Consider the following 144179-nt stretch of genomic DNA (forward strand, 5'->3'; position numbering starts at 1 on the left):
GGAAAATATTGTTTTTGTTACCCTTTGAACTCAGTGCTTCTTTTTAACCTATTCTCAATTAATACATTTTCTCTCTCGTTGCATTCCATAGCACACACTGAATTCAATCTCCACACTACCACACACCTGTCTGTTACGCATCTCTCTGCTCCCTATTTGTTTTGCTCCCTCAGATTATAGACTGCTTTTCTGTTTTAATTATGGCACACTCTAAAACAGTTTGTACTGGATTGGAGCTAAAATTTCTCAGAAGACATTACTCTAAGAAATGTCCATAGGAAAAGAAAGGTTATGTTGCAGAATTTTCTCTTAATAGTCTCCCCCCCGCCCCCAGTTATGGCTGCAATTCCCGCCCCCTGAAATGATGCTGAGTTGAGGGCATTGTGAAGGCTGTAAATTGGCAGCCAGTTGCTGTTCTTGCCATTTCCGGATACAGCAGCTAAGAGGGAATAAGAAAGATGCTTCGCTCCTGCAAATGGTGGTGGTTACTCCCCTCCCCTCTTGAGAAACTGGAGAAATTCTCCTCCCCAGGCTAGGAAAATTAGGTGAAATTCTCTCTTCCCTTCCACTATCCCCAATATCTCTTCCCACAAATAAGGTATAGGATTTTGAGCAGCCATTTGTGCACAGCTCCAGCATGTGTTCCAGGTGGTGTTAAGAACCAATCAGGAGCAATATAAAACAAATAACTTTATTCAACTCCAAACTTGCTCTGTCTCTCATGCTCTCTCTCTGTACTCTCACTTCCTGGTAGATGTATGTTTAATCTGTGCCTTTCCCCCCTTTGGGTCACTAGCTTTCTCTCCTAGGAGGAGGAGGAACCAGCAACTGGGGCTGCACCGGCCCCAACCATGAGGATGTCTCGTTTGTAGGTAGGTCTCAGGGTGCCCCCTCAGCTCAGCACCCTGTGCGGGGAAACCACCTGTACTGCCCTAAATCTGCTGCTGAATTAGTTCCACATACATTGGTGCAAGATATTCAGGAATGGTTCCATATCAATAAATAATGATGATAACTTACTGCACTTTGTGTTATCTTTGACATATAATGTAAGACCTCTCAGAATATAACTTATTCAATCCTTTCTATATATTTTATAGACAACAACAGTATTCCATTCATCATTTTGTCACTAACTTTCAGATATGCGTGTTGTCCATATTTTACAATTGGGTGTTTGAACCCCTGTAGATATAAAAAGAGGAGGGCCGGGGATGTCACATTCTGCCATCCTCTTTCTGCATACGCTTATTATTATTACAGCAGATAGTACAGAGCAGGCACCCCCAAATTCGACCCTCCAGATGTTTTGGGACTACAACTCCCATCATCCTTAGCTAACAGGACTAGTGGTCAGGGATGATGGGCGTTCTAGTCCCAAAACATCTGGAGTTTGGGGATGCCTGGTATAGAGCTATTTAAAAGCTATTTTGGATTGAACCAACCATAGAACCCTGATAATTCCCCTCCTTTTCAGAATCTGAAACCATTTTAAGGGTTGTAGTCATAAAACTTCCTGGCGTACAGATCCTGCTGCTCATGAATGTATGGAAAAGATACTGAAAAAACAAGACATCTCTATTCTCTAGTGTTGTGAAGACTTACATGAATACGCGAAGACTTACATGAATACCAGAACAGGTTCAACTGCCAGGATAAAAGTTCATTATTAAAAGACCCTGCATCCTTTTCACTAGGAACGCGGGTGGCACTGTGGTCTAAACCACAGAGCCTAGGGCTTGCCGATCAGAAGGTCGGTGGTTCGAATCCCTGTGATGGGGTGAGCTCCTGTTGCTCAGTCCCTGCTCCTGCCAACCTAGCAGTTCAAAAGCACGTCAAAGTGCAAGTAGATAAATAGGTACCACTCTGGCGGGAAGGTAAACGGCGTTTCCGTGCGCTGCTCTGATTCACCAGAAGCTGCATAGTCATGCTGGCCACATGACCCGGAAGCTGTACACTGGCTCCCCCGGCCAGTAAAGCGAGATGAGCGCCGCAACCCCAGAGTCGTTCGCGAATGGTCCTAATGGTCAGGGGTCCCTTTACCTTTTTATCCTTTTCACTATAACAGAATCATTTCGTGGAACTATTTGTGATCGACCTGTAAGACTCATTGCAGAATTACTGCCTTGCCTTTTGAAGTCAAATTGCTGTTCGTAGTTAAGGGCAGCTCTACTTGTAAAAATCCATGCTTCCTGGTCTAGGCCCAGTAAGTTACTTAGTGCTATCAATTATTATCACATCCTATATGTATAATTTCTGTGTCTTATCAGAATTAATCTCACTTTTCCTCTTAATAGGGAGAGATTTTTTTTCTTTTCCAAATCTCTCTGCATGTTTTGAATTGTAGGATAAGCGAAGCACTGTGATATATAAAATAAGTCACCTAACTTGAGACAGCATAGGTTAAAAATTAATACAGCAAACACTCAGCATTACAAGCACCAGATTGCCATGACATATCTCATTTGTGTAGTTCTGGTCTTGGTTCCAGTTATTTTTCAGAATTTTGCAAAATTAATATATAATTCACACCACCATTGATTCCGCAGTCCTAGGCGCATTAAACATAGGGGTAAGTTACCTCAAAATCGGAGGGATTTACTCTTGAGTAAACATGCACAGGGCTCAGCTATGTTTGACTGTCTTTTGGTTTCAAGCAGTTAAAGAGAAAGAAAAAAGAAACTTACTGCTTCAGGTAAAATATTACTTCCTAAATCAAGCCATAGCCAAGTGCACTGTTAAGACATTTAGAAAGTTCCTAAACGATTTCCATGTTCAGAAATATTTTATGTAGTCTATTCAGTTACATTCTTGGAATAGTACATAATTGCTTTCCTGGGCTGATGTTGATGCAAATACTCCACCCCACACAACCCGCTTTTCTACCGGCGAGGTAATTCTGATATTAAGAACAGATACTGCTTTTGAATAGGACATTGTTTTGTGGCCAGATCAGTAGCAGCTACCTCCTGTTTCCTCCTTGCAGTTTCCATTCAAGATTTGAACAACATAACAGGACAAAAGGGAGACAGAATTTTGAGTGCTAGCAGACCTGTGTGGATTGTGTTTTGCTTTACTCTCAGCAATGTTCATTAATTCTTCTACTACCATCAGATGTGTGTGTGTATTTCACAGTAACTAGCAAAGAATTACCATTTGTTGATGTCAGCCTCTGTCCTTTATTTTAATGAGAATGCCAGCTCTAAATCCCCTCTGATCACTTTTATTTCTTACTGGGACTAAATAAGGATATTCCCAGTGGTGTATTAATCTCGGTTGGCACGGTTTTAATCAACTGATCTCAAAGAGGCTATGGACTCACAAGCAGCTTGCCACCCACTTGGGCTCTTTCTACACTAATAGGGTTGACTATGTTACATAGAATGTCTGCTGCTCACACTGTAATTTAAGCCAAGCTGTGTTTTAAAAAAACAAAAATCACGCTCTCTCTGCAGGCACAGAGAAAGTTGTCTTTTTGTTTTGTTTCATAGCATCGAGGCTGAAGAAGAGAACCAGCAGTAGCACACCAAGGGCTTTAAAAACACATTTCGTACCAGTTGAAAAATTGCATAGCAATTAAGTCTATCCCCCTACCCCACTTCAATCCTTTCGGAGAAAAAGTCTTTATGTTTTGCCATAGGTTTTCAAATCTTCGTTGAAATTGCCAGGGTGAAGGAGGAAACAATTACAGGATGCTGGCTTTCAAAGTGTCTGGGATTGCCAAATAAGTTTATCTTTTTTTTCTCATCGTGGATAAAAACATGCTAAACCTTAAACCAAATTGTTAAACTGAAACGCATGGGAGTTGCCAACCTCTCCCTCTGCTTTTTTGTTTTACGCTGGGTTTGTTTGGATGGGTTTTCCATAGCCCTCTTTTTGCCAGTGACGACTTTTGAAGATGGTATGTTTTGAATTTGCTGAGAGATCTACTGCTCTGTGCTCAGTTTTCAGGGCTTTTAGAAAGCATTCAGTAATGCCCATTTGGTTATAAGAAAAAATTATGAGCTGACAGGTTAAATATAATTATAGTGGGTATTCTGTACAAGAAGAAAGAGGTGCCTTTTAAAGCCATCTTGGCAATCTGTTTGCACTCGTTTCATTCATAGAAATAGGTTTTCTGAGGGGGGTGGGTAGTGGTAGCAAGGGGGCATGTGTTCTAAAAAAAAAAGTTTCTTAAGGCTTAATGCAAATTTGAAAAAGTTGCAGAGATTTTATATGATGAAGGCAATGGCATTTGCATTAGTATTTGGTTGTTACAACTTTCACGGTGTATGTGTAACAGCCTGAAATCCAGAAAAGCTGGAAATCCGGAAAAGCTGGATTTTGAGAAGGGATCAAAGGAAGTCACACGTAGCCATAGTGGCCTCTGTTCAAACTATTCCAAGCCCAGGTCTGGTTAAATTTACTTGTGGCTAGAGCCCAGTGAAAGGAATGGGGCATGTTAGCCATGACTGCTTAGGTGACATTGCTTTCAATGGGACTCACTGCACTATCTTATAATGTGTTTACTTAGGGCTTCCTTACAGGTAATGTACAGACAAATTTCTCATGTTGCAATGATATTGAGTAAAATGCAGTCCAATTCTATGAATGTTTACTCAGAAGTATGACCCACGTTACTCAATGGGATAAATGTGCATATAATTTCCACCAAGAGTCATAGGCTTGTAACAAGTGATGGGTTTTGCACAATTTGTGGAAGGCGTTTGGGATTTTTGAGGTGGCAGTTTAGAACTTTGTTTTAGATGCATATGAAGTGGTATACGGGAGGAAATATGAATCTCTTCTGATTATTTTTAACTGTTCATAGTAATAAGTACAGTGGTACCTCGGGTTAAGAACTTAATTCATTCTGGAGGTCTGTTCTTAACCTGAAATTGTTCTTAACCTGAGATACCACTTTAGTTAATGGGGCCTCCCGCTGCCACCGCGCAATTTCTGTTCTCATCCTGAAGCAAAGTTTTTAACCCAAGGTATATTTCTGGGTTAGCAGAGTCTGTAACTTGAAGCGTCTGTAACCCGAGGTACCACTGTACACACAAAACATATGGAATAGCCAGTATTTGTTTCTTGGGGGGCGGGATCCAGTACTTCTGGCATTCCAGTAATGCAATTGAGGGGTTCCACGGGGTTGAACTAGTTGACCCTTAGGAATCCCTTCCAGTTTTTCGATTTCTCAAAGCCAGGTGGCCTCCCTCTCCCTGTCCTTGTATTACCTGGGGCACTTGCCGCACTGGCTCCAGGGACTTCAGTGCTTCCTGCACCTGCCCTGCCACAACCTTCGTGAATGCCACAAGTGAGGTGACCAGGGCGCACATAGCCAGCTGCAGAGCGCAGCGCGTGGCAGGGAAAGCATGTCACATGCTGTGGCAGCCAGGCTCTGGTGGGGCTTTACTCACGTCATGGCTTCCCATGAGGTTGAATGTCTTGGGGGGGGGAGGTGCTGGTACTGCGTATTGTTGAATAACACCAGAAAAAAAGCACTGGGGATAACCATTGTTGCACACATCAAGGGAATTCCCCTTTTCTTTTAAAATGCTACTTCACGCTTCTTGCAATTGATGAAAATAACTACTACACACAGTCCATTTGTAGGGAACAGACTAATGACCTTATTAATTCCTGGGAGGTAGATAATTTATATATTATGTGTGAAATATATTTTTCATTAAATCGGGCCTAAAGATGCTTATATGGATTTGACTAGAGATTAGTAAGCAGCACATGTTTGGAATGATATAAATGTTTTAACTATTGCTTTAAAAAAACCAACAAAAAACCAATGAAGCAATGTGGAAGACTCTGAAAGTTATACCAGACATCTGATTTTGTGTTTAATTTTCTTTTAAAAACAGCTGAAAAAAATCAAAATGTCTCCTGACTTGTACCCCAGGCATATGTCATAATCAAGACTGATATCAGTTCTGCATATGAAAGCTATATGTTAGAGACTACGTGAGAACTTTCAAATATCTCTTTTGCTATATGTTAAAGTGGTGCATACAAGCTTGGAGCTTAACCAGTCATTACTCATGAGTATACCTATGTGATCTGCAAGTGGAATATCTGCACGTTGTGTCTTTTAAAAAAATGACTTCCTAGTCAATGAGTCTCGTGAATGGATACTGTTGACAAAGAGTTGCTATTTTAATGAAGTCATTAGTCTCTTAAGTAATAGAATTGCATGGAACAGTTCTGGTCTGTTTGCCAAGGTGACAGCTTTCAACCATATACTCAAAAAGATGGGAGTCCAAGAAGGATGGGAGTTTCTAAAAGGAGAAATATTGAAGGCCCAAATGGAGGCAATTGCAACAAGAAAGAAAAGTGGGAGGCATCTAAGGAAACCAGTATGGCTGCATAAGGAGCTTACAGATGAGCTGAGAGTTAAGAAGGGCGTGTATAAGAAATGGAAGAAAGGAGAAGTCACAAAGGAGTAGTATACACGAGTACCCAACAGTTGCAGGGGGAAAGTCAGGCTGGCTAAAGCTCAGAATGAGGTCGGGCTTGCAAGAGAGGTGAGAAATAATAAAAAAGGCTTCTTTGGCTATGTCCGAAGTAAGAGGAAGAACAAGGAAGTGGTGGGGTCCTCTGTGTGGAGAAGGCAGGGAAATACTATTGGGTGACAGAGAGAAGGTGGAACTACTCAACGCCTACTTTGCCTTTGTCTTCACTCAAAAGGAAAGTGATGCTCAACCTGGTGATAACAGAATAATGGATGTAAGGAGGGAGCTGCAGCCCAAGATAGGAAAAGAGGTGGTAAGGGAACACCTAGCTACTTTAAATGAATTCAGATCTCCAGGACCTGATGAGCTGCATCCAAAGGTACTAAAGGATCTTGCGGATGTAATTTGAGAAATCTTGGAGAACAGATGAGGTCTCTACAGACTGGAGGCAGGCAAATGTTGTCCCCAACTTCAAAAAGGGGACAAAGGAAGACCCAAGTTATTATTGACTGGTGAGCTTGACATTGATACTAGGGAAGGTCCTAGAATAGATAATTCAACAGGCGGTCTGTGAGCATTTAGAAAAGGATGCTGTGATTGCCTAAGACCCAGCATGGGTCTCAAAAAGAAGTCATGTCATACTAATCTGATTTTTTTTTTTAATGGATTTACAAACTTGGTGGATCAGGGAAATTCTGTGTCCTGGGCCTGTTGTTTGTTCAACATCTTTATAAATGACTTGGATGAAGGAATTTGCAGATGACACACCAAACTGGGAGGGGTAGCTGAGGCTGCAGAAGACAGAATCAGAATTCAAAATGGCCTTAACTGTTTGGAGAAAGGGGCACAAGCTAACAAAATGAATTTCAATACGGGCAGATGTAAGGTTCTAAACTTAGGTAGGAAGAACCAGATCCACAAATGTAGCATGGAGGATACCTGACTTACTAGTAGTACATGTGAAAAGGATCTAGGGGTCTTGGTGGACCGCAAGCTTAACATGAGTCAACAGTGTGATGCAGCAGCAAAAAAGGTGAATGCCATTCTAGGCTGCATCAGGAGAAGTATAGTGTTCAGGTCAAGGGGAGTAATAGTTCCACTCTATTCTGCCTTGGTCAGACCACACCTGGAATACTGTGTCCAGTTTTGGGTGCCACAATTTAAGAAGGAGGTTGACAAGCTGGAACGTGTGCAGAGGAGGGCAACCAAGATGATCAAGGCTCTTGAAACCAATCCTTATGAGGAACAGTTGAAGGAGCTGGGTATGTTTAGGCTGAAAAAGAGGAGACTGAGAGGAGATATGATACCCATCTTCAAATATCAAAAGGGCTGTCACATGGAAGATAGAAGAAGCTTGTTTTCTCTTGCTCTGGAGGGTAGGACTTGAACCAATGGCTTCAAATTACAAGAAAACAGATTCTGACTGAATATACAGAAAAACTCTGACAGTAAGTGCTGTTCTACAGTGGAACAGATTCCCCCGAGAGGTGGTGGACTCTCTTTCCTTGGAGGTTTTTAAGCAGAGGTTGGATGGTCATCTGTCGTGCATGATGAGATTCCTGCATTGCAGGGGGTTGGACTAGATGGCCTTTGAGTACCGTCCAATTCTATTATTCTAAGTAAAGTGCAATTTTAGATACAGGATGTATGGCAGCACAAATGCAACCCACCAGAATCCAGGAGGGGTTTAACCTGGAAATTAACAGTCTGACACAATGCTAAGTTGATTATATAGCTGCAAACCTCTTTAGGGTTTTGCACCCCTTAAAATGCTATGCAACAAGGTTGTTGTTTACAGAGATCCAGTTTTGGCTATTCAGACCACTGAAATCAATGGGTCATTAGTTAATAATGATGACTAATTTCCATTGATTTACGTATATACAGTGATGTGTTCATTCTTGTTTCAAGACCCATATTTGTAGCCCTTTTAAGAAAAATAAATAATAATAGCTTCATTAGAAATACTGGCATGCAAAATTCTTTCAAAGAGAGAGAGAGAGAGAGAGATTCTCACTGTGTGTGTCTGTCAGTTACACCCACCCACCCCTTCCCATGTTTTCTGTGGTCCTGAAGTGTGTTCTGGGACTACATTAAAACATACCTCTTTCCTTAGGTACTGCTTGCCTACATGAATGCTTAACTATGACTCCCCCACCCCCACCCCACAACTTTAAACAATTTCTGAATAATGTTTCTATGCTAACCCTAATGATAAGACAAAGAAGCATACATTGAATTTAAATGAAAACTGAAAACAGATGTCAGGAAGTATTTTTTCATCTTGAATGTGCAGAATGATCGGCCAGGTACGGCAAGTGCTTTTTCTCATTTAGGAAATAATTAGATGGCCCATCATAGACAAAATGACTTTCCCAATTTCCCTTTTCTCTAATTTTGGTACATTTTTCTTACATCTCAGTAGCAACTCACTTTTTTTCCCAACTGGAAGGTTCATCATCTGCACGTGGACTTAAAAGAACAAATGAACTACTAACTGCTAAGTGAATTTCTAGCTTTAGCATGTATTATGTGTCACATCAGCAGCCATTATTTTTAAAGGAGAGAATAAGGTTCCCATTGTTACCTTGATATCCTAGGCTGTGTAACCAAAATCAGAGTAAGAAAATGTACACTGGGTAATTTTACTTTGCATTTTGAAAAAGAGACATAACCACTTTTTACTTTCTAAATATATATTTAAAATCCAGATATGGTTACGTCAAGAAATGAATTGACAACTGAAAAGTTATTAGAACTTACTCGTGCAGTCTAATCTACAAGTTTGGTAAACAGGATATTCAGAATTAAGTGGAATAGTGCCCCATTTCTGAACATCACCCTATTGAGATGCCAATTTATGTCAGCATAAGGCTCATAAGCAGTTGTGCAAGGAAAAGAGTTAATAATATACTCACATTGAAATGTGGATCTAGCCTCCACCTAATGACTGGATGTAATTTCTGTACTAGTACCTGTCTCTCTCCCCCCCCCCCCTCTAGTTTCAGAGTCATGGAAGAAGTCCATATTCAGAGGCAATACTGTATGGTATTGCCCTGAATACTGGGTAATGAGGGGCAAAGTCAGAATTCCATGGGCGGTCAGTTGTGGAGGCTGCTGAATAACTACAGGGGCGGGGAGGGTTTTCTGTTCTGACAGTTTGCTTGAAACTACCCCTCAGGTGTTTGTTGTCTCACCCCCGCTGGGCAAAACTGAATGTGACTTTGTATTGCATGTCACTTGGCCCCTTCACCCAGAGAAGCTGATAACCATCAATTAGGCAGGAATTCTGATTTGGCCTATATGACCAATTTCCCCAAACCATGCCCACCTGCCCCTTTTCTGATACATATGGCAGCTGATCCCTGCTTAAAGCGACATTTGCCGTCACCACTTATCAGCAGTGACTTCAAACCTCCAAGTACCTTTGCAGATGCAGTTTAAATTTGGCCCATGCTTGAAAGGAACAATTTTCTTTTTCAGTGCAGCTTGGGTTCAAGCTGGACTGGAAATGAAAATTAGGTCACTTAATGTTGAAATGGCTTGCGGAGGATGGGGAAGCTCAGGATTTGACTTGCTGTCTGGATCCTGTTCCCTACATGTGCATTTTTTGTTTTTTGCTTTAAAAACAAAACAAAAACAGTTTCCTGGAGTTATTATTCCCTTCTAAGCATATTGTTATCAACAGACAGTAATGCAACTAAATGCAGCTGGTGAAAAAAGACAGCATAGTGATTATTGTTTTCTCCCACTATGTAAAGGAAAATTTCAGGTTCACTTATGGAGGTGAAGGAGAAACACAGCCCAGCACTACAAAACTTAGGTAGCCATAAGCATATTCTGTTATATGTATATAGTGAAACCTGAAATATTTTGATTTTAAGGTTTGGGCTTTTTATTTACTCATTCTTAATTGCAAGGAGCCCTAATTAAGTAGTGACCTTGGCATGCATGTTTCTCAAATCCCTAGGCTGCTAGAGGCTGCAAGTGTAATGGAATAATAACTATACAATTAAGCCCTATTAGTACTGTAATTAATGCAATATCCTACATTAGGAGCACTACCAAAATCAAGAGCCTGTGAAATCAAGCACCATCAAACCCAAAGATGCCAAATGCATTGCCTTTATTTATTTTTGATGAATCCAGTAAAATCTGTAAAGTGCTTGGTACTATCAATATGCAGGCTAGTATGGCTAATATTTATCGTGTAAAGGGACATACTGAATTTGGGGTGGGATGGGGTGGATTGACAGTCCCTGGTAACTGCCTGCAACCCTATGCACACTTATCTGGGAGTAAGTTATTGAATTTGCTTCTCTCTCCCCCCCTCCCCATATAAGACAACTTACCAATGCCCCCCCCTTGTCCTTACCCCAAGCATGAGGATGATTTGCATGCTGATCACTAAGTGGTTGGCTAAATTGATATTTGGTGTAGACTGCAGTTACCTTTCGGCATGCTGGATATGTGGGTGCTTTGCTGTAGGTCTCCATGCACAATTCACATTTGGTTGGGGTGGTAAACTCAGCTGTGACTAGCACCTAAAATGGAGCTTTATTCCATCCTGCTTATCAGTAGTAAACTGCAAAAAGAGGGAAAGTTAAGGGGAAAGATACCAACTGAGATGAACAAGACCTCCCACTTTCCCAGTCACCACCTACTTTAAAGCAGCCTTTGCCAACCTGGTGCTCTCCAGATGTTTTGGACTCCCACCAGCCCTGGTCATTATTACTCATCACATAAATGAATAATTTCCATCTGTTTATTTTTGCAACAATAACCCTGTGGATTCCAGTATCTGATGTTCAGAAGCATTGCTGCTTCCAACTGTGGAGGGAGAGGACTCTTTCTGTGGAGGGAGAGGACTCTGTCTAACTCTCTTTCACAGGCATCTAGTGATGTTGGCCATCACTGCTTCCCGTACGAGCAAGTTCCATAGTTTAACTATGCACTGTGTGCAGAAGTAATTTCTTTTATCTGTCCTGAATCTTCCAACATTCAGCTTCATTCAAGGTCTACAAATTCTAGCATTATGAGAGAGGAGAAATAGCTTTTTTCTAACCACTTTTTCCATGCCATGCATAATTTTACACACTTCTCTCATGTCACTCCTTATTTGCCTTTTCTCTAAACTAAGATGTCCCAAGCGCTGCAACCTTCTTCGTAGGAGAGTTGCTCATTTTGTTTGCCCTTTTCTGAACCTCTTCCAACTCAACAATACTCTTTTTGAGGTGAGGTTTAGTGAGCAGTTCAGAATATTCCAAATGTGGTCGCACTGCATTACAAGGGCATTAAGCTATTGCCAGTCTTATTTTCAATTCCTTTCCTAATTATCCTCCGCAATGAATTTGCTTTTTTCCACAACCACTGCACACTGGATTGACATCTTCATTGAGCTATCCATAGGACCCCAAGATACCGTTCCTGGCCTGTCACCACCAGTTCAGACCCCATGAGAGTATATGTGAATTAAGATTTTTAATCTCTAGGGTTTCTTTGAAGTTAGCTTTGTGATGAAGGGATAGCTAGGAAATCAGGAAGAGAAATTGGATTAGAATACTCATGTCCCTTCAGCAAATGTTTGCATAGCAGTTGGACAGGAATTTACAAATGTGATCAAAATAGAAGCTTTCACAAAGGGGTCCAAATATACATCTGGGATTAATCCAGGTGAGGTTTGAAATACCTGGTGATTAATTCTAATTCAAAGGTGGGTCAGATTTGGAGATGTAGCCTGTTAATGTGGCCATACTACTGCTATCGCCTGAAGCAGGTTCTCTCTATAAATTTCAGGTTCTCTCTATAAACAAACAGCACAATGTGCTGTTCTTACATATTGTATTTGCCTGTGATCAACATGTCTGGGAGCACTGCTTAGAGAGAGCTGGTAAATATGATAAACTGCTTAGCACGTGCTAGCATTTTCTATCACGTGGTTACATGAGCACTGGTATCACTACGCATGAGGTGTTTTGTTTCCTTTCTGCCATAAGAGTCCAAGCATAATGGCTCATTGCCATGTGAAGGATTTCCCCATTTATTTCCATTTGATTGGATGGCTGTATTAGCAATCCAGAGCTGGGGACACTGAGAGAATATCTTCCCAAACATCAGAGTAGCCTTTTCAGAAATGGCTGCGTTTATGGCATGGCAACAACAGCAATAATAGTGGGATTTGTGTGACTAAGGGGACTTATCAATATATTTGTCCTCCCATGAAAGTAATCCTCAAAGTATATTCACTACTTGACCTTTCCCAAGACAAAATGTTCAAGTACGTTATTGCAGATGGATTTCTCATTAGCACATTTTCTCCTTATCCACACACCAGAATGTTCAGTGGAAATGGCTGACCCACTTGAATCATAAAACATGATCTCTACTTCTGTTTTATGATATTTCCAGCAAATACATATTCACTGGATGCAGGTCCATGGTGGTGAAAAATTATTCTATGTGGACCAGTCTTGCTTTCATTTTTGCAGCTTATGTGTATAGCAATAAAGGCTTTCGGAAACATTCTCCGATGTTGTGAAGTGGGGTAGAGAAAGTGGTGAGGAAAAGCTTCATTCAGTTTGAGATGGCTGAAGAATAACAGACTGAAAATGCTCCTGTTTAATCAATGGCCATATAAAGATTTTAAACATTCTGGCTAAATATGTCTGCGTGAAATGGACTTAAATGGTTAATTGTTACAAGAGAGCCTTTTGCATTAATGCAAACAGGTCAACTTTTAAAAATGACACTGTCATTTAAATGCAGTGTGAAGGTTTCTGCGCAAATCACTTGAAGGTACATTTCTCTTTCTTTTTTTCTTTTTTTAAGAGCAGGCTAATGCAGTATTATGTTTTATGGTGCAATAAAATTATGTGCTAAAATTATGCTCATAAATGTAGGCAAATGTAAACCAAGCTATTAGTTATGTTTTCTCAGATAAAAGTGATTAGCATAGCTATCAAACTCTTCTCCCATTTGAATAACAGAATTATGTCTGAAATCTAACGCTTGTTTGCCAAGGCTGATTCTTTAAAAGAACAAATGTAAATCGGGCCATCAATTCTGAATTTGAAAAAATAAATGCAATGGCCTATCCCCCTTTCTGATAGTATTCCAGTTATTGCTGCTGAAGGAGAAGGGGGATGTGACCAAAATAGTGTCAATAAGAAACATAGTTTGAACAATATTTCAGGCATTATTCCTTACACAGTTCATTGCATAAAATCCTTCCTTATCAGACACTTTCTAAAGCGCCTGGAGATGAAAGGTGTGATATGGCACCTTTTGCGAGGAAGAGCTTTTCATGTAACTCCCATTCATTTGGGTGGGGCCTAGGGCGGGAGGCTGCCCTGGTGGATTGGGCCCATACTGGCTTATTGTGGCATGAGCTTCCATGGGCAGCAGGCTGTCTTGTCAGATCCCTCAATGCTTTTTTTTTAAAATATAGGGATCGTTGAGCTGCGGTCACATGCAAGGACACCCTATGAATAATTTATGAAGGAGACGGTCATCCTGCTGGCAAATTAATTTGCATTTGACAGCAATTGCTATGGCGGTGTCCTGTCAGGAAGGCCCAAGGTATATAATTTAAACCTGAACAGAACAAATTAATGCTGATTACTTTATAAACAATTCCAAAGCTGGACTCGTGTTGCCTGTCTTAGAAGATCAAAACAGATATTTCTGGGATATATATATCTCTTTTCCCCATCCAGTCTAATAGCTATCATAATAAGCAGAGTTCATAGTTACAGCTTCTTCTTTACTGACGTGATACGGTGAAGCACAATAACATCTGTAGGTAGCGAAAGCCCCACTCTTCCTGTTTACGTGTGGTTTTCTTAATTTAATAAGTTTTGCTCAAGAAATTTGCCAGACAGGACATAATTACAATCAGAGAGACAAACCACACCTGAACATGAACCCAGCAACTTGTTCAGAGGGTGGTAAATTCACACACACCCCAACACACAACTGAACTGGAACAGAACCTGAAGCTAAAATCTCTCAGGTACATTTAATCCAAACCAGAATTGGACAAGTAAATTGGTAACTAGTAATGTACAGGATTTTTCTCTTAAAAACAAACAAACACTGCAAACAAATTCTCCAAATTCCCTCTGTTTTTGTGAGTGCTCCTGTCCTGGCCCCCAAGCCCCGTGTAATGCTTTCTTCCTTCCTATTTCTTGTGTGAACTGCAGAAATTCTTGGAGGAAAATGATGTAAAGACAGAAGAGAGCATGCCCTTCCTTTCCCTCACATTACCTATCACACTTCCTGGAAATTGAAGGAGAAGGAAGGTTGACTTCCTTCACTTCCTGTTGTGCTTTTGCAAAAGCTGGTGGCAGCAGTGAGATGCTGAGGGTATTTTCTGCAAAAAGCCTAGGGTACATAGTTAAGAAAACACACTTCATGTGGAGAACTTTGGGGAGAAAGGAAGGGCAGTCTATCTCACGCTGCAGGACTTCTCCAGGAACAGCAACAATGAAGTCCAGCTTGTCCCTTCTGCATAAACCCTGCAGAAGGGCAGTACAGTGGTACCTCGGGTTAAGTACTTAATTCATTCCGGAGGTCCGTACTTAATCTGAAACTGTTCTTAACCTGAAGCACCACTTTAGCTAATGGGGCCTCCTGCTGCTGCCACGCCGGAGCACGATTTCTGTTCCCATCCTGAAGCAAAGTTCTTAACCTAAAGCACTATTTCTGGGTTAGCGGATTCTGTAACCTGAAGTGTATGTAACCTGAGGTACCACTGTAGAAACAGTGGAGGCTGGTCCATTAGGGTGAAAGAGTTCTGCTCCATCAACCTCAGTCTGCCTGCCCTTCTTACCAGATTTCTCCTCATTCTTGGTCCTCTTTTTGTACAGCTCCTCAGGATGGAAGGTGGAGATAATACTAGAATCAGTTGGCTTTGCATGTTATTTGCTCTGGCTCCACCTACAGTTGGTCTTCCTGTCTTCTGTCCTACCACCAATCACTACTAGGAAACATCACACTTTCCCGTTAAGTTCTCCCTATTATCTAAGTCAATATAAAGTCTGTAGATTCCCAGAGAGTCCAGCACAGTCACCTCTGACTTTTTAAAAATGCAATTTTAAAAAATGAATGAGGTAAGTTTTTTTAAAAAAGAATTTTAAAGAGACAGAGCATTGCCACCATAAATGCACTAGGGCCCCCTGACAGAAGACAGCACCCCCCAGATGATACTTTGCTCAGGACTCAGGCCAATGGACAGCATCCTGTTCTCACAGTGGCCAACTGGGCGCCTGTGGGAAACCTGTAAACAGGATCTGACCACCAGAACGCTTTCCCATCTTGAGGTCTCCAATCACTGGTATTCAGAAGCATACTTCCTCGACCATCAAGGCAGATGGTCAAGAGCATGGTAGCCATGGCTAGTAGCCATTGATAGACTTTTCCGCCATGAATTTTTCTAATCTTCTTTTAAGGCCATTCAGGTTGGTGGGAGTGAGCTCTGTGTGAGAAGCTAAAAAATGTTGCAAATAACAAATGTATTATTGAGTTTTCATACGACAGACCTCCGTCATGATTAACCTTCTAGCTCAAGCTGTACCACTTTCTCCCTCTGCTGCTGGCCCACACCCCTTGTTCCTTCCAGCTCAGCTCTTAAAGGAGCTTGGCTGTCACAGTTGGCTTTGCCAACCAGAACACAAGCAAAGTCAGGAGATGAGATTACAGTGTGTGAGGGATGTTGGGCACCTTCCATTTAATTGATGGAGATTCGGAAGACCCAATTAGTATACAATTGCAAATAATGGCATAGTGGGATGAACTTTTCCCAGTTCTCTGGCAATAATGTTGGTGGAAGTTCTTTCGTTTTTTCCTTTTTTCCCCACCAATGACCCTAAGGTCTAATCCAGGGTGCTTGTCTTTTTGTATGCACAAGACCCTGGCATTTGTGTTTTCGATAGCAAGCTAATGAATGGCATGAGTAATGGTGTTTGCTTTTCCAAGTATATATAGTACTTAGATGTGAAATGTCTCTTCTAAACTGCACTCTGCTGTCAGAGACATCTGAAAAACTTCTGAAGCCCTGAATTCCTCTGATGATTAACAATCATACAACAGTCTAAATGTCTGGAAAGAGAACCGACTTGTTCTCCCCACACTTTTCTCTCTAATAAAATGGCAGCTAATAGATGGAAAGTCTGAGAACATGCGACTCTTGCCAATATGAGGTTGGGCTCCTGCTGATGGTTAACTTGCTAAACACCATCACAGCAAGTGCCAGGACTATTTCCTCCCTTTTACTGCATAATAAAACAGCATCAATTTTTTCTTCCATGAAACACCTTTAAAATACTTAGAATGTTTGTGATCAGTAGATTGCCTTAGAAGCACATGAGGGCTTTTCAAGCTTGGAGACCATACTGCCAAAACCTGGTTAAAAATAGATCTCTATGGTAATACTACCCTCCATATATGATTTTTAAGTACTTTGGAGAACACTATACTAAGTGTAGGGTCAATACTTTTGGCACTTGCTAAACTAGACTGGTAATTGATTGACTCAACTTCAGCATGTTACCGTACTTTTGAGTAACCTCACTTGCAGTTCAAAGTGGATTCCACACGATGCCCTCCCTTGCAAAAGGCAGGCTGCTGTCCTAACATCTCTCTTTTTCTAAAAAAGTAAAAATCAGTTGGATTCCCAGTTAAAGGATTCTGAGCAATGAAGCCCCACAATAAACACTTGCATATATGGGAGTTACTTAATGGACTTGCCAGTTAAGGAGCCAGCTCAGTAATGGATTGTTGTAAAGATAACTGTTCCCTTGCCCAGTCCCAAATGAAGCCCTTGAGTTCTAAAATTGCTGCAGAAGAAACGCAGTTGCCTACTGGCACAGGTTTGTCAGACTAATGCTACAGTTAGATCCTTAGCAAATTGAAATCATCTGGATGCATTGGCAGAAGTCAAAAAGCTGACTTTATAACTTTCTTTCAACAGAGCAACCAGGCCACAACAGTGGGCTATGTGGGTGGCCTCGCCCAGCACCACATATGACACTGCTGGAAATGGAGGGCTCATGAAATCACCTCATGATGATCTTGACTGTGCTCATTCCAACTATGGCTTCATTGTGAAACAAGACAGGCAGTGGCCTGTAAGAGATGTGGGTGGAGAGACGACTGACAGACTGGTTTCTTCTTCTTCTTCTTCAACCGTCTTTGCAAGCAGAGTTGACAATCCAGTGAGATCATTTTTATTTTTAAATGGGATGGCCTTCAAGCAACCATATCAATAACTTAAGAAGGAAGGCTGCACCCCAAATATCTGGGAGTAAGCCCCAGTGAATTCAGTAGGTCTTCATTCTGAGTAAGCATGGTTGTGCTGCAAATGTTTAACCTATATTTAGAAATAGATATACAATGAGTAAAAGCCTATCTCGACCAGGCACACCATCTTTTTACATTTTGTAAAAAAGCCTTTCACCTGAGATAAGCAACTGGAAAGAAGAAGATGCCAAGCTATGACCTTCTGAAATACTTAACCTAATAAATCCACTGCTGCCGTTCAGTTCTAGCCACAGCACCATGTGCCAAGGATACTACACAAAAAAGGCAATTTGCTCCTTTGCATGTTAGAACACAAGTCCCCCCCCCCCCGCTAAAGAGCACTTGTATCTCTGAAGGTTATAAGAAAAGAGTTTTTAAAAAACCAATAAACAAAAACCACAGCCATTGCTTTTTAAAAATACAGAGATTTTAATTTAATTTAATTTAATTTTAAATTGATCCAAGAGCAAGCTTTTGAACAATGCTGTGAATTTTGCTACTACTCACGATCTGAAATGATGCCATCAACAGAAATATTTTGTGGGGAGCCATTGCACACAATTATGTGCTTCAGCTACATGGCAAACTTGCGTTGCAATGTAGTATATGCCATTTATTAGACATTATAGCAAAGTCATGAGATGAGAGGTACTAGCTGGGCAAAGTCTTGATGACTCATCATGCATTCAGTGCCACAGATTGCTGTGCATGGGTGTTACACCGCATAAAACATGAGGGCTGTACTGTGAAGTTCTGTACCCAGTTTCATAACCCCGATAGACATAAAAATCATGGAGGGATTAGAAAAGAAAAGGAAAGAAATTGCACTTCTCTTTAAATTTTGTGCACCTCCACAGGGAGGCCACATTGAGACTTCTGGATATAAGTGAAAAATATGTGTTGCATTTACACTGTATTGTCTGCTGTATTAAGAACAGCGGAAAAAAGGAAATCAATCCTAAATCAGTCATAATGGCTTCTTATAGCTATTAGCATTCATGCAGTTTGGAGCCAGCTTTTTCAATCAGCTGCATTGTTTTACCTTGGCTAACCGCAATCTTGCCATTTGCCTGCCCTGTATCTCATGGCAATATAGCGACACTCATCTCACACATTTTTTTTATTTGTACTGCCGCTAGCAACATGAAATCATGAAAAAAGAAAAAGAAAAGAACTCTGAGTGCCAGCAAAAAACACAGCAGTTTACACATGGCCCCAAGTGTACATTGGCTGAGAGGGAAAGCTGGCTAAAAATGAAGTTGTCAGCCCTAGTAGGAGAACAAAATCTAATTTGCCTCGGGAGAGGAATGATTCCTCCTTCTTCAGTAGCAGCCTAAATTCCTGATCAGAGTGCAGCCAAGACATACCCCCAGAAATCTAAAGCGTTTGAGCCTTCCTAATTTTATTTGGATGTTTCAACGGGACTTCATTTCTTTTCTCTGAAAAAAGCTTGCACAAACAAGAAGTGCATATGTTCAGCTGAACAATGTTCTTTGGCTCCCTTGCCATATTTGTTTACCCTTTTTAGGCCTTTCTGTGATGCTTTAACTCTCACAAGCCCCACAAAAATGAAACTTCCCTCAAGGTTTCCTGCCATATTTTAGCGTGTTTTTAGTTTTAGGTACTGTCCTCCTTCCAGTGTTTTTACAGAGCCATTATTTCTAGCAAGTCAGCTGCAACACACAGTGGGGTCTACAACATCTTCCCTTGTAGGACATAACCTATAATACCTTCCATCAGCTGGGAATTTAGCAATAATTCCATACAGTCTGTCTACAAATTGCTCTTGTGGCTGTAGCAGGGAACCTGGCTACCTATGGCTGATCTGAGCACAAGCACACATGGGTAGACCCGAATTAATACAACCTGGCCTTTCTGAAGGCCCCTTAAGCAAGGAAATCTGTATTTCTCAGTTCCCCATATATCAAAGAATGCAAACATGCCCAGGAAGCTGATGACTCCCGTGGACTCTTTGAGGAAGGTGAAATCCCCCCATCCCCCCGCTTGACCCACACCTTGAATTCTTTAATCAGCAATAGCAAGTGCTTAATTTCTCAAATGAAAGGTGACAGGGCTCAGATTTGCCTGGCAGCCATGGATTTTGACCCGGAAGGCATTTTGCCTCATACCAGATGTGGGGCGACTAAGTGGTTATCCAGTGAGGGAAAGCTCTATGCCATTTTGCGTCTACAAATAAGTTCCAAGGCTTTACTTTTTTGATCCCTGGCCAAAGCACTTCAGAGTCTGCCCATTTTGGCTGAATCTAGAGCTAAGTCCCTTCAAAATGATAGCACACAACAGGCCAAGGAGACCTTGAGAGAAATACCTCTATACAGTGAATGATCAACACCTGGGCAAAGCTTCCAGAGACAGCAAAGGAGGCATAACCATTGGCACTTTAACAAACATTACGTAAGTTTGTGAAGGAAAAGGCTTTAGGCAATGCAACTGCAACTGCAAGAAGTATTCATGCCTAGAACACAATATACATTTGAATGTGACTACGGCTGTGTTACTATATTAAGGAACATTATATGTTCTCTCTCTCTCTCTCTCTCTCTCTCTCTGTGTGTGTGTGTGTGTGTGTGTGTGAGAGAGAGAGAGAGAGAGAGAGAGAGAGAGAGAGAATGTATGCAATTTGTTGATGGCAGACTGAGATATACATTTATTTGTAGGTAGTTTTTTTTAAAAAAAACAAAACCCCACATATTCTTAAAGACCAGAGTAGTTATTTTTGTCCTCTTTGTAAATGCATATTTTGGCACCTATACTATACGCTTTATAAAACGAAATACTTGACAATATGTACATTAATATATTCCTTGCTGGATGTTTTCCCCACTAAAGGCATTGCTGAATTTAAAGGAGGTTTTGCGTAATTCAGCACAATTTTCTCTTCTGAGTATGTGTGCATTCAGCATCCTGACCACAATAATTTCTTCATGTCCACATTTCTTTGCACTGATTGTTTCACTTTGTAAAAATATATTGTGTCCATTTTTTCAGCATATACATATTTGTGATGGTGCCCAAACTCTTCTGGTGTTGTATCCTTATGTGGGCAAGTAGGGCACTTGTTTAGTAATGGCATTCAGAACTTGCTTCAGGCAGCATGTAGATGTTGGAAGTCTCTATTGCAATCAAAATACCTATAGAAAAACATGCACAAAACCAAATACATTTTCCTCTGTCCTACTTGGAGTGGGAAAAGGCTTACCTTGGAGAATAGGAGAACCAAAACCAAGGATATCTGGATTTTGCTGATTCTAGTTAATTCCATCAGCTACACAAATGTGCCAGTAAGGAGGACATTTAGGCTATTCATATACTGTAAAACTAATTAGCAGAATGATGATCATTCAGAAACCTCACTATTCAGCCTATGAAACTCTTAGTATTATTTGGGACCACTGTACATCTTTATCCATATATATTCAATAATCCAAAAGCTTTATTCCCCTTCCTCCTACCTCACATTTAGGAAAACATAGATTGTATTAAAGTAGTTGTCTTTTCATTATCCTCTTATGATAAAATCAATAGCACCCCTCATTCAACATGCGAAGGCACTGATCCCACAAAGTTGGGCCTGCCAGTCTCCTCAGTGCAATGCCACTTTCTGGCTCAGTTCTCCAGAAGCATCAATATGGTGGAAGGAGTAGTGGACCACAAACATATTGACACAATCACCTACTTTGGACTTGAGTTTTGGCACAGGGGAGTGCCTTGCTGGTTCAACTGTATTAGCTGGTTTCTGCTGCACTGGGGTTTATGTCGTTTGCTCCCCTGCAATAGCAGGGTACAGCACCAACATACACTGATTTCTATCTGTAACTGCAGTGGCCCAGTAGCTCATAGTACCTGCTTAAGGATTTAGATGAAAATATAATAGAAGGCACACTCCTGCTGTTTTCACGTGTTGCTTTAAGCTTCAGTGTGGAATAAAAACCCGTCTGCTGAATTGCATGACCTCATGGGCTATATTTCATGGTTCTAATTGAAATGTGGTTAAAATAATTTTGTATTTAAGCAATCCCAAACCTTCAAAAAAAGGGGCAACAATTAACATCGGCTTGAAATAGGGCTTATGTGTGTGTGTGTGTATATATATATATATATATGTTTTTCTTTGGCTGTTTTCCTCAAATACATACACAAAACATTCATCATTAATTAATACTAACACCGTAACTTATATAAAACAATTAGAGCATTTAGAATTCTTAAAGGAGCTATTATTGCTGCCTTGGCCCTTTTAAAAAATATACTCCCCAAAGGACAAAAAGTGATCCATTAATATGTATGTATTATTTCTTTTCTCTTTTTTTGTAAGTGTAAGAGTGCTGATGCCTGTGAATATGGAAGCATTTATGGGTTATAGACGATCTGTTAGTTGACTTGCAGTTCTAAGTGCAGTATTTTCTAAAGCCTAAGAAGCAATATTAATTGCCTCTCTGCATACAGTATGGCGAGTGCAATATATATATGTATGTACATTTTCCTTGTCTGGAGATTTCGCATTTCTTGCAATCCTTCACCGGTAACATTTTCAGTTGTTAGGGAATTTAATATAATTGGCAAACTTGGGGCGGGGGAGGGACACCCTGCTTGGCTGTTTATTGCACAAATTAATAAAACAAGTTGCTTCCCATCCATTGAGCCTTTAAGGAGATTTCCCAACCCCCTACCCTTGCTTAAACAACAACACAGCAATTCTGGCTGGGGTGATAAATTCCACGCAAAGCAGTAGAGCTCTTGGTTGCATTAAGTAAATGGAACAAAGGGTATAAACTACCCAGCGCTGCTGTTTCCATACTGTCTATTCATTGCAATGGATCTTGTGAAGGTCTAAATCATACTCAGAGTAGACTCCCTGAAACCATTGGACACTATTAATTGGAAGTCCGTCCGTTTTAATAAGTCTACTCCCTGAGTATGACGGAATCAGATACAATCCGTCGCTTATGGAACATGGCTCGTAGGAACAACTGAGCTCACTCCACAATGCGACTAAAGGAAATGTCTTGCTTTTTGTGTGTGTTTCAGCTTATACTGCTTATTCCGAAAGATCTTCCATCCATCCTTCTGATTTAATGAGGCTGATATAAAAAGACTTGGTGCGCAGGTCTGGAACCACAAGGAAATGACTGGCTCCTTTAGAAATGTATTAAGTGTAGTCAGTTTGCTTTCTATAAATGAAATAAAAGAAGTACTTAAAAAATTTCCATTCTTCTCCATGATCAGTCTATTGTCACATGCATTTGGCATTCATTATATGTTAGCCCCAGGCGCCTCGAGTCTTGTACTCAGGCCAGCAGTAATTTGGTTTATAGAGATCATATGGCAAGGAAACAGACCTTGAAAGACAGAACTCTAAGAAGCATATTTGATGAATTTCCTATGATTTGAGCCTGAGTTTATTCTTTCCTGTTGTGGAGCAGACACTCCGCAGCACACGCGCTGAGGCCCGATGCGCCTGAGTGAGGGCCAATTAAATGACAATGTGTGCACTGTTTTTTCGCACATCTCGGGTTGCATATCCTATCAGGGAAAAGCAGGACGGTGGGGTTGGGGAGAAAAGAAGCCTTGTAAAGGATCCAAATACAGGCAGGAAACCACACAGAGTGAAGGTTGCCTTTGTCATTAACAATTAATGTAACCACGAAAGCTGGAAAAATACACTGCTTGTATGAATGGCAAGCAGTACAGCTGCAGCAGTTTGTCTCCTCTCTTCCTTTGCACTACAGCTCTGGCAGAGGTGGTTCTCTGGCCCCTGCTAATAAGTATTCCAGAAGCCCCTGATCATTTTAACACAGATTTAAGAGTGATGAGTCAAAGCCCAGTCCCGTTATAAACTTTCTTTCTAGTTTTCGGAAAACATAAAGCCTTTTATTACACGTGGCGTTTTGTGAGTCACTTGTAAGTTTCTAGCTCTCATGAGCCACAATCCAAAGAATTGTAGAAGTAATAATACTGCATGCCCAGTGAGGCTTTTGACTTCTGAAAATGCTAGTTTTCCTCCCACACTTCCTGGCGAATCCTTTCTGAAACATGCGGCATTTGAATCTAGCTAAGTTCTCCTCAGAGAAACCTGCTTAAATCAGTAAGCTCAAGTTGTTGCTGCTGTTATTATTCAAGTATGACTAAACTGCACTTTCATAATGAATATAACAAGGCAACGTACAACATAAAAGTTAATAATGTTCATTAATTTCCGCGTGCCTACTCAGAGTATGACTCAACACCCAATATGGCCTGTTGGTGTTTTGTAAGCATTTTGAGTCAGATACAGAATATGGAAGACTGGCAGCGGGAGGCTGCTATTCAAAGGAAAATGTGGATGTTCTCCTAGGTATGGACAATCCCTTAAGGACTTTTATTTGTTTCAGTTTATGTCATCTAATGTGAAATAATCTCTACGCCAAAGACATAGTAAAGCAGACAAAATCAAACCCTGCAACTCAGCTAACCCATATATTTATAAAAACAATCACGCAATAGATAATTCTAGCCCTAAAATCCAACATAGACAGACACAACTGAAAACCTCAGCAAACAATTCAGCCAAAATCAGTCTGGCCACAGAAGCTAAAACCTGGCCAAATTGCCGGCGTTCAGCATAGATTAGAATTAAGTAATATCAATAATATTAAAGGATATTTAAAAATGCTAAATGACCTGGAAGAACAAAAAATATTTGTTGCAGCTGAGAATACATTAAAGGAGGTGCTAGGCAAGCCTGTCTAGGGAGAGCATTTTACAGACAAGAGGGCACATGTTTCAAATAACTACCTGGACAATAAATCCCTCTATAAAAAGCGGGATGCCAACACTCAGATCTGTCTGTAAAACACCCTCATTACCAGGTGTGTGGCAGCAGGTTGTGTCTACTCAGAGGTGAAGAGAGCACTCTGTGCATGATCAGAAGCACTCACCATTATTCTTTCTTCAAATATTTCAATGTCCTGGCATAAAAAAGTTCCATAATTAAACCTTGGCTCAAATCCAACCTTAATGATAATGACATCCTTTGAAAATGTTTTCAAAACAATGTTTACAAGGTATATGTCCATCTACAGTGGTACCTCGGGTTATATACGCTTCAGGTTATAGACACTTCAGTGGTGCTTCAGGTTAAGAACAGTTTCAGGTTAAGAACGGACCTCCAGAAAGAATTAAGTACTTAACCCGAGGTACCACTGTATATGCTCATTGTGCTGTCCCACTCTTGCCTTATTCATTCTTAAAACAAGCTGGTGATGGCTGAGAGATGGTGACTTGCCAAAAGCCCTCCAATGAGTCTTTTAGCTTAGCTGCATTTGAGGTTAGTTTCCCCTATCCGAGTCCAATTTTCTATTTGCTGGACCACAGTGGATCTCTTAAACCAACTGAAGAATCAAAGGCATTGTGTGAAATTCTGTATGCTTGGACATCTGAGGGTCGGTTGTATTTATACTGGGCTGGCTCCAGAGTTGCCATTCTGCACACCGCAGGTCTTATTCTATTCATAAATGGGACTTAGAGCCAGCAGTGGCAGGCTGTTTTTGCCAGTTCCACCTTCAGCTGCTAGTATCACCTCCCATGGTATTCTGGACAGACCCCCAACCTTCTGCAGTAGCTTTTTATGGGATACATTGAGAAGGAAGAATCTGTTAAAATCACCCTCCATTGGCATAGCATGTGGACAGAACTCTGCCGTGTGCAAATTGGGCCAAGTAGTCATTACCTACTGATAATGCCGAGACCATATAACACCAGTCCGTTTCCAAGCACAATCAAAGTGTTGGTGCTGACCTTTAAAGCCATAAATAGCCTCGGTCTAGTATACCTGAAGAAACATCTCCATACCCATCAGTCAGCCCGGACACTGAGGTCCAGCGCCAAGGGCCTTCTGGCAGTTCCCTCCCTGCAAGAAGTGAGGTTACAGGGAACGAGGCAGAGGGCCTTCTTGGCAATGGCGCCCGCCCTGTGGAACACCCTCCCATCAGATGTCAAGGAAATAAACAACAATATGACTTTTAGAAGATATCTGAAGGCAGCCCTGTTTAGGGAAGTTTTTAATGTTTGATGTTTTATCACGTTTTTAATATTCTGTTGGGAGCTGCCCAGAGTGGCTGAGGAAACCCAGCCAGATGGGTGGGGTATAAATATATTATTATTATTATTATTATTATTATTATTATTATTATTATTTCCAAGACTGCTTACATTTTCTCGAACCAGACAGTCATTCTAAATAAACAACATCTTGAAATAGAGATCTGTCCTTTGTAATGTATGGTTACCCAACAGCTTTTTAAAGTGCTGGACCTAATAGGGGAGGGGGCACCATTTGGGCTCCACTTTCAGCAGCACAATAAGTAGTAGGCGACTAAGTTTACTCAGAGTAGACCCATTGAAATTAATGAACCTGCATTAAAGGACCTTATTTAATGTGTCAGTTCTGCTTAGGGCTTACACTGAATGCCAGCAGCCATCAGGGTCAGCACTGATTTAACTTTGACAAGACTGTGGCATCCCACCCACTTCTGCGTACATCCCAACCACCCAGGGGGAAAAACACACAATTGTAACATTGTTCTCCGTTGTCTGTGTGGGAGAACCAATGACCCCTGGCACCTCTATTTCGGAAACAGAACTCCCGGGCCAGTAATGACTCAGTAAATGCAATCTGATTAATCAGTGTACATTTTACAAGACATCAAAAATGTTGCACGTTATTAAAATGTAAGAAAATGGAGCAAAACTACAGTTTAACTATGTTGACAAAATATAATGCATAATTAAATAGTGATTGACAGTTATCACAGATGGAAGATACTATTATTTACAGACTTTCGATAAATTTGTTAGTCTACAAATTGAAAAAGGTGTCAGGGGTTTATTTTCTGCTGAAGAAAAGCAGATTTCTGCACAGTCAGATACTATATTTCCTCTAAAATGTGTTAGATGTTCCTTGGTTGTTTCATTCAGTTGTTATAAGTGAAGAACATATGTAATACAAATATATACAATTCCAAAAAGAGATTGTTTGGAACTCTGTTAATTTTTGACAGTTGTGGGAGGTTTGGGCAGATATATGATTAGACTGAATGCAAAGAAGCCACAAAATTGAGAAAAAGTATTTTAATACAATTCTATGATTCTATAAGGTTCTCACATTATTTAAATACAGTGGTACCTCGGGTTACATACGTTTCAGGTTACATACGCTTCAGGTTACAGACTCCACTAACCCAGAAATAGTGCTTCAGGTTAAGAACTTTGCTTCAGGATGAGAACAGAGATCATGCTCCAGTGGTGTGGCAGCAGCAGGAGGCCCCATTAGCTAAAGTGGTGCTTCAGGTTAAGAACAGTTTCAGGTTAAGAACGGACCTCCGGAACGAATTAAGTACTTAACCCGAGGTACCACTGTATTGTACAAGGGAAGATAAACATGTATCAGGGGCATCTTCCCAGCGTCAAGTAGACTTGCTCTAGGTATGCTCCAGATCAAATCGCAAGAAAACTGTAACAGTGTAAAGTATTTACTCTGGTTACTGTTCATGCTTCAAAAAGCTAGAGATACAGTTTCGAACTGCAAACTGTTACTCACTTAGCTACACCCTTAAGTGCAGCCCCCCCCCAATAGTTAATGCTCAAACCCATATCTGGATTGGAACTTCAACATTTTAACTCGTTGCCACCTTCAGCTGCAATTCAACTTGAATTACTTAAAAAGGCAAATGGGATTGTTTAAGAGCACTGCAAAACGCAGACGCACTCACCTCTTGCCCCAAGGCAGGCCAACAGCAGGGAGCAAATGGCTTAAAAAAAATAAATCCCCTAGCAGGACACACTCACCAGGGTTCCCATCTGGATTCCCCGGTCCTGCCTCACTGCTGGCAATTTGTATTTTATTATTATTATTATTATTATTATTATTATTGCTCAAAAAATGCACCCTGCACTTAAGGATAGAGCTCTGTGACCAGCATCATAGTCACAGAAGATAAAGGATAACATATTGCATGTTATCCCACTCCCTGTTGCCCTTCCTAAAATCTACCATGACCTAACTCTTATCTCAATAATAATAATAATAATAGAAGGGATATATATCTCAGGAACAAATGGCTAAAGTCTCACAGCTCTTTGAGCCATACTATCGAGAAAGTTGTGTTACTTGGCATGGGAGAAGGGGCCTGTGATGGCAAAGTTTGTTTTGCTGGACAGGTTGGGTCAACATATGTTTTCTTTTTCTTTTTTCCTGCCAGCAAACGGTTAACGAATGGCAGCCTCTGATTGGCCATGGTTCCAGAAGGGGGAGTTGAAAAGGAGAGGGTTTGGAGGGACAGTGGAGGAGTAGGCTGGATTGAGGTTGGGAGAATAGGTTGGGAGATAGGGAATGAGAGGAGAGAGAGTTGGTTCTGGGTAGAAACAACCACTCTGAGGAATATATCACAAGGTAGAGAAAGGAGTGTATGAGCTTAGTGTGAAGGACAGTGTGTGGTGTCCTGTAAGAGTAATAGGCCAGGAATTAACTGGGAGGCTGAGCCTGAGCCAGGAGAAGTAGAAGCGGTGAGAATACAGTCTACTTAGGACTAATTCCAGTCAGGAGGGGAGATATTCTTCTACAAAAAGAGAAGACTCCCTAACCAGTGATCCCTTGGGCCTGTTACTTGGAGTACCTCAGGAGTAGGGTTGTCTAAGGGCTGTGCAACTGACAGGAAGTACCACCTTGTTTAAGAACCAAAATATTAAGTGGCAACAGCTATGCAACAACTGAGAAAGAACTGAAGTGAAATAACATTATAATCTCAAGTATCCTATGTTTTATCCACTTGTGTCATAAACTTCCTTTGTTAAATAAAATATTTATTGTTTATTTGATCAAATCCTGCCTGAGACTCCAAATTATTAAGTTTGCCCTCACACAAGTCTCCCACAGGATAATCTGGGGTAGTTTGTGGGAATTCGTGGAAGTGGTGTTCTGTGAGGTGGGTGCATGATATTTAAGTGAGGGTGGGCCCAAGGGTGCCAGGGGAAAAAGTGCTGTCGCGCCGTCACAGGGCCTGCCATGAAGCCTTGTCTCTTAACCTTTGCACAAACAGTGTCTATTTGGAAGTAGCCATGAAGGCTTCTACGTGGCCTGGAGAAAGGCGGGATCCGCATGTTGGGCCACGTAGAGACCTTCATGTGTTCAGCTTAACATGTCAAAGTTGCCTCAGTGGAAACAGTTGTGCTCTTTGTGTGAAAGCTAGCAGGCAGGGCTGCTCAGCCTGTCCCCATACCCACGCTGGAGTATTAATGCCAGAAGGACACTGGTGTTGACTGAGGGGAGCAAGCTCAGGCAACACAAAGAAAAGCACATTTCCGCTCACTTCTAGTCACCTCAGCAGCAAAAGGGAGCCAAGTCTTCCCTTTCCCTCTAAACAACCACAGGGGTGGGGTATACCCAGTGGCGCCACACTGCAACAATAATGTGTGACTCAGGCTTAGTAGTCATGTGGCGAAAGGAGTTCATTTACGATTGTGGCAAAAGTCTTTCTTTCATACAAAGCTCTTCAAGTCATGTGTGTATGGGTTGGAGACATGCTATGAAGACAATCAGAATTATCCCAATGTTATGCAAAACAGAAAAAATCAAGTCCTTGGGGTATGGCGTGTCTGCTTGTAGCCTAAATATGCTGCTTAGAATGTCCTTTTCAGTTGGCTTCTATGCTACAAATTAAAAGTGCCTCCTGGAGAGTAAAAAAAAATCAAATCATAAAAATGTGATTACTAATGAATGAGTCAGATGGCCTGGTGGCGAATCTGCATAGCCATGTGATGAAAAAAATGTGACTGTAAAGGTAACTTGGCATTATGCAAGAGAAAGAGCTTGCTTTTTTCCTGTTTCTCCAACTGACTCATTTCTCTTTTTAAAATTTTATTTCTGCTTCACACTTTTCCCGGGGCCTGTGGGCTCCTGTCCAGACCAAGATATTCTGTGATTGACTTTGATTTTCTAAGGTAAGTGATCTGTCGCTCTTAGACCAGTGAAAGGAGCAAGGAAGGAAGCAGCTCACTGCAGCCCAGCTTTGACTCCTGCCTGCCTGACATTGTACACGCTAATGCAATGTGAAGTAGCACGTCTAAATAGCCTGTCAAACTTTTTTGATGTCAGGGAACCCACAGATGGGATTCATTTCCACACTGTTCAAAAAACGTAAACGATACAAGGACATTAAAGAGCATTAAACTACTTGATGACATTCTGGTCACATTAATGAAAAGTGGCATTTATAAACTACTTGAGAGAGGAACAAAATAAGGAGCGATTAAAGGAGGGAACACAAGTGTGTGATAATATGCATAAGACATACACACACATGCATAAGACATACACACACACACACAGAGAGAGAGAGAGAGAGAGAGAATTCAAATCAGTGAAATAATAAAGATGACTCCATCAGTCCTGGGACATTGTCTGTAGAAATTAATGCCTTTGGAATTGCACATTAAAACACACACAGAATAAGAAAATGTGGAAAACGATGTACTTGTCTGTTGGTGTCCAACCCCCTGATTTAAGGCCTGATCTGACTCCCAGTGAAGTCAAAGGAGGGGGCTGTAGCTCATGGTAGAATTCATGCTTTGTATGCACAGCATCCCAAGATTCAATCCCCTGCATTGCTAGTTAAAATGATCTCAGGGTAGCAGAACTAGAAGAGATCAAGACCTGACAGGGGTGCCAATCTGAATAAAATATTGGGGAGCCCCAGGTAAGCCCTGCATAATCAATCACAAGACAAGCATACACACACCATTTGAATGGCAATGCTCATGAAGTATGTGTGTGTGGGGGGGAGGGCTCATATATTTTAAAAGTTGATTCCTATGCCTGAGACTATGGAAAACCATTGCCCATCAGAGCAGACAATCCTGGACTACACAAACCAGTGATCAGACCAATGATAACGCAGCATCAATTGGACAAATCCCCAACTACCAAAAGCAAGAGTTTCCTGACCTGAAGGCAAAGAGCTGCCTTCCCACCCACTCCCCTCTCATCCTCTATCCAAAGCATTGCTTTAAAAAAGAAAGAAAGCTCTGTATGCCTAGTATAATTGGGTTTACCCATTTAGTGCTGACACATTACTGGATCTTTTCTGTGATGGTTCCCTGGTTATGGAATACTCTTCCATGTGAGGTGCATCAGTCTCCATCGCTATTAGCTTTCAGGACAACTTGGAAAGCATTCTTGTTCACCCGGGCGTTTGGTGGTAGAAGAATACTGTTCCTGGCAATCCCATGATCATTAGAGGGAAGCATGTTTTTAATTCTAATTGCTTTTAGAATGTTTTTAATTGTAACTGCTTTTAGATGTTTTCCATTATAATCGCGTTTTCAGAATGTTTTATCTCTTTCTGCTTTGCTTTTGTTTTTTTAAATTGTGTGTCTGTTTGCCTCCCTGGGCTCCTTGGGAATAGAAGGAGCAATAAAAATTAGATAAACAATATAAAGCCTTCAGGAGTATGCAGTTGGTCTTAGGAGGTAGCTACAGAGGCAGCTTCCTATAAATGGGGCATACCTCCCATCCTTTCAGTTCAGAGCAGTGCTATACAGCTAGAAGAAATACAGGGTATCTCCTAGGAAACAGCATGTACCACAGGACAACAGTGTCCCCACTCTTGAAAGCCAGCCATGCAAATTGCATAGCTCACACCAGCCTGTCGTCTACAATGCAGAATGAAGTTAGGTGGTATGTTAGAAACCTGCACATCTGAACTGTAGAGGTTTGAAGCGCTGAATATAGTGCATAGTTAAACTGGATACTTAATGCTTCAAACGAGAGCAGCCCGGACGTGCTGGTATGAAATCAAGTACATGGTTTCACTCCTGTTTTTCAAAACCAGTTGCCCAGGGCAACTCTGTGGTTAGTGGGAAGGTGGACACATAACAAACATAAAGATGGCTGGAGTTAACCCACTCACTGAAAGAGATACTTTGAAAAATCTGGTGTCTGAAGGTGTCTTAAGGGGAATTTATGTTGACATTGAAAGATAGCTTTAAAATCTTTTAAAACATAGGAGCCTTTTTGAATTATATATGCTAATAAAGCTGTCAACATTTTGGCTACTTGGCTCAGCTAGATTTTAAGAATCCCCGGGAACCAATTAGGAGTTAATATTGGGCTGAAACTTCTCTCTTCCAGTTCCTGCAGGGCTGCTACAAAATGAATCACAACAGTGGAATCTCCCATTCCTATTTGAACTTGTCATGGTTTTTTAAATTTTTATTTTTTTTACCTGGATAGGTTACAATCCTTTCCTGTAAAATAGTGCATAAACTGACTTGATTTACTCAGTTTTTTTCACCAAGTTCCATGGTTGGTTTTAAATTTCCTTTCTAAATACTGAGTGCGGTTGTAAAAGCTTCTATCGCATAAATCAATTCCTGTAAACAGAAACATTTGGGACAGTGGAGAAGTGAAAAACATCCAAAAATGCATCGTGGAATTAAATTGCATTTAGAATTGAAGCTAGATTGTAGAACTGTATCATTATTGTCACTTTTGTGACTAAGAGTGGGGTCCAGCTTCTTTTGTTGTCAATGGCAAAATATTTCAATATCCATACTGATGACTGGCAAAAATTACCTCTCCTGTGGCATCAGCTGGATCAAAAACACTTCTGTGAGTGCAAGGGCATCAACTGAATTCTCTCCCTTCACCTCCAAAAAAATATTCAAGTATCTTAGTAAAATTAATGGCATATTCACCCCTCCTTAGCCACGACAAAACCAGTATCTATTGGAACAAGTCCAATGTAGTCTGATGCCAATGAGAAGTACTGTATTTGCTCAAATCACCTTTTTTGGCCAAATTACATTGTCAAAATTAAGGTCCACATTAGATTTGCTGGCACATTAGACTCGAGTAAATACGGTAATTCCAAATAGGTAACTGTATTAGCATCTTGCAGCAAGTACAGCAGTAAGTAGTCCTGCGAATATGCCAATTTCGGTTTTGCTCGGTGTTGCATTTTTCCAGTTTCAAGTTCAATTCACATTTCCACATCAGTTTGTGATTATTACTGTTAATTTGAAAAAAGGTATCATAAAAACTAATAATAATTTTAGCAGAAATTTCTCTGATTATACACATACAGTGGTACCTCTGGTTAAGAACTTAATTCATTCTGGAGGTCCGTTCTTAACCTGAAACTGTTCTTAACAGGAGGTACCACTTTAGCTAATGGGGCCTCCTGCTGCTGCTGTGCCACCGCTGTGCAATTTCTGTTCTCATCCTGAAGCAAAGTTCTTAACCCGAGGTACTATTTCTGGGTTAGCGGAGTCTGTAACCTGAAGCGCCTGTAACTCGAGGTAGCACTGTATATGTATGCGATTTTGCCTAATATACATGTTTGTAAGGCAATTTTACCTAATGCATTTTGTATGTTATTATGACCGATGCATGCACTTTACCCTAATGTACACATTTTTCTACATATTACTTAGCTGATGAAATGCATTACAAAATTCAGATTTTGAAGGATGGTTGTGTTTCAATTTGCACATTGTTTTGGGAAGTTTGAATTATGTAGGCTCACCTTTACATCCCTACTTGTTGCCTCTTAAAATACTATTATTATTATTATTATTATTATTATTATTATTATTATTATTTCACCAGATGCACAGGAAAGTAGTGATGACTGGAGAAAGCAAGGGAGGTTACTGGTCAACCAACTCAGTGAAGGAAGGATAGAGCTGCAATGTAGGTAAGGAAATGAAATGACAAATAAGGTCCAGATAGGTCACATGACTTGGCTCTAAGCTATTGCCTTTTTTTCAGATACAGGAGTTGTTACTGCATCTGCCTAGTGCATGAGTTGACAACCTATGGGTAAATTTTACCAATAAATGCATTAATTTCTACACCCACTGGATGAATTTCATGAGGATGAATCAGACAATATGCAGCCATTCAGCCACTGATTCTTCCTATATGCAGTTAAGCGAACATCAACTGAATGGACACAAGGATAGTTATTACCAAGTACTAATATTTGAGGTAGATGACCCTTGCAGCCCCTTCCAACACTACAATTCTGTGATGATTGTATGATTTTATGATGTTGAGGAAAAATTACTCAATCATCTGATCATTTGTTTTTAGATCCACTCTTGTAGAATGTGATTTGCTTGCAGCAATAGGTTTGGATTAACTTACCTTCAGGAACTCCACTCACAGAAGGTGTCCTGGCCCAATTTTGTGTGATCCCACTTCCCCCTAATTCTCCTAAACCACAGCCCACCCTATTCAGGAGGGTCCTTCATTCCTATGTGTCTCATTTCAGTCTAGTAGGCTCTGTTGTTCCTTAAAAGCTGAAGTTTTCAGCTCTCACAGTCATTTACCAATAATTTTGTTTAAAAATAATGGCAGTTGCCTAATCTATTTCACAAGACACAATTTCTAGCTCACAAAACAGCAGTGTTAATGCCATTTTTTTTAATGTACCCAAACTATGTTTGCATCTCAATTAACTGCTCAGAAAATGTTGGAATACATTTGGCATGGTGTTTTTTCCCCTCAAAAGATCATAATGTGAGCACTATTACAGTACCCGTTTATTTAAAGACAAACCCTGTACTGTAGGCCTTTGGTACTTGAAAGGTAAATTACATTCATGCAAAGCCAAACTGATGAACTACTGAAAGCCATAGCTGCTGAAAGAAATACCTGTGTTCTAAAGTTATAAGAACTATTGCCCATGAACACCACAGTACATTTACTCAAAGATTTAATTTCCAAATAACTTTCCTTCACTCAAGTAATGGCAACATTGGGCAGGTTTTCTATCCGTGATGTGAGGAAAAAAATGCATAATTTTGTTGGTGTTGGAAAATACTGACACTCTGCAAAGCTGCACATTAAGCGTTGTGAAGGAATTAGGCATTCTGACTTTTCTACTTATTTCTCTTACAAATCATTCGAGTGCACTTTTGATTACAGGAACTGTGGACACAACCTAACACTGAGTTTGATGGCACATGCAATGTCTCTTAAAATCAGCTCCTACAGACTCACCTGAAGAAGCATGAATTACAATATTAATGTCATAGGTCCCAATCTAGCAGTTTCTTCCTGTGGAAGGGGCTATGTCATGAGGATCAGCTGCCTTGCACATCCAAGCTACCAAACATGTTCCAGAGACCCACTATCCATGCATATTATAGGCTTGCAACTGTGCCCAGCTGAGCTGACCTATACATGCAGATGTTGATCAGCTTGTATGGAATGTAAAGTGGCTGATACTTTCTCCAACACCTGGCATAGTGCAGCTGGAAGGTACACAATCTCATTCAGGAAGACTATCTCTTTTTAATAATGACACATATATAGGCTGGTATACGATCCTAAGGTGACAAGTGAGGACCTGCAACAAAATATTGCAGTAGGTAGTGCTGTCGTTCAGGATTCCAACCTCTCCTTTCCATTCCCTTCCTTCCTGTTTGCTACTCCTCCCTAGCCAATCAGCATTCTACATCTGACCTCATTTTTCTTAATATTATTTTGGTTCACCTACAATCTTTGGAGTTTTCTCAAGACTGCTAATACTTTTATGATTAGGGAGGAGTGGGGAACAGTGAAATTTTGTTCCCAAAGTACTCACAATATGATTGACCGCCTGCATAAAGGAATGGAGCACAGGCTTAAGAGTCCTGGGGAAAGGCCTAACCTCTCATCCGTCACTCTTAATCTTCCACTAACATGACCTAATTCCACTCACAGACTAGATTGGCCTTTGGTCTGATCCAGCACGGCAATCCTTATGTTTTTATGACTCCATCTATTCTGTATCATCGTAACTCACAATGACAATTCTCAGTGGCCGAGAGACTATTTTCCAGGTAGATTTCAAGGTGTAGACAGGCGAGGTTATTTTCCCAACCTAATCTAGAGAATTGATAAGAAATATAGTAAAGGAAAGATCTATTGAAAATTCAGTAGGAAATCCTATTTAAAAGGTACTTGATTCACTTCTCAGATTGTGATAGATTGGTTCACCCTCATATAATAATGTCCAGTGACAAGGATTAGGTGGATATTTGAAGAAGGGGAGACTTTCTAGTTCACTAACTTGTAATGTCTTCAAATATTGTTGTTATCAAAATGTGAGAATGGGAGAGTCCACAACAACCAGGCTGCTAAACATTGCCCCAGACTAAATGCAGCTTATACCGGTAAGTACTGCCAGGACAGCAAGTAACACAGATATATTGTTGCTTCTGTTTGTGTTTGGATCCCCATAAACTATTAAATGGTTTTGGAAAGGTTTTGATTTTGACACCCGCAAAAGCAAATGTCTACTGAGCCCTGAAGGGGCACACACTGTTGGTAAGTGAGCACAGTCATGTGCCAAACCCACAAAAACATGGAGAGTGGGTTGGTGTTTTTTTTTTAAGATTACTTTTAAATTTTAATGGCAAATTGTTGCTTTCTTCACATAAAAAATAAGAGCAGTGCTGAGTCCCATTAGGGAACTGCTTTAGAATCTGATTCTCTGAGCAACTTACGGTAAATAGTTTAAATTTTAATTTGTAGCTTCTTTTTAAAAAATCTAAACACATTTCTTCTAAATAATGAATTTTTTTACCTTCTTTAGTTTCTCTGTTTTTGTATTCAATTTTTAAATATTTTTTAATTTTTATCTATTCTAGCTTACTTTTGCCTAATCTCTCTCTAATTGCTTTGCCTTCTTACTGCATGAAACAGGGGAGTGGACCACACAGTTTATAGGACTCTCTCCAACTCTGATTCTATGGTTCCAAGCCATGCCTATTAATATAACTAATCCTTCCTGTAACAACCCCAGTTTGTTTGTTGCAACCCCACCCTTTCCTCTGTGGAGCCCCAGGTAGCAAACATGGATGTATCCCATTTCTCTCTCACAATGACTCTTAGACTGAAATTGATGCAAAGTACCCTGTGGGGGTAGGTGGGGTGGGGACTGCCCAGAGACATATTGAGGTTGCCCAGGGCATAATGCCCCCAATTCCCTAATGGACCAACCTCCAACATACCCTGTGATTTTTTTAACCCATTTCCCAGTCCAAGTCTGATATACACTGACTTTTGCTAATGAGCAGGGGTCTCCAATGTGGCATCCACATGTTGTTGGACTACAATTCTCATAACCCCCAAACAATAGGCAGTAGTCAGGAACAATAGAAGCTGTAGTCCAGCAATAGAAGCTGTAGTCCAGCAACATCTGGAGGGAACCACATTGGCTCAAGTCTTACATTTACATTTTGGCTGATGAAATATATAAAAAAAATAAAAAAAATGTCCAGTAGCAGCTTAGAGACCAACTAAGTTTTTTCTTGGTATAAGCTTTTGTGTGTATGCACACATCTTCAGATACCACTTCTTCAGATACTGCGTCAGACCAACACGACTACCTACCTGGCTGATGTTAGATATATTTGACCACTAAATGCAACATGAACATACACTAATAGTTGCCATGAATACTATGCCACTTTATATTTCTTAAATTGCTATAGCTTGACTAAAGGTAAAGGTAAACGGACCATTAGGTAAAGGTAAACGGACCATTAGGTCCAGTCGTGACCGACTCTGGGGTTGTGGCGCTCATCTCGCTTTATTGGCCGAGGGAGCCGGCGTACAGCTTCTGGGTCATGTGGCCAGCATGACTAAACCGCTTCTGACGAACCAGAGCAGTGCACGGAAATGCTGTTTACCTTCCCGCTGGAGTGGTACCTATTTATCTACTTGCACTTTGAGGTGCTTTTGAACTCCTAGGTTGGCAGGAGTAGGGACCGAGCAACGGGAGCTCACCCCGTTGCGGGGATTCTAACCGCCGACCTTCTGATCGGCAAGTCCTAGGCTCTGTGGTTTAACCCACAGTGCCACCCGCGTCCCTGATAGCTTGACTATCCTTAGGAAATATATGGAACATGCTTTCCATCTCCTGGTTATGTCAGTTGAAATTTCTCCTGGAAAAGAATGGTAGGATCACTAAAGGAAAACTAGGTCTTATGGTTTTTGAATGTGATTATCACATTGGTGACATGCTGTGATTTTCACATCCATCATCACATTGTGCTACTGAATACAACTCACACTCTGTGACATCTTATCACTTCACATGCATAATGGGGCATAGTGAAATTAACAAAGTGTATTATTTTGAGATTATTTTCTCTAAATCTTCTTGTCTCTGATGTAAAGAAGAAAGCTGCCATTTTAATACCAGGAAACATGGGACATGTATTTTTAAGGCAAAATTAGCACAGGGCTTGTCAACATGCCATTATGTACTAATGCACAGAATACCATCATAGTGAATAATATTAGCCTATGAAGATGGTGGTACTTTAGATACAGATTCTATCATTAGTTTGGGAGATTTAATCCAGCATCTGGAAAGCACCACACTGGCTAAATGATAGCAATAGATAAAACTCTACCTTATTCTTTCAATACAAGATAAGGTGGTGAACTGTTTCCTCAGAAATCCTATCAGAATCACACCCTTCTGTGAAAACAGCAAATAGTCTTGTGGCACCTTAAAGACTAAGCAGTTTATTACAGCATGTTAATTCTTTGTGCGTTAGTGTCCATTTCATCAGAAAGTCCTTTAGATACTTTCAAAAGGCATGTATGCTTTATGTAGGTAGGAGTGGGTGGGATCCTGCCCATTCTCTACACACATGACCTGCTTGTGTTGATCCAGAATTAGAACAGAGTCTATGGAATATATCATGTAAATACTTAGGCTCTCTTCACATGACTGAAGACCCGGCATTTGGCAGGGTGGAGCCCTGCTTTCTGGGAGAGACTCCATATCCATTTAAAACAATAAGCTGGAAACCTTCCCATCTGCTGATTATCTCCAGAAGTGGGCAATCGCCTTTGATACAATTGGATCATCTCAGTTGGTTTAATCATCAAGTGAAACGCTGCAGAAAAGTCTCCTACAATAACATTTGAACTTGGAGCACCAGCCACCAGGATCTGACATGAACTACACCAGGAATTCCCAAATCTCAGGGAATGTTTGGGAAGCAGTAATAATAATAGCAATAGTAACCACAGCAGAACTTAGGCAATGATTTAGAGTATACAGAGTGCTTCACATACTGTCAAGTCCTGGCAAGGATGAGCCCACAGTAGTCTGAATGAAGTGGGCCAGGCAGTAGTCCAGAACAGGAAGTCAGGGCAGGGTCTGACAGCCAGGGATAGCTGTTCAAAAGTCTGAAAATTAGAAAGCAAGGGTAACAAGAACATTAATCCTTCAGAACCCTGGACAGATCCCAGGGAAGGAATGACCTTTCCCAACAAGTGCTGGGTGCTAACTAAACCCTAATGTTGTCCCTCAGACTGAGTTCCTCTCCTAGGCACTGGCTCCTTGCTAGAGAATGGAATTGTTAAAGAGGCATGCCTTTGCCTGGAACAGGTACTCACTCACATCTCCAGCATCTCTTCCTAGGCCCACTCCTGGCAGCAGTGGCAGTTGGTGAACTTTGGGACTGGTAGGGAGGAAGGCAGGGAGGTAAGCCACCGTCAATGACAGACATATTTACTAGTAATTAATTCTAGTTTTGTCTTCCTTCTCTTCTCCAGGATGTATTATAGCAATGTTAACCCCCCCCCTCAGAAAATGATGGTTCCAAAGTTGGAACAGCAACCCCACCAAAACTTGTAACGAAATATAAATTCTGATTAAATGATTGTGCTAAGATGCAGTATCCACTTGTATTTTGTGTGACAAATATCTGTAAGGAAGGGACTAGATTCCTGCCTGCCTCTGTCCACCTTATGCACCTTTACACATATTTTTCATGGGGGAGAAGAAATGGAACCAGACCATAGCAGATCCAGCCAACATCCTACGAACCCTTCATCACTATGATCACTGGATTTACACCAAATGTACATCTGGCCTAAAGTGTGTGGGGGTTTCTTTTTCTTTCTTTCTTTGTTACATTCTAGATGTGCTTTGCATGAAGTGTTTTCAGACTGTCATTAACTTTGCTGCTCATTTCCTAAGTCTAACCACAGTGCTGAAATAAAGCACAGCAGCTCATGTAAATATGGAGTGTTCGAAGAGGGAGGGGAGATGGGGGGGCATCAAAATCTGAATAAAGTAAATGCCAGAACAAAGGAAGACAGTAAGGCTGCAGAACTGCTTGGCTCATCCTGTAAGTAGCATGACTTATATGTTGATTCGGAATAATAGCCTCGTGGCTACCTGGAAGTCCAGCAGCCTAAGCAGTAGGTTACTGTTATAAAATAATACAACTGCCAAGAAATTAGATAGCCACATCTCCCTCAGACAAAAAGGTTTGAATAAAAAGGGAAAGGGTATGCTTCATTTTGGTTAACAATTAGCATGGAGTATATTTTTTCAGCCGTGTTCGGTAGACAAAGCCCTGTTGTCATAATATCTTTACTCCATTACACTTAAGAGATTGTCAGGTTTTCCATTATAAACCTCAGTTTTTTGAGCTTAGCAGCTTGGCTGAAAAACCAGACTTCTGACTTAAACTTGCCAGGAAAAAGTTTGATCTTTGTGCAGACTATGTATATATCTTTATTTTCATCCCAAATTACATTGTTACACGCTCCCCACTTGGGCAAGTGGTGAGGATTTTCTAGGGCAGCTTTGCCAACCACTGGCTTCTTTTGTGAAGGGACTTACAAAACTTAGATAATTAAAAAAAAAAAAAAATCCAATACAAGAAATCCAATACAAATGGAGGCAAACAGCACTCATTCCTTGTGGTAGGCAGTATGCTTCTCCATACCAGTTTCTGGAAACCACAGGAGAGCAGAGTGCTCTTGTCTTGCACTCAGGTTCTGCTTGCAGGCTTCTCATTGGGATATCTGGTTGGTGACTGTGAGGCAGGGCTGTTCTTATGTTCTTAATAACAGAACAAGGCAGCAATCGGTACCCATTTACCAGGGAGTAGGCTTCATGGAGCTATGTGGAGCTGACTTCTGAACAGACATATATGGAGACGCATTAAGTTCAAGACAATTTAATGGCTTCAGCAAGTAGCAGAATGGAGGGGGCGGGGCGGCTTCTAATACTCTCTCTCTCTCTCTCTCTCTCTCTCTCTCTATATATATATATATAGTAGATGGTCCAGCATATGTAATGGAAAAAGAAAAGTACAAAGCTGTCCTATGTAGAGAGATTATAAATAAAGTTAAGCCTTGCTTTTCCCCCACTGTGAAATTAACTTCATGAGCAATATTTTTCCTGGTGTTAAACCAATAGTTTCAATTAATGAAGACACCTCCGGGCTTGAGCACATTCTTGAAATCACAGTATAAAAAATTTAATATATGTATATAATATATGCATGATTTTCACAGAAATTTGAAAAATAAACCTATGGAATAGAAGTGAATATATTATATGTGATTATTAAAAAAAAGAAAAATTGTGGCTAGCCAGTTCAAAAAGGCAAGCACGCTTGCACTTGCTTGGAAAAGGAAATTCTTGAAAATTGATTCAAGGCTTTCATTTGTAGCTGCTTCTCTCTTCTGTTCAACTATGACCAGAATCAGACTTGCCAATGAAACATTTGTTTAAAGTTCTTCCCTTCAGTAGCCAATAAAACAGATAAAATAGATACATTCCCAGTTTGCTGTTTGCTAACATCTAAGTTTCTGTTGTTTTGTGCTAGGTGCAATTCTATTGCATTTCATCAAGGGCTTTTGTTTCTCCCTAGTCTCAACTGATAACAGTTTATCAGATTCTGGAATCTCTCCTTAGATTTGCATCTAGGATGCATGGTAGATTTCTACTGTGATTTGACAACAGTAATTCCTAAAGATTATATACCGGTATCCTTGCTATGGATATTCAGAATCAGTTCCAGAACCCCTCTGTATTCTGTTCCAAGTGGACATCTCTAAATAATACTGGAGAAATAGGTATTTGCAACTGGATTTTGCTTTCTTAAGATTCTGTTTGGTGCACTCACACAGTTAATGTTTTCTGATGCTATTGCATATAATTCAGTATTGGTATTTGTAGTCTAAAGATTCTTTAATGGAAATTATTATTTTAAGAGAGATGTCATAACAAGTAACTAGTGTACATATTTCAAGACCTGAAGATGTGAGGTTATAATCAACCATATTTCTTTATACAGTGAGTAAAAAAAAAAGAGTAATATTTCAGCATATAATGTAGTAGATATTAGTTGAACTGTTGCTAGGAAATACTAGACAGATTTGCTCAAAAAACTTGGGGTGAGATTGTTTAATGCCTGGAAACCAGTGAAAGACTTTTCATTTGAATTTGAACCTTAACAATTCTCAGACTACACAACAGGAATATTTTACAGTAGCAAAGGGCATTTCAGCTGGGTTGGCCTTAGCCTTTCACTACTTGAGAAATCATCAAAAATAAGCAAGAAGTTGTGGTATGTAGGTCTTCAGTATAGAGTTAAAAAGTGTTGGGCACAATGGGGAGAAATCTGGGAACAGTGGAAACAAAGCAGTACATAAAATAATCAGACGAAGGTAACAGTAGAAAAGGAAAATGGAGCACAATGAGCAAAGATGAATGGGATGTTAAGTAAAAAGTAGCATAGGCAACAAGAAGAATGTATTTCTTTGTACCAAAATCTATGAAAGTTATTTTGAAGCAGCAATGATGAGTATGCATGGCTGAGATCCCATCTGCACTGTGCATTTAAAGCAGTAGCATACCATTTTAAACGCTCCTGTCTCCCCCCAAAGAATCTTGGGAACTGTAGTTTGTTAAGGATGTTGAGCATTATTAAGAGACTCCTATTCTCCATACAGAGCTACAGATCCCAAGGGCCTCCCGGAAAGGGGGACTGATTGTTAAACCACCCTGGGAATTTCACCTCTCTGAGGCATCTGGCTTGGCCACCATGCTGGAGTAGATGGGCCCTGGAATCATAGAATGGTAGAATTGGAAGGGTCATCTAGTCCAACTCCTTGCAATGCAGGAATCTCAACTGAAGCATCCATGACAGATGGTTATCCAACTTCTGCTTAAAAACCTCCAGTGAATGAGAGGGGGACCGTTCCATTGTAAAATAGAACAGTTCTTACTGTCAGAAAATTCTTGCTGATGTTTAATAGGAATCTCCTTTCTTTGGTTTGATCCCAAGGGTTCTGCTTGTGTTCTTATGTGAGTTGGACTCGGGGGGGGGGGCTACAGATTCCACATCTCTGTTCTACATGCAGAGATGTATGCGCATTACTGACGTGTGATAGAACTCACATAGCGTGAGGGCAGGGCCTGTCAGTTACTTCTTTGTGGGTTTAGAGCTCCTTTAAATGTCTAAAAAATAAAAAAGAGGTTTGGAGCACTGTGCAGAGCCAGAGAAGGTTTGGAAAGATTTCATAAGTCTGTTACCTGCTGAACATTTTGTGTGCACAGAAACAGAGGATAAATGGACCATTTGTCTTGCTGAGCATCATATACGGTGCTGATAGCAGACCTGTTTTGTTTGTTTTTGACCCCACAACTTCCAAGTCCCAACTCCATACCTCAGCTTACTAGACTTTCTCCCTGTCATTAAGCAAAGGAATTATGTGGCAGGGCTTCCGGAGCTTCACATGTCTCAAATTAGAATCATTCCAACAGGAAGATGCTTATTAGGTTCATAATGAGATTCTTGCATCACTATTTATGTTTCTCTCAGTACATGTTCTGTACTAATATAGCCTGCATATGTAGCTAACAATGGTGATAGTTGTGGCTGGGACTCAAGGGGGGGGGGGGAATGGAAATAACGCTGCAGATTCCAGTGGTAGGAATGATATCTATAGCCCTTTAATCTAATTTTTGCCTCACATTTCCAAATCTGTTCATAATTAGAGCCTACAATATGACTCTGATTTATATTCACCACGGTATCTTATGCCTTCATTTGCTCCATAGTTTCATTTTTACTGGTAATAAACAAAAGAGCCTGGTGTTAGATCAGCTAAAGCTTAGCAACTGCTACTATGTATTATAGAAGAAGAAAACTTTCCCCACAGTTTATATTATGTAAAGCTAGATTGTTTGAATAGAGAGTTACATTATAAAGAACGAAACCTGGGGTTGGTAGAGGATCCCCCCCCCACCCCCGGTCTGCGGAACACTTTGCAGTAAATTCAGAACAGAAGGGCACTTTTCTGGAATAAAAAAAATGTATGCTTTGTTGGCTACCAGAGTACATTTGCTGCTTCCCAATTTCAGAATGAGATGATGGATATTTAGTAGATATTGGACAGCCTGAAGTAAAACCTCATAATTTAAAACATTCCACTTTAGTGCATTCCAAGAAAAACATGGAACAGTGAACAAAAGGAGCCGTATTGTAATAAGAAAACAACTAGGTACATTTCTCTAAATTTTTTTTTAAACTGGGAATCTAAATGTGAGTTACTAGCCAAAAATGCCATTGTATGTTTTAGTGTTGTTGTTTTTTGAGAACAACCAAACCTAAGTTTGTTTAAATATAAAGTTTCCATTTGCAGACCAGGGCTTAAATGCAAGTGTGTATAAATTTTCACTCGTAAGTACATCCCATTGAGCTCAATGGAGCTTACTCCCAGGTAAATGTGATTATAGGATGACAGCCTTTATCTCAGCTGCCTGGTGACACCCTGTTCCAGAGGAACTAATATTTATGCATACTTTCCACACATGAATTGATTCCACCTTTCCTGCAAATGGCTATAGTGATGGAAAGAACTCAACCTCAGCATCCTTGACTGTACAAGCAATGCTCTTGTACTATCACATAAATGCCACAGAACATTTCTGATTATCTGTAGGGCAGGAGAAATGTGTCCCAGACTCTGGCTCCTTGCAGCTAAGCTAAACAGATGAAGAACAGTGACAGTTTGGACAGTATTGAATACGTATTGGAACGGGGTCTCTAAATGCAGACACAGCAGCAGATTGGAGTGGTTGTGTTTATAAAAATCATGGAGGCTTTCAAAATGACATATAGTTGCCCCATGGTCAATAACAACTGCCTACAACTGCCATATACCGTGTGATGAATTGAATCTCTGTACTTAGTTTTGCTTAATTTGTTTTTCATTGTCTTAAGATGTGCTTTTACTTTTTGTACACTACTTTGGATATTTGGAACAAATATTTGGAACAAATAAATGAAATAAACAGCAACTTAAAATAGTTAAAATAACGTGTATTTTATTTTTAAGAGCTAATGTTAAAGCTGTTGCCAATTGCTTAGGAGAAAAGGGTTACTTTTAAAAAACAACAACACAAATTTGAAGAATAATACTCCAGTCCACAGAGATTTGCAGTAAAATTCAAAATTGTGTCAAAATCCCACAGGCAGAAAGGGCTTAAGAGCATCTTCCTATGTTTTGGGAGAGGCTCCTAGCGGACTTCAGTTCTCAACTTGCAGGAAACAGAGCAGGATAGAAACTAAATTTCCATTCCTCTTCCCATGTTTTGTGGAGCCATAAAAGAGAGCAGGAGCTTGGTTCTGTAGGTCTGTGCCACTATTCTCCAATTGTGATGTTTGCCTTGAAGAAAGTAAATTTGATACAGCCAAGCAATTATGGAGCATAGTTATGTGATCAAATCCTGCTTGCGGGTTTCCTGCAGGCATCTGGTTGGCCACTGTGAGAACAGGATGCTGGACTAGATAGGTGATTGGTCTGATCCAACAGGCTCCTTCTTATGAAAATACACTCTTATCCTGAAAATACACTCACTGAATCTTCCTCCACCTCTTGCTTATCTACACTGCTGTTTAATCCAATTCGTTGTGGTATCCCCACAGGACTTTGCTTATGGTTGTCTGTGACATTATTAACATCAGATTTGGTTTCATTACATTATTTACAAAATCACAGGGACTGCCACAGCCAGTAGGATTAGATGGGAATGAGGACAAAAAGGCAGGGAAAATGGCACCACCTAAGCAATATAAAGAGATGTTCACAGAGGCTTTGATGTCGACAGCGGCTTCTTATTGGCCTTCCATTTCTGCAGTGGCATTGGGACAAACCACATGATAGTGGGGAGCCACTGCTGTTGGACAAACAGACTGCAGAGGGCATTTGGCAAATAATTTTATAGTGGCATTTTGTGCTGTGGCATAGTTTGTATTTGCCAAATGGATAGTTTTATTTAATATGTGTACTATTGAAATTTGATTAGAAAGGCACTGTGCAATTCTCTCTCTCTCTCTCTCTCTCTCTCTCTCTCTCTCTCTCTCTCACACACACACACACACACACACCAATCTTGGTAGACTTTGGGGGCTAGCTGCAGGGCAGCTTCACATCAGACTAGCAAATAGAACCAAAACATGGTGTGTCAAATGTGTCTCCCTGAGGAAATTCAGTGTGACAACTCCAGTATGTGCCCTGACCTTCATTGCCTGAAGGACATTTGCTTTGTTCCTGTTTTTCAAGCTTGGCATTCTGTTTCCAGGCTACTCAGGAGCCAAGTCCTTTCCTTTGTATTTTACTATTCTGAATAATTTGGAGTCATCTGCAGGCTTGACCACTATTTACCACAGTATGCAGCACAAAGTTAATTCTTCCAGGTGGATCACTGAATGTCATTGCTCTGTTTTGTTTCCCCCAGCTCTTGTGTGTTTAATTGGTTCTAACCTGAACTATGTTTGCTTTAACTGCTTAATTTGTGTTCATAGACACAGTATGTAATTAAAAGCTAAGAAACTCTGTCCCATGTAAGACTGTCCCCTCCTAGTGGCATTGTGCTGCTTTGCCCTAGCTTTTCTCTTGTTGTGAGACTTTACTTCTCACAATGCCCTGGTACAGCAGTCCCCCTGTTTTGTATAGGTTTCATTGGTGACACATAGGAGAAACCAAGCAATGCTTTTGTATTCCCATTTGATTGCAGGGTGAGAATTAAACTCAGCCTCTAGAGTCAATCATCCATTATTTTGAGGTTGGTGGCTCTGTCCAATTTGGGGCATTTCCCTAGCACTTCCCTGTGCCCCCATCCCACACTGTTGCGGATCCCCCTTGCCATTCCAAAAAAATATCTTCAAGGGTTCATGGGGCTGGAGGCAGAATTGGGGGTGGGAACATTGTAACTTTGTTGTAACACTGGGGCTTAATTTGAATAGTAGAGTGCTTGTTATCTGGTGGGCGGGGCTTGTGTGTTTTGCTCCCGAATCAGCCTCTCCCTTCAGTATGTTCAGTTAAGAATGTCAGTTAAGAGGGACTAACTGCCTCTTCTTTTTTCTTGCCTCATGTTGCATTTAGCTTCTCTCATCACGTTATTTTGTTACAATTTTCTTTATTATTAAAGCTTAGTTTACATTTACCTGAGCCACTTACTTTTCTCAAAGAAAAAGAAACTCTGCCAAGGAAAGGTGTGGAATATCCTAAACTTGGGTGAGTTAATAATAATAATAATAATAATAAATTTTATTTATATCCCGCCCTCCCCAGCCGAAGCCGGGCTCAGGGCGGATAACAACAATCAAATAATCAAACAATCAAATAATCCAACATACTAAAATATTTCATTATAAAAATTAATTAAAATCAAGTTGATGGCAATCATTAAACAAAATTCTGGTTGCCAGAGGAGGGAGTCAGGCTGCGCCCTGACCAAAGGCCTGGTGGAACAACTCTGTCTTGCAGGCCCTGCGGAAAGATGTCAGGTCCCGCAGGGCCCTAGTCTCTTGTGATAGAGCGTTCCACCAGATTGGAGCCGCAGCCGAGAAGGCCCTGGCTCTAGTTGAGGCCAGCCTAACCTCTCTGAGGCCTGGGACCTTCAGGATGTTTTTATTTGCAGACCGTAGGTTTCTTTGTGGGGCATACCAGGAGAGGCGGTCCCGTAGGTACGAGGGTCCTGGGCCGTATAGGGCTTTAAAGGTCAAAACCAGCACCTTAAACCTGATCCTGTACTCCACCGGGAGCCAGTGCAGCTGGTATAGTACCGGATGAATGTGGTCTCGCCGCGGCATTCTGCACCCGCTGGAGTTTCTGGGTCAGTCTCAAGGGCAGCCCCACGTAGAGCGAGTTACAATAATCCAGTCTGGAGGTGACCGTCGCATGGATCACAGTGGCTAGGTCAGGGCGAGAGAGATAAGGGGCCAACTGCTTAGCTTGGCGGAGATGAGTTAGGGGATATTCTCAGTTTGCCAGGAGAATTGATTTAGTTAATCATCCCCCCACTTCCACAACAAAAGGTTCCTTGCATGAGCTTCCTGCTGCTGGCAGTACTTTGGATCTAAGTCACAACCCATTGAAAAATTGCAAGATCTTTTATTCTTTTTCTTTTAAAAATCCACACTTGACTGCAGCAGGTTGCATGTGTTTAAACACTGCAGAAGCAGACAGGGATGTTTCAAGATGTTTTGCTGCCTGAGGCAAAAGGCAAGATGGCAGCCCATTCCACATACAGAAGCCAACAGAAGTGGCAGTTGGCTCTCTTCAACACTGGGGATTGGCAGCAACCACCATCACACCTAAGGAAAGTGGGCTACCTTGGGGGCATGGGTACACCACATAGCATACACAGCCACCACTTTCTGCCTAATGTAGGGCCAGCCCAATTTTCCACCTGAGGTGGCCATCTCTATCTAATGGTAGGGCTGGCACTAGAAGCTGGAGAGGTATCTGGTTTCTTCAACAAAGGGAGTCATATGAATGAGGCTTGCCTTCATGCATGTAGCCTCTGTTCTTAGCTGAGCTCCAATGAAATACTTTTTCTGTTAAAACTGGACCAACTTTATGTGGTTTTGATAGATCCATGTTTAAGCACACAACTGTTGCTGTCACATCTAGTTTGACCCCATGCGCTGTAAATAGCTCTTTCCTCCATTTTTTATTTCATATTTATATTTGATTGGACCTGCTGCAGAGAAAGTGAGTTGCTTATTTAGTTGCACTGAACAGTGTTCTTGTTTTAATTGCTTAGTTCTGCAACAACGGAATTGAAAGAAGCTGAATGAGAACATTGCCTTTATTCTTGAAGTTTATATTTAACTGGTGAATCTGTGGGTTGCATAGATACAAGCACAGACTAATTGTTCTGTACACCAGTCTTTTATCCTCTCTCCCCACCCCGTACCATTTTCAGTGCTTATATTATCATATCTAAAATGACATCTTGGTCTTATTAGGGTGTGGACATCCCAAACTGATTCATCCCAAAATTCAGAACTGATTTATATATAATTATTTTCTACCCTTCATAAAGACTGGGCTCTCTCTCTCTCTCTGTATGTGTGTATCTGTGTATGAGAGAGAGAATATATTTTATGTAAACTGCTTATGGATTTTAGTGTTTAAGCTCCCAGGAAAATTGGGAACAAAGAATAAATGAGCAGAAATAATACAGAGAAGTCACAAGTGTCCCTGTCCCAGAATTAAACTGTTCACATAGGAATTAAAGGTGATCTTGAATGTAAAGAGTGGTATTCAGCTAAGTTTTACTCAGAGTAGACTCACTGAAATTAATGGACATAGCTGATCCATGTTCATTTATTTCAATGGGTCTGCCCCAAGTAAAACTTAGTTGAATACCACTCATAGATAGTGTCACTGAGGATGAACTACTGAGCATACGAAAAAGTAGAATGGAACTTGTTAAACATTATCTTTCAAAACAAGACATTCATAAGATCTTCTTTCAGATGAAGTCATGAAAACTCAAGGAGATGGTCATTGATTCAAGAGACTAGCAAGTCCCCTTATCACAGATACACAAGCATTCACTTTAGGTACAAAGCATTCAAACCGTTCTGTTGAAATCAGTAGTTTCCAATTTGAGCACATACTTAAATTTCTAAATAATCACCATTTGAGTTCAGTTTCACTTCATTCCTCTGAAGTTGATGACAGTTTCATATGTTTAAACTGGCAATTAAAGGATTCAGAATTATTAATGAGAGGCTTAACAGTGGGATCTACTTTATATGTGATACCATACATTGGTCCCATACAAACAAATTCAAACCCACACAACTACATTATCAGATTGTTAAAAAGATTGATGTGTGTGTAACTGACCCAACTGAAAACCTGACTGAGCCACCTCCTTTTTATACATTGCTGGCTGTACTAATTTCTTTTCCTTAAATCCTCAAACAGGTTAAGGTTGATGGGTCCAAAAAAGGATATTTAAATATATAGCCAGATAATGTTAGAAGTCCCACTGAAATCACTGGGTCTTAAATGCTTAACTTGTGATTAGGCCCTATTGATTTCAATGAAAACTAAACATGCTGCTTCGCTTCTACTTTATGTATCTGTCAAAATAATAAAGCTGGAGTTTGCATTTTGTAATCTGGGCTCCATGACCAACTTTGAATGCCTATGAAATAGTGCAAATGTTTTCCTCCTAGACATCACTGAAGACAAAACACTGCACTGTCTGCAAGGAATAACTCAAGCAGAGAAAACTGACATCTCTAACTTAGAAAGCACTTTTACAGCATGCCTTACAAAAGGCCCTTGGGCCCTGGTTAAACAACAGCTGCTCAGACCCTATATATTCAGCTCAGCACAACCACAACCCATTTCATTAGCTGACCATTACTCAACCATTAAATCATAACATATAGCTTTCCTCTTAAACTTGAAATGTTTTGTATGTGAGGTGGGCAAGATACTCTCAGGTTAAGATGTAAAGATTTAGGAGAGAAATGAGGTACTGCCTACGCACTCGTGTTCACAAAACACCATTTCTTTTCATGGCCCCACCTCATGGCATACATGGTCACCGGCAGTCTGGCAATAGCAGTGGTTCTGTTGTTCCTCCTTGGTCTCACCACAATCCCAGGGTGAAAATTGACTCCAAAGGGAGAGCAAAAGGAAGAACAGCACCAGGCACTGCTTGGCCTGTCCACTTGGGTTTAATTCCCACTATGAGAAGAATTTGGACAGGCAAGTATGAAGAGGAAAACACCAGGAGCTCACATTAGCCACTGCTACCCCACTGCATCAGACGCAGAGGAAGAGGGAACACAGGCCAACTTTCAGGGGTGCTGCTTGTCTTCCATACCAACACCACCCATCCCCAAACCAACAGCAGCAAGCCTGATGTCAGAGGTCAATGGTGTTTCAGCTGCTAGTGTGTGAACAATGTCAGATGCCCAGTGACACCAACTGCTGATGTTGTGTTGCCTGATGTTGTGTTGCTTTGGGTAGCCCAGCGAGTTCATTGTCAGCTTCCTGCTATCGCTCTCCAATCAGACAATGCTCAGCTTGGGAAGCAGAAGCAGAAGTCTGTCCTGGCCAGGTCATGTTCCACACACTGAAATAGCTCCATGTGTTAAGATCTGAAATGGCACAAATCCCTTTTCTTCAAACAAAAGTACCTGTTTATTCAGTGAGGATGACATTAGTGTTATGAAGTACACAAAACAAACTAAATACAACAAGCACTCTTAAGATGTACTTTATTTTTATTTTTTTAAAAAAATTAAGCTCAAATATACTCAAGGGTGTGTCTTGCTGAATCTTGGCCCCTTCCCTCTGTTGAAACTGTAGAAACGTACAAAAAATCCCAAGATTGGTATGACCCTTACAGGTCTCTGTTCAGTTACTGAGCAGAAGAAATGTCATAACATTCTCCAGTTCACAATTAAACAAATTCCTCTATTTCTCATTCCAACACCCCTTGTATTTTGAATTTGCCTCTATGCCTTTGTGGTTCTAATTCTTCTGCTCAGTGTCTTGGTTTAACCAAATCTCTGCCGTTCCAAGTCTATCTCATTTTTCCTTCAACACATGTGTTTCTAATTTAACAATCTTGTTATATATTGTCATGAAACAACCCAGCTTCCCCCTCCTGGGTGCTTTGTGGGAATCCTAAGTAGCAGCCGTAGACAGGAACTCTCTTTTCTTTGGGGGGTTTTGTTTTAAAGAACAGTCAAGGCAAACAGATTTAAGTAAACAAATAATCCTAGAGAACGCACAAGAGGTCCCAAGGCCGAGGCTACTGTTTTATGTCTCTCAAGAGAGTTGGGCCTGTTGCCAGCATAAATCTATTCCATATTAAGAAACTTAAACCCCCTCAAATGTATTAGGCATAATACCAATATTCAGCCATTTGGTACTGGAATTTAACTTAATTCTGTTACAGTCGTCCTTATATACTTTCCCAATGAGGAATCAAAATCAAAACCAGAGACTTTTGCTTGACAAACAGTAATGGCTGAGTGTTGTTTGCCTGACTACAATATAGTCCTTAATTAAGGTTGACAGAAGAGCAACTCAGAGAATCATTTGGGGTATTCACACATTGCATTCAATGAGCGAACAACCTCTGTACTTGTGTACACAAACAGCTGAACTATATGCTTGTGCAGTTGCTCATGTCTGTGTAACTGTATGCACAATAGTTGAGCTTCACAAATCAACAAGTGTATAATCAATCACACAACAGCTTGTTCATGGGAGAAACAGCTTGTACCTGTGTTCAGTGAAACTTGTGAATAAGCCTATAGTGACTTTAATTCAGACACAGTCAAAGTAGTGAGTGGGAGCCAGATACTTTTCTGCTACCTGTGATAGTGAAAAAGTGGAACAGGGGGCTATTTTCTTTTCCAGCACATGTGAAACTTGAGATTTTAAGTCACTTCGGAAAGGCATCCTGGAGACAGAGGCGAATTTTAGTGAGTTCAACTGATTCAGTCACTCAAGGCAAATCTAAAAAAAATGTAGTATAAACACCGACAACTGGGAAACACTGGCCTGCGAACGCTCCAATTGGAAAATAGCCTTTACCAAAGGTGTCATGGGCTTTGAAGACGCTCAAACTCAGGACGAAGAAGAAGGCACACTTGGCAAACCCTCACCGTGATCAACTCCCACCTGGAAACCTATGTCCCCACTGTGAAAGGACATGTGGGTTCAGAATTGGCCTCTACAGTCACTTACAGTAAAGGTACCCCTGCCTGTACAGGCCAGTCGTGTCCAACTCTAGGGTTGTGTGCCCATCTCACTTAAGAGGCCGGGGGCCAGCGCTGTCCGAAGACATTTCCGGGTCACGTGCCCAGCGTGACGAAGCTGCTCTGGCGAGCCAGCACCAGCGCAGCACACGGAAATGCCGTTTACCTTCCCGCTAGTAAGCGGTCCCTATTTATCTACTTGCACCCGGGGGTGCTTTCGAACTGCTAGGTGGGCAGGAGCTGGGACCAAACGACGGGAGCTCACCCCACCGCGGGGATTCAAACCGCCGACCATGCGATCGGCAAGCCCTAGGCACTGAGGTTTTACCCACAGCGCCACCCGCGTCCCCTACAGTCACTTACAGACTCACTGTTAAAACCATGTGTATGGAAGACAATGTTACGAGTGATCACCAAAGAAGAAGACTAGGCATGTAGCCTTGGGTGTGCCACAGGGGGTGCTGCAACAATGGTGCAGGTGAGAATTTTGGCATCATGCAGGGTGCAACAGAAATTTAAGACCCCAAGTTCCACCACTGCTGGAGATATGGAATACCACTAAACAACCAGGGATTCAGCTGAGTTGATAAACATCACATTTCCCTCCTCACTTCCTTCACCCAAAACACTGCTTTAAAATAAGCTAAATATTGTTTAATTCCCTAAAAGTTCAAGTAAATGCAAAGACAAAGAAGACATTTGAGAGAGTAGGTAAGACAGAAGAAGTAGAGACAAGGATTTTAAAGGATTACATTACTGTAATTTGTCTTTCTATGGTACAATGTATATCTCTTAGAATTACTGGGAAATATTCTTGGAGTAGGAATATTGGAGGGCTCAGTTCTGAAAACACTGAAGAAAACAATAGCCTGTTATGCTGTCAATGCTTTTCAATAATTTTCAGAAAATTTTCCTTATAATTGCTAAGAAACTGGATAACCTCTCCACACTCTTTATATGTGTGAGAGTACTGTTGTTTTAAGCAGATCCATCTTCAAAGTTGTATAGAACTTTGGTTTTTTGGAATCAAAAGCTGCAATGTTTTTTGGAACATTGGAACATAAAAGCTGTAATGTCAAGCTGCAATGAAGTTTGCATAAAGCATATCTAGAAGTCTAAAATATATTCAGCCAAGGGTCAGATATCTCCCAAAACACTTGGAGGTTGTTTACAACCATAGTAATAGAAGTTCAGGTAAAATGTATGCAACAGATCAGGAAAGGTACCAACAAGTCTAACAGATTCTGGTATGGTTAATTAGCACAATCCAAGACCAGAACCTTTCATTTATTTAAAAGTAAGTTCTGCAGAAATGGAGAACAAAATGGAGCACAAAACCAGATTAAAAAATAATATAAGTTGACATGCAAAAGCATAATTTTAGGAACACATTTCTAAAAACATTAAGGTTAATAGTAAGACTTGTGTAAATACATTAGAAGCAAGAAACCACCAAGGGGGAGATTGGGCCATTGGAAGACATAGTGAAAGACGTGCTAAAGGAAGACAGGGAGATTGGCAGAAGCTATGAATATGCTTTCTGCTCATCTTTGCTCTCTCATTCTAATGCAACATTGTGCAGATCTATCCAGATATATTTAAAGAACGCAGAACAAAGGAGGTAAACATCAGCACAGATATCTTCCCTGCAGCAAAGCTCTGCAATCTGTTGTGTGCAGATGGATTTTTCACTATTGCCAGTGATGAGTGACTTGTGGAGATTCCAGAGTAGCATGAAAAAAAACTAGAATATTTTTGGGGCATGCTGTGGTGCAGAAATGTCCAATATATTAGATGTGATAATAAAATATTATTATTATTATTATTATTATTATTATTATTATTAATTACTACTACAATTACCACCTAATAATTTGGCTCCTAAGCACCTTGATTCACTTATATATATTTAAATATATTGCTCTCTTTATTCCATTAATTAGTAGCTCTCTTGGCAATTTAATATGGTAACATTGCTGTTGCCATTTCAGTACACACAGAAATGGAATTACTCTTCTGCTAATGCTAAGCTCATATTTAATATCTTCACTGGGTCAAAATCATGTGTTTAGCACCTTGTCATTTCAGACCCTTGATATGCGTCATTATAGGCAACTGCCAGTCATTTCACCTGCTAATGGTCTGATATAAAAGTAGAGATCAAAATTAATGACAGCATAAGAAAGCTCTAGGTTAATTTCTCTGAGCGACAATACTTGATATTTCCTCACATTCAGTATGCTATTAAAAGTTTATTTTTTTATAGAAATCAATTCAATATAAATGAGAGAAAAGGACATTCAGGTCAATATTATTTAAGAATTCATTGGTATGCATTGATTTTTATGACTGCGACTGCTAATTGAACAGAAAACGCTGAACAAAAAACATATTTTGAAGCCCATAAGGTGTTTGCATGAAATATGTCATTTCTTGCAATGTCTGAAAGTTTCTTCCAGGCAGAAACTATAGAAGCTCCAGTATAGCTGAACATCTGTCTTGTCATGTAGGCAGATATTAAGATTAAATTAACTAGAAATGAATAGAATGATACATGACAGGGTGCAGATGTCCCAGCCACAGTGTGATAATTTCATTGCAAAACTATGTAATGAATTCCATACATTACAGAAATACAAATGTACCACTTTAGGTAATTGTGATGAAAAGGTATAATATGCAGTGCATAAACAGACTGCAGACCCAAGGGCGTTTCTCCCCCCTGTACACTATTTCTCTTCAGTCATTTCAAAATGATTTTATTTAGTTTAATGTAAGCCTATTATTGAATCTTTTCTGGGTATTTTCTCCCCTTCTTTCAACATTTCAGAATCTGGATTTCATAGTGGTATTAGAAAACTTCTTGCATGCCTGCTTTTTCCAATAGATTGGTTTGCTCCCTTTTCCCTCTGTCTATATTGTACCTTAATGTGGCACATTGAAATTCACTGGGACTGGAAATACTTAAAAAGCTTTTGGGCTTTGGGTAGTTTACAAATTGGTGTCTGTTGCCTATGCGCAACTTAGATTAGCAGCAATTGTTCACATACTGTTGCAGATTATTAGCTAATTTTCCTTTATTACTTGCAAATGGACGATTTGTGGACCGTCTAAGCTTAGGCGTGTTTTTTTAAAGATAGGTTTGGAAGCATGCAACCGTTTGGTAATCCATAGTGGGCTTCGTTGAGCTTTGGCGTGTGAGAGGGAGGGAGCTAACTGGGCTCCAGGGTTGGCACTGCAGGACCTTGGATTAGTTGCCTGGTGGCAGCCAATAAGGCCTCACACCAGGGATAAGGGGTATTGCCTAGGAATGGACCAGAAAAACTCCTCTCCTCTGGTCTTCTCAGTGGGTATAATAACAGATGAACACATCAGGGCTCTCAAAGACTCCCTCCAATTGGCCGGGAAACCCTCTGCAGTGAGTGTTCCTTGTCAAGTGGTGCTGGGGGAGGTGGTGCCGGCCTGTAATGCCGCTGAACCATCAAGAGTAAGTGGACATGGCAGGTAGACGCCACAGATGGCAATTAAGCTTGGCTTACATTCAAAAGGTGCACTGCTGCCCACCACTGCTAAAATGGCTACCCAGGGCCCTACTAAGGAGGGCAGTCAGTGGCAACTCAGCTTTATCATGCTGCTGAGAGGCCCTTTTGTGCCCCTGGGAACCAACCTGCCCAACAGCTGGTGCCACCCACCGTTTGACAGGTGAGAAAAACTCCATGTAGTGCACTGATACTGAACGAGCAAGAACATCACAAAGTCTGGATAGCTCTGCCGCCTCTCGTTTTATGTTGAATAAAATGTTCATTTCAAAAGTTGCATGATTCTCTAAGTCTAATAAACAAACAAATCTCACTATTTTGCTATCGGGATCTCATTCTCTAAATGCAATAATTTTGAAAACTGGGCATGCATACTTATTTTGTGATTCATTGGTTCCAAACAACAAGCAGAAGGTGGAAAGCAAACGTCCCAGGCAATGAGCAATAGCAATTTGAGTATGCAAGGAATTCAAAGTCACACTCTGTGTGCCCAGCATTGAAATCAACAGCACCTTGTTAAAGCATCGACTCTACTAAGCTGATAGTTGTAGGGAGTAAGCAGAAATAGGTCATTTGTGAGACTAATAATCTGCCCTTATAAAAAGAAAGAAAGAAAGAAAGAAAGAAAGACATAGAGTAGCAATTTCTTCACATGGTGATTTTTATATGACTTATTTTTTAAATTGATACAAATTTAAGATTGTTTCTTATGCCAGCTCCACAAAACTCAGTACGCTAGACACTAACATTATTTATTTTGATCTGGTGTATCTTTTCCAAGGTGTGCAATTATGTCTTCTGTGTTTTGGGCCAGAGTGGTTTAACAGTCAGTCCCTCTTTCCATGGAACTCTGGGAATTGTAGTTCTGTGAGGGGAGTAGGGTTCTCCTAACAATTATTAGCACCCATAACAAACTACATTTCCCAGGATTCTTTGGTGGAAGCCATGATTGTTTAAAGGGGTGTGATACTGCTTTAAATGTATAGTGCCGATCAGACCCCAGTGTTGATCTAGGACATTGATAGGGCCTGGAGTTGGAAAGGTTGAGAGATGGTGACCATCACAAAATGATGGATAATAATTAAGAAACAATTGTGATATAGTCTTCTTTTTCTAGTGGCTAAGAAAAAGAAAGACTTCAGAAATTTTCTCAGAAAAACAGTATCTGCTGGGAAATGTTGGCTCATTTAGCACAGTGCTGGGTGCTCAGGGTATTACATCTTTTAAGTCAGTTTTTTTATTGCATACAAACTTCCCTGTTCATAGAGAAACACAAACATGCACTTTAAGTGGCATATGTTTTAAAATGTGGAGAGAGAACATTTCATTTCCTCCTGGTGAAAGGAGACTTTGGGTAATCAGGGTTCCCCCCTCCCCAACAGATGCCCAGTTTAACTCACTTAAATGAACTTGTTTTCTGACTGGATCAGTTCTTGGATAAGTTAATTGAGCATGGCTGGAAAGAAAATGTTATCTTTATGAAGAGGTAAGTAGTATGAAGCTTCTTGGGTTTCAGGGAAGGTGCCTCATTGTTTACTTCTATTCTCCTAACAGAAGGGGTGCACAAATTCAGCCCAGTGGAAATAATTCTAGCTAATCGCACTCCATTACTTTCAGTGAAATTGAGTCTGCTCATTCTACCTAGGTGAGCTGACATAGCACGGAAACAGAAAAATAATCACAGTCATGCTGTCCAAAATAAGCAATTGGCATCAGGCAGGCTGAAAACTGTACATTTTTGTTCCAATTTACACACTGTGCACACCATTACTTTATAAACTCTCAGTGGCTATGCATCATCCCAGGGAATCAATGCGGTTGGAAACATTGTTCATTAGTACCAGGCAAGTGCTCTGCCATCTTGTGCATATCACAGCTGCTTACTGATGTTCAGTCCTCGGTTTGGGGGTTGTGCTGCTTTCTTTGACTCTCTTTCTATGTAATTCTTTGGGGGCTTCTGTGTGAATGTGAGCCAGGTATGAAACAGTGGGCATATAATGTACCCTACGGATTAAGGAATGGGGCACTTCTAAGAGCTCACTTAGCCCAGGAATTTGTTTTCCAGACCAGAACTATGCTAACTATCCTTTCATACAGAACTTTTCCTAGCTCCCTCCCCCAAGTTTCTTTGTTCCAACAATGTAATTTAAGGGAGGGGGAAGTGCTCATTTTGGTGTTGCTGCTGTTAAACAAGTGGAAGTCAGAATAAGGTTACCAGATTTTTTTGAATGAATCCGGGGACAATTATCAACTTCAATGGATTTTGTATGGGGACTGATTTGTAAATCCAGGGCCTGTCCCTGGGAAACGGGGATGTCTGGTAACCTTAAGTCAGAATCCCTTGACATGAAGGATGTGGGAGGAATTTGCTTCTTTTCTTTGCATTTAAAGGTGTACCTCCCTAATTCTCACTTTCTGAAACAATATGCAAGCTGAAGTGTACCCCTCCTTTGAAATTCATTATTCCCAGCCAAATAATGACTACAAAAATGCATATGCTGGAGCAGATTGTGGATAAAAATGCATATATTAATGAAAACAACACACAAAATGCACTGTAGTAGGAAAAAATGTATCTATCAGGCAAAATTGCATACAGATGTGCACATTCAGAGAAAAGGGGCATAGTTCAGTTTCAGGGTATCTGTTTGCATTCAGATGGTCCGCTATTCAATCCCTGGCACCTCCAGGTAGGGCTGGGGGAAGAAGACCCTGGCCTGAAATGCTGGGGAGCCAATGAATATAATTCTGAGCTAAATGAACCAATGGCCTGGCTTGTTATAAGGCAGCTGTTTCAGGTAGGCAGAGTATAAATAATAAAATTATTATTATTCAGTTATTTTCAAGAAATGGCCCAAATGACTTGCATATTGTCAATTTCCAATATGTTAGGTTGCATTACTGTGAAATCATTTGCTTCTGAAACTGTTCTATGATTTAATAACTTAAGGCACTTTCAGAGAGGAGCTTAATATCACAAATAGGTCATGCAGATATTGCAAACAGGTTGTTGACAAGTTGTTGTTTTTTTGAATTAATTCCACTTTCCATGGAAATGGTAAATCCAGATTGAATAGGGAGAAAATATGGGCTGCCTATAATGACGTGGGGACACTGTGAAAAGTTGCATGCATAACAGCACAAGTCACACAGTAATGTCTACTCTTAAAATGTTTTATTTTTAAAGAAGGTTTAAAAGTTATCCATTGCAGAAGTAGAACAAAGAAAACCCACAACATCCTGATTATCTGCATGTGGATAAAGACCAGAATAAGATTATTAAATTATCAACTTGCATTTTTAAGACTAAAAATTTTACTGAAAGAGCATGAGCTTTCATAGGTGGTTATGTAATTCAACAGATACTGCCCTGGAAGTGAAAGCTGAATATCGGGGTGGGGGGTGGGGTCCTTTTCAGTCTTTAAAGGGACAGTTACCCAAGCTGCAAAGTCTACTTTGCAAACATTGAGTTACAAAATCAGCAGTGCTCCTTCCAGCTATTATAATGCAAGAGGAAACCATAGTCCCTGGGTTAGGCTTTGATTGACACAGCCAATTTTTAAAATTAATTCCTATTCTGCCATCTCACGCTCCATATATCTACAGGCATTGATTTTCCCGTGGATAGCTACTCTGAGTTTCTGATGGAGTGTCCAGGGAGGTTAAAATGTTTATTCAAAGGATTCTATTTTGTCTTTGTGTTTTTGTTTTTTTTTAATGTAGGATTTGTATCCATCCATTATTTCTCTCAAACATAGCCCTGTCTGCACAATGCAGATTGCCAATGGCTATTGATAGGCATGAGTTAATATACACAACATGAGTAGGTTGAAGCTTCAGAGATGTGGGTGGTGTCGCCATACCCTCTAACTAAGTTGGTAGTGTTAATTCATGGAGAAAGTTGGCTCTTAGGTTGATCGCATGGTCTTGTGGCACATAAGAAGAGTCCTGGTGGATCGGGATCATCTAGTCCAGCATCCTGTCCATACAGTGGCTAACCTGATGTGTATAAAAAAATTCCTTCCAGTAGCACCTTAGAGACCAACTAAGTTTGTTATTGGTATGAGTTTTTGTGCACATGCACACTTCTTCAGATGTTTCGACTACGGCCGACCAACCAGGCTACCTACCTGCAACTGATGTGTATAGGAAGCTTGCAAGCCACATACTTCCTTCAACACTGAAAGCTGCATGTTCAATGTGATTCTGCTATGGTGTACTTCTTGTGGAAGTGGTCGCACTGAAATTTTCTTTATTTTCCCTCCTATAGGATATGTATTTTGATGGATGTGGGTCATTTCTTGAAAATAACTTATTCTATTCTATTCTATTCTATTCTATTCTATTCTATTCTATTCTATTCATTACCCTGCCCATCTGAATCAGTTACCTTATACCAAGCCATTGGTTCATTTAGCTCAGTATTATCTTCAGTGCAAGTTTTACGTATAAGCTAAACAAGCTATAGCTTAGGGCCCCACTCTCTTGGGCCCCCCAAAAAAATGTAAAGGGAAAAAACCCCTGGATGTACATTTCCAAGATATAAGATAAAAAGCAAATAAAATAAAACCTACATACAGCAACAGTGTTTTGTGTTCTGTAGGCTTCTATGATGTAAGTAATGGGCCTGGCCTGCTAGCCTGCTCCCTAAAATATCACTGGTTTGCTCATTTCAGTATATCACGTGCCTATATTCTGCATGTGCAAACGGCTTTAGATACCTATTAGGCCCATAAATTACCATATAGCATACATTCAACACAAAAAACAGCGACAATTTGTTGTTGACAAAGGACAGCTGGACATATAAGGGGTCCCATGACCTTCAGTAGCTTAGGGCCTCATCAAATCTAAAATTGGCCCTGATTATCTTCATTGGTTGGCAGTGGCTCCCCAGAATTTTAGGCCACAGTGTCCCTCCCCCAGCCCTACCAGGAGGTGCCACAATCTCAGGCTGCATCAGAACGGCCCCACCAGTTCTACTCGTTTCATTTCTCTACATGTTCTAGGAGACCAGGGTGGAGGGGAGCTGGCTGTAGCAAGAGGGGGAGGCTCCCTGGTTTCAGCTTCTGCTTCTGCCTCAGAGTCTGAACTGTGCTCTGCCGTAGCCTCTTCCTGTTCACCAAACCCTGTCACTGCTTCTGCTTCTGACACCTCCTCCCGCTCCCGACCTGCTTCTTTTCCCTCTGACCATTCTCCTGGCTCTGAGCCTTCTTCCCCTGGGGGTTCCCTAGGGGGTTCCACAGCTGGTGCCTCTCACCACTCCTCTGCATCCAGCCAGTCCATGCCATGACATCCATTTTATGTGCAGACTGTACCTTCCAAAAGACTTTGCTAATGCTGAAGGTCTGGCAGTTCAACCCACAGGCATGTTTTCCACAAATCAGGTGACTGAGTGTGATTTCCAGTTTCAAAGATTAGATTAAATAGATTTTCCCTGTGACAGGATTGATAGCAGGTCAGTTTCAAAACACATGGCCTAGAGTTGCTCATGAGCTGCTACATCGTCAACATTTGTTATTCTGTAAATTGCCCACATCAAAAGGTTTTTTGGGGGTGAGAATTTTATGCTACGTCACCTAGGTCAGCAGATGATGAGTCTTGATTAAGGGCAGTTCTGCAATATTTTGTATAATAGTTTACCCTGAATATAATTAATGCTCAAGGAATGCAAGTCAGGTTTGAGACCATCTGAGGCACATTAACATGGCCAAATTTCAGAAATTTAACAAATTATATTGAAAACTGGTCATTTTTTGGTAATGCATGCTCCTTAATACAAATATGCCAAGAAAGAGAATGAAGCTTTTGGCCCACTATTTGAGATAAAGTTAAAATCCCAGACTAAAAAAGAATGTTTGTAATTGGAGAGCTAATACATTATTAACAAGAGCTTGAGCTCTCCAGACTTCAAGTAGCTTGCATCACACAGGAAAGCTGGAGAGGAATTAAGGAGGCACACACAGACCTCCTATATCCTATAATAATGCTTTCACTGGAGGAGAAAGCAGGGCTCTTATGTGATCATTCCACTTGTGGGTACCGCAACTATGCTTGGAATAGATTGTTCAGTGTTCTTAATTAATTTCCACAATTTGTTATTGGATCCAGGTGACTGATAATTTCTGTGCCACCATGTAAAATTATGCAGATTTTCATGTAGTGTCCCAATCAAACACTGAGTTTTCATAATGTTATTGTTTCTTCATCAAGCCTTTAATAAACTTCTTCATCACCAAGGAAATGTCAGTGAAATAAATCAATAAGCAGGAGGCAAGAACTAACCCACAACTCCTAGCTGAAAGCAAATAAGCCAATTCAAACATTGTTTTTATGTCCACTAAGTCAAGGGCTTTTAGTGTGGTAGCACCTTCCTTTGGAATGTGTCTTCAGTGGAAACCAAACAGTCTTGGCATTAAGGCGCCTCCTTAAAGAGCCAGTGTGGTGTAGTGGTTAAGAGCGGTAGACTCGTAATCGGGTGAACCAGGTTCGTGTCTCCGCCCCTCCACATGCAGCTGCTGGGTGACCTTGGGCTAGTCACACTTCTCTGAAGTCTCTCAGCCCCACTCACCTCACAGAGTGTTTGTTGTGGGGGAGGAAGGGAAAGGAGAATGTTGTGGGGGAGGAAGGGAAAGGAGAAAGCTGCTTTGAGACTCCTTCGGGTAGTGATAAAGCGGGATATCAAATCCAAACTCTTCTTCTTCTCTTAAAACCTTCCTGTTCACCCAGGCTTTCCCAGATGGGTGATCCAGCTCTTCTTTTTTTTTTAAAAAAATTGTTGGTAGTATAGAAATATCTGTAAATAAATAAATGGTTTGTATGACCATAGTAATATGAACGCATAGCTGGTGAACACATGCAACAGCAATTTCTGTATTTTGGGATTGCCAGTTTAGAACTAAATTGGGACAACTCTTTAAAATTCTTTAAGATGGCCTAAAAGGATTAATGAAAACATAATTAATACATTCTTGTATTTCTTAATTTACTCTTTGATCCAGAAACAAAGCACACACCTTCACCACTTCCGCCCTCCCAAAGGGCTAGAAACTTGATTAACACTGATATTTACATCTGATCTCCATGAAATTGACTTGAATGCTGCTTTTGGGTTGCGAACTAAATGAAGCTTTACAAATACAAAGTTTAAGTATATGTAGTAAAAATCAGCTACATACATGTTATCAAGTGGATTGTGTTTTCTAATTATCCATAGTCTGTAGCTCCCAAGTTAAAGTATGCTATGTAATAGAGGTGGGGAGTGAACTAACTTGTATATACACCCTATGCTGTGTGTAATAGTGTTGACTCTCATAATTCATTCAGTATGGCAAATTTTCTTCTCAATTACTGAATTATGTAGCAAATTTGAAATTATGCTATGCATCTTCTTTGGCATAATGTCAGCTGCTGTGTATGGGTGTTTAAACTTTACTTTTGCCTCTTTGATTTATTTATGCAAGCAAGATTTGTCATGAATTTTAATCCAAGCAAAACGCTGTGACACCCACAATAGCCTGTAAATCTGCTTTGCTGTAGCAGCAGCAGCCCTATGAAAAGAAGTAATGTGGAATAGTTGTAAGCTCTGCCAAGCCAGTTTCTCATCTCAGGCATTGTTGCATAAAATGCATTTTATGTATTGGAAAGAAACATACATCTGGAGTCTTTAGTTATTTTTTAATACAGAACAGTAGGACCTTTGGGAATATTGTGATTTCTAAGTTTTCTGATAGGCATGCTCCCACAGCAGAAGTGCTTTCTTCACAGAGATATACACTGCTACAAGTCTTTATTCATTTATTTATCATGCTGCAATTCCCTAAAAAGAAAAGACTTATTCTATGCAAAAAAATAAAAAAACAACCCCTCCAATGGATAATCACAGATTCTGTTTAAATAATTGATACATAAAATTACTTTTGCCGACTAGCTCAGTTATAGTCATGTGACAGGGTATATCGTGTTTTAACCAGAGCAATTATTATTCCACAAAAAAAAAGTACAGAAAGGAGCAGTGAAAGGAGTTGAGTTCAGTGTGTAGGTTTGCGGAAGGAAGCCAACACATTTGTCAAAGCAGTTACACCAACTGAAAACAGCTAAAACAGATTATAGTCACAGGAATAGGATGGGCCCTCTGGTGTCAAAGGCCAAGGTAAAGAAATGTGGCTGCAGCATCCACCCAAAACAGTATAGTGAAGATGCCGCACACACTTCTGTGAGGAGGAAATGCCACAATTTAGGCCAGGCTTCCTCAACCTCGGCCCTCCAGATGTTTTTGGCCTACAACTCTCATGATCCCTAGCTAGCAGGACCAGTGGTCAGGGATGATGGGAATTGTAGTCTCAAAACATCTGGAGGGCCGAGTTTGAGGAAGACTGGCCTAAATTGTGGCATTTCCTCCTCACAGAAGCAATGCTGATTTAGGCCTTGCTACAGAGTATGCCCTCTCCCAGGCCACCCCTACCTGAACTTCTGAGGTAGGTGGAACTACCAAGACTGCTCCCTCCAGTACTTAACAGCCCGAAGGGTCTGTACAGAGGGCAATGATCTCTCAGGTGTTTGGAGCATAAGTTACAATATAAAGGAAAGTAAGGATTTGTCTATTTCTAGTCTGTCAGTTTAACATGTGTTCATACCCAAGTCCATCCCATGCCACTTCTGCATTAATCTATCCATTTTTAAAATCTACATGGAAGTTCATATCTAAACATTTAAATATGCATTCCCTCCCCCCACAAAACACACTTTTCTAAATGCATTTTATCCTAAAATGTGCGTTTCCCCCCTGTGTATATTTACAGCAGAGAACTGCATCACAAAATCTGAAGAAATGCAAAATCTGAAGGGTGACTGTGCTCCAGTTGTCACAAGTCCTCCAGGTGGTGCGGATCAGGTCAGTTCTTATTGGAATTTGCAAAGACAGAATTCCTGAAGCATGCCGGGTAATGTAATTCAGGTTACAAACAGATGGATTAGTTCACCTTTTGATTTCAAATCGTTAAGAGGTCCCTGTAAAGAAACTATTATGGAACTTAATGGAAGAGGCATAAGGTAGACCTTAGGGGCATGGGCTTTATGGTACATTTTGATAGGAAACGAAGTGCAGCAAATATAATCCATACTGAATGCCAGAAGATGTAAATTTGATTGTGAAGACTTCTGTAACAGTTTTTAGGACCACAACTCAATGTTTCAGGACGTGTACGCACATGGTTCAAAGCCCTACCATCGCCAGATCTTTATTTTGTTTATATACACAATGGGGTTATCTAAGTTATCTTCTAATTGGAAATGCCTCTGTCTGAGATCTTTGAGAGCTTCTGCCAGTCAGAGTAGGCATAACTGACCTGGATGGAGAAATAGTCCATTGTAGTATAAGACAACCACCTACATCCTTTCAGGTCCAGTGTTCTGGGAGATAGGAGTGCCCCCTAGCTTGGGGGCACTAGCTTGGGGGAAAGGCTGCCCTAGGCCATTATAATTGTGAGCCCTCTTAGTAAGAAAGCAATGCCCCCACCCTATGACTGTAACAGGGTAGAAGAAAGAACATGGTTATTTATATTATTCACGCTGGCAACAGATTATATATTTTTTAAGGGAGGAGGAGAAAGTGGGCTATTTTAATAATAGAGAACACAATATAATATAAACTGATATTTGAACCTATTATTGCACAAGAGAAAGCACCTGCTTAGGTTATAAGTGATGCAATGTGTGCAGCAGCAGCAGCAGCAGCAGCTTTTGGCCTGCACCATGTCTTCATCTCCTCCTTTCCCCAGTGAGAGTTATGCAAAACCATGTAACTCGCTGGCATGTAAGTCACAGGCTGCCCTCAGGCTAACTTCTGCACTTCGCTTTTTGTACCATGTTCAAGTTTCGTTCTGCGGGATATGCATATCTTGCAAACAAGATCTCTAATGGGGGCTGCTATGCGTTTGGCTGACGGTGCAGTTTTGCTTCTCGAGCAGCAAACACACATGGTTCTGCTTTTGGAAAGGCAGAGCAGATGAACTGCTTGGGAGGGAAGTTCCCAATCAACTTCTTGATTCACACAACCATATGTTTAGTGGTGGGTATTACCATGAGAGGACTTCTGTTGTCATATAGCCCCTTTGGGGGGGGGGCACACGTGAGTCTTGTGTATGCTCAAATACATGTCAAGATCAAAGGCCTCAGCTCCTGACTCAACCATCATTTTGAAAGTTTTCCCATACAGTTATAAATAACATGTTTAAAAATATCTAAGCTGTGATTATATATTACTATATGATTGAATGAACTGTCCACTACCATTGTGTTTTTTCTTTGGCGTAGTTCAGAGCTGCAAGGTTTCACATGTGAAGGTAATTGTTTTCCTGTCTGCTGTACTCCTGCATTGCAGCGGTTTGGACTTGGTGGCCCTTGAGGTCCCTTCTGACTACAGATCTATAATTATATGATACTTTTGTCAACAGCTGCTGGAATTTCTGTATGGCTGGTGGAGATGAATCAGCGTACAGTGGGGAGGTTCAAAAAAGTATCTACATGGTGCCTAGAGAATAACTTGCACCTAAATATTAGCAAGACAAAGGAAATGGTGTTGGACTTTCGGAGGAAGAGAGGGGAACTAGCCCCATTGTATATTGGCGGGGGGTTGTGTGGAGACAGTCTCTTCCTTTAAATTCCTGGGAGTTTACCTTAGTGAAGACCTCACTTGGAAAAACAATATAACTTAGGTGGTTAGGAAGGCCCAACAGAGACTCCATTTCCTCAGGGTCTTGCAAAAGAACAATGTTAAACAACAATTGATGACCTCCTTCTACGATTGGTCAGCCACAACACTTGATTGGTAGGTCCCTTGAAGCTGAGTGCAATCTGGCCAATGGGACGCAGTCTAAACAGTTCAAGGGACCTATTAATGCCCATGCACATGACCCAGAGCTTCCTCTTTTGGCGCATATATTCAGAACACCTGTCCACCTGTCCCTACTTTTAAGGCTTGCGCTTGACCTTGCTATGCTGTCGTGTGTCATCTGTCGTTGGGACAGGGCCACGGCAGGAATTTTCCCCACTTGGCTGATTGGCTGTTGCCATTTGGGTTTTGCCTGCCACGTAGCAAATCATCACAACTTGTAAGGTTGCAGATAGGCTCTGTTTAAGATGATACTATTGGAGAATGCTCTCGCCATCCCTATGTGAAGGGTATTCCGTTAAAGGAATCCAGGGACTCGATGGTTTGGTCAACCCCTGAGAGGGGGTTGTGCCCATGCCTGAGTCCAGGGGGACATTTGGGTGGCAGAGTTAGCCCATTCCCAGCTTTCCGCTTTTCCAGGTGTTCACCCTTGGCTGACCTATGCTGGAACCCTGGGTCAGCGCTACCTGCATGGCAGGGAGCTAGTCAAACCAGACCCTATGCAACCAGTCACTTTCTGTATAAATAAAGTTGCGGCCTAAATTCTGCCAAAAACCAAACCAAAATTTGAGTCATGTGTGAATTTATTTAGGGAGAGGTTTCTGGGACCCAGTGTCTCCAAAGCCATAAGGGCTGCCAGTGATATACCAGGTGCAGTTCAAGGTGTTAGTATTACCATATGGACTGGGATCCAAGTAGTGAAAGAACATCTTGACCAATAGCAACCATCTCGGCCCCTACAATTGGCAGGGGAGGCCCTGTTGGTGATGCCGCTGATGAGTTCTGCCCAGCTGCTTCCATTGGATCACCCTGAGTTCTAGTATTTCTCCATGCCATCAATAATATAATGCAGCTCTATCCTGCCCCTCACCTCTTTACCTTCATTTTTTCCTAAACTAAAAAGCCCCAAATATAACCTTACCACATAGGGGAGGTGTTCCACCCCTTTGGTTTTTTGGTTGTTCTTTTCTGATGCTTTTCCAGTTCCTTTTGGGGACAGGCTATTCTTGTCACCTGTTGCCCTTTTCCAATTAATTATTTACATTTTCTCCCTGTTAGTGGATCATTTTATTAGCTTTCAGGGTTCTTCATTTTGGTGTTTTAGGGAAATCTGTATTTCTTTCATACTCCTTTTCTTCTTCCCTCTCTCCCCAATGTTGTCTTCATTTTACACTCATTTATGTTTGCTTTCTATACTTGGTATTTGTACAGTACTTACTTTTCATGACCTCTTTGTTTCTGCAGCTGCTGGTGGGTTTATTTTAGGAGGTGAGGGAATGGGCTGCTGGCTTTTACTCTGGCTTATCAACCCAAAAGGCACAAAGGGAGAGTAAAGCAAATCTCTAAAAAGGCAGGAATCCATGCACAGAACCCTGTCCAATTTTTTGCTGTAAATAATTTATTTTTATTATTCTTTAATGAGAGAGAGAGAGAGCCATGCCAGTTTCATTATTCAGAAGTGGTAGTGCCTGAAATGTTAAGGTTGTGTCAGAAATATAATGGAAGATGAAATACATGACCAGTCTTAATAACTTTTTTGTGGGGTACATTTCTGGAGCTTTGCAATATCCTGAGTGGTTTCAGTTTTAAAGTGTTTGTAGGGGAGTTTTTGGAAGATAAATAAACTAGCAAACAAGAAAGATGTGCTGATATATTTTTTAAATGATTATTTTTAGAACAGTCACAGCCACCCCCAACCAACTTCTGGGATCAATTACAAGTTGTATTAGCATTATCTGGGGCTTTTACAGCAAGAAAATGTCTCTGAACATATGCAGAACATATTTCCCACCTTCCTGAGTAACTGAGCAGTCCCCTCTTCAACACATTATAGGGTCCCAGTCTATAAAAGCAAAGGGCAATGTCTAGAGCTGGGCCGAAGTATTCATCCTACACTTTGCCAGCAATTTCACGGACAGAGGGAAAAGGTCAAGTGAAGACTAGGATAGTTTCTGTTGGGACAGGAGAGGTTACTATTGTAAGATGAGATGACAGAGTTTTGCGCTTATTTCTCTTTCTTTTACTATCTGAAAAATTGCTGAAAATACCCCCTCTTTAAGGGGGACTAATGGCTCTGTGTAAATTGGCAGAGAGAGATTTGAGTTAGAAGCATAGAAATGTAGAGTTGGAAGTCATCACCTTACAGCCTTGCATTGCAGCTTTGAGATGAATAATCCAGTTTTTTTAATTTTTAATTAGGACTATTTATTTTTTAACTATACATCTAAATGGCTGTTTAAGTGGTAAATAAAACAGTTTTTTTTAAAAAATGGAACATATGAGGTCAATAGCATTAGTAAAAAGGTAAAGGGACCCCTGACCATTAGGTCCAGTCATGGCCGACTCTGGGGTTGCGGCGCTCATCTCGCTTTACTGGCCGAGGGAGCCGGCGTACAGCTTCCGGGTCATGTGGCCAGCATGCCTAAGCCACTTCTGGTGAACCAGAGCAGCACATGGAAACACCGTTTACCTTCCCGCCGGAGCGGTACCTATTTATCTACTTGCACTTTGACATGCTTTCAAACTGCTAGGTGGGCAGGAGCTGGGACCGAGCAACGGGAGCTCACCCCATCGTGGGGATTCAAACCGCCGACTTTCTGATTGGCAAGTCCTAGGCGCTGTGGTTTAACCCACAGCGCCACCCGTGTCCCTATCAATAGCATTAGTAGAGTGCCTTTATTTTACTGCTGCATGAATATCAACTGAGCATGCTCAGCCCCCCTCCCCTCTCTTTAGAAGTTAACACAACTTAAGGTACTAGAAAGTAGGAACTTGGGAAGTATAGGGATGCCAAGAAAGAGGGAACTTAGCCCAGGGCTAAAGTAACTGCTTTGAATGCTGAAGGTCCCAACTTCAACCTTCACCATCTCTCCTTCAGAAAGAAGGAGCAAGTGATGGGAAACTTTGCCCAAGACTCTAGAGAGCCTCAGTCAGTCAAAGTAGACAAGACTGGGCTAGACAGATGGATGATTATGACCTGGAATGAGGCAGCTTCCCATAGGCTGTCCCAGAGACCTCTGAATCCCCAGGGAAACCTGTCATTTCCAACAGAGAGGAGCACCTGCTCTTGCACTGCGTTTAGTCATGTCAACCTTGGAATGCCCAGCTTTCAGCTCAACAGGCGTTGCTCTCTGTGTGCAATGAGAGGGCACATAACCCCCAGAGACATACTGTAGAGGCCTCACAGGAAACCTCTCATCTTACCAATGGACCAGCACATGCAAGAAAGAATCTCCTGTAGCCTTTTTGAGCATTGGGTAGGGTGGTTGGGGTTGTGGACTGTCTCCAGCCCAGCTGTGTTGAATAGCAGCTTAGACAGGGAGAATCTGGGCTCTGTTATTTCAAGAATTTGGCTGCTCTTTGGCTAATTCATAGAATATTATTATTTATTAAATTTGTGCGCCACCCTTCATCCAAAGATCACAGGGTGGTTCATAGAACAGCTTTTGGGTTGGGGCATAAAAAATTTGGAACATATAAACATAGTTAAGCAGTGAACATCTTGCCCAAATTGATCTATACACCTATACACAGCATCAGCACTCCCCACCAACAAAAGAGGATTCGCAGTCATGTGTTTAATCATCATCATCTAGGATGCTGCCTTCTACTGGGTCAGGTCCTTTTTTCATCTAGCTCAGCAATGTCAATACTGACTGGTAGTGGCTCTACAGGAGACATTCCCAGGCCTGCCTGGAGATGAAGCTAGGACCTTTTGCATGTAAAGTAGATGCCCTAAGACCGAGCTACAGCTCTTGCCTAAACCAAGCTTGCTTGGGTATTTTTTTAAATTTAAAGTCTTTACATCCCACTCTGCAAACTTCCTGGGGCAGGGAACTAATTTCCATAAAGCACCAAGCACATTGACAGCAGCAAACAAATGCATGTCCTTCTTAACTGATTGTATGCACGTGTATTTTATATCATTTCCTTGCCACAAAATTTGTTCATTTATGGGATTCCTTACCTGCCCTTCACCAAAAAGGTGGGCTATTACAATGCAGGTTACAACAATATAATATTATTTAAGTTAAGGCAATTTACATCAGAGTATTAAAATCAGTTAAGATTTATAATATGTCTTATATAAAGTAGTCCTAAGACACAGCATCATTCCTTTCAGTGAATCTGGAGTATTCTGCTATTTAAAGAAGCCAACAAATAGTTTCCAATGAATCATTGTGTATTCATGGCATCTGATGCTTCATTAGCACATCTGAATTGTTCTAACTCTCTCTTGATATCCTGGATATAAATGTTTAGGATTGTGTAGGGACTAGGGGAAATAATTAGCCAAGGCACAAATTACAGTTAGGGTACCTTACGACAATTGACATTCAAAGTACTGAGGCAGCTATTTGCCATTTGTGATTTGGGGAATCTCAGCTTTGTGTCCATTATAGTTAAACAAAGCCTAATTTTATAGCTGTGTATGCTATAAAATTGGATCAAAATGGATCTGGGTTAATTCTACTCGGCGGAATTTGGTGTTCTCTTACTTAGGATAAATGGTTAGCATTGGAGATATGGATAGCAATATGCCATAAAATTCAGGTTGTGGGTAGCCCAAAAAGTGTTCACTAAAAATAAAACCTGGATGAAAGCTCTCAATGAAATTGTTTATAATTACTTGTCCCATCCATATACACAGATATTGTATAGGCTCACATCCTCCCTTGCACTTACGTAAGTTTAGCTCCGTTGGTTTAGCTAATCAGATGCCTCTTGAGAAGCCCACAAGCAGGAGACACCATGACAATATCCTTCTCTCACTGTTATTTCCAGCAACTGGTATTCAGATACATGCTGTGTCTGATTCTGAAGGGAATATATAGCCATAATGGCTAGCAGCCTGCATGAATTTGTCTTTTTGTCCCTTCAAAGCTATTTAAATAAAGTCACTAGTCCTGAAAGTGCTGCATTTTTATTTATTTATTTGAAATTATTTAAATATTGTCTGATATTTAAAAAAATCTCTAAGCAGTGTCAGTGAGTTACTGGGTCTAATTCAAGGTGTTAGACTGGAAAGTAGCCAATGTAACACCAATGTTTAAAAAGAGGTCCAGGGGAAAGCCTGGAAATTACCGGCTAATTAGCTGAAACTCTGTCCTGGGAAAACTAGTGGAAAGTATTGTTTAAGAGAAAATAACTAAGCATATAGAAGAACAAGTCTTGCTGAAGCAGAGCCAGCACGGCTTCTGGAAGGGCAGGGCCTGCCTCACCAGCCTATTAGAGTTCTTTGCGAGTGTTAACAACTATATAGACAGAAGTGACCTGGTGGACTTAGTGTACTTCGACTTTCCAAAAGCTTTTGACTCAAGGCCTTTTCGCACCATTTATAGTTGCATAGTTGCAACTTTTAAAAGATGTTTTGGACAGGTTATCACACGAAGTCATTCAGCTAGTACGATAATGTTCTCAAAAACCTACTTTTCCCTACACCACTTTGAAAAAGACTTTTGGGAAAGATTCCGGCTGGATCCTCAGTAATTTCTATTGTGTGGAAAACATACTGGCACCATCCTGCTTTCTGTGTTGGGGTTGTTGGGGGTGGTTTTGGAGACATCTGTTTTGTGCCACTTCCCTCTGACTGGTGCAAACTGTCAATTTGTGATTTTAGTTCAGAGGACAGGTTGGGCAGATGGAAGTGTCAAAGTACTGCCCATGACAGCAATCATTAGCTGCATATAAAATTTCATGACAAGAACAAGGTTGTTGATGTTGCCTATTGCTCAGGGAGTCACAAAGTTCCTCGTCTAATCTCCTATACTTCCAACAAGATCAGTATTCTGGAATACTAGGCATTAAAAAGTTTTAAGCCAAAAAGGGGGCATTCCCTTGCACATGTTTATAACTCTGACATTTACTTGCTGGAGAAACATGAAGATACATTAGGAGTGTGACTACAATTGTGGAGCTTTTCTCAGTTCAGGGAAAACCTACCCTCATTCAAAATAGCGACATGTGAGTAAAGAAAATAAAGAAGAGGAAAAGTTGGTGTCCATCACCACATTTCACACGGCAGTGGGTTCCACAGATGGACAATGTACCGTGTGAAGCTCTCACTTTTGACTGTCCTGAATCTCCCACCATTGTCCTGCCCTCCACTGGTCCCCTCACTACACATAGAAATGAATGGCTGAAACCAGGAAATCTCCTCTAAATCAATATTATTGAAGAGAAGGTTAAAAATAACTGCAGTCTTGAACTCAGAGGCCAACGTGTATACGGGTGCAACCTCACAGGCTGAGCAAATGTATGATTGACAGAAGGTTCATCTGAGTTTGGTGGAGCTTACTCCCAAGTAAGTTTGCATAGGACTGTAGCTCTTTTCTTTTCTCATTCACACAGCGAGATAATTGACTCAGACAAGGATAGTGTGTAGCATAAATGAAAACTGTATGTATACCCAGCCGTCTCGACTGACGTAAGCATAGCTCTTGCCCGGTGAATGGCTAGCATTTTTGTCATAATGAGGTGCCAGCCACTGCACAAGTCACAACTCACAAAACTAAGCTGACTTATTTATTTTATTAAGTTACAATGAGTAGATGATATGAGCCAAGGAAACAGTCCTGGCTAACACATACCAAATAAATTCAAATTAGAAACAGGCTCCTGAAAGCTAACAGTATTTTCTTTGCTTCAGAAAGTTCAACACATGAAAATGATAGGAAAACTCAAGGCCTACAGTTCAATAGGAAAGCACAAGCTTAGACAACAAGATGTCCTTAACTGTGCTACAGTGGTAAAAGAATGTTCATAAATGTGATGAATTGATTTGAGTTAGATAATAAGGATCTCGCCTTCCTCCATATGATAAACCCTCAGATTTAGAGAAAAAGTCGGGAAAGCTTTGTTGGAGTTGGTGTCTTTTGTTCTGAAATTATGAACTTTTGGTCATATTATACTTACACAGTTTTCATTGTAGCTATCTTATTTTTAATTGTGTATATCAGTACAAAGAAGATGCAGTGAGATTTCAAAAGGCCTCATGATTTGATACCAGTAACCAAACTGGGACCTATTTCACACATAGCAGTTTTCCTACATGGAGGTAGGAAAACAAGGATACACCAAGGCACCACAAGACACAACTGATCTACAGCATGAGAAGCTTGTTTGCCAATTACAACTTCCCAGTCTATGCAGATGGACTAAAATATATGCAGATGGACTAAAGTATATGCATTCATGATTTGTGCACATAGTAATGTACATGAGCGTTAATGAGCTTTTTCTCTTCCTTTGTCATGGACTGGTAGGACGCAGAGGAACGTTGGGAGGAACCAGCTGGGGAACCACCAAGGGAAGAAGGCTCAGAGCTGCAGGGACAGGGAAGATGATGGGTGGTCAGAGAAAGGAGAAGACTGGCAGGAGGAAGTGTCAGAAGCTGAGGAGATGACAAGGCTTGGTGAGAAGGGTGGTTCTGTGGCAGAGGGAAGTCCAGAATCAGAAGCTGAAGCTGGTGAGTGGGAAGGAGGTCAAGAGGCAGAAATGAGCTGGGCTAATGAAGAGTCATGGGTGTAGCTCCCCGCTGCAACATGCTCAACTTCCCCATCTCTCAGAACAAGGAGAAGCCTGAAAAGGGTGAAGGAGAGATTGGCTGCCCAGAGGGAAAAAGCCCTGGAGAGGAGGAAACATAGACAGCTGTGGGGAGACTTTCAGCCTCAGCAACTGATGGAGTAAGACCCACCAGGAATGAGATGCTGAGCTCATTAGGCCTGATGCTCAGCCAAGTCTGTGAAGATTGTGTTTTTGGTAGTAAAGTGTGAACTCCAACTTTGGTCTGTGCGATTACTGACCAGCATGCTATGTGACATCCTATGGGTTTACCCCCTTGCACACTTGTATGTGGGGGGGGGGGGATATTGTGTTGAACGACCCAATGCAAGAAAATGGAGTTCACATATTGTAAAGAGATCATAAAATAAGTTTGCAGTGTCTCAGAAATCTAGGTTTGTCATATATCCCAGATGTTGTTTTTAGTCAAAGTTGTTGAGCCCCCCCCATAAGTTTTTGGGCTTCTCTTGGATTTTTAAAGCTTTAATTTATTTTAAAAATCACCCTACTTGCTATATGTCCAGGTTTTCCCAGCCATTTTGCCGATTCAGCAAAAATCCACCTGATTCCTGGATGCGTCCGGGGAAACCTGTACGTATGGCAGCCCTACACAAATCAGATGTCAGTATCAGTTTATCAGTGAGAGTCTGTGAGACTTCAGTCCCAGCTATAGAGTCTTCTACAAATGGAAATCAGCAATCAATATCAAATGTCAGAACAGCATTCAGATGAAGTACTTAGCTACATAAATGATTTATGTCTGTTTCCCAGTGTATGTACAACATTCACTGTCCTTGGTTTTTTAAAAAAGTAACAATATGTTTTAGCGAAGGCAAGCAAGATGGTTTGAGCATATACAGTAACGCCAATCCTAGCCTGACGGCACTGGCTGCCAACTAGTTTCAAGGCCCAATTAAACAATCTATTGCCTTTTAAACAGAGTGTGTTTGTGTTTGTTACTTACTATGTTATGTGTTTTGTGTTTTTATATTAGAAATTACCCTGCAATCCTCAGATGAAGGGAGGTATACAAATTCAATAAATAAAATACATTCTTAACTTATGGGAGGGGGAACAACCACACTTTTCCAGCTAAGATATCATAACAACAGAATTCAAATAACAAAAAATGCTCCAGGACTAATGAAATAACTAGATTTAACATGCCCACAACCCAAGCAGACATCTAACGCATTGCTTTAAATGTGTGATTATTTAATGCATTATTATTTCTCAGATGGCCCCTACAGTCATGCTGTTTATACAAATGTTCGCTGGCAACTTTGCACTCAGTATATATAATTTTACTGTTTGAACTTAAAAGTCACAAGGCTGAAATAAAAAGGCATGGGTGGCGCCTTGCCATACTGCCCCTGGAGAACAAGAGGCCGACAGCTCATGATTCGGTGCCAACAGGTTGCTGGGAACTCGACTAAACGGAGCAGCAATAAGTCTACACAGTGGAGCTTTGCTGAAAGATGTGATCACACCTCCTAATGTGACTCCATGGCTCTGTTACTTACAGCTAAATTACATTATTATGACTTCATTGTTGAATCCCAATTCTCCTAATTATAGCCTAGAGATCTATTATTTGATTTTGTAACACCAAGTGCTTCTTTTCTAAATCATGTAATCTCTTGTAGCTTATTAATGTCAGGTTTGCGCACACACAGGGACTTGGTTGTTTGCCAGGCAGAATCAAATTTTCAAATTTTCACTGTGTTATGTTGTGAGGATTTGCTTGTTACAATCTAATTATATTGGCACTGAAAGCAAAATTATATTATAAAGCACTTTAACTCTTTCACGGGAACAGATTTGCATATGTTAAGTGTCCTCATTGCCATTGGTTTATTAGCCTTTTCATCAGAAAATATCTCTTGGAATTGTATGCCGAAGATAAGAATTTCTGTGATGTTACCTCTTTATCTTCACTAGAATGTGGCTTTCAGTTCATTAAAATATCCTCTCAAAATATGGGATGTGAAACTACCATATAGTAATATGAACAATTAGGAGTCCTGTGGCACCATTAATATTAGTTTTTTTTAATTGTGGCATAAGCTTTCATGGGCAGAAGCCCACTTTCTCAGAAAAAAGCAGTGTTGTTTGCATCAGTTACCTTGTTCATTCATACTTGTAGGATTCCTAGGCATGGATTTCATGTGAACGGCAGTAGCTGCAGTCCTTAAATCATATAGTCAGGAACACAGTGCCATTCATATAAAAGAAACTAATATAGATAGTTGCTTACATCAGACAAAAGTTGGCAATCATTTATTCATGTTAGCTGACACAGTACATATTTCTCTATCCCTGCAGTGAACTTGTTCTAGAGCAAAGAAGCCTATGCAGACTTTGTAGTCCGGAGGATGCTTCTTGAGCTATGGTACCTGACTGATACATTAAGGTACATTAACATGAAAGACACAACCTGCTCTTACAGGTAAAAGAATCAAAAGATGCACTGTGCAGTGCGGTTCTCTGTGAGTCATGGTGTTGGAGGCAAATAATACACCAACCCTGCAGAAGCTGAGTAGGTCTTGGTTTGGTGTGGAAGACTGCTAGGGAACCCTACAGAATATACATTGGCTGGATGTAGATGTAATGAGTAATGCTTAAGTCAGTACTCAAGACACAGTGTCATATTTAACTAACTTGATCACTGATATTGAGAAATTGTTATGGGACTATCAATATTCTTTATTGTCTACGTCTGAAAGTGACTAGAACCACAAATGTCAAGAACCTCATATTTTGCGCTTTACACAAACATATTGTATTTACTTATACAATTTCTTGGTTTTATTATTATGGGACAAATGAAACCACCACCTAAGGCTGTGCCAAATGTTCTTGGACCAGTACTTTTGGTATATAGGGGAATTGGGGGGGGGGGGCTTGCTCTCTCTCTGCTGTAGATGTCCTCTGTGTGGACATTCTTGTGTCCTCCATGGCAATCATCCCATATTAATTTACATTTAAAATCCTTCATCAGTTCAGACCCCGGAGTGGTTTACAACAGCATTCTAGCCACCTGCAATTCTCAGGAGACAGACAGAGAGACAGAGAGAGAGAGAGAGAGAGAGAGAGAGAGAGAGAGAGAGAGAGAGAGAGAGAGAGATCGAGATCTAAGGTCTCCTCCCATTGATCTTCATGGCTCACTGCAGATTTGAACCTGCCAACGTGTAACCAACCACTATGCCACAATGGCTTCCAAACCATATACTGCACAACTGTATGGGTTTCACTCACAGAGAAGTGTCCATTTTTCATAGGAATGAGCCAAGGTCTGGGGAGATTGCATTATTCAGCCAAGAGCTTGTGGCAGGCCCAAGCCCTTAGGTTTAACTGAAAAGCTGACCTTGTTACCTAATTATAATATATTTCACTTTCCTATTATTAGTCTGCAGTGTCTGAAAACGATGCTGTTTCAGCTGGATTTAATGTTATGCGTGTTCCAGTTATATATACTTTTTTCTGGGAAAATATTTAATACAAAATCAATTACTAATAAAAGGGAATTTGAACCCAAAGGAGACTCCCCCCAGAAAACCAATTTTCAGTGGCAATGTGACCCATTAATGAGCTCTGCTCTGTGCTGCCATTGTGCTGAGTGCCTCCTAATGAAATACAGCAGGTTAATGGTTGTGGTACAGTGGACTTAAATATGAACCACAGCAGGTGTGTATCTTAATGAGGTGTTAATAGTGCGGCAGGTGCATGTAAATAAGGAACACTGAGGGTAGTAATGGGTGAGTCAAGAGGGCCAAGTACCGAAAACATTGAAAGCTGGAACACACATAATGGCTCGTTTACGCTCTGATTGTTTGCAATGCAATGTTTGCTCCCCAGCAAGTGAATCTGGAAAACTATTTTAAATGATCACATTGTCCTCACAGAGTTCTATTTAGAAGATATTTCAAGGCATTTGTGGCAATGTCTAGTGCATTGAGGCTGGGCAGAAAACTCCAGCTTTTACTCATTCCTTCCTACTGCCACTTTTTTTGTTTTGTTTCTTGGGATGGGCAAAAATGCCCATTTCAGTTACTCCGTGTTTTTCATTTTTAAAAATCTTCATTTCTCCACATTTCTACATCTGCTTCCTTGAGGGAAAAAAGTTCTCATGAAAATTCATCAGCATTTTAGTATGAATTTCTCCTAATTTACACATTTTTGCATGCAGTTTTGCCTAAAATACACATTTTTGTATCTTCCCCTGATATAATGTATTTTTGCATGTTACTTTCACTAATATATGCATTTTTATGAACACTTAAACCTAATAACTGTCGTGCACATTACCTGACTTGAGATTTGTGTTATAAAATTTGGAGAAGTGCAAATTTCAAAAGAGATCTGTGCTTCGGGTCACATACTGGTTCAGAAAGTATGCAACTGGTAAGTTAGCCTTTAGATGCAAACTGAATTGAATTTCTGTGCCATCCCTGATCACCACTTCAAAAGCTTTCCAGTGATGTTATTCCTAACAAATTAAATGTCCTCTTCTTAGCTCTGTTTCTCCTTTACTCATCTGCTGCTTGTAGCACCAACCTCGCTGCTCACAATATCTTTCTACCACCTTGGCAGAAAGGAAAGCATTCCTTCCTTCTTCTGTCTAATCTTTCCAATATTTTCTCTTACAAAAATCACACCACTAGCCCAGAAAAACTCGTTCTGCTTGTCCCACTGGAATCAATGGGATACGATATCCTCAGGTAAGATAGAAAAAATTGCTCAGTGGCAGAGCAGCTACTTGCAATGTGAAAGGTCCCTGGTTCAGTTCCTGGCACCTCAAGGCAAGGCAGAGAGCGGCAGAGAGCGGCCGCAGCCTAAAACCCTGGTGAGTCACTGTCTATCATTGTAGATAATACTGGGCTGGATGGTCAGCTTTCTGAGTTTCTATGTTCTTCTTGCTCATATTTCCTGCTGGGAAGATCTCCAACATCTCAGGTTAAATATGATGGAAAGCAGAGCTCCTAATCTCTTCCCCAGCACCACACCCCAGCTCTCTTTCCTTACCGCTAGAAAGGCACCGTTTTAGTGTATTTTAAGAAGTTTACATTTTGTACTCTGTTGCATAGGAGTCAACTCCTAGGGGCTGTGGGGGCTTCGGCCCTAATAATAATGATAATAATGATGATAATAATAATAATAATAATAATAATAATAATAATAATAATAATAATTTATTTATCACCCTCCCATCTGGCTGGGTTTCCCCAGCCACTCTGGGCGGCTTCCAACAAAACACTAAAATACAATAACCTATTAAACATTAAAAGCTTCCCTAAACAGCGCTGCCTTTAGATGTCTTCTAAAAGTTTGGTAGCTATTTTTCTCTTTGACATCTGGTGGGAGGGCGTTCCACAGGGCAGGTGCCACTACCGAGAAGGCCCTCTGCCTGGTTCCCTGTAACTTGGCTTCTCGCAGCGAGGGAACCGCCAGAAGGCCCTCAGTGCTGGACCTCAGTGTCTGGGTAGAACGATGGAGGTGGAGACGCTCCTTCAGGTATACTGGACCAATGCCGTTTAGGGCCTTAAAGGTCAGCACCAATACTCTGAATTGTGCTTGGAAATGTACTGGAAGCCAGTGTAGGTCTTTCAAGACCGGTGTTATATGGTCTCGGCGGCCGCTCCCAGCCACCAGTCTAGCTGCCACATTCTGGATTAGTTGTAGTTTCCGGGTCACCTTCAAAAGTAACCCCACATAGAACGCATTGCAGTAGTCCAAGTGAGAGATAACCAGAGCATGTACCACTCTGGCGAGACAGTCTGCGGGGCCCCCCAAAGATGACGGGCATTCCCATTCAAATGGTGTGTGCGCACTGCGTCATGTGATCGATTATGCGGGGCAAGGGCTTTCCTGGGCCCCCACAATATTTTATTCAAGTTGGCACCCCTGCTCTGTTGTAAAAGAGGATGGAGTAGAATAGAACCAGTAGTTTCCGGTCTGTCTACCTTCTGCTCACCCCTCAACTAGAATGTTGTTGTTGCTTTAAAGAGTAATTACAGACATTTCACTTCATAAGATTTCAGTATTTATAACTTTTCCACCTATTGAACTGCTCCATTTATATGGAACAAGAGAAATTATAGATCCAAGCCTTGGGTGAAAAGTAGAAAAGAAACCTTGCATTGAGAAGCCAGGGTCGGGGAGAAAACATATGTTAGTCTTGTGAGGTGTTCATTTCTGTTCAATTTGTGAGTGAAGCTGACAGGCACTTTAGACAACTTACCATGACACCGGGTGCCATAAACGTGACGCAGAGATCCATAAATGTGACAGAGTGTTTCTAAAAGAACTACCGACATTTAAAGCATCATTCTCATTCTCCAAAAGTGGAATATTTACTGTAAGTGCAGATTGTTGAGATCTGGTGGCTAATCTGCTACCTGCACTGCTGTAATGTGTTTGTGAATACTCATAACAAGTATGCAAATTATCAGCCTCCATGACTTGACTGTGCTGCAAACCAGAGCTGACAGCACAATAGAATACAATAAAAGGAAGTGTCAGCATTGCACTCTGAATGCTGGAACATAGAGAAACAAACACCATGAGTGCAAACCAAAATAAATATATGTAATTGACAAGTGTACAGTATCACGTATAGCTCCTTGCAGTACCCTGTTTATTATAGGAGCCAGCCAAGTATAGAGGCATGCCCCCAGCACCCAAACAGTTTAAAAAGAAGATGGGAATTGGCAGATGTGCATACCCCCCATATATTTTAGCAAAACAGAATCGGCAAGCTAAGTTAAATTCTTGCACAAACAAACAAACAGACAAAATAATGATTGTTAAGAGATAATTGGGGCAGAAAAGTTGGATTTCTCACGGCAGATATCACCCTTACAGGATTGGGATTTCCGTCCATAATCCAATATAATACTTCAAATGATGGCCAAAATAAGAGAAGAGGAGGGAAGAGGGATATTGATCTTCCTTTTCCCTCTTCCTTCAGCTTACAGGATTTTTCCTCTGTACCCCATTATGCCCCAACAATCATGAAAAATACCCCCTTTTGCTTATTCTGCTGATAAAGCCCTAGAGGCAGAGAGGCAAAAACAGCAGACCTGTTGCAAGGAGGCCTCTGTGACTGGACCCCTATCTTCACTATGCCCCCTTGGATGGCTTCTGGGATGTGGGCATGGGATTCCTGCCTAAATCATTTCACAGTTTTGAAATATGATTGAGGTTCATTTTGGGGGAAAGCAGAGAAACAGTATAGGAGATTGTGCAGGCCATGAGTGTATGGAGGTTTCATTCTGATTCTAAAACGTTAGGATGTTCGCATAAGCATTTGACTATTCATACGCATTTCTTCATAGACTCTATGTGCAACATACAGTTCCTTTTTTTCACTTCATTGTTAAGTGCAATATGTGAATGCTGGTGAGTGCTGATTAGTTTAAGTTTAGAAATGAATGCATTAAAGGCCACACGAAGCTAGAATTCACGGAGACTGTATGCTGCAGCTTCATGAACTGGAATCAGGAACTGGTGTAAACTAAAGGATGCTACATTTTGTTCACTTCTAAGTCACAGCTTGTTTTTATTTTTCCTTATTTATCTTTTCTTGCCACACAGTTTAAGCTAGTGTGCTTAGTTGGAAAAACATGTTTAATTGCACTTTACAGATATTCTCATTTGAAAAGAAGAAAAATGTTTTTCAAATAAAGTTCTAAAATGTTTAGGGAAACATCTGGACTTTTTTTATAAAAAGAATATGAGAGACATGTAGAACCTCAGATTCTTTAGAAGGCTGCGTGTTACAAATGTATTTGATACCATGAAAGAAACAGCCCGCACAATAATCTGTTCTCACTCTTTTAATGTAAAGCAGTCTCTGTTGCTAAACACAAATTTGATACAGTGGAATTCACTTCCGTTACATTCTAAATCTGAAATCAATATGAAAAATAGATTTTTCATTTGGTGTTTCAAATTTATTTTTATTCCTTTATTTTTAAAAAGAAAAGAGAAACTGTTTACAATTGGGCTCAATTTAATTTAATCTGAAGACCCTTTCTCACATGATAACATATAGCAGGAACAAATAGTTGTGCAAGTGATGCATGAGTCAACTTTTCAAGGCCTATTGCCTTAACTCAAAGTGGGGACTCGCCAGGAGCAGGATATGTATCCCATATATACCATGTTTCACACAATAAGGGATTATTTCTCAGAAACCCCTATATCTAGAGGAACAACACAGTGTTGTGGTTTGAGTGTCCCAATTCAGCCATGAAACTCATTGGGTGACCTTGAGCCAGTAACTGTCTTTCAGCTGAACCTACCTCAAACATTAGTTTTGAGAATAAAAATGGCGGCAGCAGCGTGGGGAGAAAACAATGTATGCCACTTTGAGTGCTGTGGATGAAAGGAAGTTTATAAATGTCATAGTGAATCAATAAACAAAAGTATAGTTGTCATGAGATGCACATACAAAGGAACCACAACAAACACTCTTTAAAAAATGGCTTCTTGTCATTTAACATTGGATAGTTTTGAGAACATACTTTTGACTATTGCTGTGAATTTCTTTGTCCTCTGCCTGAAACACACACAGGGGAAGCTGAAATGTTTGCTCTATGAGAAAAAAGATGCATGAGAGAAAAAGATAAAGAGTCCCGTGCAGTTCCCTGCGATAGAGAATATGAGTTCACTTCTTATACAAGACAATAAGCAACAAATGGAGTATGTATCACTTCCACGCCTGCTGTTCTTACACATGTTTGACTATATTACATTTCTCAGTAAAACTCTAAAACAGAAAAATAATGCAGCCCACCATGTAGAAAAACAAATACACACACACACACACAGAGTTCCTAAACATCCGCTGCCTTATGGCTATACTCATTCGTGAGAAAGTCTTCTGGAGTAAACCACGAGGAATAATCTGTACCCACTGCTTGTGGGACATCTTGGGGAGAAGAAAATGTTAAGGAGTAAACCCTGCATATCTAGAGTGGAGTCCCTAAGACAGTTGAATGGCATATTGTGTGCTGCCTCCTGATAACTCCTTCAGCCAAGCTGGTGCCAAATATATTGCTTTCCTTCCCTTTAGATCGCATTAGGGAAGCTGAGAGTGGAGTCTTGTCATCTGGGTAGCCCAGGACCTCCATACTCACTGCCCAGGCTTGTACCCCAGAGTGGAGGCACACTCCGTTGTCCTGTGAGACAGAAAGATGCCAACAACTGGATATTACAGAAAGTCCTTCTTCCATATAGGATTCAAATTTCTGTTCGTATACAACAATGTTTTTAATAGAGAACACACACATTTTCAGATAAAGATGGCACCTTGTAGTCCTATGAATAACATCTACTCTGCTGAACAGCTACTGCATTGGGACATTGTTCACAGAAAGTGAAATTCATGCAATTCCCACGTTAATCTGTGCACCTTGAAGTTACATTGTGGCTAATGCTGCTATAAGTATTGCAGTCTCTTCTGGACTGGGCTACCGATGACTTTATGGTCACTCTTTTCTTCTTCTATTAGGACACAGTCTATGCTTGTCTGTGTTCTCCCATTCCGGACTGCATAGTTCTGGCTCTAAATTGGAAAACAAATAGCTACTGGCAGCTTGGATTACAGCTATAATTTTAGGAAATGGTGGACTATATCGAGAGAGGGCAGAAAGTAATGTAATACAAGAGTCAGTGGAATGACTTGCTTAAATACATATTAAAGAATAATACGGTAGATAAATTGTTTAGTTTTTAAAAGCATTCACAGTCTGCAACGCTATCCAGGAGAGCCAGAACACTCTCTTCCTCTAATCATTTCTGAAGACTCCAAAACAGCACACACATTTTAGCATACTTGAATTATCATTTGCTGCAATGCTGTTCCGTTTCAGCTGCATATATGAACAATCTAAACTATCTGATTTAATGTAGCTTCTAACAACCTGCTTTTGTGATATGCCACTTCATACCTGCACGCACACCTCGTAAATACACAGAAATTTGTGCCCAGAACAATGCCATAATTCTAAAGTGGTTTTGAGAACATGACAAGGTGAGTTATATATTCACTTATTTTGAGGGTGCCAGATTTGTGTGCACATTAAGACATTGGGGAAGAAAACTTCCCCAATTTTATTTTTTCCTTGTGATGGTGACTGAATGGCTTCAAACAGTGGTATTGTCCTTCACGAAACACCTGCCAGGTTGATTTGTTTGCTGAGGTATCCCTGCCTTCTGCCATGAGCCTCGTGAGACATGTTCTATGCAGCCCAAACGCATGAGTCATTGCCCCAGTTTCTTGTAGCATAGCCCAACATTGCTCCAGAGTGAACCAAAGAACATGGGAAGTTTGGAAGCGTAGAAGTTTTAAAGCCTTTAAATAAAGAAGCAGAGTCTGTACATTGTTAACTGAGCCATGTCCAGTTGTCCACTGTGCTCACAGCACACACTATGATGGCACATCCCTCGATATTGCTGCGTTCCCAATATCCTTACACAGCCAAGGTAACCTGAAAACAATGCCTCTTAGTTATGGCAGTAGGTCATTAGAGGTTCCTGGGAAGAGGAAGATGGGGGTGGGGAGGGAGAAGATCGAGGGCAGGAGCAGGGAATCTTTTACTCTCCAGAAGATGCTGAACTACAACTCCCAGCAGTCCTAGTGAGCATGATCAATGACTAGGGTTGATGGGAGTTGTAACTCAGCAACATCTGGAAGGCCACTGGTTTCCCATACTTGATCTAGAAGGATTCTGAAAGGGGGGGAATTTTAGCAGTGTACTGGGATTCAAAGATGACGCAAAGGATGGAATTTGGTACCCTATCTCTCTATCTTCTATCTATCATCTATCTATCTATCTATCTATCTATCTATCTATCTATCTATCTATCTATCATCTATCTATCTATCTATCTCTCTATCTCTCTATCTATCATCTATCTATCTATCTATCATCTATCTATCTGTCTATCTATCTATCTATCTATCTATCTATCTATCTATCTATCTTACATTCTTCCATATGAAAAGAACATGAAAACGCTAAACTCTTATGATCAGCCACTGATGTCCAGTTCTGTATCCTCCTCCATCATCTGAAATCAGCCAGGCACAAGAAGTAGGGCCTTTTCTGTGATGCCACTGAGATTCTGGAACACGCTGCCCAAGGGCATTGGCCTGGCCCCACCACTGTTTGCCTTCTGACAGACTAAAATTAACCTTCTCCAGCAAGCATTTTTGGGTGCTGCCCAGTGAACTGGGCTGTGGTGGTGCTCTGCTGATTCTTTTTAAATTGTATTATACTTCTAGGGAGCTGTGTGTGTGCAATATTCCTTGCTTTGTTTTAATTGTAAGCCACCTTGAGTATATTTCTGTTCTACAGAAAGGCAGGTTGAATGTAAAATAAATAAATACTTTTAATCTACAATTTTTAGAACTACTCTGAAATATCAAACTAAGGGGACATTGTATAAATCCAGATTTCCCTTCATATAATTTACACAGCTGTCCAATTAAATGATCATCCCAATTATGAAAGGCTGTTAAAAATACATTTTTGCTCAAGGAGTTAGACACTTTAATTTCATCAGGGACTTTAAAATATTATACAGAAAAGCCAAACATTTCATAACTGTATTGAAAGTAAGATTAACACTCCTCTTACAAAAACTACCTTCTAAAAGTGGGATTGTGGTGATCTGGATTTATTTTCTCTTGACATATTCCATACATATAGTTCTTACAGAGTTTGCAGTTCAAACGTTTATTTGTCTAGCTACCTCTAATGCAAATTCAACTGGATACCCAAGCCAGGCCAGACACCTTTCTTCAATTGTTTTCTTTGTGTTCTTTCTTAAAAATAAGTACATGCCAGTGAGTCAAGTCTATCTGGAGGCTCTGTCTTCAAATCACAGGTGGGAAGAATGGGTTGTACTAACTCAGAGTTTCTGAATCCTTTTGAGCTCAAATCCAATCTCAGCTCATGTTACTTTGTCTCTAGCACCATAGATCGGTGTTCAGTATCCATGTACACTATTGCCTCATGCTATATGCAAGGATCTGTGGATTGGAGGCCTGTAGCAACCATGGGATTAAAAGAGGATTTGAACAAAGCCTCTTGGATGCTTCCAGAATTTATGTACGGTCATACATTATGAATATAATCAAAGCTGGACAGGAATTGGGGAAAATGATGCCCAGTTTGGAATACAGGTGCACAATACAAGTGTGCCAAATTCATATTCTGAACCTGTAATTGTGATTTTTGGCCACATTGCACACAGTTTTTCATTTTCCTAGGCTCTGTGCGGGATTTTGACTAGTTAACTCACTCTTCATTTCTCCCCCTAGGTGGCAATATTCTATTGCTGGCAGTTTCCCTCTAAAAAGTTAGATTGCTTGTGAGTATTCCATGTCATTATAGGGTTAGGCAGGTGGGACCTCAGAGCCAGGCAACACTTAATAACACACACACATCCCTTATGTGCAAAGATGGATATGCCCATTAGTGTATACAACTGCTGCTGTGACTATCCCTGAACTGGTTCCTACAACACCCCAAGAGCCAAATTTTGTAATCAAAGTGAAACAGTCTTATAAACAATGTTGCATCAGAACTGTGAACTCAGTGCAAGATCATAGACCCTCTTCCATGAAAGGAAAAAACGGAAAGCTTTTAAATTTTCCAGTTCACAAAGAGAAAGAGAAGGCAATCATGGGTGGGTAGGTCCCAAGCAATTCATTGTTCACTTGAATACATGGTCTACACCAGTAGAACCCCCGTCACAACTAGGGACCCTAGTAAAGCAGGCTCCCTGATTGTGTGGAGAAACCTGTTCCTGTTCCAGCAGACGCAAGCACAGTGCAGACCTTCCCCACATCACACAAGGAAGGTTGGGAACTGAGGGGGCGGGAAACATACTAATAATACTAATTCTAATAATTTATTTATACCCTGCCCATCTGGCTGGGTTTCCCCAGCCACTCTGGGTGGCTCCCAACAGAATATTAATAATAATAGTAAAGCGATAAAACAGCAAACATTAAAAACTTCCCTAAACAGGGCTGCCTTCAGATGTCTTCTAAAAGTCATATCATTGTTTATTTCCATGACATCTGATGGGAGGGCATTCCACAGGGTGGGCGCCACTACCGAGAAGACCCTCTGCCTGGTTCCCTGTAACCTTACTTCTCTCAGTGAGGGAACCTCCAGAAGGCCCTCAGTGCTGGACCTCAGTGTCCAGGCTGAATGATGAGGGTGGAGACGCTCCTTCAGGTATACTGGGCCGAGGCCATTTAGGGCTGCAAAGGTCAGCACCAACACTTTGAATTGTGCTCAGAAACATACTGGGAGCCTATGTAGGTCTTTCAGGACTGGTGTTATATGGTCTCTGAAGCTTTCATGAATACCCCTTCTCCCATCCACACTTTGAGAGAGGTGTACCAGAAGATTCCATGAGTAGCCCACTCCTGTGAGCAAGTTGTGAGGCTTTTTTTTTTTTAGTGAATTGCCAGTGCATTCTCAGAATGAATTCTGTGACTTATTCTGATCAAGTCATCACTTGAAATGAAGTTGCCTAATGTCCCATCACACTATTAGTCCATCAAGCATTTTGTTACCCTGACTAGCACTGGATATGCAAGCTCTCAATTCTTCACATCACAAGCCGCCTGATTCGTCTTCCCCCAACTCATCTTCTTAACTGGCAATGCCAGGGACTGAACTTGGGACTTTCTGCATACAAACCATGTGCTCTGACACTGAGCCATGGTCCATGCCTTTCATAGTTACCAGAAAATATAAACGCATAAACTCTTGCATCAGGTGCATCAGGTATAGGAGGATTGTAGATAATGTGTGGGTATTTGTGGTCACTTGCATGATTTCTGATTCAAATCAGATATGTGTAGTTTTATTTATCACAGAGAGTTTTTTAAAAAATCCTGGAGTGCTACAAGTGTAAATTCATGGAGATTGAATTGTCCAGTGGGACTAGAATGGCCTCACTAACCCAAACACAGCCATGCCCTTACAATGTTTTCTGTTTGCCACTTCTTCATAACATTGCAAGGGCCCCCATTTGGATTCTCATAGTGTTCCAGCCATTCCCACAACCCACTGCTAATGTATGACAGGAAACATTCTGTAACATATATAAATAGGAAATGACACAGCATCAATTCCAACTGCTGCTAGTTGGCATTAAGGAATTGTAAGGCACACAAAAATGGAGGCGGAGAAGCGGGTCTATGTAAATCATCTGTTTAAATTAATGACAAACAAAATTGAGTTCCCTTTGTGGTTGATTTTCATCTGAGCTGCACCCTACAATAAAATAGTTATCAAAGAAAGCTACCAATTAGTTGTTAATTCAAAACATCTTCAGAAATAAGGCTTCAAATCTCAACTGATATCTTTCCAACAACCTCCTAATTGCAGCAAGTTGGTGGTAAAAAACATTGCTTTAAATAAAAAGATGTATTTCATTTGCTGGAGTATATACTATCCCTTGCATAATTATTCCCAGAATTTCCTCATTATACCGTGAGCTTTCTCAGAAGATTTCTTGTGTATATGTCTATACTGAGATACAAAAGAAAGGACAGATTGTTGTTCCCTAAACCTTATACTCTACACAGGTCTCAGGAGCTTTGGTCTGGTGGTGGTGGTTATGGGGACCACTTTGGACAAAACACAGTTTTTAACAGAACCGATCAAAATGCAAAGGCATGCAAAGAAAAAGAAAACCTCATTAAGGATAGAAAGATATAATTCCTTGTATCTTTTAAAAAATGAAATGTGATCCTAGATTAGGTGAGAAACAATAGTGAAAAGCATGGGTGGGATTCAACTAATGAGTCCCATCAGTGGAAATTTGTGCAAGGACCTTCATCCCCCTGAATCCTGACATTGTCTTGGGGGTGTCCAGCAGAACCTTCAGAACAGTGCAGACGAAGGGCAGGACTGTTCTGTCTGGCAAGCTGAAATGTTTGCACTGATGGAACAATTTCATTATCATCAACATCATCATCATCATCTTTGTTAATTTGTACACCCGCCCATCTGACTGGGTTGCCCCAGCCACTCTGGGCGGCTTCCAACATATATAAATACATAATAAAACTTTACACATTAAAAGGCTTCCCTATATCACTGCCTTCAGATGTCTCCTAAAGGTTGTACAGTTATATAGTTACTCATCTCCTTGACATGTGATGGGAGGGTGTTCCACAACACTGAATTCCTCCCCATGGGTACCAGTGGGTCTTGGCTGTCGAGGATTTGACTAAGGCTGAAAGTATTTCACTCATTCTGTTCCTTCTTGTTCAGTTGGTTAACTCTGCCCTAAGTTCCACTCTTCCTGCTTAGCTAATAACACAGGAAGCCACATTACACTGAGTTGGAGTGTTGGTTCATCTAGCTCACCACTGTCTACACTGACTGACACAAACCCTCCACAACATTCATTTCTCTGAGTTCTTTTGCAGGTGTGCACAGATAAAACTATAAAAAGGAACCTTATTGTGGTTGTCTGTTTAATTTTTTGACTTCTCTGGTCGGATTGAATGCTGTTCCTTGGTAGTCGTTTCATTGTTATAATACCCAGAAAAAACATTTTTTTCCTCCCACTCTTTTTTTATAAATGCAAGACATTGTCAGTATATATGCACACTCCATAAATAAACCCTAACTCTGTTATTGTTCTCTATTGTGTCACTGATAATGTGTTCTATCCACACACATTTAAAAAGGCTCACCACTTCCCTTTTTAAGAAGTTGGAGGTTCTGTCTCCATCTTCCTGGGTGTAATTAAGATGGTGACCACAAAAAAGCGCTATTCTTTGGTCTGTGCTTTGTCTCCTCCTGCAATAAAATGAGAAAGATGAACATATTTTAGATCCCTGACAGCAGTAAAACTGTTTTCACTTAGGAGAGGCATCATGAAATCATTTGGCCCACTTGTCAAAAAGAGCAATGGCTTGTTGTCAGTGTTAATCCTCTTGGTTAGATACAGTGCAAATGGGTCCCACCTATGCCAAAGGTGAATATTAGCAGTAAATATCCTTTCAAGAGATCTGCCACTGGATCATTCAGTAGTGAAAACAGCTGTCCTCACTCATGCAGAACCTTTGAGTGAATAGAAGCCTTTAAAGATTAAAGTGCACCCTTCCTCAAAGAAAGAAAAAAATATATGCTTGACATAGAAGGTCCAACATTTTATTCAGTGACAGCATTTATTTTGAGAGCATTCTATTGCATATGTTCTACCTAGTGACTGGATGGTAAATCGCTGTTGTGTTGAATTCCCCACCTTTCTCTCAGATGAAGTCACCAACATCTTCAAAAAGAATCTGAATTCCGGATGGGAGAAGTTCAGTTGTGTCCAGCTTATGGATCAATTATAGTTGGCATCACTTACAGGTGTAGAAGGGAAGCAGAGGTGGTATGTGTTGGGTAGAGGGTGGCAAACAGGGAACAAACTGCAGGTTGGATTATTGGCCATTTTGGCCAGTGTCAGCTGGGTAGGAAAAGCTTGGACAGGACTTTTTGTGGATGTGGTTGTAGATGCTTCCATTTTGGAAGAAAACTGATACACAATCTTTAGTTGGATATTGACAGAAGCAGATGTTCTTTGTTGATCTAATTCAACTTTCAGTGGCTTTTGGATACCATTGGTCATGATGTTTTGGTGATTTATAAGACCTGGCAGAGGAATGTAATAATCCAAGGTTACAAATATGAAGGTACCTTTCTCAGCATTTGGACCCAGCTTTCCGCCTTAGTTTCATTGCTGTAATTTTTATTTCAAAATGTGAAAGAAACCAAAGATAAAATGGAAACATTTCTGTGAACTCTGGCAGATTCCCTTGGTTTGGCCATTCACCATAAGATCATGCCTGTTTTCCACAAGCAATTTTAATTAGACTAATATTTGATTCTTATGTTTAGTATAAACTAAATGCTTATTTGCAACATCTGTTTCTCTGTACAGCTACTGGAATATCGTATTGTGTGAGTCATGTTTAGGTTAATACGTACATGCATGGAGTTAAAGTTATCCTTACACAGAGCTGAAGTTATGCTTATAAGATCATCCTGCAGGATGTGCTGCCTTTCTACTTTCATACAGGAAGCATGGTTCAATACATATATTCACTCAACTTTCCTGTTTAGAAGGTTTCAGTAGAACTTAGAATAAACTGTGGATTCACTTGGCTCTGATTCCCCATTCACTAATTAACTTTGTCTTTGTCTGGTCTGTAACACTCTCTCTCTCTCATTTTCTCTTTTGGTGCTACAGTACTGTCATGTTATATTTGGGTACAGATAGCTTTTCTATTGTTAAAGCTTCTTGAGGGTGTTTATAGTTTATAAAGATAGTTTGTCACACTTGCATGTATGTTAAATTGGTGGGATCACTAATGAGTATTTTCTGATTATATTGGACTTTTTTTTGGTGGTGTGTTATCACTGATTCTTAGGAAAATACACATATATTTTGATGGTTTTACTTCCATGGTGTGGATCTCCCACTGAGAATGGTATATTTGTATTGAAAGCAGCATATATTAGGGGTGTGCATTGGCTCTGTGTGTATACTCCAAATTACAAGCCAAATTGGGGTGGTCTGAGGTATTCCCAAATCAGGCTTGTCAAGGCAGAACAGGGAGTTTCCAACCTTCACAGTAGCTCTGTTGTCTCAGGTTTTCAAAAAAGTTAAATATGCAACCTTTCCCACTTCTTTTCTGAGAAACAAACCAAGCCATCTAGGGAAACTCTCAGAGCTCAAGAGGAGATCAGGTGTGGAAGAGAGACAAGGGGGTATTTCGATGTACAAGGCCAACTTTTAATAATAGTGGAATGTTTTCCAGCGGTAAGCCAATCACAGTAATTTGGAGGAGGGATTCCAAAGAAAATAACCCAAGGTTGTTCCTCACATGGGTTCTCATTCTCCTGTGTGTTTGAGTTGTGAGAACAGAGTGTAAGTGGTGGAGTTACACCAGGGTTGAGAAACCTTAGACACACATGTCAAATCTTGGCCTGCCAGGAAACCCCAATTGGCCTATCAGGCTATTTTCCCAAACCACAGTCACCTACTGTCAGTTGATGGGAAGGAAGATGAGGTTAAATCCTGCACTGGCTGTGCAATTCTCTCCTCCTCGTCAGATGAGGAGTGCGGGGAGGGAGAGAGGGAAAAGCCTGCTCAGTTCAGCAGGATTCAATGCTAAGCCCTTCCTGGATTCTCTGCTAAAATGGAGTCTTCCTCCACTGTAGGTGTATAGGACTTTCATGCTATTGAGAACTGCTACATGTGGCTGCATTGGAGTCCCTTTCAGCCAAACACATAAGACCCTGAAGGGCATGGGCAGAGGGGCACACTGACCTTGAGACATGATGCTGCAGCCCTAGCCTGTTATTTTCTGGATTGAGGTCTTAGCTGGGTCAAAGCATGGGCACTTGCTCCTGTGGCAGAGGTGTCCCATCTCAAAGAACACAAACTGGTTAAGTTTAATACAGTGTTACAGTTAGTGCTTCCGAGTGGTTTGGCAACAACTACATCAATAAGGGTCTGGGCACCTCTCAGAATTAAATCAAAGGCTTGTTGTAATTGTTCTAAAACAAATCATTCATCATATCTAGAACTGTGGTTGTCCCTTTGTCATTATCCAGATATACATCTACTCAGTTGATGTGAGGATAATTGAAGACACATATGATTATGACATTTTCTCTTTTGGCTGCCTCCCAGATGTCCCTCCTGGAACATTTGGAGCCAATTGTTAGTTTGCTGGCATTTTGTTTTCCGAGTTTTTCCAGAGATACGTCTTTATGGCTACTAGTGTAGTTGTTTATGAGAGCAGCTTATAACCTCCAGAATGCAAATCCTGTCATCACCTTAGTAAAAGCAAAGTGAATGGTGCCTGCACAAAAAGAACACATAAATTCCACAGAAACGAAATTAATGGGTTAGATGTTAGCCTGTGAAAGATGCTCACTCAAGTTCAAAATGCTGGTAAGTACGCTAACTTAGTAAAGCTTTATTCTAGGTGTGCCCCAAAGCCATTAAACTATAGAGCAGTGTTTCCCAACCTTGAGTCTCCAGCTGTTTTCAGACTACACTTTCCATCATCCCTGACCACTGGTCCTGCTAGCTAGGAATTATGGGAGTTGTAGTTCAAAAACAGCTGGAGCATCAAGGTTGGGAAACACTGCTATAGAGTAACATAAGCCTGGGAATGGAATGACTTGGCATGGAGAACATACAAATGAACTTCTGGTTTCTTGTTGCCAATAATTCTGCACAAGATAAATGTGTGAGGGGTAAAGTGGGGCCACCCTCACTGCCCACCCCCTTTGTATTGTCTCTGTCCCTTGGACCTGTTGCCCTCCACACACTAGATGTGTGCATTGGGGAGTCTGCTGCACATATTGAAGCCCCCATTCCCCATGATTTAGAACCTTGCACAAATGAGGGAGATTCAATGAGGCGTTCCTGCACAACAATCCTGCCCTCCAATGCATGGACAGAAAGGGGTGGGGCCACAGGGTGGTTCCCCACCCCTTGTATGTTAGCAGATATCAGTAGATAAATTCATGTGGGCCGATACAACTGAAGTGGTTGGGCAAATACCTCGCTCCGCTCACTTGATTTTAATTGTGTGTGGGGACTGAGTGCCCAATTATAGAGCTATTATTTCAAATATCTTATACTGGCCTCCATCAGAGAGGCTGATCCTTCTGAGTGAATAAGGTGAACAAGTGCTCAATCATTTTACATTAAAAATCAGCGTTTGAGTGCAACCAGTAGATTTTAAAGGATGCAGATGGCACTTTATTAATATGTACTGGCTTAATTGAACTAGAAGTATACGATTTAACTTTCTACAGGAAGTCTATCTTTAATGGTTAGTGTTAAAATATGAAGTGTCCTGCATTTCTCAGATTCTAATAGGTAGTGCTCCCTCATTAAACAAAGTTTACCATCAGCATGAGTGAATGTGTACATCAAATATGTTTCAGTTAAGACATAGGGCATGGTATGTGGAAAACTCCCCCTGTGAAGTATTGCCCTTATAATCATTATGATTATAACTCATCATATCGCCCAGCCTGGCTGGGATTACTTCAAGAGGAAGCCTCTGGTTATTTTTTAAAAGGGTACCAAAGCTGCAGATGAGAAAATGAAACAGCTGTGAACAGGTAAGAGGTAGCACATTGAAAAGGTAAACAAAGGGGATGTAATGTGGAACTTTTTGCAGCTCTATTTGTTTAGAGGTTCTTTTTGTTGGCAAAAGTCTGGTGTCACCCTAATGTCAAAGACCAATGTAATAACATGCAAAATGTTGATATAATACCTACTCTTGATTTCTTTATAATAAGGGCTAACAAAGCTAAACTGCATCAAGGCATGTGTTTGTCACAAAGGCATGAAGTTCATATGGAAAAACCACAATGCCCGATCAATTCTTGCTGACCCATAATAATTACTAAAATATAAGAATGTGATTGGGGTTGGCATATGAAATGAGAGGTCTCATGTATAATCATACTGGCAGCATTTATGGGCCAATAAAGAAATCACATTAGACTTGTATTTTCCTAACTGGAAAGGTGCCAAAGTAATGAAAAATACAGTAATTTTTGTTGATGTCAAGCAGGGATGCAGACAAAATTGTAGACAACATGGTTTGGGCTTTTATTGGGTCATTGGAGCATCAGAACGATTAGGAAAGGGTACAAAATGCCATGTAGATTACAACAAATAATGCCACATCATATTAATTGTGCCTGCTATAACTGCTGCCTAATTTCCTACGCTGAAAACAAAAAGGTATTTTCATTTGCCAATGCATGCGGACTTCTTAAAACTTAAATTTAATTGTTTGCAACAGGATGTTATACTGAATTTCTGCAATCATTTTCTGAGTGTAATTAAGCTCAGCGTAAACAAACTACTCACTATTTACCGCAAATGGGGAATGGCAACTTCCTGTTTTCTAGAAATTGTGTTATATGTTCAGGATGATCAAGTTGAGTCAACAGATGAGCAGTGGCATTTATGGACTACTCTTGATGGCAGCCCTGCATAGAGCATATTACACTAGTCTGAGCTGGACATGAATGATGGTGGTCAGGTGCCTATCTTCCAACACAGGTGGTGAATCAGTCCCATCTGAAAACTCCAGGCCAGGAAGCCTCCATCAGAAAATCTAGCAGCATCCTGAAAGCTGCTCCTTAGGTAAGAATGGAATGTTGTCACAGGTATTTCTCCAACCAGCTAATCCACTGAGTCAGTTCTATTAGCCTACATAATTTTATGTACCAATAATCAACTAACATTGTGGGGGGGGGGTGAGACCCCACCCCGTGGCTCCAACCCTCTTTATCCATGGATTGGGAAGCATATAAAGAGAGGAATCTCCTCTATGAGTTTAGGTTCCCCCGGTTATTTAGAACACTGCATGATTAGGGTTCTACATCACCAAAGGCAGTCTATGTAGTGCAGCTTCCCCTCTTCATACATTTCCTGTCAATTCATGGATGGTGAGGTGTGGGATAGTGTAAACTGTGCAAGTGAATAATGCCACCAGACGTATAATGGTGGTATAGCAACATGATTCCTGGTTCAAATGGATTACCAACGCAACTGCCTCAGAAAAGAGAAGTATTCACTGAAGGTTGTGGTGACAAAAATATATCCCACCCCCACCCCAAAGAGGAAACAATGGGCAGTATCCAGTGAAGTACCTACCTGCCACTACAATGACTTCTGGCTGTGCAATGGAACTTCCCCTCCCTCTCCTCTCCCTGTATCCTCCCACACCTCCAAAATCTCTTCTAGGTTCCCCCCTAACCCCCCAGAGGTGGCATGGGTAGAGGAAGAGGAGGAGAAAGTTCCATTGCACAAGTGGAAATCCTTGCATCACAGACAAAGGTGGATCTATTGGAACACAACTGGTTTGGTTGCACCAGCATCTTCAGGTAGTGACCATTTTAGGCACATCTGATTGATGCACAATCAAGCTTACACTTGTCGCTGCCAACCTGGAAGTGGCCCAAAAAGGGCGGCATGGGGTGTGTTGGGTTTATGTGTGCTCTGCCGATGCACGTGGGGAACAGAACCCCTGTGCAAAATGGTCTCCACCTGTATGCAAGCACATCTCTGTGTCTTTAAAACAAGTAAAGCAAAGAGGTCAATGGAATAGCATTCTGTTGCTTTGGGTAGGCTAACCCTATATATCTCAAACCTACTTATCAGGTTATGTGAAACAGATGAAGGCTGAAATCCTATATCAATTTACCACTTTTTGAAATCAGACTGACTTCTGAGGTGCTATGTATAGGATTGTGCTGTTGGGTTGCATTCCTATACCCACTTACCTGGGAGGAACCCCCATTGAATCCAATGGAACTTACTTCTGAGTAGCAGTGCATATTATTACACTGTTAGGAAAGTACAAATGCTGTGTGAGGGTCCCTCATTACACGTTTTTCTGCAGATGCCTTAGTTTTGAGCCTGAATATCTGTTAATGACTTGTTCTGTTAAACACTGAAACACACTTTAAGGTTTCTAAGCAGGTCTCTGTGTCACTAATGTTCTCACTTGAGTTATGAAGCAAAATCTCCTCAGACTCCCCTCCCTCCCCACTCATCCCATGAATGGACTTTTTTGTGTTGTTGCTGCTGCTGTTGTTGTGTGTTAACCTCCCCTTCCTCCCCTTCCTACTTCCCAAACAAATTGTGAAAGGCGTATTCATCTGAGCAAGGGAACTCTTTGTATCGAGTATGTCCTGGTCTTTAATAAAGCACCAGACCGGCCGGGGTGGGGGGGCTTCATTCAGATGGGATGCTGTATTACAAATCTGCTTTTGTTTTAGCTTTCTGTCCTTCTAAAGGCTTTTACTGGGAAAAGAGTAGCACATTAAGCCTAAGACTTAGCATATCCTCGTTCTCTGCTGCTTTACTTAATAGGTGAGTTTGGAGAAGTGTTTAATAATACAAAACCACTCATTTCCACTCCTAATGATTGCCCAGTGGTGAGTCTCTAGCAGAAGAATTGCTTAGTGAGTCTGATTCTTAAGGGTTTGGTGTTTTTTTAAGAAAAAAAAGTTCATCACATGGCCCTAAGGTTATTTATTAAATAATTGTGCAATTAATCCAGTAACCATTATGTGAACAATTGTTTAATCAAAGCAAAGGAAACTAGGATTTCCCCTCCTGTTCAATACTGTATTGTTTTGAGATCGCTCATCACATCAAAGTAAACTTTCCAGTAGAAAACACATTTTCAAGTTACACAGATGCACCAAGTATTAGTAACAGCAGTTTAGAAGTTCTCTGCTGAACATGTATTTTCTTTACATCACTATTTTCCTGTCAACAGTCTCCCTTAAGTCTCTGCACTGCCTCCATTTTTACAACTTTCCACATCCTATCCCCCAAGCAAGTTTAAGCATCCTGTCCTTAACATGGCGGCCATTGTGTGGACGCTGGATTTACACTGTTTCTGTACAGCAGGTCAGATACCTCATACGTAAAGAAAAGCTTTAGTTATACTGTGGAAAATATGCAATCCAAATGGTAAACCATAGCTGCTTGTTGGTTTTTTTGAGGGGAGGGGGGTGGCTTTCAACTCTTCCTTTCTTGTCCTTTCTCCCTCTCTTGCTTCTGTCTTGCTCACTAGATTCAGAACAGCATCTTTCTCTCTCTTCATTGGACCTCCTTCAAGTCTCTCCTCAAGACCCACCTTGGGCCCCTATATCACCCTATTCTCATCTCCCCTGTCACATCCCCACTCCCAATTCTTTAATCATCACATCCCACATCCAGCAGCATCTATCGTAAATGCTGTATTCTGTGGCTAGCATCTGTGTCTTTCCTGTGTAATGTCTAGTATTTGAAAACCAGGGACAGGTATTTAAACCCAGATGTTTAGAAAGTTGGTGTGAGTTTTAATCTGTTTTAGTCTATTGTTATTTTAACTTTTCAAATTATTGTTGCTGGTTTTTCTTACTGATAATTTTATTGTTTTGTGTTTTTTTTTTTTGCAAAATATAAATTTTATGGTACAAAATAAGAATGAAACATTGAAGTGCTTCCTGATGTGTTTCATCCATGAAAGGGGCTCCATGCATACTTGTGGCAGTATTGTGTTCAGAGTTCCAGATCTTGTTCATGCCTATGCACATCTAGCTCTGAACTTGTAAGATATCCACCTTCAATGAGCATCCATGTTCAGACGCTCATACTTGGATGTCCAGCCTCAATGAGTATAATGTTAAAAGGAATGGGGCCAACAACATTACCCCATTTCCTCTTCTAGCTCTTCATCCTCTTCCTGTGAATGAGACACATGTTGGCAGGTATAGAATCAAGGAGTGCCCATGCAGTTCCAACTTATCAGCAGCCACAGTCCCATAGTCCCTGCTATGGAAGAGCTTTTGCCTACGGGAGGACAGTTTGCAAGTATATAGCCATAGCCAATCTCGGTTCCTGTTTACTATTAATGTGTATTTCCAATAAACTCTGAAAAGTTTCCTAACAAGTACAATGCCAATATGAGCACATTGTGCAATCAAAATGGCACTGGGACTGTGCAAATAATTTCAGCTTTAGAAAACTTTCTTGGAAGGTTCATATGAATGCTATAGAGCAGCCAATTGTATAGTCTTTTGCTGGAATACATTCAGGATTATGGCAAAAACCAGTGTTGTGACTAGTAAATCTGCAATGGAGGCAGGAGGCTCCTACAGTGGTGAACTACCCTTTTATGCTGCTTGGAGCTAAAAAGCCTTTGGGTTGGAAGCCAGAGCAACGTCCCAACAAGAAGCAACTTTTCCTTCTTTGTGCTATGTCTCCTGTCAAACGGTAACATTAAGATACCATTTTCAATTTTATTTTGGAGCAAGGGATACCTCATAATGGAGGGGGTTGGAAGGGTGGCTTCATGAGTTTGTTCCCTGAGCTCATTTTGTGGAGTTTGGAGTTTACAGGGTTAAAACTCCTTGGTGTCCTGTATCTGGGGAGTGGCCTGACGCAGGGCCGTACGTCACAGGCTTTGTCCGTCTTTGTCTGTGAGAGTTGGTTTCACTTTAGACTGAAAGAAGCAGCAGAGAGACTGTGTGTGCTTTTAGCACGGAGAGATGCCGGAAAGTTCTGATGGATTTATTGCTGTGTAAATAAACATTTTTAGAGATAGCAATGAACTGTCTCTGGACTTGATTTATCCCTCTATCTCACACGGACGGCAGGACTGCTGCAACTCTGTTTTCCTGCCCAGGTCAGCCCCAAGCAGAGCTGCGCAGGGGAAGCGCTGACTGGACAACAGGATTTATTGCCAAAGGTTATGGATCATCCGTGTTTCCTGCCAAGTGTGAGGAGGGAAGAAGGCTGCCAGCTTTGAGCTGCTTTGAGCTCCTGCCAGGAAGGGCAGCGGGAGACGCTGGTGTAGAGCGGAGCCAAGAGGAGGCTGCTTCGGAGGACCAGCTAGCTGGCAACGCGTGAGTACGCTTAAGCCCCGGGGGGAGGAAGATGGCTGCTGCTCAGCCACAGCAAGGCCATGAGAGCTACCCCAGTGAAAGACTGAATGGGACCAATTGGGAAGCCTGGTCAAAGCGCATGTACTACTGGCTGGAAGAAAATCAGCCATGGGAATGTACGCAGGCCGAGAGGGCCGCAGGCGCAGTGGAAGCTTGTGAAGCAGACGTGGCTGATGCTCTGGAAAGAGAGCAAAGGGTGCTAGCCATTTTAAGGGCCAGTGTTGATGCTTGGCTGTTGCCAAAGCTGCAAGGGAAGAAGCCCTGGGTCGCGTAGCAGGCACTGAAGACGGCATGTCAGGCCGCAGTGGGAGCCAGACCAGAGGGGGCTAGAGGATGCCCAGAGAGAGCACCAAGCCCAGAGGGGGCTGGGACTGTTCCAGGAAGCTGTTTCTATGCTTCGACGCGTCTGTGTGATAGTCCGGGAGAGAGGCTGAGAGCTGGGAAGAGGAAGGCAGTGGCAAGCCGTTCCTCAGGCAGCTGGGCACCCAGGAGTGGGGGTGCAGGCCGATCCAAGAGCTCTGGGAAAGCCAAAGTCTCCAAGAGTTGTTTGTGCTCTGAGGCAAAGCCCAACAGCGAAGGGCATTGTACTGCAGAGGCTCTGGAATGCAAGGTCAGCCACCTGCTAAGGCAGATAAGCGACGGTTCTCAGACGGCGAAGCGTGAGAACACCAGCAGGAGCCTTGCAACCATGGCAACCACGAGGGACACTGACACTGGCAGAGGCCCCGGTGGGGGTGCGAGCGTCGCCATGGCAACTTTGGAAAACAGCCAGAGAGCCACTTTATCTCTTGTTGTCGATACGGGAGCGACCCACAGCCTGGTGCTGGTGGGCTCCTGAGAAATTGCGAGACAGTTAAATCTGGACGTTTTGTCACGATGGCAGATGGTTCTAAGAGACAGTTAACTGAGACTGGTTTTTTTATACTGTCCTTTTATAGATCATGAGGTGCAAGCTTTTGTGGTGCCCGAGCTTGCTCATTCTCTTTTAAGTGTATCAGCACTTATGGCTGATGGTTTTGATGTGGTGTTTACTAATAATATGTGTTATTTCTACAGGGATGGGAAGAAGCTCCACAGTGTTGAGGGGAAGGACAGGCTCTTTCTGGTGCAGATGCCTGTCACTGATGCTACTGTTGCAGAGTCCCCTGAAGAAGCACAAGTGCAGTGTGCAAATGTACCACCACACCGTGATTGTTTACATTTGTGGCATCGCAGATTTGGGCATGCAGGGTGGTCATATGTTAAGAAAGCCACAGAGAACACAATTGGGTGTAGGTTCAAGACATGTGATAAATACTTAGTTTGTCAAGCTTGTAAGCAATCGAAGGTCACGACATGCACATATCCCAGGTCAGAAAGGAGGACCAGCAAACCCTTTGAGCTGGTTCATGCAGATTTATCTGGGCCGATGCAGGTAGCTTCTTTAAGTGGATCGAAGCATGTTTTGGTTCTGATTGATGATTTTTCAAAACACACCTGGCTGTTTACACTTAAACACAAGTGGGAGGCGGCTGCACTGATCAGAGATTGGATCACAGCGGTAGAGCTGCGTTTCTCCGCCAGGGTGGTTTCCTTTCAATCTGATTGTGGGGCGGAGTTCACAGGTTCTGCGCTGCAATCTTTCTTCAGGCAGAAAGGTATCAGTCATCGATTGACTGCCCCCTACAGTTTGCAACAGAGCGGGGTTGCGGAGAGAAAACATCACACCCTACAGGAAGCAGCGAATGCTATGCTGGCAGACTCGGGTCTGCCACAGCGCTTTTGGGCCGAGAGTTATAAGACGGCATGCTTTGTTCAGAACAGGGTGTTCAATTCAAGTGTGGGAGACACGCCGTACTTTCTGCTGCATGGGAAGAAACCCAAAGTGGATTTCTTGCGTGTGTTTGGCTGTGAGGCTTGGGTCCTCATTCCAAAGGCCACTCGCAGAAAGGGTGAACCAAGATCTAGGAAAATGATCTTTGTAGGCTATGAGCCGGGCTCAAAGGTGTGACGTTTCACATACCCTACTGGCAACCAGTCTAAGCTGCTTATTAGCGGCAGTGCTGAGTTTTGCGAGCAGAGTGGGTGGAAACATCTTCACGGGAACCCGGATGTTCTGTTTGACTCAGATGAGGAAGAGGAGGACGACGAAGCTGAACCTGTTGCTGAGGTGCACAGTCCACAGCCACAGAGTCCAGAACCGGGATCTCCGAGGCAGAGGCTCCGAACCTCTCCAAAAGGGAGTCCCAAGACCCCTCCACAGGTCTCTGTCAAGTCTGAGCCAAAGAGTGAGCCATCTTCACCAGCAGACCCAGCTGTGAGGCCTAAAAGGCGCAGCAGGTCAGAGGGGGAGGTTTCTGACACAGGGGATGGTGTGGCTGGCCCAAGTGAATGAGGCGCAGTTCCAGAGTTCACGCTGAGGAGGTCAGCAAGGTCAACCAAGGGAAAGCCGCCAGAAAGGTACGAAGCCACTAGCGTCTGGGTAGGTGTGGCTAGATGTGAACCTGAATCCTTTGAGGATGTTCAGAAGTTGCCTCAGGAAGAAGCTAGCAAATGGCGTGAGGCGATGCAGAAAGAGATGAACTCAATGGAGTCGCTTGGTGTGTTCTCACTCACACAATTGCCGGCTGGCAAGCAGGCTGTGAGTTGCAGGTGGGTTTACCGTCTTAAACCCACAGAAGCTGGAGAACCACAGTATAAAGCTAGGTTAGTAGCCCGAGGATTCACACAGAAGAAGGGTGTCCACTTCACAGAGGTCTATTCACCGACCTCGCGGGCCGAGACTCTGAGGACGCTTTTAGCAGTTGCTGCACAGAGAGGTTGGAAGGTGAACCATTTTGATGTGGATGTTGCCTACCTGAACTCAGACCTCCAGGAGGAGTTGTACATGCTTCCTCCTCCAGGGTTTGAGGTCAGTGTGCCAGGCATCGTGTGGCGGTTGCACAAATCCATCTATGGATTACGCCAATCTGCCAGAAATTGGAACATGTGTCTGAATGAAGCCTTAGAAGAGCTAGGTTTCAGGAGAAGTGTTGCGGACAGCTGTCTTTACCTTAAAGGTTCAGGTAAGATGCAGCAAGCTGCTCAGATTTTTGTTGATGATATCTTGATCATGACACAGACAGGTAAACAAGTGGAGGAGTTTGCTAAGGAGCTTGGAAAACGGTTCAAGCTCAAGCAGCTTGGAGATGTCAAGTCGTATCTAGGCGTAGAGATAACGAGAGCAAGAGATGGAAGCTTTTTGCTCAGCCAGAAAGGTAAGATTGAACAGTTGCTTGAGAAGTTCAGGATGTCTGAGTGTGCAGGTTGCAGAACACCCATGGAAGTTGGATGCGTGAAAGAATGTCAGCAAGTAGAACGCGTTGTGTTCGAAAATACTGAACTCTTTCAGTCAGCTCTGGGTAGTCTGTATCTGTCACAGTGGAGCAGACCAGACATAGCGTTTGCTGTCAATCTGCTCAGTAGAGAGGCTTCAAGCCCTAGTGTGCAGGCCTGGAATGGTATTAAACGGGTGCTACGTTACCTGCAAGATACCAAAGACTTTTGCCTCAAGGTGTCAGCTGAGGGTAGTGTCAAGCTGACCGCCTGGGTGGATTCAGATTGGGCTAACCTTGAGCACCGCAAATCAGTGTCAGGCCTAGTGGTGAAGTTTGGGAACTCAGTAGTTGGGTGGAGGTCCCGGAAGCAAAGTCTCATAGTGCTTTCGTCTACTGAAGCTGAGTTCAGTGCGCTATCTGAGGTTTGCAGAGAACTGGAGTTCTATGCGTGTTTGGTCCAGGAACTCTGTGGGGAACATTGTCTGCCCATCGTAGTGCACGAAGACAATCAACCGTGTCTCAAATTGGCCGAGACGGCACAATTCAAGGCCAGGACCAAACATCTGGACATACGTTTTCAGAATGTGTGTCAGAGCGTTCGTGAGGGGCTAGTTGCTCTAAAATACTGTCCCTCAAACAAGAACCTCGCTGATGGTTTCACAAAACTGTTAACCTTCCAGAAGCATGAGGAGTTCTGTGAAGGTCTGTGTTTGGGGTGAGCATTGTTGCTTATTTCCCCAGATGCAGGGCAAGAGGGGGTGTGGAGTTTGGCGTTTACAGGGTTAAAACTCCTTGGTGTCCTGTATCTGGGGAGTGGTCTGACGCAGGGCCGTACGTCACAGGCTTTGTCCGTCTTTGTCTGTGAGAGTTGGTTTCACTTTAGACTGAAAGAAGCAGCAGAGAGACTGTGTGTGCTTTTAGCACGGAGAGATGCCGGAAAGTTCTGATGGATTTATTGCTGTGTAAATAAACATTTTTAGAGTTAGCAACGAACTGTCTCTGGACTTGATTTATCCCTCTATCTCACACGGACGGCAGGACCGCTGCAACTCTGTTTTCCTGCCCAGGTCAGCCCCAAGCAGAGCTGCGCAGGGGAAGCGCTGACTGGACGACAGGATTTATTGCCAAACATTTGATATTGAGTCACCCCCTGTCCTTGAAGTTATGTGCTCAGTCTCGTACAAGACCCTCTTCCTAAACTAATCCTTGTGATGCAGGAATGCTGTTGGGAAGCTTCATGGCAGACATCATAAGACATGGGTGACTTCTGATACGCAGTTTCCAACTTTCCTGGTTTACGGCTTGAGCCGTGTGTCTAATGTCAATGGATGATTCTGAGTATGCTTGGAACCCTTCACTGGTGCCAGAAAACTGAAAACTTAAGGACTAGGACTCAGCACCTATCAGTCCCCCTTTCCTTCACCCCACAGGATAAGTTTTGGAAGGAGGGAAACTAGCGATTACAGTGACTAACAGTGGCTTGAGCTCTGTCTGAAGTTTTGGAATGACCTCAGGCTTTCACACTGACAATTCTTAGGCAAAATACCCGAAAAAAACTGAGAGGAAAGCCAAAAGAGTTTGTGTGTTTATATAAAATGAATGCCATATGCATATGTCCATGGAGGCGCAGGTTAATTCTGTGTCCAGGGCAGCTGTCTACCAGCTCCACCTGGTACGCAGGCTAAGACCCTACCTGCCCACGGACTGTCTTGCCAGAGTGGTGCATGCTCTAGTTATCTCTCGCTTGGATTACTGCAATGCGCTCTATGTGGGGCTACCTTTGAAGGTGACCTGGAAACTGCAATTAATCCAGAATGCGGCAGCTAGACTGGTGTCTGGGAGAGGCTGCCGGGACCACATAACACCGGTTCTGAGAGATCTGCATTGGCTCCCAGTACGTTTCCGAGCACAATTCAAAGTGTTGGTGCTGACATTTAAAGCCCTAAATGGCCTCGGTCCTGTATACCTGAAGGAGTGTCTCCACCCCCACTGTTCAGCCCGGACACTGAGATCCAGCGCTGAGGGCCTTCTGGCGGTTGCCTCACTGCGAGAAGTGAGGTTACAGGGAACCAGACAGAGGGCCTTCTCGGTAGTGGCGCCCACCCTGTGGAACACCCTCCCTTCAGATGTGAAGGAAATAAGCAGCTATCCTATCTTTAAAAGACATCTGAAGGCAGCCCTGTTCAGGGAAGTTTTTAATATTTAACGCTGTACTGTTTTTAACACTTGACTGGGAGCCACCCAGAGTGGCTGGGGAAACTCAGCCAGATGGGCAGGGTATAAATAATAAATTATTATTATTATTATTATTATTATTATTATTATTATTATTATTATTATTTAAATAAGGAGAATAAAGTTTCTGAGGGGGCTTCTGCCCTTCCCTGAGCTCCACAAGATTTTGCTTACAGGAAAATTCAATGTAAATTGGGAGATATATTTGCTGGCCACTGATCCCCCATTTCTGTTGTGGAGACACAGTTCTTTGGAAGTGCTTGGGAAATGAGTGTACATATTCAGGGCAGTACTGACTATTCCAGCTGTTCCACTTTATTTTTTACTCCATAGATTCCTTGCTACTCCACATGCATGAAACAACCTGAACTAAAGTATTCACTGCTGGTCAGTATTAGCCACTAAAGTGGAAAAATGGATAGGAAAGAGTGGACTGAACCTGAATCACATATCTAAAATATATGAAACATCGATGAAAGAGACCTTAAAAAAACCTTAGCCATTTGAATTATTAAAAAATCTAGGAAAAGCACTGAACAGATACTTTGAATATGTAATTGAACTTAATGCCCCAAATAAGAAAGAAAAGCACTGGGGCTGTTAACATCAAAGCTCACATTAAAAAATGTAGGCTTTACAACTGATAAGCTCCTTCTCGAAAAAGAAAGGATCAGAAAAATCTCCATATTTCAGTGTCACTTGAGTAAAACTGACTTGATAAAAGCAAATATGTGAAGAAAGAAAAGGCAAGGCAGGAGAACGGGGTGTCAGGTTCCAGCTCCCAGCAATATCATACCATGTAAAGTCTTTAAGTAGTGAACTTCGTTAAAAAGTAAGTATTTCTCAGGCAGCTAACAAATGAGATTCCCCCCCTGCCCACCCTCCATAGGCTCTGGTTGGGATGCTGGCACCCTCTATATCAAAGCAAAATAAGTAAAAGTTAGCCTGGTAGAAATACTCTTTAGATAAGTTTTGGCTCCAAAGCACAAGCGGTTAATGTCCTTTTCTCTGGTGGATGATTTTATATTATTTCACAAAAGGCATATTCTTAATGATTCACAAAGGGAGCCAGCTTGATATCCAAGTGATACGATGATGAATAAAATATATTTCTTTTCAAAAGTAGCAAAATTAGCTACAAAAAAAAAAAAAACTGAGCTGGTGGTTGTCCTAATCATTCCTTCAGTCAAAAGTGAGCAACATGGCCCATGGGTTCAACAGAGTTGTGATGTGGCTTGTTGTGTCCCCCGACTTCTTGTTATAATTCTGAGATACTTTAAAAAAAATAAAAACCACACGCATTAAAAGTGTTTCTGTCACTCATGGTTGTGGAGATAAGCTCAAAAATGTGAAGGTAATATAAAGAATGCTGCAGTTGTAAATGGAACTATGAATATGGGGTTGGTTCGGAATAACGTTTATTTCCAGGTTGACAATTCATATGCAGATGTACTCATAGTAAAGCAGCCTTGTCTCATATGAACTGTGGTGCCCTCACTATTTTTTCAATTCTGTCAACTGTTCATTTCCATCAAAGGACATGAATGTTTTTGCTTATGCATGTATTACACGCATTCACACTGCATCATAGGTTGTTGTAGTCTTAACACTGTGCAAATGTTCATTGTTCTTGCACATGTGCATATTTCTCTCTGTTTGCCTGGTCTGCCTCTATCCTGGATAAGAGTTAGCACCCTCTCTTCAACCATCTTCACAAGTGCAGTGACTGTGGGTTGGAGGCTGCTTTTATGCAAGCCAGTGTGCTGTAGTGGTTAAGAGCGGTAGTCTCGTAATCTGGGGAACCGGGTTCGCGTCTCCACTCCTCCACATGCAGCTGCTGGGTGACCTTGGGCCAGTCATACTTCTCTGAAGTCTCTCAGCCCCACTCACCTCACAGAGTGTTTGTTGTGGGGGAGGAAGGGAAAGGAGATTGTTAGCCGCTTTGAGACTCCTTAAAGGGAGTGAAAGGCGGGATATCAAATCCAAACTCTTCTTCTTCTGCTGTACCGGTTGGGAATCTGTAGCTGTATGGGATTGCACCCTCTGCTACATGGAAACCAAACTATTCAGGGCAACACTTTGGATAGTGTTTGGAAACAAACTGACTCCCTAGTACAGATCTCCAATACACTAGGGGGTATAAGATAGCTATCATGACTAGTAGTCATTGGAAACCTTATCCTCCATAAATTTCCATGGAGATCTTTAAGAACTAGTGGGATCTAACCGCTGCAGTGCTTTGCTGTCAATATCCAATATCCCAGCTGCTGCATTCTGAACCAGCTGGTGTCCCCATACATTTTTGAGAACTACACAAGGAGGTGCTTTCTACACTGTTCTGCATGTTGTAAAATCTATGCATCTGCAATGCCAAGTGCCCACCCACATGGTCACCACCATGCTCGTGAATCAGGCCTCATGAACAAGTAGTTGTTTCCTTGTTTTGTAAAGGCCTGACTGAAAATCTTTAACATAAAGGAAAGAAGAATACGACATGTGGCTTTGCATTGTAGATAGAATTTTTTTGTTTTGTTTTCTACAATGAGAAACACAGACGGTAACTCAAACACAGAGAGATCTATTTACGCTTCCGAACAAACAGTTTATAAAGTCTATTATATACAGATGTCTAAATATTTTGAAAATGTTTGCTTATTGGACGTGAAATGAAGCTACCTGTTTTTATTTGAAAAATTTCCCCTTGGAGTTTGCATGTAAAACTAAAATCACTTGTTAGCTGACACAGTGCGGCAAATGAGGCTTATTTACAGAGTATATGAAGTGCCTGGGCTTATGTTTGTATCCTGGAAAGCAATACATTTGAATTTTCATTAGACGATTCCCTTTTTGCAAGAAGGGGGGAAAAGTGATTCATTGTATAAAAAGAGTAGTAAGTGGCTTACTCTCGGTCTTTGTCAAGAGACAACTGGCAAATTGCGGGCTGCATAATATTTCCGGGACTCGACTTGTATCTGGAAATTGACTGCTTTGCAAGCAGTTTAATCAACAGGGCAAATAATCTGTACAAAACAATCCTCAAAACAGTCCGGAATTTGGCACAGCTAATTGGAATTGTGTGTGTGCTTTTTCTAGACCACAGTCCCAAGATATTTTCCTGCATCTGCTGAAGTGAAGTGTCGTCCATAAAAGTTTATGCCATAATAATTTTATCAGGGTGAAATCCAGTGGTGTCTGCATGTGAATGGAACAGACTTCTGCTCCTATAACAGGGCTTCCTTTCATCCTCCCTGCAGCCCCTGTGCAGCCCAAAATGTGCTTGAGAGAGAGAGAAGACCAGTCCATTAAGGCAAATGGGCACTACCTCACCAACCTCAGTCTACCCTCAGCCACCCCCATCTGCCTAGCTTCATACTTACAACCAGTCTAGGGGTGTCAGCTTGACGCTGGCTGTCAGCTTCCTATTCTGCGTGTTGTCCTTGCAGAACACAGCAGGGATGAGAATGGGGACAAAACCATAATTAATTGGTTCTGCCCGCCATTGGCTGTGGTTTCACCTGTTATTTGCTCTGATTAGACCTACTGTTGGCTTCCTGCCTTAAGCTCTTACAGTCCCAATGGATACCAGCCACCATAGAGATATGGTGGATCCTCAAGGCAAGGCTGGTTTGCTTTGTGTCATTAATTATCTCAATAATTTGCTTTTTGCAGGCCCTGCCAATTAAGGACAATATTTGCCCTTAATACATTAATTTAAGGAATGAGCAGATTATATTGGCTTCTCCTTAGCTGTTGAGAAAATGAAGGTGCCAGCCACCAATTTGACATGGTGACTGAGACTGGTTGCCTCCCTTAGAGTAAGTAGCTGACCTCCAGAAAGAGGCTGGAAAGTTGTTCTGAGGCCAAAGGTGTGACTCTCAGGCAGCTTCAGGAACTAGTGAGGCACTTTACTTCTGCCTGTGAGGTGGTGGCCGCTTGGCATGCCTTTCTTCACAGGCTTTGAGACACAAGATAGTGTCTGACTGCTGATCATCTTCACAGGGTGCAGCTCACATGAGAGCTGACATGCTTATGTGAAGGTGCACTTTACAGTTCAATTGCATTTCATTCTGGAGGAGTACCTTATTGCTCAAGGCTGAACTGCTCACAAATGCTACTGCTGGAATTGGTTTGAGGGGCATTTCCCAAGAAGCATTGGTGGGCAGAACACTAACTCGAAAGTTGGGTTTCTCAAGAGTCAACTCAAAACCTGACTTTTCCCAAACTGCTCCCTATCATGGTAGCTTTTGGACAGAGAAGTTTAGCAATGCATCAGTTCAGTTTTGGGATCTTAACCTGTGCATGGTGCACATTACTAGTTATTCGTCTTCACGGTCAGGATATCTGGCAATTAAAGACTTGAATTCTTAATTTCATGATTATTTGGTCTGAGATTCTGGCATACCATTTTTTATGTAGAGCCCACCATCCTAACCATATTCAAATGGGATGTGCACAATTGTCTCTTGGGGATTGGATATGATGCACTGACCTTCTCGAGAGCCAGTGTGGTGTAGTGGTTAAGAGCGGTAGTCACGTAATCTGGGGAACCGGGTTCATGTCTCCGCTCCTCCACATGCAGCTGCTGGGTGACCTTGGGCCAGTCACACTTCTTTGAAGTCTCTCAGCCCCACTCACCTCACAGAGTGTTTGCTGTGGGGGAGGAAGGGAAAGGAGATTGGTAGCCGCTTTGAGACTCCTGAAGGGGAGTGAAAGGTGGGATATCAAATCCAAACTCTTCTTCTTCTTCTTTTGCACTTCTCTACTGAAGGCTCTGACCTTTATCTGAGAGATCTGTTGCAAAGCTCTTCTTTCAGTACAGTGAGTGACCCTCATCCCATTCATGACTTGTATCTTCATTATGATGGGTAATTGAGCATTTCAGAATCATGAGCAATTTCTAATGTACTTTATCTGTCTCTACTACTGCAATACACAAAGCAAATCTCGTGGCTCTTAGCTCCAGTCCTTCTTCACACATTACAAACAAAACATGAAAAGCAGAAAAGTGAATGAAATGCTTTGATTTTCATCAGAAAGCAATGTATAAGAAAGCAATGCAGTAGTTTAAATGGTTGCATGTTCTACCCTTTGGCATGGGAAGAAACAGAGACGGTTGTTTCAGTTTCATCCATTTAGCTTTATTTTAAAATGACATGAGAGTTAACCTTCTTTTATAGGGGATCTGGCCTGCTTTATTTGCGTTCCAACATCAAAAGGGGTCTGTTTCTAGGAAAATATGGTAGCTGAACAAATTGTTAATTTTCCATTATGCTTAAGGTTAAGCTGCATCTTTCTTTTGACATTTCTATTAGAAGCCCTAATTAAAGGCAAATTCCTATGTATCCTACTGAGACTCAGGAATAAGGAGCTCATTGTGATGTTTGAAAATAGCTTGTTTGTCCGAAAGCCATAAAACTGGTTACTAATTGCATTTGGCAAAGTACAGTCAAGAATATGTGGGCGAACGACTGCATATGCTACCTTGATGCCATTACAAAAACTGACCTGGAAGAAAAATGCTGATCAAACTAAGGCTTGGTGCCCATATTATTATTAAACAAAAGGTGATGCTCAAAGATGAAGTGGACGTGAGACTTCACACCTGTGAACACTTTCTTAGCAGCAGATTCTCTTGAACTCTGTGGGGCATACTTCCAAACAAACAAGCATCTGACTGGGTTGTTCCATTTAAGAAGGAATATGATTTATGATTCCTGTCTCCAAGCTCACCAAATGCCTAGAACTCCATCAATAAATCCAATGTATAAAGAACTTAAACAATAAGTGGCTGTGTGAGAGTTAAAATGGCAAAGAGGTACAGTATTGTGTTCTGCTGCAGTCCACAAAGAGTTATATGTTTATTTAGGGCAGGCCTCCTCTCTCTCCACCATGTTGTGGCCTCATTTTCAGGCCAGAAAAGGGTGGTGTCCAGAAACCACTGCTAGTTCAAAATGTAGCAGCTAGTGTCCTGAGTGGATTAGCCTTAGCTTTGTTGTTGTTTAGTTGTTTAGTCATGTCCAGCTCTTCGTGACCCCATGGACCAGAGCACGCCAGGCACTCCTGTCTTCCACTGCCTCCTGCAGTTTGGTCAAACTCATGTTGGTAGCTTCAAGAACATTGTCCAACCATCTCATCCTCTGTCGTTCCCTTCTTGTGCCCTCAATGTTTCCCAGCATCAGGGTCTTTTCCAGGGAGTCTTCTCTTCTCATGCATTAGCTACACTGTTCTTAATGGAGCAGCTTGGGTGTGCTGCCAATATTCTACTAGGCCTGGCTGAAGCTTTTAGTTTTGACCTGCAGAGCTTTAAGCAACTTGGGACCAGGTTGCATGAAACCTTTCACCCTATTGCCCTGCCTGGTTACTCACATTGTTGATTGATGTTCTGTTGGTCTAAAGGACAGGCTGTTTTTTTGGGGGGGGGGTGGCAATTGCCCACCACTGGGATAAACTCTGGTAGCACCAGTAAATTTCACCTCATACCTTGACAAAGCTCTGCATCTACCTCTGCTGAAAGTTTCTTTTGAGAAGTTTCAGCTCATCCCTGGTTAAGCTACTCTAATCTTTTCAGTAGTACAGTACAATTTTTGCCTTATGTGTTTTGGTTATTCTATACATTATATAAATAAATAGAGGGACAACTGACCACTGCAGCAGAGTTATTTCTGGAAGGAAGGGAGATCATTAGCATCATACCTTTTTTTTTATCTTTTATAAAATTTTGATGGGGTACTTTAGTCATGATTGCACATCAGGGCACAGGAAGCAGAACAGAATAAGCTAGACTTCCCGAAACTGATGTCCTCCAGACTTTCCCATCATACCTGACCACTGGCCATGTTGGCTGGAGCTGATAGGAGTTGAGGTCCAAAATATCAGAAGGGCACTTGGTTGGGGAAAGCTATGACAAACTATTAACTTCTCTTCCTTGGACTTCTCTGATTTGCCCCGTCTCTCCTAGTTGGGGAATAACCTCCCAATGGGAGGTTGCACATTTTTCTTTGGGGGCATGTTTGGAAGACTGTCTTAGGCTGTTGCAGCAGCAAAAACAACTGAAGGGCCCAGCAGCACAATTTATGTTAACAAATCAATTATTCATCTTGTTTCCCTTCTTTTCCGGTCATGTGAAAAAGATTCAAATGTGGTATGAGCACAAAGCTATCAAAGCCATGCACAAACCATCCATCAACACTCCCAGGGAAAGGTGATGCTGGCAAATTATCTGGGTGATTACTGTTTACCAAATAAGTAAGAAAATGCAAAATAATGTACTGTATTTTATAATCTCAGACCCTTCAAGTGTTCCTTTTTTCCAGGGACAGTCCTGGATTTACAGAAGCTGTCCCAGTTTCTGATTTATGCTGGAATATCCCACTTTTTCTTAGGACGTCCCTATTTTTATTGGAGGAATGCTGGAGGGTATGGAGGTATGTGACTTTCGTTAATGTTTAGGGTAGGCGGAGTGTAAATAGTAAATTATCATCATCATCAACATTAAATAGGATGTCCCTATTTTCACTGGAGAAATGTTGGATGGTATATAAACTTTTGAAATTGTCTGGTTGTGTTCTTTTTTTAACAAAAAAAGATAGGCATGTTTGACACTGAAGAAGTTTGGGAATTTGTCTGGCTTCCTGTTACTAAGAAGGGATCTGGCAATCAGTATCAAACAGCTGCTCAAGCTACTCTGATGCAGAATAAGTATCCAGAGTAGGTTTTTTATTTGGGTCGATGACAGAAAGAGGAAAGATTGGTTTCAGAAGGAATAACAAACATTTCCTCAGACTTCCAGATCTTGCATAATTGAGGAAAAGAGAACCAAAAGGGACTATTTATCTGTGTTTGACATTGTTTGAACAATGTGTTATATTTATTATGGGGGTGAAATAACCCCCCATTTCTTTTTTCATTGGGCTTCCTTTTTCACTCTGCCCTCAATTCTGGTTTAACCAGGAGATTTTTCTTCTGTTAGATTTCATTTCCTTAGCTTTCATTTCTTTTGCAGACTCTTCCCAGCTCTGCATTACCACTGTGCACGTGTGCATTGATGAAACATTTTAAGAAAGTAGTCTTGACATGATGGTATTACAAAGGGTGAGGAATTTGGGGAGGAAGGTGTCCACATTCCAGGGCAAACTCACTTGATTTGCAGCTTCTGGATTAATATTTAGATTGGAATGTGGCTTGTTCCAAAATTTATACTGCTGCCAAGTTCTATGAGGTGGCCTGAGGGCTGTCTTTAATATTTCTCCCTTTCTCCTTTATACTTATTTATTTGCTTGTTTGTTTTTTTATAAGATTTAGCTGCTTGGTGCAACTAGAAAGCACAGCAGCTACCGCAAGGGTTGAGAAGAAGCCAGAAATGCCCTGAAGAGGGATGACATGCGAGGAGATTGTATGCAAGTAACAGTGGGACGCAGGTGGCACTGTGGGTTAAACCACAGAGCCTAGGACTTGCCGATCAGAAGGTCGGCGGTTCGAATCCCTGTGACGGGGTGAGCTCCCGTTGCTCGGTCCCTGCTCCTGCCAACCTAGCAGTTCAAAAGCACGTCAAAGTGCAAGTAGATAAATAGGTACCGCTCCAGCGGGAAGGTAAACGGCATTTCCATGCACTGCTTTGGTTCACCAGAAGCGGCTTAGTCATGCTGGCCACATGACCCGGAAGCTGTACGCCGGCTCCCTCGGCCATTAAAGCGAGATGAGCACCGCAACCCCAGAGTCGGTCACGACTGGACCTAATGGTCAGGGGTCCCTTTACCTTTACCTTTAACAGTGGGGACAGCCATCTTTTTTCTATACAATGCCAGAGTTCTTGTAAAACATCTTTTAAAGAAGGCAGATCACCTCATAAGTACCTTGTGTTCTGTCGGGCTCATGCTGGCGGGGCAGAAAAGAGAACAAAGCAGCATTCCTTTGCTCCTTCATCTTTTCCTGCCCCAGTCCATCCAAGGACATTTCATTCAACCACATCCATCCATGAGAATGATGTGGCAGAAATTCTGTATGCCACTTCTAGCAGAGGTGGATTTAGGGGCGCGTGATCAGTTCAGTCGCACTGGGCATGGAGCCTTGGGGGTGTTGTGGGGGAACCACAACTAGGATGTAAAATGGAAGGTAATATAGGGTTGCCACATTTCAAAAAGTGAGAATCCGGACAGAAAAGTTGCTGAGCTTTTTGCTTTTTTCAGCCAAAGTTGCTGAGCTTTTTTTTTTTTTTTGCCATACATCTGGATTTTCCAAGACATTTCAGCGATTTCTGCCCAGACACTGCTTCTGATGGCCGATTGTCAGCCATATTCGGGAAATTCCGGATGTATGGCAACTGTAGAGGTGGGTGGGTATGGCATCATACAGGGTGCACTGAAATCTGAGACCCCAAGATGCGTCACAGCCTCCAGGGTTACTATAGTTGTCTCACTAGGTTGGAGGCCTGGGAATGCTATGGATTCTTTGGATTCTCCCAGTCGATCTTGTCACGTCACAGATACACTCTCAGTGGTAGGACTCCCTCTCAACCAGACTCTCACTTTTTGTACCTGTGCTACTATACCCTTTTTCTGTTCCAGCAGCCGGGCAGTTACATTTAAAATACTTCTAAAAGCCTCATACTTAATGGCGCGCATCCTGAACCAGAGTATATAATACAGTGGTACCTGTGGTTAAGAACTTAATTCATTCCGGAGGTCTGCTCTTAACCTGAAACTGTTCTTAACCTGACGTACCACTTTAGCTAATGGGGCCTCCCTCTGCTGCCACGCTGCCGCCGTGCGATTTCTGTTCTCACCCTGAAGCAAAGTTCTTAATCTGAGGTACTATTTCTGGGTTAGTGGAGTCTGTAACCTGAAGCGTTTGTAACCCGAAGCATTTGTAACCTGAGGTACCACTGTACCGAGGTTTAATACTTAAAATAGTACCAGAGAAGTCCCTATGATCATTATATATGATTTTCTAAGCCTACATAAGCTTGTTGCTAATTTAGCTTATTGTTGAAGCATGTTGACACAAAATTAAGCCTAACACCAGCACACACCTCTTTCAACTTCCAATGATGCTGATGTTCTGATGTCACTAAGGCAAGGACTGCAGAGGTTTCTTCAGCTGTGCGGAAAGGCCTTGTGAATCAGATCTCTGAGGTCAAACCACCCTTGGAGGGGGAGATCTGAAACATCCTTTGCCCCCTGGGATGCCCTCCTAGGGACCACAGGATTGAAGGGCTGGTCTCATTTTTTCTCATTCCACACTGTAGTAGTGTATGGCAGAAAACAGTCGTTCTTTGAACTGATGGCATGTAGAAGATCATCCTTGGATTCAATCCAGGCTATTATAAATAAAGACATTTAGGAAAATGCATTTACAACTGATTTCTAGAGAGCAGCAAACAAATAACAAAAACAGGCCACTTGATGCTTAAGGTTATTAGTAGTGCTCATGTGTCTCTCAGCCTTTTCTCTGCCATCTGCGGGCAAAGAAGAGCGTCTGGGTTTCACTTCTATGTTGTAGAGAAGGCTGGTGAGAGCTCAATTAAGCAGGGTTGACTTCTAACCCTAGCCACTCTTGGCAGCCTGAGACTGTGACATCCTGTGGATCCAGCCTCACAGGGTCCCATGTGACCTTCTTGTCACCAGCCAATACTCTCATAACTTAGTTAGTATTGTTTCCTTAAGTCTCACAACCCTTGACTCTGCAACTATAAGTGCAAGAGGAGGCATGCATGATTATAAACAGACAGAGAAAGACAAACCCACTGGATGCTTTGTCATGAGCCTGTCATGAGCCTGGCCAATTTAATTCTTAACAGTGCTTTCCCTTCATTATGTCAGAAAAAACGAAACTGTCCAGACTCTGGGAAAGAAGAATGGAATGCAAAGGAGCGATGTAGTAGAAGGGATGGCAAAGCATATGAGGCATATGATTCTGAAGCAGAGCTGAAATAATATGACCAATAATGCTACCAGATCCAATGTGCATGTTTCCTTTTTGCAGATAATAGAAGAACTCCAATGAGGGAGGGGGGGACCCACTCTCTATGTAATTAGTTCCATTGCCAAGCTACTCTTACCATTAAGACATTTCTGCTTATGTTCACCCAAAATCAGCACTTCTATAACTCAAGCCTTTTAGATCTAGATCAAAAACACACCATACGCTTGTACCACTTTAACAGTCATGGCTTCCCCTGAAGCATATTGAGAACTGTAGTTTGTTAAGGGTGCTGGGAACTGTAAGCTCCGTGAGGGGTCTCCAAATAACTCTCGGCGCCTGGGATTGGGAAGGTGAGGGCAAAGCAGCCCTCATTCACGAGCTGAGAACCTATTACTCCCAGCTACGTAATAGGCTAACAATGAAATTCCATGTTCTGGAAAATAAGCATCTCAGTCTTATAGATCTGCATAACAACAATACTCCTCAACGGCCAATTCATGTGAGATTATTGAGCAACAGCAGGAAGTGCTTAGGCCCTGCATTTGTTGCTTCAAAGTTTGAGGCAGGGTCAGGTAGCAGCAACTCTCTAATGCACAATAAAGAGTGTATGATTAAGCAGATAACTGAATCAGTACAGGGAGCAGTTTCCCTTTCTTTCATCCTTGCAGACAGTATTTGTCCCTTTGATCCCTGAACAGATCAAACAAAACCCACTAATCAATTATTTCCCTTTTTGTCTTTCAGATGCTGCCACAGACCTTCAAACACCAACGGCAGATCTCTTCAAGAATTCTTTATTTGTTTGCTTTCCTTACAACGGCATGCCACAAATGGGTATTTTAAAAGCCAGTTTATGATTTCTATTCTTCACAATATTACTTTGTAAAGGTGGCCTTTTTTATTTTAAAGTCAGCATTTGCTCTTCTAAAGTCTACCCTGCTAAAGAAAAATATATCTGATTTTATATATTATCTAGCTAATATATCTATATCAATATCATATTAGTAGTATCTTCTTCCTCTGGTTGCTTGCTCTCTTTCATTAGACATGGGACAATTCATGCCATCTCAGTTTGGAAATGGGCTCAGGAAAGTAATATTTTGGCAAATATATTTCAAGAAATGAAACATTTCCTTAAAAAATAAAGACATTAGAAAATATATTATGATTATTTCATTAAATTGTTTAGTCAACCTTCTCACAAAGATTCGAGGTGACTTACAGAAACATACAAAATATACAACTTTTTAAAAACAATAAAACAGCAGTTTATCCGTACAATATTAAAACCACCCAGCCCCATAAAAATTCTCAAAATCAACACAACAAACAGATCAATAAAAAATTCCTAAGGAATGAAAACATCAAAAACATCAAAATGCATGTGAATAAAGTTTTAACCTGGCACTGGTTTTGGTGCCAGATGGCTCTCATGGGAACAATATTCCATACCTGTGATGCCACAACTGAAAAGTGTTTTCTTGTTCTCCAAACTAATTACAATATGTGAATCCTGTCACACCTCCATAACATCCTCAGGACCACCATGGGTATTCCATGCCTCCCTTTCCCCCTCAGAAGCGCCCATACTCTTAGGCTTCTCCTAAACAAAAAGCTTTGCCCTCATTGCTGGACTCTGCCATTAAGAAATATCGTTATTTTGCTTCAGAGATCTTAATATGTGGGGAACAACTTGCTCACCCAGAAATATACTTTGCCCCTTCTATGCCCGCCCTCCCACTGGTATTGCCACTGCTTCTTCATTTCTTTTTTATTTTTTATTAATAATTAACTTTCATATATATATAAACAAAAATTATTCAATCATAATTTTAACATTTCAAACTCCGACTCCCTCCCCCCTCTTTCTGTGGTTCTTTACATTTCTCTTCATCTTCCTGTATACTCCAAATTATCTCAACATATTATTTTATATATTAATTCCTGTATATATCCCATATATATTTTGAAACTGCAGATTTTTACATTAATCCTGTCAATGTTTTAATCTGTTTGCAGTTTGTTTGTAAATACCCAATAAACCATTTCCACTCCTTTCTTTTAAAAAAATGTTATCTTGATTTCTTATTCTCCCAGTAAGTATTGCCATTTCTGTGTAGTCCATTAACTTTTGTATCCATTCTTCTCTCGTTAGGATCTATTATCCCTTCCATTTTCCTGGCAAATAACATTCTTGCAGCTGTGCTTGCATACATAAATAAATTTCTATACTGTTTAGGTAGTTCTGATCCCATAATTCCCCAAAGAAAAGCTTCTGGTTTTTAAATAAATGTTATCTTAAACACCTTTTTCAGTTCCTTATGTATCATTTCCCAGTAAGATTTAACCTTATTACAAGACTACCACATATGAAAAAGGTACCTTCTTTCCCTTTATATTTCCAGCACATATTCAATTTGGATTTATACATTTTTGCCAATCTACTAGGTGTTAGGTACTGTTATGTGTGCCGGTGTGGTTGCTCGAGAGCAAACAGGCAAGACTCCCCGTTGGTCTTTTCAAGGCTTTATTATCTTTCCAAAACGTTCACAATGCAGATCAACTCAATTCCATGTCTGCTCACTCGCTAGCAGAATCTGGGAGTGGGCGGTCCTTAAACTTTCCCCAGCAGAGTAGTCTTTTGACCCCCACCCTACGCCTCCCTTCTCTGCACATAAACCGACTGCACAAAGAAGGCGTGGGCAGAGGGGGACCTGCTTCCACCCCCCGCTTTGTTCATGCTGGGTGCTGTGTCTCTCCCTTGCATACTCCGAACCCTGCAGCCCTTCCCCACTGGAGGCGTGGCTTTCCTTTTCCGCGGAGGAAGTGCTGCTTCTCATGATCTTTCGAGGCTCCCTGTAACCCAACTGCTCTTCCACCTCCTGCCTCTGAGCTGATGGCAGTTCCCTGACAGGTATCATCTATATAACATTTTCATATAGTTTTCTCTTAAAGTATTACATGCTGTGAATTTTATATCCACATTTCATAAATGTTCCCATGCATCCATTTCTATATTATCACTAATATCTATTGCCCGGTGTATCACTGAAGATTTCACTTGTTTGTCCTTTGTCTCCCATTCCAATAACATATACAATTTAGATATTACTTTAACATTACAGTTTAACAGGTCTCTTTCTAGTTGTGATGTTTGCTCCCCAAACTCCTGCTTCATAGCCTTTTCAAATACTTCATACAGATTATGATATTGTAACCATGTTGTTAACATCTCAAATAAATTCTGTCTAAAGGTGACATCTCAGGGCTTGACTACTCAAATTTTACTTTATTTTAGTGCACCAGGTATGGAACACACTTTCTAAAGGGTAGGGGACATGAATAAGGAAAAAAGAAGCATCACAGGCACAGTATTCCCATCAACTTCAGTATCCCCAAATTGTCAGTATCTCCCACAAAACTGCCAGAGTTTATTTACTTTGATTTTACTCAGGGACTGTGCGCACATAAAGAACATTTGAAGCACATACACCTTCAAAGAATTCTGGGCACTGTAGTTTGCTTCCAATGTGCTTTGAAGATTTAGAGTGTCCCCAGCCTTACTCAATCTGCATGCATTTCACCCTATTATACCAGGAGTGAAAAACTAACTACAGACTCATTTCTAACGTTAACTTGCCCTATTTTCAGTCTTGGCTTTAGTATCCCAAACAATAGCTACAAAGAAAGATCAATATTTCTCCTGTTTTAATCAATATCACTCCCATTTTACACATGAAGACCTGTAATTCCGTGAAAGGTATTAGATTGACTTCTTTTTATTTGTTTCTAAAAAACAACAACAACACACATATATGTAAAAGGAGATGACACATAAATTAACCCAGTGAGAAATCTTGCTCAGGTGTTAATGCCTAGACCAAACTGTGAAGAGTTCCTGAGTTTGTCTCCTTTTTGATAGCTATCAGAGGGCATTACAAATGGAATAAAAAAAAACCCACAACAACACCTGAGAGTGAATAATTCTGTCAGAACAAAGTAATAATGTTAGGGGGGAATACTGTAACTTTCAAGCCAATAGTGAGAGCTGCTTCCCCTTCAACTTGTGAATTTGCCTGGGGTATTCCTAAATCACATTTTCATGTTTTGCTCTGGGGGATTTGAGGGACATTGTTTGAAACTTCAGCGATCTCCTTCTGATGTTACTATCACAAAAACTTTTGACTATTATGATTCTGTGTCATCTTTGACCTGAAGCAGTAGCAGCAAGAGTGACAATTCATAATCTGAACAGAGGAACTGCCAGTAAACCAAATTTATGAACACAAGGCCCTTTGATCCGGAGAAATGCCCAAGGGTATTGATGGATGCCTTTGATAAAGCGACTAGCCAATCACAGTACTCCCACCTCTGGTTTGATTCATACCAAAGTAGCTTTGATGCACTGTCAGTGTGCCATGCACCTTTGTAAAGAAGGCATTATTTTGTTGAGATGCCAACTCAATGGAATAAGAATGAGGAGAAAGTTCTATTTAATGTAGGCAGTAAAAGCCAAATCACATATGGCATTCACATGGTTTTCCAAATGAGAGATAATCTCCCCCATAGGATGAAAAACACTTGCACATGTATGCTTCTCAACTCACCTTCCCAGAGTAAAATCAAGACTTGTGCTGGCCTTCTCAAGTAAAAGTTTGCGGCTTTTCTTCTCTATGTGAACATTAACTCCATGCAGGAAAACCATAATATGTGAAGGGATAACTATGTTTTAGGAGACCACTGATCTGTTCCATTTGACCAGGCACAATAACTCAAAACTGGTAGTCTGCTAGCCAGGAAGCATGGAGACAGGCCTTGAGCTGGTGCTCCTTCCATATCACCCACCCATGCCTCCATAATACACACCAGACCATGAACTAGTATTCAGTAACAGCATGAAGAGGCCTAAGGGAAAGCTGGCAAGGTTACCATAGTTACTTTGTATGGGGGGACAACAGTGGGTGGAGAGAGATGGCAAGACTACTCTTTCTCCTTACATGGCGTGTCTTATCTGCAGAGCTATATCTCCATGTACCATAAGCATGGTCACAGGGCTGCCTCTTTTCCCTACAGATGTAAACAATTCTTATTTCCCAGGCACTTGTTCACAATATGGTAGCTGTTGGCATTGGCCAACCCACTTAAAAACCAGCCAGGCAGAGAGGTTAAGAGCAGAAAGCATAGCTCCAGCACGAACGCTCCCTTTTTCTCCCTCCTTTCTAAATGGAGGGAGTTCAATCCCTCAGAGGCCTCATGCCCATGGCAGTTGGGGGCAGAGTCAAAATTGGGCAGGGTAGCAGGTGTGAGCAGGGCCAGATTTAGGTGTGATGAGGCCCTAAGCTACTGAAGGTAATGGGGCCCTTTATATGTCCAGCTGTCCTTTGTCAACAACAAATTGTCGCTGTTTTTTGTGTTGAATATATGCTATATGGTAATTTATGGACCTAATAGGTATCTAAAGCCATTTGCACATAACAAAATATGTATTTTATCAAAGTAATTGTTGAACTGAAATACAATTAAGAAGAAGTTTATTAATAGTTAAATACAATGAAGAAGAAGTATATTAATAGTGAAATAATTATTAAGCTCTAACTGTATGTAGGTTTTATGTTAATTGTTTTTTTATCTTATATTTTGGAAATGTATCCAGTTTCTTTTCCTTTAAATTTTTTTGGGACCCCCAAGAGAGTGGGGCCCTAAGCTATAGCTTGTTTAGCTTATACGTAAATCCGGCACTGGGTGTGAGACTTAACTTTGTGCAGTAGGCAAAAGTTGGGAAATGCTGTACCCGCCTCACCCCCAGCCAGTTAATCAAGAAGCACTATCATACTTCATATCTATCATTCCAGCAAGGCAAAATAACTTGAGGTGGTTAGAAGCAGGGCCAGTGTGGAATGGAGAAGAGAGTGTGACCTAGGGAGAGTCCTGGGGGCCAGATAGAGAGCACTGCAGGACCCCATTTTGTGCTATTGTTCTCTTTTTCTTCTTCCTCCTTCTCCGTCCTCCCTTTCAACAAATTGGAATACAGTAATTCTATTCTTCCTGTTCAGCGATGCCTTCCTTCCTCCTCCCCCACACCAGAAGTCCATTCCACATATTGTGTGTCCTACTTTGATAGGAAAGAAATACTATTGATATATTTTTTATTTCAGTTTGATAAGAAACATGTTTGTTTTTGTTCATAGATTTAAAGCCCAAAATGGACCAGTACTGTAAATAAAACATGCAATCTCATTTTAAAAATTTATTACAAGGAATTTTGTTTATGATTTCATGTTCTCCAGTAATAATTAATTGGAGGTCTTCACTGGTCCCCATAGACCAACTATCATTCAAAATGCACTAAAGGATGATCAACACGCAGCATCTCTTCAACAGTAGAAGTAACCATATGTGTTTTTGCTACCAGTTCTAATATAAATTTAAACAACAAAAAGGTCTTCTTACAATGTGCTTGCAAATATCAGAAAGCTGAATTTTTCCTTTTTTTTTGAAATAGTACTTAAGTTGTGTTTTTTATATTGCGAGCAATCATTAATAAATGATTGAGTAATTGTGCTTTTGCACATCTATAGTGCCTCTTATCAAATAACCAGAAGAACTTTGCAAACACTAATTAGTTAAACATATTTATTGTGCTCAGAGCAACTTTTAAGCGTCACCCATATGAATGTTTTGCGTATTCTTTAAAGTAATGCAGCAAAAGGAGAAAAGCCACAGCAAATCTTCCTCTAATTCAATTCACGAATCAGTCCTTCAGGAGAAATTGACTCAAGAACATTTCCAAATATTACCTTTCAAGTCAAGCTCTTCGTGATACAAAGTCTGAGGTAGTGTTTCAATGCCTGGAGCCATGCAGTTGCCATTTATAAGCTTAGCCTGATCTTTAAAGGGGTGGGAGTGGTCCTTTTTCTCAAAATGGGGAGTCTTCTCTACTCATGGAGTCTCCCTCTGGAAAATCAGAGTTCTAAAGGGTATGGAGATTCAGGAACTTGGGGGGGGGGTGCAGGGAGCAGAACCAGTGGGCAGAGTGAGTGTTCTTGTCCCTGCTGACTCCCATGCACATTCACTTAACTTGGAGGAACCTAAAGAAGGATTTGGTAATGAACACCATGCATTTCCTCAAATTGGCGTAAGGCCAGCACCACCAGTGTATTTGCCCTTTGCTGCTGACATGTTCCGTACAGGGCCCACGACCAGCATTTTGTTCGTATCCATAGTTAAACTGTGGCTCATACTTTTGTTGTACAACAAATGTTCCTGTCCCCATTTGGCAGAAGGTCAAACTGAGGCACAAGAGCAACCCACAGGAAGCAGGAACAGTGTTTGCAAAGGAAAGCTTTTAAGCATTCGATTTTGCAAGGCAGCTTTTTAACAATTAGGTCGCATTCCCCGTAGCATGTGGCACATCCTTTTATTATTTATGCAGTTGTGGTTATTGTTTCAATGATAAGTCCATATAAAGTCCCATAGAGACAAATAATCCAGCCATGGTGGCCCCTTCCCATTCCGGACTCCAAATTGATAATTATGCACAGTGTAAAATTACTTTTCCTATTATGTTTTATTTGTTACTTGACTATTCCATTGGTCAGCTCTCTGGTACTTAAGTAGTAAAACAAAAGGGAAAACAAGAATGCTAGACTGACTCTCTCTATGCCTTTCATTATTTAACATGCCATTTTATAGCCACATGCCAGTGCCTATAAATCTTACTGGTTTTTGTCCACAGTAGCTCTGTGTATGTGTTGCTGAGCGCTTGGCACTTTGGACCAGGACTTGCATGTCAATACAAACTCCTATTTCTTAGTTTTGATGCCAAGTCCAACTTTTTAAATTTTCTTTTACATTTTTATGCCAGCACATCTTGACTTCCTTCTTCCCCTAATAAATGAAAGACCTGGCTGAAGCCTCAAATATCTGAAAGCCTCAAATATGTCCATCACTAAAGACCTTCTCGGTTGTTAAGATCTGCAAAGGGAGCTCCCTTCTTACAAGTGTCATCGCCCTCAGGTGCGTGTGGAAAGTGCGTTTGGAGAGGAGTTTATCTGAGGCTGTCCATGAATTGCGAAAGTCCTTCTGAGGGACATCTAGTCAGTGGCGGAGCTTCACCCTTCAGCACCAGGGGGGCAGAGAGCAGGCGGGAGCGTGGTTCTCCATCTATGGGGGCATGATGGTGTGGCGCCCAGCATGGGCGGGGGGCAACCGCAATGGCACCCCACCGGGATCGCGCTGCCGGGGGCGGTATGCTCCCCCCGCACTCTTCTTCCTCCGTCAGTGCATCTAGCACCTTCTGCTGTATGCTGGAGACTTATCTCTTGACAGTTGAGGTATTTTGTTTCGTGGGACCCACTCCTTTGGTGGAATCTGTTTTGGTGGGACAGGTTTACTTACTTTGCCTGTTCTTATAAATATATAATTAAATTGTTGTAACCTGCCCCAGAACCTTATGGCAACTGGCGAATAAAAAAACCCTCCCTCAAATAAATAACAACCACATTCACCTCCCCCTTGCCATTCTTACAATGTCCCTTCAGGCAGGGCTCCATTGCTGAGCAGAGGAAAAGGGTGGTGTTTCTCTCCCAATGTTTCAAAACACATGTGATTTTTACACCCCCACCCCCAACCGAGGAATACCTTTACCCAGTGGCGTAGTGTGGGTTGCCAGCGCCCAGGGCTGCACAGAGGAAGGAGGGAGGGAGGGAAATGGAGTACGCATGCTCATTCAATGGCCTAACAGCGTCCACGGCACCCAGGAGATTGCAGCCACAGAAATAGGAAAAGAAGAGTTGTTCTGTTGTCTGGAGAGGTCATTTCCTGCTTGGCATGGAAGTTTTCAATGGAGCCCAGCGACAGAAGTGCACAGTTGTATTGAGGCTGCACTGCGTGTTGAAATTTTGCGTCCTCTAACAATTTTGCGCCTGGGGCAACTGCCCTTGTGTCCCCCATGCTACGCCACTGCCTTTACCTCTGGTTCCTGGGAGGTATTTAAAAAATAACCATAAGGAATGCTGCTGGAAGAGTCTGCCTCTTGCAATTTAATTTTCAAGCAGGCCTTTGAACCTTATTGTGACCCTTTCGCCTTCTGGAACTCTCTTTACGCACCCCAACTGAAACCTGCTCACTATTACTGTTGTCCTCAGCGACTGCTGCCTTCTGCAAATTAAGAGACTGCCCATGACAGCCCCCAGTGTTGGTCTGGCTCAGGCCTTGTTTCCAATTTGTGAGAAAAGCAAGAGAATCAAAGGCTGTGATGTACAATCATTTATTAAACTGCTGTTTAATATATTTGGGTTGAAACACAGCTTAGTTTTTCTCATCATGAGGTAGACAATAGTTGATTTTGCTCCATTGGTATTTGAAACTATCCTGTAATAATATTCTCAAGCTCTAAGATATTCTTCACAGAGCACAGTAGCGGCCCAGCACAGCAATAGAGTTTGCTCCTTAATGACTAATTACACTCCATTTTCAGAACTCACATAATTTAATTATTTAAGAAGCTTGCAATGCATTTACTACAAAGCAGGGATATTCATAATTCCAATTTCACATTATCTTTGAAGTGTATCCACTTAAAAAAAGAAAAGGGGGGGGGGAGATTACACACTGAAATAAATGAAAATATGTTATAAGGAAGCCTCTTCTCACTCGCCCCTCTTCCTCAGCACAATTTTAATATTTTTTATTTAACTCTCCAGTGCCTGAAGATAAACAGCCATGAACAGGAGATTTTTAGCACTCCATATATATGTTCCAAATGCTGAAAATAGTGTCTGCACGTGATATTTTGTAATTAAACATGGTGCTTAGCATGAGGACAGTCAATATTCCAGTGATTTCATTTTGTGGTATAATTACAGGTAAGACATCTTGAGTGCATTAATTTGCTTTTTATAACTCTCCATTCTGTTCTCTTACAGCTATTGAAGAGCAATTGCACTTTTTCTTACCTTTTTTAGGGTGTTAACAAAAAACAATCATTACCAGATCTTTCAATATGGCCCTTAGAGGTTTGGATTTGAGCCAATGTGGCCCTCATCTAGTGGATATAGAAAGCTGGATTAGGAAGATTCTTGCTCAGCTATGAAGCTCAGCAGGTGCTGTTCAGCAAATCCCCATCTCTTCATAAGGGTTGCTGCTGCTGCAAGAGCAGAGGGGGACATGTGCACTGCCTTGAGTAAGGGGTAGGATGAAAATGATATGTGTGTATTTCCTTAATAATTATTGAAATAAGAAACAGCACCAAAACTAGCTTTGTACAGGCCAAGGGCGCTGGTTCCCTCAATGTTCAGAGGGCTGCCTGCGTGACATCAGCCTCTGCTATAGGCACACTTTCCCAAGTTATCACAGATCCTCTTTTGTGTATTTGCCATCTTGGCAAATAGTCGCTAAAGAACTCATGCAAGAAAATGAGCATGTCTGCCCAAGCTAAATATGTACTTGGAGGTCAAAGAATCACCCAAACATGAAGATTCTCTGCACATCTTTTTTTTAAGATAAAGAAAACCATGGGGTCTGTTGCAGAACTTGGACTTACCACTTACATCATGAGATTTTAAACCTAGCAATTTTTGTGTGTCCTGTCCTCCCATGTAGGAGCCTGAGGTGACCTGCTTCAGAGGGTGCCAGGCAGGGTACAGAAGGGAGGGACTAGAATCTGAATGGTGGGGGAAATGTGCTTCACTTAAGCCACTCCAGAACAGGATGCCCTTTTTGTTGTCGCTATTAAAATGCAGAAACAACATAAATAGCAAACAAATGAAAAAGAAAAAACCAAACACCATGCAAGTTGATATGCAGCTTTCTTTGCATATCCCAAAATTTATGTAACTAGGCAAGCCACCTCTCTGAAACATTCCAGAGCTATCCATAAGTCCAAGTCCCTTTTCTTTCCAAAGTTTTATATTAGGCTATATTAGGCTAATTGTCTGTGACAATGAGGATAGAGGATAAGAATCTTACTGATTCAATATTGCACTGGGTGGAACTGGATGTATGAGGCTTCTTCAAATTGGTTGGAAAATCAGAGTTTGGTAAGGGAGACAGTTCTACCTTGCCCAAAGTTACTCCTCCTTTGCATACAATTAGGAAGAGAGTCTCGGCTGTTTACCCAGCAATCGGCCCTTTCTGAGAAAAAGATGTGTCAAAAAAGAACAGGATATTTGGCGCAACTGCATGTATCGCTAATCTACTCCTGATTCAGCAGTGCTTTCATGAGAAAGCTTTAACACTCTGCCCTTATCAGGGCCACAAAGCACACTTTTGAATTTTTGATAGGAAAGGGACATGGAGGTTTATGTGGGGACTAATCTGATACATTATATGCCGTAAAAATTTTGTGCTCACCTTTGACTTCTCAGCAATCCAAATTGAATTCATGCCTATAAAAATTAATTGATTATTAAGCCTTTTTTCGCCCCATTCCTGCCATAATATATATTATACTTTTCAATAGCTATAATGTAAGTAACTGAACCTGCTAAAGCCTTTATTAAATGCTACTCATCTTGTATCAAATGAACATACTGAAAAATAATGAGACCTATTAAAGATAATGGATAGTTTCAAATACTCTCTTTTTAGGTCATAAGTATATCACTTAAATGCCTTAAAAAGGTTGTTATTATACTGCACACCAATCCAGCATTTCTGCCAATCCCTTTCTATCAAATCCTTTTACAGTTCTTTGTTGTTCGGCCAAATATACTGCCACATTGTCTGTACACACATTACAGCTGGATAAAGCCCCTAGTTCCCTAGACTGAATTTGTACTGTTCTCCAGCCTGGTCTCTCAATGCTATCTCCTTGCAACAGCAGACACTGAAAGCATGCTATTCCCACACCCACCAAACACAGCTCTTGGGATAAGAACTGCGCCATTGATAGAGTGCGTATTCTTTTCCATAGGTTCCCACCAGCATGTCGCTAACAATTTCCTGGGCCTTATCAAATAAAAAAAAAAAGCCTTTGAAAAGTGGAAACAAAGCATCAGACTACATTGTTGTGCAACTTTCACTGCCCTAATCTGTGTTTTCCATCACTCTACATGAAGAGACTACAAACACCACCTAATACAGATACCCAGATCAACAGTTTACTGTGGATGGTTATTGTTCGGTATCTGTAATCTTTCATCCTAACATTTCTGGGATTTATTTTAACCCTTTTCATTTCTTTTGAGATGCTTGAAACAAGTTTTTAAACCTCCTTTGCTTCTTACCTGTCAGAACGAGAAACAACAGAGTTACATTTCAAACTTGGGCTTCTTTCTTGTAAACAAGGATATGAGTGCCAGAGATTTTTTTTCTGCTGGACCACTAATTGCATGCCTCCCCTCCCTCTTTTTTTAAAAATAAAATAAAATAAAATTGTGTGTGTTTGTGTTTAAATCATGCTTACACAGTGACTGAGCACAGTACAAAATGCAACACCAGGGAGACCCAGCCATCTTCCACCTTAATTTGTGTTAGTTTTAATACATTTATAAGCAGCATGATGGCCAATCCACCTCATGCACTGAAATACCCGTAGGAACCCACTATGACATTTTTACCACTCTGACGGGGGCGGACATTTAATGAGGAGAGAGTCTCAATAGGATTGTTTCTGAAGGGAATGGTGAGGGAGGCAGTCACATGGACTGTTTGGCCAATCAGCATGGGGGGTTGGTATGCGCTATAAAAAGTGATACCCCCATCCTCACATATCTCTCTTGCTATTTGCAGCATCCAGCTCTTCCACCCGGGAGGTGGGGTGGGGGGTGGTTATGAATTTTCAGGGTCCACCTCAATTGGTCTTTGGTGCACCTTTTTCCACACTATCCTTAATTAGATTGCCTTATCATGGACGGGTGTTGTTCCTTTTAATGGCTCTTGGGGATCCGGTGGGTGCCATCTGCTTTATACTTAACAGTAGGGGTTGGGGTTGCCAATATGGTTACATACACCCAATGCTCCTTTTTCAAGGGAGATGGACGTTGTGGAGTCCCATCATGCCATTTAGAATGGTGGGACACTCTTGGGGTGGTTTTGGCCTTGGCAGCAGGCAGCAGGTCTGCCCATGCTATCTATGCAGATTACAGTTGTCCAGGCATGCCAACTCTACGGGGTCAAAGGCACCTTGGCCCCCTCAATATTTGTTTTAAGGACACCAGGCCCCCTCAATCTTCAGGTGGCCCTGTACATGTTGTGCAGTGGTCCAGTGGCTGGCTCCTCAAGAGCACTTGGCCTCCTGTGTCCTGCAAACTTTGTATGAAGAAGATATTACGATCTTCAACCTTAAATCTTGAGGGTGGTCCAGCAACACTTCCTTGCATGTATGCTAGCTCCCTTGCTTAGCAGAGTAACACTCACACAGCTTAAGTGTTGAAGGTTCAAGTTGTGCACAGACGATGTCAGTAAAACACTCATGGAAGTAGTAAAGTTCAGTCAAGCATTGTTTACTTGACAGGCATCGACAATCTTGCTGGTAGAAGAATATTTACAACTTTTCTACCACACAGATAGTAAGGCACAGTTCAGTCGAACAAGCTGCCTGCCCTCAGCTCAGCTTCTCTCCTCTGTAGGAATCACACAAGTCCACAGCTATTTATAGCTGCTATAGACTAAATAATCTTGCACCTTGATGCTTCAAGAATCTCATCACAGTTCCTGGAAACAAATGGCTCTTTCTCAGTTACTCTAACATTGTGTTTGCGTCATCACATGCATATAATGTGTGAGACATCACACACACACACACACACACACACACACACATGGCACGTGTGTTGCATGTGTGATTTTGCATGCACAATGAGTGTCAGGTTCCCCAATCTTGGGGGCAACCTGGTGCCTCTGCAGCTGTCTACACTTGTTAAGCCGAACTATTGGCACAGATCCACATGTTATATTATTAAATGATAAAGTGGTCTCTTTGGGGGGGTGTAAAAAAATGAGGTGCTATTGCTCTTTATAAAAGCGTCATGGGCACCAGTCCAAAATGGCTGTCATGAGGAGCAAAAAAGGAGGTGTCAGTACTCCATACCTGTGAGTATAATCACAAAAAAGTGCACTAAATGTATATAACATTGATATCAAATCTGTTCTCTTAAGCCTTCATTTTGGGATTGGGGACACAGTCCAGTTTTTCCCCTCTTTGAATGTCAGCTGAAATTTGCATCTATGCATATAAGTTAGTATATGAAAATTGTATGCAAATTGGTATGATGGGGCTTGAGTCCTTTAAGTAACTAGTGGTGTCCCTGCTTGTAAAAGTGAAAGGCAGAATGTATGTGTTTGCTCTAGAAATCATACTGAAAAAACATTGGGGCTATTAAGGTTCTGTTTGTACAGTCAACTAACTTGAGATTACAACCCCTGGCCTGTAGTGTACATTCAAGTGATGAATCAAAAGTAGCAGTGAGTTGAAAAAGAGTCAACAACCATGACAGATCAGGGACTAGAGCCACCTCTCATTCATTCTAGGTTAAGGGATCATGTAAACAGTAGCTGCAGTGACAGCCTACATATTTTCATTGAGAAATGCTGTGCATGGGAATGACCAAGATCCAGGTATTGCTGAAGAAGTGCTGTCTTTGAGAACGCCTATGCAAAAACTTATCTGATTCTCACCTCCTGAACTAACATGTAAATCAGACCTCTCATTTCACCAAATGTTGTGATGCAATTCTGGGCTCAAAGGCATGCCAAAATACATTTAAAAATGCAAATTTTATGATAAAATGCTTTTAGATATGTGTACTCTGAGATAAAATGTGTTTATAAATACATTTTAAAATACATATTTAAAGAAACTGTTTGTGGAGATAGAAAATTGCAGATTAATGCAAGGACATGACAGACTTATGAATGAACATGTGGGAAATTGATACAGTCTGGGGAAAGCCTGATTTATCAATCCCGAGGCATATGTTTCCTAAGAAGTCCTTGCTGATTCTTCTACATTGTATTCCACTCCTCTGTAGAAATGACAGAACTGGTAAAATCAATGAGGGGAGGGTCTGCTGCACCTTGGAAGAGCTGCCAGTGTAGCCATGGAAATTCCCTCATAACCTTTATTCCTTGTGATTTCCTCATTTTATAGTTCTCCTTATGAACCCACCAGGCAAATCAGATGCCCTTCTCTAGGTTTCCTCACTCTAAGAGGTTAGCTGCCTGGCTAATGGTGAGATGATATTCTCAGGAATGGCTAACCAAGGTTGAAACCACCTCACTATCTTCGCCTGGCATCTTCATTGTGGTCCTCTATATGCCTGGTGAAACCCATCCTGTTCTCTCAGATGTTCAATGGCATTTGAGCTTCCTTTTAGAATATTCCACCACCCTGGTTTTGTGGCTTATTCTACCTGGATCCTGATTTGTTTTTCTGCAGAGGTGAGGAACTTCAGGCCCAAGCGCTGAACATAGCCCTCCTGGCCTCTCTATCTGCCATTCGAAACTCTCTCTAGGCCACACCCCTCTCTGTCCCTGCTTCTCAGCCCAAAGTGACATACCTTTGTTACCAAAGCACTTAAGAATGCTGAGATGACTTGACTCATTCTTCTGCACCCAAGAACCCAAGGCTAGATCATGGTGCAACTGGAACAATTGCATGCTTGCAGGGGCGGGGCGGTTAGAGTCTTAGCTTTCCTTTTTAGAAAAGTAAGTCTCTTGCCCTTCCAAGTTATGAATCAAAATGTGCAAGCTGACTGGAAACAAGATATTCCTGAAGTAAGAGACACAGGTTTCATATTGTTTTGCAGAGCAGTTCCGGGAGTCACAATGGCTCGTCCCCTTACAATCTGTTTGACTGTGAAATAATAACCTCCCCTTATTTTTGGAGGGAATTCTGAGTTTGTCAGGAAGGTGGTTGTAGGCCTGTAGGTAGGCCTGTCTGCCTATTTTGAGGTGTTTGGACTCAAAAGCATAGCTGTCAACTTTCAGATTTGAAAATAAGGGATCAGCAGCCTCACCTGTCCTGGGGACAGTCTATGGGATATCTAACAATCCGGGATAGCAGCAGGAAGCAGCGGGAAACGATGCTGGAATAAGGGAATTTCCCACAAAAAAAGGGAAGGTTGACAGCTATGCTCAAAAGATGGCAATGGGGTGAGGGCATATATTGTTGCCCAGAAGTGATTTTGAGTAGAGGGAGTGAAGGAAACAATAGCAGGGATGGCTTCGTCCCTGTCCTCATTTCCTTCCCACTCACTCACTCACTCACCAGTGTGCTGGTGGTGGCTTGGATATTTGCTGCAGAAAGAAGGACTTTTGAAAGAGGGAGAGAAAGAATTGTAATTATATGGTCCGTTCCTTCCTATCCCACCTACTTGTTCCTGCCTGCTTAGGTATTGCTGGTGTTAGGGACCAGATATGTCCCCAAATCGGGAAGAAATTTAGCCCAGCATCCCATCTTCTTGAAACAAAAAGCAGGAAGATGCAAAACAGATGGAGGAGTGCAAGGGTACTTCTCTAACGTTATCTCTGCCCTGTTGGGGAGAGGTACTTGCCTTTACTCCAACCCCCACAAACTTAGGATGACATCATAAATAGTATGTGCAACAAAACACAAATAGTACCAGTCATAGCACTGAGTGATTATATGGGTGTCTCTAACTCTGTACCTAACAAAACAAATGTAACTCATTAACAGTAGGAATCAATATCTTTATTTCTGAATAATCTGGTGCAAATAAATGAAAATAAAATGCCCAGTATTCTGTGTTTTTTTGTGTGATTTGAAAAAGTACTGTCTATTTCTCACATTAATCATTTATATTACTTCAACAGAAATCTTATCAAAGAGAAATAAAAATATTAAATAGAGAGATAAAAGAAGACATTATTATACCTGTAATATAGGGCTAGATTAAAAAAAAAACCCCACTGTGCAAAGAAAGGCTTTTTGTGCTTTTAAAACCTGTTTTCAATAATGGAATCTCTTAAACCAGTTAACTGAGGAACAAAGATTGCAAAAAGATTTAAAACCCAAATTCACTTTAGTTATATTTGTTATCTATTTTACTTTTAATTGTGGGGAAAGCTAGAAGTTGGTTGTTTTGCTTTTCTTAAGAGCACAGAGGACTTAGTCTCTTGCTGAAAAAATAATAATATTACATTCCTACAGTTTTGCAATGTTATTGGAGAAGTATTGCAAAAAGACAAAAGGAAATTGAGAAAATCGTGCTGTTGGAAAAGCTTGATCATTTGAGCTTTTAAAGATGCACTTGTGTCATCGAGGGTGAGGACAGTCTAGATTGTTTGAGCAGTAAAGCCACCATGAATTCATACTTGGTAAACATGTGATTGCCTATCCCAGATTGAGGTCACAGGTAACCAGGGTTTTTAAAATGAATTTTCACTGGGAGGAGGAATGAACTCAAAAGGGCACTTCAAAATAATATAAAAGGGCATTTTTAATTTTCATTTTAAATAATTAAACACACATTTATTTAAATAAAGAAACATCATGAAATGTGTATTTTAATAGTAAATGATTGCAATTTAAAGAAATGTGGGATTTAAATTTAGCTAAAAATGTGCAGAACTCCTATCGATCAATCTATCTTACAAAATCCCATTGGATCTATGTTACGAAATGCCATCTCTGTAACATGCTATCATTGTCTTCTGTTTCTGGCTGAAAGATAGTGGACAACAGTAAGTTGTACCAAACCCATGCAGCGCTATGTTTAGCCATGCATTAACAAAGTGTCAGCACTGTAAGATTATACATGGACACAATTCATTTAAGTTTGCATTGAGTGTGGTGAAAGACTTGCAGTTGCTACCAGAAGTTATGGGCAATGGCTGGTGAGGCTACACAGCTATTGAAGATCCTATATCACTCCTTAGTGCAAGATGGGGCACCTCAGGAATCACATGTCATTGTCCATATACTTCAGCCACACCTATTTTATATTTCCCTGGGAAGCATCTGGTTCACCGCCCATGTCAGTTTAAAGCATTTTGCAGCAGCTTGTTGAAATTCATTTGGCACTGTGTATTTCATCTGAACGCCAATATCATCATAATATCAGCAACATGCCTGAATTCTTGACCTTACCCCACCCTTTGCACTGCACTAGATTCTACCAGGATCCTGGCATGAACTTGCCCTTCCAATCAGTGGTAGCTGGTGAACTGGTTGAAAGTGATTTCTTCATTTATTATCAGACACAATCTCTACAGTAGATACTAAAGCACAGGTCACTGTCTGGGCTTCCCTGTGGGCAAGCATGGTTTCCCCACAGGCAAGCACTGTCCAATGTCTGCTGTGATTCTCAATCAGTCTTTATATATTGTCAGTTAAGTTGCACAACAAGGTTCCAGTCACATGGGCTGGATTCTTCAGTTGTTACCTGGGGATCTTTAGAATTTCAGTAGTCCAGCCATAGTCACCCAGAAACCCATTTTCCTGTCTTACCCATAATTACCACAGGTTTCACTGACAATTTCCATTGCCAATAATACCATCAAATACAACATTACAAATCTTTAAGTGCATTATGATATGGATTTTCACAAACTTCTAAACTGAGAGGTGTTCTGGATCAAGACTGCCAAATCTTCATACCTGAATGATGCTTTCCCAAATCTATTTTCTTGATTGCAGATAGCCTGTAGTAATCCAGATCATGAATGCTATATTTCAGATGTGGCTCAGAGTGCCACACAAGTGCCACACCCTTGCAATGGCTAGATGAACATTCCCCTGCCTCATGGGTACAAGTTCTATTGAAAGCAGTGGTATACCTTCCTCAGCCAGCCATGTTTTTGAGCTGCAAACATTGGAGGTATTATTTGCTTATGCAAATTCCCACAGCAGAATCCTATTTCTTCCTTCTCTGCCTGTTGTTATACATGCATTGACAGGGCCAGCCCAAGACATTGTGTTGCCAAAGGTGAAGGAGAAGATGGCAACTTAAATAATTTTGTTTCAGCACCAGTGATAGGACAGCATCCTCTTCTGCACTTGAGAGCTAGCTTAGAAGTTGCAGTACAAGCTATGTGGCACATCCAGCTATTTCTTCCAACATCTTGCTGCCACTTCCATCTTCTGCCTGACACATTATTATTATCATTAATTAAATTTCTATACTGCCCTTCAAGTATCGCACGGCAGCACAAAAATATGTAACATATGTAAAGGGACCCCTGACCATTAGTCCAGTCGTGACCGATTCTGGGGTTGCGGCGCTCATCTCGCTTTATTGGCCGAGGGAGCCGGCATACAGCTTCCAGGTCATGTAGTCAGCATGACTAAGCCACTTCTGGCGAACCAGAGCAGTGCTCGGAAACGCCATTTACCTTCCCGCTGGAGCGGTACCTATTTATCTACTTGCACTTTGACGTGCTTTCGAACTGCTAAGTTGGCAGGAGCAGGGACCGAGCAATGGGAGCTCACCCCGTTGCGGGGATTCAAACCGCCGACCTTCTGATCGGCAAGTCCTAGGCTCTGTGGTTTAACTCACAGCACCACCCGCGTCCATAGTAGTAAACAAAAACAATACCTCCCATAGTTTAAAATGCCATATTGTTTAATTAACCAAAGGCCTGGGAGAAGAGGAATGTTTTTGCTTAGTGCCTTTGTTACATAACTTTAGGCCCCAGGTGAGCCTCCCTGGGGAGAGCATTTCCACAAGAAAGGAGCCACCGCAGAAAAGGTCTGTTCTCATGTTGCCCCTGGATACTTGAAGAACGGCCTCAGATGATGATCACCGCAGGGTCCAGGTCAGTTCATATGGACAGAGGCAGTCCTTGAGATAATGTGTTCCTGAGCCATTTAAGGGCTTATACATCAAAACCAGTACTTTGAATTGGGCCCCAAAAGTAACTGGCAGCCAGTGCAGTCGGGCCAGGATTGGCACTTTATGCTCAAACCGTCTTGCTCCAGTGAGCATCCGCCTCGCTCCGCTAAATAAGGTTGGCTTTGTGCAGTCAGCAGAAAGGGAGGTTTGTGGGTGCACCTTCCATGTCCCCCATAGAGCCTGCTTCCTCTGCTTCATCAAGCTGACCCAGGTCTGGAGCTCACATGACTTAATCAAGTAGAGGAGGTGGGCAGGATGGGGATATGAAAGGTGTGCACAGACCTCCTTTTCCTCAGACTGTCCTAGTCGACTACCCATGAGCCCATGCATGAGCACAGCATGTAGAAGAAGGCTTCGTTGAGTTCTATATGGATCTCTTTGGGTGTGGGCACAGGACTCATATGTGTAATCATACCATTATTATTTAATATCTCACACATTATTTATTAATCAAAGCTCTCTCCATTAATTCACAAAAGGCTATTTTGCTTCCAATCATGGAAAAATCTTGGAGAGAGAGAAAAAAATCATTATAGCATAGGTCAAGTTTGGCACAATATTTGCAATGAAACACATACTGCTTGTGCATTTTTGCAAATTATGAGCTGTGTCAAATATTCATTGCAAAATAATTTTAATACTCAAAGGAAAGCATGGTTCCTGACAGAGAAGGCAAGGCACAAAGAATTATTAATGATCCTAACTCTATTTTATGATATGGATTTTTTTCCATTTTTAAAGAAGCATATAGACTATTTTCTTAAATATTTTTGTATTCTGCATAGTAAATAGGAAAACAGGCTATTTCCATGCTGGGTGATAATTCAGTGTAAAAAGCTGCAGCCTAATATCTAAGTAAACAGTTTTGTAAAATGAAGAAACATCGAGATATTCTAAAATTAGAAATTATAGGAGTGATGAGCAAATTTCTGTCAGCTTGCCTTGAAAACCATTTTTAAAAATTGTTCATTGAAAACTGTTTTAAAAAGGCATGCTAGTTTTCTTCATGAAAGCTAACCCCCCTCAAATTCAAGAATAAAACACATGCCCCATTAGTCTCCCCCTTGCTAAGCAATGTTTGAGACATGGCAGAACTTAATTGTAACTGGGAGAGCTAAGTTATAATCAGGCCATGCTAGCCTCTCAGTAACTGGGAGTGATGCTCTTCTGGTTGGTCAAGATGAGTATGATTTCTTGCCTAGGCACCTGAGGTGGGTAATTGATTTAGATTCCTGAACTAAATCCGAAGGCCAAGGGAACTAGGATCTTTGTGTTCATTGGCAGGAAATGATAATTAGGGAGCAGGGATTGGCAGAAATGGGAGCAGCCTGTTATCCCACCCCACACATGTCTGTTGAGATTAAGCATCATGCTTCTAGATGGCTGGTAGATTTTAGATTAGCAGGCCAGGATTCAGTTCTACTCTGACAAAACCGTAATACTTGACCTGAATTCTGGATCCTCCACCCCCTCATTGCAAAGCAGTTTAGAATGATAAAACATATCACGGTAAATGCATTCTTGAATATAGAATTTGACAAACCTTTCTGTCATGGCAGGCATTCCTACATACGTGCTAAATTTCCATGCCCTGACCTCCTGGCTATATTATTGCTGCTTCAGTTCAACAATTCATTTCCCCTCCTGCTATTGTTTTGTATGTAACATTTATGAGCTCGTAACATTTGTTAACAACACAATCCTATGCATATCTAATCAGAAGGAAATCCCACTGAAATGGCAGCCCTAAAAAGTTTAAACACTGGCAAAGAAGAAGAAAACTATTTGCTCGTGTACAATGGTAATTACAGCAACCTACTGAGCTGTGCATCTCTGAGAAATCAGGCTTTGAGAAGAAGATGTTTTTGTATTTGTTACTGTCATAAATGTTATTGAACTACCCTAGTATTTAAATTAATAATTTAAATGTTTGCCTAATGAACTGAACTTGATTAAATTAAAGCATTCTCAATTAATTTTGACACATCGTCAAACCTTGAGGTATGCGCTTCCAAACCGAGAAGGGGGGAAGAGAGAGATTTATGTACTGTTGCAGAATAAAATGTCAGCTGAATGAATATTTCTCAAAGAATTTAAAAATAAAGCAAAGAAAATCTAGCCCCCCAAAAGAAGTTTTCTCGTTCATTTCATAACTGAAAGGGCATCCCAGGCACGCTGCTTTAAGGGGACAATTGTAGCACAGTTACACTAGGCTTTGCTAAATCGCAAGAATAAATGATGTACTTGTAGAACAATTGGTCCATATGGTGAAAATCCTATATTGGCAAGTCCAGATCTCTACTATTTATGCTCGGCAAGCTGAACCATTTGTCACTCTGGGCATGGTGAGCCTGCCACTTCTTCTGCCCTTCCTTGGGCTGCAAAACGGCAGGGTTGTCAAGAATGTGAGAAGCCAGTGAGCTATGTAGGTCTGCTTTCTTTGCATGCTGACTCGTGTGGCCTCATCATGCAGAAATCACCTGGGGCAGAATAGATGGGGACAAAACAAATGGGGTGCAATGGGGATTCTCTCACTACAAATGAATTGCTTTTAACACCCATAAGAGGCATGTTAAAGGTCAGATTTAGGTTCCAGAGCAGGGTGGGATACCTTTGGCCTGTGAGCCTCCCTGGCCCCACCTGCTCCACAATCCCATTTCCCCCACTACTCAGGTGTTTACTGCTAATCAGATGAGCAGCGTAACCTTTGAGTGGCTGTTGACCATCATATTACAGAGCTGCCCATGATGGAAGAGATTGCTCCGTAGGTAAGTGGGTGGATGGATGTAAATGTATGAATGGGGGAAGGATGTGAATGGAATATAAAGGTTTTTATGTGGTATAGGTCCCACCAATTCCAGGCTTTGGCCCTTTCCTCCATGGGCACACAGGCCCTGGGCAAGGATGGACTTTGGTCTTTCAGATTCTGCCTTCCATTCTGCTCAGTCCACTATGTCATACTTGGAATGCTCTGCGGCGCCCCCTAGGTTTGGCACCCAGTGCGACGGAACCAGTCGTGCTGTCCTAAACCCGCCTCTGCCCTAGGAAGTTGCCTGCAAGGGAACGCAGCCCTCAAGCCCTCAAGAGGTTCCTCTAGAAGGAGTACTGCTCAGGCACTCTGAAGCCTAAAGGGTGCAATTCTACCAGGCATGTTCTGTCTGTAGCAACTTCTCTGCATCACTAGATCATTCACTTCTTCCACATAGGTTTGTTTGGACAGATGAAAGGAATTGGTGGGGGGAAGGTGGCAGGCCCCTTCAGCTTTCTCAAAGCAGAACAAAACAAAAATACCACCTGCAAAGCTCTCCCCAAGTATTCTGAGAGAGAGCTCAAAAAAGCCTGAATAAAATGCAAGGCTACTCTGAGTTTGCTCATCATGATTCTTTACTTCCCTGAAGCTTCAGCTGACACCTTATATTGTTTCAGCCACTACTCAATTCATGCTTTCGATGTGATTTGTTGAGTCTTACATGGCATACCTAAAAGAATGTCTGCATCCCTCAGTTTCATCAAGATACCTAAGATAAGCTAAGGAAGTCCCTGACCAGGACTAAGGACTTCCCCGACCTGAGCTTTGTATTTTTACAAGTTTTACTATTGTTCATTTGCCCCCTTGTGTCTGCTGAAAAGTTGCTCCAGGAGCTTGGAGACCCCTCCGAAGTGGTGTGAGGAGCTTCAGGGGAATCAGTAAAAATCACACTTTCCTTTCTCCAGTGGGAGCACCCCTGAATTGCAATCCCTTATGTGAGTGGAAAGAAAAACACCCTCCATTCATGAAAGGGAAACTCTGTAAACAATCTGATGTCTTTTTAACATAAGAGTTGTGTTACTCAGCCAAAGCAGCTATGATTGAAAAAGCTAATAATATAAAGGGGGGGGGGAGAGAGTGCTTTAATATCAAACTTTAGTTGTCCTGGGATTATCTTGATCTGCAACATTTCATCTTTAGTAGACCAAACTCTGCTTTGGAAGTGAGAGAGGCCCTGTTGACACTCAGGACTGTAGGGAGATTTCTACACATGCCAAACCGAAGATTCTCAATGCATAAAAGGTATGAAATATTTGTGACTTTCATTAGGGACATTCTGAACTTTGAAGCTGCAGGCTATACCTTAACACGACCTTGCTGTTCTCAGGCTTTCTCTTTTGCTATCGATTTGTCTCAACCTATATATGCTAAGCTGCCAGCCAGCTTTCCTCTTCAGTCTACCGCCAGCCTTCCAGTTATACCCACAGAAGAGATATGGAACCCATTATACAGCCATAGATGGTTTAGTCTTCCTGCCTCTACACACCTCTCAAAAATAATTAAGCAAGTTTTCAGTTTGCATTACCTTTCAGGTGTACTGTTTGAAACCCAGGATGCCATCTGCTTGAAAATATATGTTCATTCATTTTCAGGAAGAAATGCTGTTCTGAAAGTTGTTACAAGTTATGGGTGTATTGCATTAATGGTGAACTACCCCAGTTCACACTTCCAAAATGCAAAATACAGCTGTCCATCAGAACAGTTCCCTGTACTGTATTATGAAAAACAAAAAGTGTTGTATAAAAATGACTATTTGGGGAATGTGCACACCGAAGGGTTTATATTACTGAACTTAATGTGCAAGAGTCAGCAGAAGTTGCTCGCAAAAATGTGTACATTAGATAAAATTGTGTACAAAAAGCATACATTAAGTGAAATGCACAGAAAAATACACGTGAATTTTCATGCTGACTTTTCTTTTTTTAAAAAAACCACAGATGGGTGTTGAAATGCGAAGAACTGAATTTAAAATTGGGAAAAACAGAGAGAAACAAAATCCCTAGAATTGTCCATTCCTCCTTCTAGCTACTAATATTTAGCACACAGAAGTGGAGACTCCCAACAAAGTTTGTGGTAGGAGTTTTTTGAGTGGAGAGGGGTGGGGTCTGTCTTTCCAGGCACAGGCCTTTCTAAGTCCTGTTTACCTGAGATTAGTGGGAGGTGGCAGGGAGTGTTAGGGATGATAACAGAGAAATGTGAGATAGGTTCAAGGCCCATGAAAACTGTCACTATATAAGCTCTATCACTATGTTTTTCCATTATGCTTAATGAAAACTTCAAACAGTCAAGCTGTCTTGTAATAATTGTGATCACAGCATAGCAGGCATAGTTCCATTAATCTATAGCTGCCCAAGTCAGTTCCACTGAAGAAGTCAGCTAGCAGAAGTTTCCCCCCCTGAACTTTAGTGTGGAATTTAAACCAGAGCTGTACTTTTCGGTACACACACGGAGATGCTCTTACAAATGCACTGTTGTAACAGTAGCCTCAATTTTGCTTTATTATTCATTTAGCTTTCTCCTTGTATTTTGTGAAAGCTCCTGTTTAGAAAAGACGGTTTACAAATTCTCTCTGACAGTTCTTCTTCTATCTGATAAATTCATAACTCTAGGGCAGCAAACGTCTTGGACATATTTCGTTTTAGCTTTTATTTTAAGCAGAAGTGGGCTTTTTGAGATCAGATTCTTCACTGCCTACTGCCCCCTGCTGCCAGATGGAAAGAAATGCATCTAGACCTACTTTTGTAAAATTATGTGAAGCAGAATTGTAAATATAAAGTTGTTTAAATGTCTAGTGGATTATCTTTGCACACACATAAGCACACACACATATATATATTGACACATATAATGAACTGTTTATTTCTCAGGAGAAAGGAAATTGTAAAGACAGAGGCAGCATGCATTAAAAAAGTTAAATGGTTTCGTTTAACAGGTGTCATTCCTTTTCATATATAATCAGATACTTTGGATTGAAAACATTTGTATAAATTATTGTCTTTTGTTGTTGGCTTATTTTTCAATTAAAAATCCCTTTGATGTGGTCACCCTCCCAGCTCTACTCGGGGGTTTAATTCATTTGATCTCTAAAATGCAGTTGCAAATGTAAAACCATCCCTTCAGAGAGAGGGGGTGGGGAGGGGTGTGTGTTGTGTGTGTGTGTGTGTGCGTGTGTGTGTGTGAGAGAGAGAGAGAGAGAAGTTGTGCATATCTCATTTCTGTGTTTTCTCTTCCATATAAATAACTTCTAGGTCCATCTCAGACCTCATGGATGGGAGAATCAGGAGCATGTTGTTGGCTCATTACAAAATTCCTCTTCCTTCAGACACCTCATTTGCCTACTTTCCTATAACCAAAATTTGCCTGGGCAACCTGGGCAAACTACAGCTAGCATTAACTATGATTGTTTCTTAACCATAGTTTGAAAACCCATTTCAAACCATGGTTTTGAATTGCAATGTTTCCACGATTTGCATTTCCTGGCTGATAAAGAGGAATCTCAGCAACTCATAATGCTTGCTTTGAATATGAGGTGAACATTATGCTCCTATAGAGCTCAGATTCAAAAAGCCAATGTGGTCTCATAACTTATCTAGGAAGATTCTTAACCTAAGGAAGGAAATACAAAATCGACTCATGATAGGAAAGGAAGGAGGGAAAATCAGAAGGGAAAGAGCAAGTACATACATCCTGAACCTCCAAATTTTGGTTTAGAGCAGGGGTGGAGAACCTTTGGCCCTTCAAATGTTGCTGGACTCCAACTTTCATCACCTTTGAACATCAGCCATATTGGCTGATGTGTGTCAGAGTAAAATAACATCTAGATGCACCTCATGGGTGAGAGAAATCCAAAAAGGAGGTGCTGCCACAGAGAAGACCCTATTCTGTGCCACTGCACCTTAAGTTTTCCTCAGTGATGGAACAACAATAAGGCCCTCTCCTGCTGATCTTAACTCATGGGCAGGTTGATACTAGAAATGTCTCACCTGGTGGAGCAGAGCCACAATGCCAGAAATGAGGGGAAGAGTGAACTATTGCCAAGGTCACCAGTGCGAGCACCAGATAGACTCTGCTGGTGTACTCACACAGGCCTGACCTCAGTGCCAGCTAGACCCTCTTCTTCTTCTGGTAAGCAGAAGCAAGGCTAACTCCACCCCATTCTGGTGGAGACACTGCTCAATATACTTGAATCTCAAGTCATGTAGCATACATGCTAACAGCAACATCTAGATTCAGGCTTGGTGGCACATATGCAGCCTGGTCACATATAGGCAGAAAGTACAAGTGCTTCAAGATTGGTGCTATGCGGTTCGACCACATAGGATTCTCATAGCCACTTTCCCTCAAGATGAACCCAGCTGGGGGAGACAGATTCAAAAGGCTGTAAGCCTAAATACAATAAAATACACTAAAGTAAAACCCTACCCACTTTCTGTCATCATAATGCATAGATAAAGTCTGTGTTATTTGAAAAATACTGCCCATGTACATTAATGGGCTGATGGTAACCTGCAAAAATTACTGGAAATCATCATTATGTACTTTAGGGAAATGGCAGTTGTATTTTTAGAAGGTTTTTAACACAGAGAGAGATGAAAATATCTGCATATAGTCTTTGACTGCATATTCTGTATTTCCATAACTGTTATCAAACTATATTTGTTGTTGATAATGACACAAATTATTTCTATCTATCATCTGTCTGTCTGTCTGTCTGTCTGTCTGTCTGTCATCTATCTATCATCCATCTATCTAAATATGTCTATGATAGGTCCTTCGTTTCAATTTATCAGAAATGACTGACTGGGAGGTTATACAATCGGGCCACAAAAAAAGAAAAAAAAAGATAATAGGCAAATAAATGTGTATTGAAGCATCTGCCAGCCCAAGGGCCTTTTATAACTAGATAACAAAGTACAATGAAACTCTTTTATTGGCAGCTGGTGCCAAATTTAAAT

The 144179-nt window shown here is 41.3% G+C and overlaps 3 long non-coding RNA genes across 4 annotated transcripts in view; 1 reads left to right on the top strand and 2 right to left on the bottom strand.

The window, feature by feature from the left end:
• Positions 1-10909, bottom strand: part of LOC310751263 — a 96408-nt gene extending 85499 nt beyond the window's left edge. Inside the window, exon 1 of the long non-coding RNA XR_014542438.1 lies at positions 10895-10909. This is a non-coding gene — a long non-coding RNA (uncharacterized lncRNA). The remainder of the gene's footprint in view (positions 1-10894) is intronic.
• Positions 10910-32173: 21264 nt separating this feature from the next.
• LOC310751302 lies at positions 32174-47144 on the bottom strand. Its single transcript, XR_014542451.1, has 3 exons — positions 47080-47144; positions 38881-38994; positions 32174-32441 (listed from the first exon to the last, which is right to left on the bottom strand). It is a non-coding gene; the product is annotated as an uncharacterized lncRNA (long non-coding RNA).
• LOC310751296 lies at positions 46990-117802 on the top strand. 2 transcript variants are annotated; one of them, XR_014542449.1, is made up of 3 exons: positions 46990-47136; positions 64990-65081; positions 117364-117802. It is a non-coding gene; the product is annotated as an uncharacterized lncRNA (long non-coding RNA). The 2 variants fall into 2 exon arrangements; XR_014542450.1 differs by lacking the exon at positions 117364-117802 and adding an exon at positions 74345-75533.
• The last annotated feature ends 26377 nt before the right edge of the window (positions 117803-144179 follow it).

The sequence above is a fragment of the Podarcis filfolensis genome, assembly GCF_964270895.1.
Source record: "Podarcis filfolensis genome assembly, chromosome: 1".
NCBI classification, from domain to species: Eukaryota; Metazoa; Chordata; class Lepidosauria; order Squamata; family Lacertidae; genus Podarcis; species Podarcis filfolensis.